General features: G+C 41.6%; 5 protein-coding genes across 14 annotated transcripts in view; 4 read left to right on the top strand and 1 right to left on the bottom strand.

The window, feature by feature from the left end:
- The window catches only part of scn1laa (sodium channel, voltage-gated, type I-like, alpha), a gene marked incomplete at both ends in the record, with an annotated part of 25,572 nt that extends 8,173 nt beyond the window's left edge, over positions 1 to 17,399 (bottom strand). Inside the window, 19 exons of the mRNA XM_079517697.1 lie at positions 1 to 32; positions 755 to 909; positions 1,843 to 1,993; positions 6,015 to 6,491; positions 6,626 to 6,982; positions 7,094 to 7,267; positions 7,366 to 7,604; positions 7,704 to 7,836; positions 8,212 to 8,589; positions 9,787 to 10,044; positions 10,212 to 10,418; positions 11,237 to 11,378; positions 12,328 to 12,391; positions 12,631 to 12,891; positions 14,085 to 14,176; positions 14,851 to 14,979; positions 15,067 to 15,154; positions 15,678 to 15,798; positions 17,136 to 17,399. The exon at positions 1 to 32 is cut by the window's left edge and continues 142 nt beyond it. Coding sequence (XP_079373823.1) covers positions 1 to 32; positions 755 to 909; positions 1,843 to 1,993; positions 6,015 to 6,491; positions 6,626 to 6,982; positions 7,094 to 7,267; positions 7,366 to 7,604; positions 7,704 to 7,836; positions 8,212 to 8,589; positions 9,787 to 10,044; positions 10,212 to 10,418; positions 11,237 to 11,378; positions 12,328 to 12,391; positions 12,631 to 12,891; positions 14,085 to 14,176; positions 14,851 to 14,979; positions 15,067 to 15,154; positions 15,678 to 15,798; positions 17,136 to 17,399 — 3,722 coding nt within the window. The remainder of the gene's footprint in view (positions 33 to 754; positions 910 to 1,842; positions 1,994 to 6,014; positions 6,492 to 6,625; positions 6,983 to 7,093; positions 7,268 to 7,365; positions 7,605 to 7,703; positions 7,837 to 8,211; positions 8,590 to 9,786; positions 10,045 to 10,211; positions 10,419 to 11,236; positions 11,379 to 12,327; positions 12,392 to 12,630; positions 12,892 to 14,084; positions 14,177 to 14,850; positions 14,980 to 15,066; positions 15,155 to 15,677; positions 15,799 to 17,135) is intronic.
- A 10,272-nt stretch (positions 17,400 to 27,671) lies between these two features.
- Positions 27,672 to 37,184, top strand: slc38a11 (solute carrier family 38 member 11; the record flags this gene model as incomplete). The annotated part of the gene is made up of 12 exons (XM_079517696.1): positions 27,672 to 27,770; positions 28,472 to 28,595; positions 29,264 to 29,338; positions 29,426 to 29,560; positions 30,335 to 30,400; positions 32,319 to 32,425; positions 32,766 to 32,845; positions 32,938 to 33,008; positions 35,328 to 35,489; positions 35,594 to 35,706; positions 36,524 to 36,655; positions 36,945 to 37,184. The coding sequence occupies 12 exons, from the start codon at positions 27,672 to 27,674 to the stop codon at positions 37,182 to 37,184; spliced, it is 1,404 nt and encodes a 467-aa protein (XP_079373822.1).
- Positions 37,185 to 37,750: 566 nt separating this feature from the next.
- On the top strand, positions 37,751 to 65,421 carry cobll1b (cordon-bleu WH2 repeat protein-like 1b). Of its 7 annotated transcripts, none has more exons than XM_079519070.1 (16): positions 37,751 to 38,335; positions 38,425 to 38,511; positions 47,602 to 47,658; positions 52,134 to 52,313; positions 55,929 to 56,136; positions 56,257 to 56,482; positions 56,599 to 56,643; positions 56,728 to 56,822; positions 57,011 to 57,247; positions 57,398 to 57,512; positions 61,279 to 61,416; positions 61,774 to 61,861; positions 61,938 to 62,026; positions 62,198 to 63,636; positions 64,982 to 65,130; positions 65,212 to 65,421. In XM_079519070.1, the coding sequence occupies exons 2-15, from the start codon at positions 38,447 to 38,449 to the stop codon at positions 65,087 to 65,089; spliced, it is 3,090 nt and encodes a 1,029-aa protein (XP_079375196.1). In that variant the 5' UTR covers positions 37,751 to 38,335; positions 38,425 to 38,446; the 3' UTR covers positions 65,090 to 65,130; positions 65,212 to 65,421. The 7 variants fall into 7 exon arrangements, with proteins under 7 accessions (XP_079375196.1, XP_079375195.1, XP_079375198.1 ...); XM_079519069.1 differs by having other exon boundaries at positions 37,753 to 38,335; positions 65,233 to 65,421; XM_079519071.1 differs by having other exon boundaries at positions 37,754 to 38,335; positions 61,774 to 61,849; positions 65,233 to 65,421.
- A 1,726-nt stretch (positions 65,422 to 67,147) lies between these two features.
- On the top strand, positions 67,148 to 120,719 carry grb14 (growth factor receptor-bound protein 14). 3 transcript variants are annotated; one of them, XM_079518169.1, is made up of 15 exons: positions 67,148 to 67,289; positions 73,254 to 73,465; positions 75,218 to 75,347; positions 105,923 to 106,079; positions 108,392 to 108,513; positions 108,888 to 108,962; positions 109,297 to 109,434; positions 111,279 to 111,389; positions 111,592 to 111,687; positions 112,371 to 112,433; positions 116,030 to 116,146; positions 116,493 to 116,562; positions 116,659 to 116,746; positions 117,735 to 117,828; positions 118,601 to 120,719. In XM_079518169.1, the coding sequence occupies exons 2-15, from the start codon at positions 73,281 to 73,283 to the stop codon at positions 118,745 to 118,747; spliced, it is 1,593 nt and encodes a 530-aa protein (XP_079374295.1). In that variant the 5' UTR covers positions 67,148 to 67,289; positions 73,254 to 73,280; the 3' UTR covers positions 118,748 to 120,719. The 3 variants fall into 3 exon arrangements, with proteins under 3 accessions (XP_079374295.1, XP_079374297.1, XP_079374296.1); XM_079518171.1 differs by lacking the exons at positions 67,148 to 67,289; positions 73,254 to 73,465; positions 75,218 to 75,347 and adding an exon at positions 95,506 to 95,668; XM_079518170.1 differs by lacking the exons at positions 67,148 to 67,289; positions 73,254 to 73,465; positions 75,218 to 75,347 and adding an exon at positions 105,237 to 105,541.
- Positions 120,720 to 131,835: 11,116 nt separating this feature from the next.
- fign (fidgetin) overlaps positions 131,836 to 144,179 on the top strand; it is a 96,600-nt gene continuing 84,256 nt past the window's right edge. Inside the window, exon 1 of one of the 2 annotated variants that reach the window (XM_079519083.1) lies at positions 131,836 to 132,173. In XM_079519083.1, coding sequence (XP_079375209.1) covers positions 132,062 to 132,173 — 112 coding nt within the window. In that variant the 5' untranslated portion in view covers positions 131,836 to 132,061. Of the gene's footprint in view, positions 132,385 to 144,179 lie in introns of both variants that reach the window. The other variant, XM_079519085.1, reaches the window with a different exon arrangement.

The raw sequence follows: 144,179 nt of genomic DNA, 5'->3' as shown, positions 1-144,179 counted from the left end.
TTTCTTCTCTCTATGTAAACGTCTTCAAATGCCTGAATGGGAATATGAGCGAAGTAAGAAGTTTCACTGACTCACCGGGACACTGAATAATACAACTTGCTTGGCTCTATTATTAATATTAAAATATTTTTATACAATGTTTGACCATATTGTACACATATTGTACACAGTACTACACACGCACGCACGCACGCACGCACGCACGCAGGCACGCACGCACGCACGCACGCACGCACGCACGCATGCGTCTGACTGGGATTACATCCCAGTCAGCTGAGCTCCCAGCCTACACTCCACACTACCGTAGCTCCCCTCCCCCGCCTTGCCTCCCCCTCACACAGTCACAGTTAATTTGTTTGTTCAAATTTCAGCGTGCGCTTGTTCAACTTTCTCGAACAAACTAGTCGGGTGACAATAACGATAAAGGATTACACTTTTGTTATCGAATGCTTCGCTGATGTGCCTAATCTTCCGATGGCAGCATGGCTCCATGGGAGCTTTTTTTTTAATTGATTTTCCACATTGACACTTTCAAAGACTATGTACAGTTGTACAGTAGGCTAGTTTGTGTGTGTGTGTGTGTGTGTGTGTGTGTGTGTGTGTGTGCGTGCGTGCGTGCGTGCGTGCGTGCGTGCGTGCGTGCGTGCGTGCGTGCGTGCGTGCGTGCGTGCGTGCGTGCGTGCGTGCGTGCGTGCGTGCTTGAGATGAGAGTAATCACAAATACCACAAACTACCATGAATCACTCAGACTTACCAATGCCCCACTGCTCAGGAGAATCATGAAGATGATGAAGCTCTCAAACCACGCGTGTTCCACTATCTTGTAGCAGGTCTGTCTCAGTGTCCACCACATCCTCCACCGTCCCACCTCAACATTTACCTGGCAACACTGGAACTTGTGCACACAGCCTGAGAAGAGACAAAGAGTACAGGGTGAGATGGGGTTCTGGGCTGGCCAGGCCATGTTCACTACATGAAACCTGGTGTCCCTATTCTGGGCATGTCACTGATAGGAACTACATTTAAGATTCCATGTCCTGTTAGACAGAAGCCCGTAATCATTTCAGATTCAGTCACCTTGTTATTACCAGCCTAGTTCATAAACAAATATCCCATGGCACCATCATTAATCATATTTTTGTCGCCAGGTTCATCATAATGTCTTTATACTGTTATGGTTTCACTCTCCTAGTGGAATGTACAACAAACTGATATGAACAGGGTTTTCCAGACGACAGAGAAAAGTGTTTTTTGCATGAGGACAGGTCAGCTGTTACTACAGTAGGTTAAGTCAGGGCTCTATCTACAGGTTGCTATAACAACAGCGTCTTTCATGCTTCGACTACTTCCTCGTCGCCAGAGCACATCATCCCTCGTCTGGCCAATAGGATTATAGGCCAGCTATGGATCGGTCATCACTACATCCGGATCATCTGTCATCACGGGACATGAACTCTGTCCTCATCCAATCACAACAGAAAAACAACTGTGACGCCATCTTGATCATAAAAGCAATGTAATGTAATGTTTTCTTAAGTCACATTGACTGCATGGGTCTTAAAGTGACAGTTTCCTGTAATATCGAGATTTGACTTTTAACAATTATACATTTTTCCACTGGTTGACTGGATAAGGTTTTTAAAGGTTTTTATCCAGATTTACCTAACAGTCACAATAAGCAAAGATTTGGTACAGCCGACCTACAAGCTCACAAATTGTCACATTGCGGCAGAGTGTCAGCCAGACAATTGGCTATTTTCAGTGTAGAGCTAGAGGGGGAAAAGGAGGAGAAGTATAAACTGGACAGGAAGAATACAAATATGGTCAATTTGTGCTATTCACCATCTGTAAAACAGGCGTCAGGATCCATGGACTCTTCCGGCTCAAGGTCTGGGGATTCCCCTCCTTCCCCTGGCATCTTGATGTCCACTGTGCTGCCTTCAGAGGAACTGCAGTTCTGATCTTCATCGTCTTCCTCATCATCCATCATCAGCTGTTGGAGCCACACAAAACCAGTGTTAGCCCAACTAAACCATCGTGTGGGAAGCTATATATCGAGTTATTATTATATCGTGTTTATTTAACTCTGACAATTAAACAATTGGTGCATTTAATATGCCACCTTGAATACCAGCTGATAACTGCACTGAACTCATGTAAATGAGTCTGGACATCTGTTACCATGGGTCACTGTAATGTAAGACTACTTGCTAATATCTACTGTAAGCAGAATCCACATCTTTTCAACAAGAGTCACCTCATTCCGTGCAACAATACATGCTGATGGACATTTAGCATTCAACGTCGAGTGAAAACTGGTTTAAATTTTTCAGTTGCAGTAGATGTGTCATGGATATGAAGTTACTAAATGGTTCAATCAAGCGTGATGGGATATGCTCCAGTATTTTCATGTCTGGTACCTACCTTTTTTTTAACCAAAGAATTAGCACCTTCTGCAATGATACATTACAAAACGGATTCACATAGTCATATGGGGTGGCTGGACCACATATGACTCTCCTTCGAGTCACTTATCTAACTGAGGTTACTAAAGTAACCCGAAGGTGTCTGAACATTAGATGAGAATATCTATTTGATGCTATGGCTAAGGGGCGATTCATACTCCTATTTTAGAGCCGAATAAAAGTCGGTTCGGCTCTGTAGAGCCTACAATGTGACGTAATTTGAGGTTCGGGGGGGGCGGGTACCGTCCTAAAGTCGGCTCTTCGGTGCTACTGAAAATTTCTGACGAGCCGAAATCATTTCGGCACTACAGCGCCGAAACAGCGGTAAAATAGGAGTATGAATCGGCCCTTAGGCACCTTAGCTTGACATCTGAAAAACAATGCTCTGCACCTGGTCATGGAGAGCAAAGAGCATTAAGGAGTCTGCATCACAGAACTGTGAAATTCAACACTCTCAGACAAGATAACTTAGGACTTTAATTGAATTAAAGTGAAGGTGAGTCAATCAAGTTATACAGTACTTCCTATAGGGCTTTAAATAAACGGTTGTGGTTTTTCGAGCAATTTACTGCAAGTCACACAATAATTATATATATTCAACTATAGGATCATCAGCATACTACAGCCTGTACTGTAAATAATATCAGGCTAGGACTACACTAGGACTGTAAGTGATAAAATAAATAAAAATACGGATCGCATTTGAATCTTGATTGACGAAAGGTTTGGTATACTCCACAATGCGGTGTAACATAAACACTGTTGGTATTATACAGCAGCTATAATACATGGTCTTTCCCTCAACCTCCTGTTGTGTACTTTGCTTAGGGTGTGTCAGCTAATAGGTCTGGGATGAAAGCAGCCTGAATGCCTTCCTGGAGAATGCACCAATACTGAGCTGCCCAGGGACCAGCTAATGTAGAACAGGGAATGATGTAAGCATGCTACTATGATATAGTGTAAGCACTAAAACTCAACGTGCCATCCTGAAGACTTCAGCTACACTTAAGCTTCCTTCTATCCATTCTGTTCTTTACAGTACACATTGATTTGATTTGAGCGAAATTAAACATTATTTAAGTTACTCTTCTTATTTAGTTATTCGTTTAGTATTAGTTTAGTAAAACGTCATATACTATACCTGAATTCAGCACATTAAACACATTTTAAGAATCCTAATTCTTAAATAATTAGGACTAACTTGATTTGGAAATGAGTGATCAAATGAAAATGCCAAGAGTTGGTACATGAATTATGATGTCACTAAGCAAAACTCATTGTTCCTTGTGATCAATGACTGCCCACTATCTCCTCCCTCCTCAACAAAACAAACTAAACAAATAGAATAAAGCAATTATAAATCCTAGTCATAAAGTTAGTGGAGCTGCTTGTTCATTTGAACGGGGGTTTTGTAAAATGAATATAAATGAAATGGAAAATCAATGAAACTAGCTCACAGCATCACAACAGCTGCAAAACCAAATAAGTTAAGGAGGAGGAGGAGATAAGTATGCTAAAGTACGGTCACACAAAGAAAGCTGAGCAATCCAATGAAAAGGTGAAAATTGGATAGACAATCACCATTGACCACATTTATACAGCTGCCATTTTGCTCGTAACGTAATACTCAAGTGGGAAACCTATTTACCGCGTATATCTAATGTGCGGCTGAGTATAGACATGGAAACGCCCCGTCTGCCTCTGATTGGCCTACCGACACTGCCCGTCTTGACTGTCCTCCGAGATGCGAGGTTACTCCGTGGTGGGAAAATAATACAAGAGAATGACAGCTTGGCACGTGCGACAGAATACAGCCTTGTAACTAACTTGTATTGCATGCCGTTTGCTTTGATTGAATAATTGATTGAACACACTTTGAACACACAATGTACTATGATTTGATTTGGGTGTGTACTTCTAAATAAAGTGTTAGTGTTGATTATCGTGTATTAATCTAATTATAGTAAACTAATATTATACTAAAAAGGATAAAGGTGAAGGGAAAAGAGACCATTTTACAGTACAATAATGTTTCACGTTTACAGATACAAATAAATTACACAATAATCAACACAAACACTTTGTTTAGAACACACCCAAATTAAATCATATTACGGCGTACATGTTCAATCAATCATTCAATCAAAGCAAACGGCATAAACAATATTAGTTTGCCTCTTCTACAAAAATAAAACGTACAAGTTACAGGCAGTTGTCTTGTATCATACTTGCATAATTTTCCACCACCTCGCAGCAGAGATCAGACTATCCAGGGACAGTCAAGACGGGCAGTGTCGTTAGGCTAATCAGAGGCAGGCGGGGCATTACCTAGTCTATGCTCAGCAGCACATTAGATATACGCCTATTAACCACCCCCACCCCAGAGTATGGCGTAAATGCAAAATGGCTTCCATGTGACTGTGGTCAGTAGTTAGTGTTATGGACATTAAAGTGTTCTTACACAAGTTTCCTCTCACTGAAAATCTGGAAAGCATCTGTGAAGCAGCAGCAGTAACAAAAGGAGTTAAACGTATTACAATTCATACAAGGCGTTGCCAAATAACGCTTTGGTTATAATCAAAAGTCTTTAAAGAGACTCAATGAAACTGTTCTGAAAACATGGGGCAGTCAGCAACTACCGACAGATAGAGCCATGATGAGTGACATGCTTTATTCATACTCCACTGTACGACAGTGTCGTGTATCAAACGCACAGCGATGCCACATGTAAGCTTGCAGATCGGCTATTTTCGGCTTGCAACACCACCATACGACAAATTATAAATCAGGCTTCACTGTCCGCTTAGCACGCTTAGGGAGAGCTGAAATGGGTCTATCTCAGAAACAAAGCAAACAGCCCCCTTAAGAGGAGGATGCAGCTCTCAAGCACTCAGACTTAAATGGCAAATAATGTAATCTGAACACTGGTATTTTCCTGTGTCTGTGGCCTCTCCTCGTTAAAGGGTCTTGGTATATGGAGTCTCCAGGGGAGACGGCATGTCACATGCTCATCCTCTTGTTGCCATGGACAGTGGGCTAAGTGCTTCAACATGACCACTGCGATTTAACATTCGATTTATCTAAAACAACAGACGCATCCGCCTAGAACCACAGCCAGTACTGAAATCACTCTGTGTACAACACACACTTAACACACACATGCGCACAAGTACTGACCCATGCCACGCTCTCATCCACATACGCACACAGACACCACTGACTCCCCTTTATCTGGCTCTGATAGGCTTCGTAAGCGGGATTTGAATAGCCATGATCAATACTTTTAGTTTTCATATTGGTCATGGAATTCTATATTAACCACATGAACCCTTGTGTCCCTATTCTGGGCATGTACATAATAGGAAAAAAATTGGCCAAAATAGGCTAACTTTGTATGAAAATTGGCGAACATACAGTGAAAATAGTAGATCTACAAGCTCACAACGCATGTGAGCTTGTAGATTTTGTAGATTGGCTATTCTTCTATATTTGTTGTACAAGGAACAATATAGGGGGATTAAGATTAAGAAGTTAAAGCATGCTCACCACTTTGCTTCCGTCTATATCAGAGGAGAGGCTGCTGATGTCGTCCGTGTTAAGATTCTCAAAGTCCGACTCAACGTCAGCGATGGGGACAGTTACCGTAACACTGGGATTATGGATAAAGGACATGATCGAATCGTCACTCATGGTTTTGACTATGTACTTGTCTCCATTCTTGTCCACTCCTGTAACGTCCCCATTGCCGTTTTTGGAAAAGTCCTTGATGACATCCACAGTGGTGTGGTTGTGCCCTAAAGGTCGCTGGAGGTCATCCAGGGTCTTGTCCTCACACTTGTTCCGCCGTCGCTTCCTGCAACACATGCTGCTGCAGGCGCGGCGAAGCAGGGACTTGACAAAGGCGACGCCGTTATGGATGCGTCCAAGGGCAATCTGCAGGTTGTTCATTTCACTGTCGTCGTCGTTCGCTGTGAGGTTGTCGGCACTGAATGAGCTCAGCAGCAAGGCCAGGAACAAGTTCAGCACCTGTCACAAAATGACATCAAGTTAATCGTTTATTTAAAAAAAAAAGATAATTTAATAAAATAAGAAAAATAAGTAAGAAAAAAGTCACAAAGATACAACCATGAATGCAAAAGCAATGCTTAGAAACAACGTACCACCAGGTTGCCGATGACCATGACCATCATGAATACGATGAGGCACATGGTCTGTCCAGCCACCTCCATACAGTCCCACATGGTCTCGATCCATTCGCCACACAGCACCCGGAACACGATGAGGAACGAGTGGAAGAAGTCGTGCATGTGCCATCGGGGCAGATTGCAGTCTGCGGCGATCTTGCACACACAGTCCCGGTAGTTCTTGCCAAACAACTGCATGCCCACCACAGCGAAGATGAACACGATGATGGCCAGCACTAGAGTCAGGTTCCCCAAAGCCCCAACTGAGTTCCCAATGATTTTTATCAGCATGTTGAGGGTCGGCCATGATTTAGCCAGCTTGAATACTCTCAGCTGTGCAGGGGGAGGAAGGGGGGGGGGGGGATTCACAGATCAGTTTTGATGTATGAGCTCAAAACGAATCTACCTGAACATATTTGGCATTGGCATGAAGGTTGCTCTTACCAATCGGAATGACCTCAAGACGGACATTCCAGACACGTTGGACAAACAAAGCTCCACCAAGCTCAAGGTGACGATTATACCATCGAAAACATTCCATCCCTGTTGAAAATAGTAGTATGGGTCCAAAGCAATGAGCTTGAAGACCATTTCAGCAGTGAAGATGGCAGTAAACACCTAAATAAAAAAAGGAAATTCCAAGATTTTAATGGGACTAATTCATGTGTGTTTGCAATGAACATTTTAAAAGAACAGACAAAAGTCGCTGCACTCACATAATTCCCCACAGAGAGCATTCTGGAGAAATTGGGATCCATTGGTTGATGTTCCATGGCCATGAACATCGTGTTTAGGACGATACATATGGTGATGGCGAGGTCAACAAATGGGTCCATCACAACCACTCGAACTTTCTTCTTTATCCTCATCCATCTTGGACAACATTCCCATATTAGAAATGTGTGGGCAAACTTGTACCAACAAGGAGGAAATCTCTGCCTTGCCTCTTCAAGTTCTGGTGCACAAAGAAGAAAGTATTCATGTATTATCAGCTGTGTTTTTAATATGATGAAAGTCATCATGTGGGCTGGTGTCATGATGGTACGTTACCCACCCTCGATAGTATCCGTTATAACACTAGCTACACTATACGCTCTTTGTCTGGCCTGTGGGCTGTCCAGGAAGTCCATCGATTCGGAGCAAGTTCTGCATTTGCCTTCCCCATCCTCTGTGTCGGCGGTGTCATCCTAGAGATTAGATACATTGCATGTGTTACAACCAGCACATTACAAGTTTTGCAATTGCATTCACCTTCATGGACGAATGAATAAAAATAAAGGAATGCTTCATTGCTCTGTGTCATTAGCAGAGAGCAAAGCACCACACAAAAACAGAGACAAAAATAAACAACAGCACAGAAATGAAGGCCTTAGAGTGTGCGTACGCTCAAAAGGAAACCAGATCCATTCAACAGTAACATTTAAAAAAATGATGCCACTCACTAAATGGGTACATTTGCAAAACGTATAAAATATATCAAAATAGTGAAGGGGGAGGAGGTGATAAAAAAAATCACACTGTATGCACATTGATGACAAAGGCCGAAAATGCCACTTCCTTACACTGTCATCACTAGATGCTGTGTCTACGGTCACCTCAGGCAGGAGAAGTCCCACGGGGGACGTAGGGAGTGATGCCCCGCCCACCAGGGACACGACCCCATTGTAGTCCACGGAGCTGTGCCTCATCCCGTTGGGTGGATGCAGGACATGGGACAAGTAGCTCTTTTGGCTGACGCTGCTGCTGCGGCGGCGGTCGCGTCTCCGCGGCAGCAGCAGCAGGGAGCCCCTCCGACTGTTGGTGTCCCCGACGGTGCTGTTCTCGTCGTCGGCAAAGTTGTTCTCGGAGCCCATGTCGAGTGCACGGCCGCGGAAACTGAAAAGGTTGGCGTGACTGCTCCGCCGGGGCGAGAATAGTGGTCCATGGATGCTCAAGAAGGACTGAGAGAGAGAGACATTCTTCACTGACTTTCACTGATATACTGTATGTTGTGAGCGAAGCAAATAAAAAAAAATGGGGGGGTGATGGCGATGAGGACAGATACAGCCCTTTATAGATGATGATGACCTTTATAGATGATGATGACCTTTATAGATGATGATGACCTTTGTATGCAAACATTTGCATTCCATGAAGAGACGTGTCAAAGAAATAACTCAAGGAAAATGCACTACAGTACATGGCGGAGACGATTGTTGATGATTCTACAAAAAAGGACATTGATAATGGTGATAATGATGATGGATTTCATAATTAAGATGAGAGTATATGAAGATGAAGGTGACACTGATGATGGTGATGATACAAAGCAATGAAAAGAGATGAAAAATCTGGGCGAAATGAAAACAGCCATCTTGGTGATGTTGATGCAGATGCAGATGATGATGATGATGATGATGGAGATGACAAACATTGTTCCTTTGGCAGCATAAGTCATCTCATCATGTTAGTGGCCGATACATCATGATGATAGATTTGCGTTAACCAATCTGACATCGCAATGTTCTTTAAATCAGTCTGTCGTTAAGCTGGTGGTAGAGCAAATGATAGGGCGAAACAATGTACGCTGCTGAAATATTAAACTAAATATTTAGTGCGCAGCAACATGCAATCATCAGAAATGTTTTTGGCCAGCCTATGTAGTTAATTTCCTTAATTTAATTACAACCGTGTTTATTGAGTTTGACAGTGTACTCAAGGTAGCATGGCAAACAATGAAATATTCTAACTGTAGTCATGGTTTCCATAAGGTGGCGTACTGTTCAGGTTAATTTTCCCATAGCTTCATTTGATTGGCTTGGCTGCAGATTTGAAACACACAAAAAGGTGTCAGTTGTGTGTCCTGTTCAAATCTGGAGACGAGCCAATCAAACGAAGCTATGGGACAATGGACCGGAACAGGAAATGGGTATGCCAGGACTACAGTTAGGCCTCATTTCTGCTCCCCTGCGCGATGCTGTCGTGCAGAGAAAGACAGGGAATAGCCAACCTACAAGCTCACAATGCGTCGACAAAGTATGACTCTGGCCAGCCAGCACATTACACAAAGTTGGATGAATAGTTAACTGAAATGTATGGATTGACATAAAACACTGGACAATTCTGAATACTGAATAAAAACGGGTCTTTTATCAAACCTGATGTGCAGAGGAGAATTTCATGTCATATGAGAGCAGGTTCGCATCCATGGAGAATCGAAAGCGAGTCTTCTTTATACTGTCAGTCGATTCGGATTTAGGAAACTTTTCATCGCCCAGTTTTCCCTCCTCTTCCTTCCTTTTCTTGCGTCGGTTGCGTCTCTCTTTGGCGCTCTTGGAGCTGAGCTTGGAGGCATCGGAGGAACTTCCTGTCACACCGTCTCCATCAATGACCTCCCCATTTTCAGCAGCCACTGCCTGGCAGAGAAAGAGAAACACACACACACACACACACACACACACACACACACACACACACACACACACACACACACACACACACACACACAGGCGTGCGTTTAAACATACTAGAACTTGGTCGGGCCATATGGGTTTGGGTCAGTCGTATCGGCCTAATACTGTACCTGAGCATCCTCTTGCTGCTTCCTCAGTTGCTCCAACATGGCCTGGAACTCCAAGTCTTTCTGCTGACCTTCCTCAATGGTGGCTTGATTCTGCTCATCATAGGCCATGGCCACCACTGCCAATATCAGATTGACCAGATAGAAGGAACCCAGGAATATTACCAGCACAAAGAAGATCATGTAGGGCTTTCCAGCCGCTCGCAGCGTCTGCAGGGAAGACACAGTTGCGAATATGTTATTTGTATAACTTTTTTTATTCATTCGGCAAATGTCTAATTGAGCAGGTTATAGAAATAATTACTGTCAATCACTAAAAAAACTGTTTGGCTGGCTCCAGTACTTTATCCTACACCGTGACCTTTTGGCAGGTGCAACTTTTTAGCTGTGTTTTTGCATGTTTTTTCTTGCACAGAGAGAAATTCACCTCAAGGACAGCTGAGCTTGATTGTCCCTTGTGCAATAGAAAACCTCTCACGAGACCTTTGTTGGATAATGTTTGTTGTTCTTGCTGGGAGTAGAATTTTAAGCCAAGCCTATTCAAGTGAGTCATTCATCTCTTTAACGGCTATTCATCTTGTTTGCCCATGGCACAACAGGACTCATCTTTGTCTCTTTGAGAAACAACACACCTGCACATTGTTAACAAATTAGTTTGAACAGGACACAGACAATATTTTCTTTCATGGCTAATGTAAGAACAACAGGCAGTTGATCATTTTATTGCTGGACCACAACAGCGGTGCCAGCCCTATCTTGACCGAGGAGTGATGAAGTTACATCACCTTCTAGCGAAACAAACCTTTTCTTATATCAACTGATACATATAAGTGGTGGCTGGTGCTACCTGACGAATACATATCTCTGACCCTTGGTTCCAGTCAGCTGGCACAACCTACAAACTGTGCTTTAATGATACCGGTAGATAATTTCACTGAGATTGCATTCTAATCTTAATATGTAGTTTCCTCTGTCACAGAATGCTTTTCATTCTATTTTATTTAACTTCCCTCTGCTCCCTTGCATACCTGCTGGTAAAGATGTTCCCAGTAATCCTGGGTCATTAGCCTGAAGAGAGAGAGGAAGGCCCACCCAAAGGAATCAAAGCTGGTGTAACCGTAGTCTGGGTTCCTTCCCGCTTTGACACAGAAGTATCCCTCCGGGCATTGCCTGCAATGGTTACAAAGCCTGTTAACGGGTGCCATCGGTGTTTTGTCATATTTTGGTTCCATCTATGCATCTGTAGCCCCTGTCACTTGAACTTCACACTATTGTCCATATTCACATGGCCATTTAGCTATTATGTCATACTCTACATAAGAGCAAAATGGCTGCCGTGTGAATAATGTCAATGTAAATTAAAATGTTGAGATAATTTAAGTGATATTATTCTGACAACAAGGATGTACTACAGTATGTCTACTTTAATGCGGTGCAAAAATGAAAGTGTGATAAAGTATTGTTTTGTGCTTTTATGAAACTATGTACCAGTAGATGGGATCATGTGACAAAAGAAAGAAAAAAAGAACACACAGCAACTATCTTTTAATTAAAGGACCACTTCACCACTTTTCAACCTATCTTTATATAATAGGTCCTCACTAATAATCATGATAAAATGGCACGATTTTTTTCTACTCAGTCTGTGTCTCATAGGAGGCCTGTGGGCAGTTTAGAAACCGTCTTCCAGTGACATCATCATTAGGCAGATTATTATTTAAACAAGATTTTTTTACAAATATGTTTAGATTTTCATTATCGTGAGAACGATGGCTTCCATTTTCGCATTGCAACTTTTCAGGACTAGAAAGCCTGCAGTTTTTATTAGCTTGTATTCCCCATCGATGATGTCACTGGAAGTCGGTTTCTGAACTGCCCACAGCCCTCCTATGAGACACAGACTGAGTAGAAAAAAACTGCGCCATTTTTTCAAGATTATTAGTGAGGACCTATTATATGAAGATAGGTTGAAAAGTGGTGAAGTGGTCCTTTAAGTTGAACACTGACAGGTACAAAATCAGAAATTTGTGCATAAAAATAAATAAACATATTTTTTTGTATCCGTTATTATTGTCAAATCTGATTTGGGGATATTCTGACATTTGGGGGTAAATCATACCCAGCTGCGGTGCCATTTCCACAAAGCAACGGGTCCCGTCCCTCCTGGAGGCTGTAGTAATTCCCTGAGGACAGAGGTAGAGAAAAAAACCACACATGGATAGCTGAAGGTAAAATAATGTTGCAAGAGTCTTTTTTACTTAAAGAAGGCTCAAAATCCAAGAAATCCAATATAAACAGAAGACAAGGACAAAGCCTTCATCAGAGCATGTATTGTATATCGTAGCAGCGTTGGTGAGTGCTACCCACACATCCTTGGATGTTGAGGTTTTTTTAACTGAAGGAAAATGATTAGCTAGCTTACTGTTATTATTGATGTGCTCTGTCCATAAATTGTCCAGCATTGGTTGGTCAAAGGTCCCATTTGTGTATGCCCATTCCGGTGTGCCATTGAAGCGGTCATTCATAGTCTCAGTAAAGTTCTTCACACACTTATGTCTTAAATGGCCCATAAACAATTGCAACCCTATGAGGGCAAAGACACTTAGGCAGAAGACGGTGAGGATCATCACATCAGCTAGCCTCTTCACTGACTGGATCAGGGCACCAACAATGGTCTTCAGGCCTGCCAAAGACGGTACCATTTGTTACCATCAGAAGAGTATAAAAAAATAAAAAACAAAAGATAAAAAGATAAACACAAAGGGCTGTATTTTGCGTGTCTTAAGTACCAGGTCTTTTTAAGACCTGGAGGCGTGATCAATGCCATTTGGCTATAGAGAGTATGCGCATGCTTAAAGTGAATGGCACATCGAGTGGCAAATCGAGTGGCAAAGCAACAGGCAAAGTGAGTTTAACATTGTTTAATGCAATCAGATAAGACTTTTCTGTGTGGATGCATGGGCTGTCAAGGCCAGAAAGTAGTTTTTTGCCACTCAGTAGGCGTTCCTGCATAACTTCCTGGTTTGATGATGATGTCACACGCATACCCTCTATTCTGAGTGGCCAAATAGCATTGACCACACCTCCAGGTCTTAAGTTAAGTAATAAGACCTGATACTTAAGACACGCAAAATACAGCCCAAAGTATGCAAAGTACAATATCCACACAACTCCATGAAGTAAAACTTTGTTATCACTATTCTTACTACAAATTTGTGGTGCTTCCTATATAACACATGTTGAACAATCATTAAATTCAAGATACATAAATGCATACATCATATCAACTCAATTTATGTTTTGGTATGGTTTATAATTAGTATGTATGCGCATGCAAGGTATACATGCAACAGTTTAGCATTTGGCATGAACTGTATCGTTGGAAGCAGGGGCCACATGGAAACATCCGTCCAAGCCAGGAATAAAAGCAAGGAAAAGTGAACGCCGGCCATTCAACAAACATGCCATAGATTACACAGTCAAAATAAAATCTAAATCTATACAATACACCGAATGGGTATTCTAATGGGGGAAAAACACACACGCACGCACACACGCACACACACACACACACAAGAAAAGAAAAGTAGTATGTCTAAAAGCATGAAACCACAAAGATTCTTGCTGTTTTATATTCCTGCTTTTAATGGCTACACAGCAAATCTGGATTGTTAATTTCGTATACAAATGGCCTGGCCTGTTTTGTGCACTTTCATAGTTAAATTAACATTCTGGATTTGACTGTTTCACATTGAGACATGACAAGCAAGCAATGACATCAATCAGAGCCTGTTAGAGTTAGAGACGAGTAGAATGGAACATATGGAATGTGATGATGGACAGACTGTAGCCCTGCCCATTTAACCTGGCTCTCACCTGGGACGACTGAGATAGTTTTAAGAGCTCGGAGAACCCTGAATGTTCTGAGGGCTGAGACATTGCCCAGGTCCACAAACTCTGTGATATATCTGTAATAAGGGGGCAAGGTGGGGTTGGGAGGGATCACACATTCAGACGCCATGACAAAACAATATAGAAGTGCAGAGGGTGGCAAGAAGAGTGGGGTGGGGGTGGCCGCAGGAAGGATCATCCCACACGCAGATAGCTGGTAAGTGCTAGGTAAGCTTACCTGGGATAACTGAAATAGTTTTCAAAGCTCTCAGCACTCTGAAAGTGCGAAGAGCTGAAACACTGCCTAGGTTTACAAACTCAGTTACAAACCTGTAGGGGAACAGGATTTGTATTCATAGGAAACACATAAGAGACACATTCACATAGGAGACAATATTATAATAATAAGGATTTGTGTTAATAACCTTGTTGCTATAATGACCTTGTTACTATGGGGATGTATTCTAAACTGATAAAGCTGTATTCATAACGAGGTCACCGCAACTAAGGTGAAAGAATATACAATGCATTTACGGTACAATGAAATTATTATTATTAGATGTAAATGATTATTATTATTATAGTTATTTTTTTCAAACATAGTGAAAATATACGATCTACAAGCTCACAAGGCATTGCATTGCGGAATGTTGTGGACTTGTAGATCAGCTATTCTTGACACCATTGTACAATAAAGTATAACATATAGTTCTTAAGCGGTTTATTGACACAAACCACAGTAAATACTTACGCCATTACAATGACACAGAAATCCAGCCAGTTCCATGGGTCTCTCAGAAAAGTGAATTTTCCAACACAGAATCCTCGAGACAACATTTTGACAAGTGCTTCTAAAGTATAGATGGCAGTAAACGTGTACCTGTCAGAAACAAAATGTGTTAATTTGCATGGCGGAATTTACTGGCTCTGCAAATGATATGCATGCTTTATTTCAAGGACAACTTACTCTACATTCTTTGCCCAGTCTGGCGCTTGACTGTAGGTCATAATCGCACAGTTGGTAAGGATGGTGCACATGATTAATATGCTGAATGCTGTGAAAGCTGTTGTCAAGGATCAGCATTGTCAAACACACCACTCACTCAATCATAAAACACATCCATTGATCACATGTGTTGAGGTGCCTTTGTAAACAAAGTAACAAACTACTCACTCAACATGCAGATAATATGATACCAGATGCACAGATTTTGTAAATCAGGACCCCCAAAATGATATTGTACAGTATGTATTTGGGCGTGGATCCTGTAAGGATTTTTTTTTGTGCCAGAGACCACCATAAGGGTACGGTCACACCAGAGTTTGCAGCTATGCGGAGGATTCTGCCACTGCTTTTCAATGGCTTTCTGCTCCATACCTGTTGAAAAGAATTGGCTATCTGTTGATAGATTAGATTGAGCATAGATTTGTATAATACTGTAGGGAACTATGTTCTGAATAGTCCTATACAGTATATTAATAAAATCGCTTAGTGGGTGGACTGAAATAATGATAGTGAAACTTTGAGAACCACTCTAAATAACAATGCTTATCTGATTTATGCTTTAATGAAAGGATATGAGTGTACCAAAATCTTCATTGCTATTCTTCTAAGAGGGTTGAAGGGACTTAGAACATAGAAGCCTGGAGTGGCATTGAAGCGAAAGATGACCTTTCCTTTGTTCAATACTATAAAAGTCTAGATGAAAGAGAGAGAGAGAGAGAGAGAGAGAGAGAGAGAGAGAGAGAGAGAGAGAGAGAAAGAGGGAGAGATTCATCATTACTATACAAAAATATCGAGGGTGAACAACATTCCTCTTTTAAAAGGGCATATCCAATCCACATGTTAAACCATAAGATGCATAGCACACCTTTCAGCATATACGTAAATCACAGGTCATAGCTTATGGTTTCATGACAAAGCACTTGTAAATCACTGTCACTGGGCTTCTCTCTCTGTCAGTGACGTACAAAGGCTTTAGCTGGATAACAACATCACCAAGACAACACCTGAATTACTGCAGGGCCAGAAAAACACAATCTTCATGGACCATATTGATATGGTGGCTATTTTGCTATTTCGTTCACACTCACACACATTTCGAGGACAATTAAACAATGCAACACAAAACTCCACAGAGCTATATCAAATACTAAACGATAAATTAAACACTTTCTATGAAACCCATATAAAGTGTTGACATCAACATGACTCATATATGTCATAGATATGTCATAGATAAGACATCTGACATAATAAATACATTATCAGAGGCTAGCCACGTGAAGTCTGCGACCCACATTGGAGCCACACTGTTCCCATGGGGATCCTTTTTGGATGTGGATGTTCTGCAAGGATCATAGTATATTATAATTATCATAATACATGATACTAATTGTATAATTCATTATAATTGTAATGTGGTATAGTGTGATTATAAGTCATTATAAGTGGTCATTGCTTTAAGTAAAGTTCCAGGCATTCCTGAATCCTGGAAGTGTGGGAAGAAATATTCTTGCATAGATTTCATGTTAACTTTATCTGAAGTACCCAATTACAAAATAGTGGCTTATAGTCACAATATAATGCATTACATCATTGATTATAATAATGCTTGCATAATAATGTAATACAACTATGCTAATGCACTGCCAAAAGACCTGTGAATGAATATGATACTTGACCTTATAATCTGATTATAATGCATTGATACTTGACCTTATTACAGTCATTTTATAACACGTATATTGTGATTGTATTGTGCATTGTGAGTATTATTAGTGTTTATACCTATAACTATACATTGTTATATGCAGAGTATATGCAGATTATAATGCACTATATGTTTATAATGCATGCTATACATGGACATCATAGAAAGTGTTGCAAGTAGTACAGACTATGAACAAGGGGCAGCCAAAGGACAGCCTTTGCTATCATATAATACCAATTTAATGGCGTGGTACAGAGACTAGATCACAATATATCTTTGAGATTTGTATCTGGTTGCCTCCTTTCATAACAAGCACACCTACTTTCTGATTACTGTAGAAGGGGTCCAGGTCCTCCAAAGGTGTTGACACCATTCCTTCGGGAATCTCCCCGTATATGAAGGGCAGCGTTTTCCCCGCCTCCAAGTCACTTTTGGGCTTTGGCCCATTCTCGTCACTGTGCTTTCTCTTCTCTCCCTTGGGCTTCCTGGCATTCTCCTCGTCGATCCGCTTCTCAATGGCCTTGAGGGATTCACGACTAAAGGGGTGGATGCTCTCGGGTCCTGGCGGTGCAAGCAGCTGGGCCATGTTGTCATCCTGCACCCTCAGAGTGGACAGCTAGCCTCTGAGATGAGAACAAGCTGAGGGGACCAGTAACACAAGGAGCCATGATTAGAGGCTGGAAAGCACCTTTTTAGATCCTAACATGGGACAGAATCAACAGTGTCAATTCTGTGTTAACTCTAATAAAACGGCAAGAGAGGTATAGCTCAGTTGACCATGTATTTTATCCGAGGGGACGGATTAGACACAGGTGCAGGGGATGAGTAATCAAGGCAGAGAGAGCGAGAGACAGAGGAGACAGAGAGAGGAGTTTAGCGCTATGCCACATTTCCAGGGGATCTCTCCCAGGCTTAGTTTTTTCTTCTTTTGAAAACAAAACACCTGCGGTCTCCGAGGCTATAATCATTGTGATGCTATATTAACTAGAAATGCACTCTCTCACTATGCTAACTTGCGCCTTGCACACAAGTAGGCCATGTATGACCTACTGGCCTAGCGTGCCATGAAGTGCGCTCACCACTGCTGGTACAACTGCTGCTCTGAGTCCCTATAGAGCTCTCTGTCTGGGTACGACTGCTGCTCTGAGTCCTAGAGCTCTCTGCTGTCTGTCTGGGTACGACTGCTGCTCTGAGTCCTAGAGCTCTCTGCTGTCTGTCTGGGTACGACTGCTGCTCTGAGTCCTAGAGCTCTCTGCTGTCTGTCTGGGTACGACTGCTGCTCTGAGTCCTAGAGCTCTGTACTGTCTGTCTGGGTACGACTGCTGTTCTGAGTCCTAGAGCTCTCTGCTGTCTGTCTGGGTACGACTGCTGCTCTGGCAGCAGTCGTAGATGCCATGGCAGTTAACACAGCAGTGTCTCGTACCAAGCAGGAAAAGGGCAAATGTAACAACTGTGTTAAACAGGGTAATGAGAAGTGTGTTCATTGTTTCAAGTGTGGTCAAGCTGGGCACCGGGCCGTGGGATGTTTACTGAGGGTACAGCGGCAGGGAAACTGGAAGTGGTCACCGGAAGGGGACAGCCTGTGACTTCACCTTCGAACATGTCCCCATCAGAGGGTTTGGCACACAGTATAAATCTGGACACAAATCAAATTAACATTGAGAAATGCAAACAACAGTGGGAAACTAAACTTGTGGCCCCATTAATTGGAAAGAAATGCATACTGCCTTGCCGGATAAATGGGGTGTCTTGTGAGACATTATTGGATACCGGTGCCGGTGAGACTGGCTTGAACATAATTTAGAAGGCACTGTAATTGAACCCATAGAGAAATTACTGGAAACAAATGAGCGTCTTGATCTAACCGCAGCAAATGGGTTGGGAATGCCTTTTGAGGGTTGGATTGAGGCAGTAGTTGAAATTCAGAGTGTTAAATATGGCCGGCTGGCCATAGAGGTGCCCATGTTAGTGAGTCAGAGCAACCTAAGCCTTCCCCTTGTAGGCTTCAATGTAGTAAGTGAAGTTATAAAGGGGAGGGGTGGGATCAACCTTCAACCCCTTTTAAGGGAAGTCACAGTCAAAAGAAGCATTGTGGGTAATGGAGTTGACTCTGTTGAGGCTATTGTGGGCGAGCAAGACAATTTCAGCTACAAGGTTAATGAGCTCTGATGACATGCCAAAACGCGTAAGCACAGCTGGAGGAATAAAATAAATGGTCAACTGACTCGTCTCGTCTTGCAATTTTCCTTGGTCAATTTCTCATTAGCCACATGCAAAGATGCTGGACATTATTTCTTGGTTGCCAGGCCACAAATGCTTAACATTCAGAGCAGATCGGGGTAGAAGTAATAGATCACTTAACCCTCATGCTATGGATTCCTGAAAAATCTTTGGTCTTCTGACTGGTTGGCCTGCCCAAACATTTCCCCTTCAATTGCTGTGGTATTGTCCATCAACTTTATTATTACTTATTACTACCTGCTTTAGACTTAATAGCATATTTGTCTTAATATGATATTAATATTAATAATATTTTCTAAATTACACTACTCATTATTGGGGAAAGTAGTACTTTTACAGTAATGTATTACTTAGTAACATGTTACTGCCCAACACAGTTGAGGCTGGGGCTTCTAAACAACGCAGTCATGCATGTTGAGGGGCCTCTATGAAGCAAACCTTCCAAAGCATTTTCACTTTTGCCCATAAAGGCTAGCTGGCACACATTTTAATTACGCCCCTTCTAGTTACAAGATGTTCTGATCAGTTCTTGTATATAACATGGTGTGGTATGGTGTGTCTTCTTGGGATATTAGTATGTATTTCACTATGCATTACAGTTTACACAGTATGTTTCAATATGATGTTATAGGTTACTTATTAAGTTCATTTCATTATCAGGTTGTTTGCATTGTGATGTAATCTTTTATATGATGGATATATATTTGCGATATTAATTAATTAACTAGGTTTGGGTGATCTGTCAGGTGTCCCCGGCCAGTAGTGTCTTTGTATAGTTTCCTTTGTCTGAGAAGGAGCCAATATGATTGAAATGTCCCCTTGGTCCTAATTCAATAACTTGACTATGGGAATATGATCCAGTCAGTGTGCAGACTCTACTTTTCTATTTTGGCCTGACCAACAAACCTACACTTGACTTTATAGTACATTTGCTTAAAATGGAAGAGAAGGGAGGTGGTGTGGATTGGCTCATTGGCCAGGGATGATTAAATTAAATAAAGCATGAGGCTAAAAGATCTGTCATACTACCTGCCAGCTATAGGAAATGAAGATCTAATGATCTCTACTCCTCTGGAATGAATGAGGGGTAGAGATGTGAATTATAAGCATGTCCATCCCTGACTGCATCCCTTAACAACTTCCTAACTAAGCATTCTTAAATGTATAAAATGTAAAGGGAGTATTTGCTAAATTGAGGGCAGAGAGGGGAAGGACTGGCAACATACGTAGATCTCCACCTAGAATCGAACCAGGAACATTCTAGCTCGGCACGTACATCTCCGCCACCGACCCAAGGGAGTGCCGTGCCCGGCGCAGTCAGTCGGACAGGCGGTTGTCCAGAACCACCGATCCAACCAATATGCCCATATAGACATATATGGAGATCCGGTTTGTCTAGGACCGCCTACCACTATATGGTCATGCGCATGTATGGGACTGAGACTTCTAACACAACGTTCATTTTGGCAAGGAAACAAGGGTTGTGATGCACCAAGTGGGAAGTCGTCGGATCAATGGATTTCCCCATATTTCTGATAAATCTGCATAAAAGGGACACAGCCACATACAGACAGACGGTATAATTTGTACTCTGACAACAGGTACAACGGGTATTGCATAACCAAGTGTGACATGCATTACCAACTTGCATCGTTCCTGGCCTGCATCGTTCCTGACCTGCATCGTTCCTGCTTAATGCCAATGCACTATCCAGTCAGTTAGATTGATTGATTAAAAATTGTATTCACAGTTTGTAGAATGGGTACATTTCAAACGAAAGTCAATACAAAAACTGCTACTAGAAAAAGCACTAAGACTTGTTTACATCAGGGTCCTCCTCCAATAGGAGCACACACCAGCTGGAGCAATGTTATACTTGAGAGTTGAGACACAGAACAGAGGGAGACAGAGACTGAGAGACTATTCTATTCGGATAGTGATGGGATATTAAATATGAATGCCTCTCTGAATGTGTCACATCACTGAGATCCTCTGCCCGAGGTGAATGCCGCACTGTTAGAACACTTTCACAATTTGCCCTGTGATACAAGAAATCAATCTCAACAAATGCTCAATTAATTGCTAACAGCACTGATAAAAGACAATTCTTGTTTACACCTGAATATTTTAGATAGGGTTGAATACAGTTGTGCTTATATATATTGATACAGTTACAGTATCAGTTTTCTTTTAACCCTGTTTAATTCTTCAAAAACAACAGATCTACAAGCTCACAATTGTGTTGTCGACACACAATGCGTAAAATAGGGCTTAAAAGGACCACTTTCAACTTAAGTTCATATATCCGACTAAATACTATTTTGTATTGACTATAGGCTAGTCATCATTAAACCATTAAAACCGGTCACACGTAGCTTGCCCACTCATAACATTGTGTCTATGGGGCATTGCATTGATTAGAGCTATGGACCAGAGCTAGAGATCTCTTATAATTTCCACCTGTCTGCGACGTCTGATGATGTTTAATGTTTAATAACCCCCCGCCCCTTTTCTGCACCACACCAACTTCTAATAAATAACGATCAGTCCCTAACAAGATTTTTGAGCGGTGTCTCCACTCCATTATGGAGCTAGGTCCGTCCGTCCATATGACCATATGTCCGTATGTCCGTACAGTATGTCTGTCTCTGTGTCTGTATGTCCGAGCACGGAAAGCCAACACCTAAAGTGGCCAGTACAGTACAGCAGTAAAGTGGTACAGAGTACACTATAGTATGAGCCTGGGCCATTCCTGGGGCTCTGGATGTTCCGGGGATCCCCGGGGACCCCCACGCGGACCCCCCGGGGACCCCCACAACATGGTAACTCTGTCATTTCTCGACCGTTTCGGACGTGCGGCAGTTCGCCGGAACCGGACCAGCCCCTTGGGCACGTTCCTGGGGGTCTGGATGTTCCGCTGACCCCCGGGGACGCCCACATGGTAACTCTGTCATGTCTCGACCGTTTCGGACGCGGAGCGGCTCGCCGGAACCGGTCCGGCACCCTGGGCACGTACCCCGCACAGTACACTACAATACAGTGCAGAGCACAGTAGAGTACAGTAACTATAACAATAAATGTATAGTTGCACCGCTCAGTTCACACAGGTGTGATATTTGCATGAGAGCAGATTTGCTTAAATAAGTTATCAAACCCAACCTCCTCAAGCTAGTACTGAAATCAATGGTCCTCCAGGAACCTTAGTACGTTATTAGACAGCGGGTTGAAGTTCCCTGTCTTATTTTGCTTTGAAAAGATATGCTGTTTAGGTTACAATCTAATTAGGTATGCATTGTCTCACAAGAATCAAGTACCTCAACTTAGCTGTTATATCATATTGATGCTGATGGTCATTATTGATCAACCACAAAACAATATAATGGATGAATTACTTTTGTGTGCCTTTTAGTGGGTTTCTGAGTGGTGTGGTGAAGTACCCTTAAACATGCTTGGATTGTCAACTTGTACCCAATACAAGTTACTGATTATTCATTGACATTATGGTGCAACCACTCCATTATGGAGCTATGTGTGTGTGTGGGTGGGTGGCTGGGTGGCTGGGAGGGTGCGTCTGAGCACGAAAACAGCATTGTTGTTTTTCACCACCTGTGCACAACCTAACACACACACGCACATATTAACTATATATATGGTGATTTCGGGTGTGCCAGTACAGTACAGTGACAGTACAGTACAGTACAGTAGAGGGTACAGTAGAGGGACCCCCACACGGTAACTCTGACATTTCTCAACCGTTTCGGACGCAGGGCGGCTCGCCGGAATCGGCCCGGCACCCTGGGTGCATTCCTATGGGTGTGGGGTCCCCCCCAGGGACCCCCACACGGAGTTGCACCACTCACTTCACACGGGTGTGATCTTTTTTATTTGCACAACAGACAACATGCTTGTAATAATTTTCTGAAACTATGAAATAATGCCAAATACAGTATATGTACAACTGTGTCACATGTTGAAAGCAGCAGATCTATAAGTTCACAACATGCAGTATCTGTGAGCTTGTAGATCTGCTATAAATCAGGTTTCAATTCAAACATTGACATATTGTACAATGTAAAAGGTCAACCTTTGGCGACCAACTTCTAACACAGTATATCATTCATCTGCTCGCCACTCAAAAACAACTTGAGATATGAACTGCCACTTTGAAGCTTCAAATAGGCCCACTTCAATTTATCGGGACCTGTCAGCTTTGTGACCTTGCACAGGTGAACCTAAATGGACACAATAGAGCGCCGAAGTCCTGACGTCACTCGTTCATCCCCTCGATTCCCCTGGTTCACGGAAGTAATTTCTCTATGGAGAATAACATGGGGTCATCTTAAAATCGTTTCATATAAGCGTCCTCAGACGAGGCCTACCAGGCGGCACTTCATTTCAGCGCCTTATAAGGAAAGTTGCGTGGCGCATAGAAATGTATGCTCACAGTGAAAGGGACGTGTTGTTGAAGACTAAGAACCACACGCCTAAGAACCACACGCCCACTCGCTACGCATCGTCCCTTTGGGAAACCCAGCCATTATCTCAAGGTAGGTAAACTTTATTGTCCACAAGGGAAATTTGTCTTGGGCTTTCACCCCAGCTACAGCCTGTCTAACTTATACAGTATGCTACTGTAGGCCTATGTGACTGTGTACCGCCCTGGGGTCGGTTGGGATCTCTGGCTGTAGGAGTGTTTATGTATAGTTAGGGTCAGAAGAAGAATTTTCATAAAAATACAAAATTCATTGGCTCTAAGAGGCTTAATTTTTTTCTCTTCTACTTTTTGTTTTAATTAAAAAAAAAAAAAATACAAAATTGGACCTATACATTTTCTATATATATCCAATGTACATGTGTAAAATGTTTCATGCAGATCGCTCAAAATACCGTTTGGAGAGTTTCATGGCTGTAGGTCAAATGGGTCATGACTCATGAGCTATGCTTGTTCAAAAAACCCTTTCGCCAATGTTTGTGAGTTAAGTTTCTTCGCCGTTGTGGCATGACCCGCTGCCACTATGCCAACTTTCGTAAAAGATTATTGCACGGTTCGGCCAGAACTGCAAAAAATGGCAGAAGAATAAAACTAACAAATACAAAAGGCCCCCTGATAATGTAAATTTGGTGTTTCTATAACTTCTGGTCGTCATTGTGTTGTGAACAAATGCCACACTTTTAACATTGCCCTATTATTAAAACATATTATAAAATAGCAAACATACTTGATTTACAAGCACACAACACATCAACCTTGTACTAATTTTCTTTATGATCCTGTCATAATTAATCATCTACCTACAACACACTACAAGTTTCATCTACTGTAAGTCTATTCACTGCTACTTCTATGATCACTCAATACCAAATGCACGCCCACAACAAATGTTCCTGATCTGTTGTTCTTTTTTTCCTATTCTCAACAAGACATAGCCCCAACACCATAATCCACTGTCAACATTGTGACATCTATGGAAAGTCTATCTATAGACTGTCTGCTAGCCACAATCATTAGCCTATACTAGGATGCAGGCAAACATAGATCTTTACAGAGAGAGAGAGAGAGAGAGAGAGAGAAAGAGAGAGAGAGAGAGAGAGAGAGAGAGACAGAGAGAGAGTGTGTGTGTGTGTGTGTGTGTGTGTGTGTGTGTGTGTGTGTGTGTGTGTGTGTGTGTGTGTGTGTGTGTGTGTGTGTGTGTGTGTGTGTGTGTGTGTGTGTGTGTGTGAGAGAGAGAGAGAGAGAGAGAGATTTAGTTAGTTAGTTGTATGGTGTGGTTACTGTCCATGGTACTGAAAGTTTCCTCTATTGGGTTGGAAGTCTGTCAATATTTTCTGAGAGAATGAGCAATGTGGGTTGATCATCTTGGAATATGCATCGCCCATGCATGCATGGGCGATAAGTGGGGCTAGGCCTTTCCCTATTATATAGCAAAGCTTTGATAAACCTATAGCCCACCATTGACATAGCTTGCTACACAGGACGTCACATTACTCTGTGTGGGATCTTGTGGTCTAACACACTCACGCCCACCAGGGCACCACCTCCATCCACTAATGATGAGACACTTATCCACTGATGAGAGCACCTGCCACGGGTCTCCATCCACTGATTAGAGCGCCTTCCGGGACACCTCTCAATCCACTGATGAAAGCTCCCCAACCACCACTTGCATGGAGCTTACAGGACATCTTCCTGAGACTCGTATTAGGGCGTTGGCGAAATAAACAAGTTATAGGATGTGATTATTTTTGAGGGGCGCTAGCCCTCCTATGCCTTTGAGGGTTTGTGTAAACACAAACATTGAAGACAAAAGTGTGTTAACACAAACATTGAAGACAAAAGAGGACGCAAATTGTGATTGGCCAGAATGAGATGATGTATGATGACGTATGATGATAAGAGCGCCCCTCACTTCACACGGGTGTGATTTTTTAATCAGAGTTAATCTTACCAGGGGAGAGCTGTTGGTTTTAATTTGTTTATAGCCGGGGAGCCAGCCATCCAAAATTTGAGAGGACCTGTGATGTCATGACATACTTTTTATTTGTATTAGGTTTAATGTTTGTCTTTAGTTCAATGTTTGTTTTGTAAACGCCATTGACAATGAAGGGAAAATTTACGTCATTGTACCTCATTACGTCATATTGTCTCTTTATTGTCATGTAATCATGAGTTAGACTTTAATATATTAGCGCCCCTCACTTGTTATAGGCGAATAGAGAAAGTGGACATTAAGGTCCACAGAATGAGAGGTCTGCTCTGCCGGGATTATCGCGAAAAAAAAGTTATTTTTGTATACCCCACCATAGACAATATTTCCACCCAAATGTGCTGACCTAGTGACCTCATCACATTTGTGATGACAGCTATCACCGTTTTTAGGCCAAGGAGTGTTTAGGCTCATTCATAGTCTGGATTTTCGGTGGTGAGGTGACTACCGAACTACAACATGACGTCACAAGCCGCGGTGAAGAGCAAACCACCGCCACCGCCCCAGCCCTTCTCTCTGTTTTTACTCACCACCGCTCAGCGTTATTTCAGCTCCGGTGGTCACCTCACCACCGAAAATCCAGAATTAGCCTTTTTTCGTGCATAACTAATGCTTGGAATGGATTCAGAATCATGAAAACCCACTAGTTTGACATGCCACATGCTACTTTAAGTATGATGACATTTTGCCTTATATTGGTTGTCTATGGTGTGATATACAAAAATGGCCATAACTTTTTTTTCGCAATGTTTCCGGCAGAGCAGACCTCTCATTCTGTGGACCTTAATGACCAAGTGAATAGAAAAAACACAAATAAAAAGTATGTCATGACATCACAGGTCAATCCTTAACCGTTGAGCTTTTGGGCCTGTGGCTCCCCGGCTATTACAAGAAATTGGGGCAACTCAGGGGCAAGTTGAAGGGCTATTTGACAGGTCTAGTATAGGGCAATGTCCACTGCATGCAGGGCATGGTTCCGAAGTTCGATGTGGACTGGTACTGCACCATTGCGTCTGCCATATGCCCGTATAGGTTACAGAACTATATAAAGCCTGATTTCAACCCCGCTCTTTTGGCATATATTATGCATATGATGCTATATTTGGCATATAGCCAGGTATAGGGACCAACGGCAGAGCAAAGACGAGAGTAAGAAAGAACATAACACAGAAGACTTAGATTTGCCAAAAAAACAGTGCCGAAGACCTAGGCCTACATGTTTTCTCCACTTTCTCTATTCGCCTATAACAACCCTTGGGGCACAGCCCTCTCCAGCTCAGGCCTAAACCAAGGTCGTTTGGAAGGTGGAAAGACGAAAGTCGTCCAAGAAAAACTAAATATCAGAAAACCTATATTTGATGTAGCCTCAGCCTATCTCGGTCAAATTCTACCACAAAAAGGTTATTGTCGAGTTGAAAACTTACCACCACATAGCCTACCTATTTTAAGGAACAAAATACAATTTGTTCAATCCCACACAACTTTAATCACTTAACATAAACGACCAGGGAGACAGAACTTTTAACATCATTGACAGCAATAATAATGCAACTCACCGACGGGCTTTTATCCTCGGCAGACGGCAGGTGAAGCTAATCGAAAATCATTAGGCGAGGTTTTTGGTATAAAACATAATAATTCCACATTTCAGTCTTCGTTTTTCCCCGTTTAGTTCAGAATGAATATTCTCCAGCTTGAAAAGAAGGGAAAAACTGTCGTCCGTCTGTCGGTGCAGCACGTCGACTGTTGCGCTTCCGGATGTTCCTGGGTACCAAATGACAGCAGGGCTCCAGGGCTCCAGTGAGAGGCTATGAGCGCTCCGCCGCTCACACAATTACTGTGCTGGGCATCAGCAACAGGCGTAAATGTCGGGAATAGGGCAGTAATTTGTCTCGGAAAAGCCTCACTACTACGACTACAGGCTACTACTACTACTACTACTACTAGCTACTACTAGGCCATCTCTAATGATTTCTCCATATATTGTTTAATGTTGTAGCCTACTTAGTTTCTAGTTTCTAGGAATGTTTGGAACAGTGTGTGCCGCGAGTTGTCAATGATGTGTGTGTGTTGTGGGGTGGAATCTGAAATGTCGAGTGTGTTGCTTGAAGTCTGATAAGAATGGAGCCTGGATGACGCCAGGGTACTTTCATTATGGCCCCGCCAGTGTCGAGGAGCTGCCTAAAACAGAAACACTGCCAGGGATCCCACCAACCAAGTGCACGGACCGGGTATGAACATTATCCTTTGAGCCTGCACTAAAAGTGCGATGTAATAGCGTCGGTATGGGGATGGACGTGCGCAATAACCTTTCGGCGCACTTCCAAGAGAATGAGGGCACCTGGTGGTTGTTAACAGCACTACTAAATTAAATCCGTCGGTCTACAGTCTACACTCTACAGTACAGAAACAGAACTTTAGACTGTACTGCATGGATATCTAATTAACCACCACTTGTGTGGAAATGTGTGGAAACTGGTAAGGTTGCCTATTCCCACGTCTTGATTCAAGTTGGTTGTAAAGATTGTGCCGGCTTTTATTTGTGCCCCACGGAGTGGGCGCGGACTCGTGTGCGTAAATGTAGCCTACATGAACAGAGTAGACCAGTCATAAATGTGATGAACTATGCCTCCAATAGGAGGCAGTGTTGCGATGTTTTTAAAAAGCTCAATGCTGTGTTAAAAACCCGATCTCCTATAACATAACTCATTCATTTTCATTGCAGATTGACAAGTAAACACTGGAATTTGCGGTCAATGTTAGAACCTGAAAACGAAGCGACAAGCCGATAATCAACAGCTGCATACAATGGCTGAACAGGTACAGTGTCAGTGATGTCTTTTAGGCATGACATATAAATTCATTTATTTACGTTGTGAAACTTGTGATAGATTAGATTTTAATTTCATCAATATTTTTCTTCTTGGACCAGTTGAACAATGAAAACAAGAGTATTCTTATTCCTGCTGAAAAAGTGGCCGGAGAGACAGGAAGAAGTTCAATGATGATGGCAACATTCAATTTCATGAATTCGATATTAGGATCTGGAATTATAGGTAAATAGCCAACTGCCAACTTAAGTATTGACCCCTTAATGATGTTAACGAAAGACCATAATTTAGACTTGGTGTAAAACTACATGTTTTATCTATGAATCAGTACGTCTATATTTCTATAAATGGGTTCTAATTCCTGAGTTTTCGAGCAGTAGGCCTAACTTAACTAATAACAAAGAAAACTAATGTTAACATTCCAGCATCCATCGGTATAAGCGAGCTGCCCTATGGATCATATGACTAGCGCCTGGCACCCCCCAGTGCTCCCACCCCTCCTTTTAACTCTTTCACCCTCACAGTTTTCATGAGGTGGAAGTAAGTCATTATTAGCCTAGATTCTAACATTTTACAAAAGTAAAAGTAGAAATGACCACAATGTGGAATGTATTCTGTTGCCTCTATTTAAAAATGTGCTTGCATGAGTAAAGCACAAAAGTATTAGAATCAAAATATAGCCTACTCACAGTTACAAATATATAAGTAGCCTATTTTACAATTCGATAAAATAATACTGTATGCGGTATGCGGTATACTCTGTGTGTGTGTGTGTGTGTGTGTGTGTGTGTGTGTGTGTGTGTGTGTGTGTGTGTGTGTGTGTGTGTGTGTGTGTGTGTGTGTGTGTGTGTGTGTGTGTATTCTTCTTTTTTCCCCTTTTTCTTCTACTTCAGGTCTACCATATGCATTAAACCAGGCAGGCCTTCCTTTTGGCCTACTGCTTTTGATAGCTGTAGCTTGCATTACAGGTGGGTGTATCTCAATATGGCAATACGGGATTAAGGGTTGCATGAAATTGACCATTAAATAACATACTGCTTATACTTCAATGACAGATTACTCAATCATCCTATTGATAAGAGGAGGTAATCTATCGGGAACAAACAGTTACCAGTCATTGGTTTACATCACTTTTGGATTCCCGGGATACTTGCTTCTGTCTGCACTACAGTTCCTATACCCCTTTATTGGTAAGATGTGTCTAATCTTTATTTCAGACAGAAGTCATTAGCACATAAGTGTAACATACGATAACATAAGAGACATGCAATATGAGAAAAATATTTAAAAAAAGAAAGAAATAAAAGAAATAAAGTACAATAGTGCAATATAAGTATTATAGTGCAATACCTAATCTATACCTAATCAGCAGAAAGCTGCTGAGCCAGTGCTTGCACAACCTGGAAGTGATCCGGTATTGGTAACAGCTCTTTATAGGGTTTGTTAGCGCCACTATAATGCTGTTGTTTGACAGTTCCAAGTGCTGAATATAATTGTAGGCCTACATGAGTTGCCTTAACAGTGCCTCACAAGTGGGCACACCAACAGAAGTGAACAGCTGACTGGCAGTCTGGCACTATGCCACCTATATGAAGAAGTAATCTCATGGTATCGTTGTATGCCACTCTGAGCCTTTGCATGCTTTTCATGCTGTAATAGGACCATAAATGAGCCGTATACCCGGAGACCACCTTACATTCATGCTGTAATAGGACCATAAATGAGCCGTATACCCGGAGACCACCTTACATTCATGCTGTAATAGGACCATAAATGAGCCGTATACCCGGAGACCACCTTACATTCATGCTGTAATAGGACCATAAATGAGCCTATACCCGGAGACCACCTTACACATTAGATAATGTGTAGGAAATGCATTAAAGTAGTTCAGCCTTGATACAATAAATAATGATAGAAAGATCATTTACTGTTTTTTTTCTCCTTTCTTTCCCCCCCCATAGCCATGATCAGCTACAACATTACAACTGGTGACACATTGACCAAAGTATTTCAGAGAATACCAGGAGGTACTGTATGCCACATATATTCTTTCCACAAAAAATGGGAGCCAAACCCCTTTCACACTGAAGAAATATAGAAAAGACCCTAGTTTTGGTATGGTATTATAGAAGCACGTCGCACACTAGTATTACATATGCACAAAGACAAAGACAAGAACACAATGGTAAAAACAATGGTTAACTTTGAAACATTCACTCTAATGACATCAAAACTAACAAGTACGGTCAGGGTGCCTACAGATAATTCCTTTTCTACTTCTAGTTGAAAAAACAAAAAAGACATATCCGTTTTTTATTCTAAAGCAAACAAACAAAAACATCACCTACAGTAGGCACCCTGACCAAGTACAATTGAGGACTCAGGTCTTGTGTGGGGGGATCTGTTTATCACAGTGCAAATCATTGAACCTTACATACACATTAATATCCTGATTAATAATCAGGTTATGTAAATACTTCAATTGACGTGTTTACATGCATAGCATTAGTGCGATTATGGCAATGACTTGATTAGGCTACAAGGAATGAAACTGTTCCCATGGCAAATCCATATGGTACTGGGGTCCATGTGTACACTGAATTATCAGGGAAGTTTGCGGAGTCACTAACCCACACAATTAGTGTTTTTTTTTTTACTGTGGACTTTAATGGAGTTGTTAGAGTTTGTCTTTTATTCGCATTTGCCACAGCCATATGCAAAGCTCCCTGCTTTTGTCCCACTCAGTCAGAAATCTCACGGTATATGGAGTGTCTCCAACCGCGGTAAAGACTCCATTTGATATTACAGTATGTAAAGTATATATCCATCGCCTTATTAGTAATGAGAATATAGCGTCAATGCAGCATCCATGACAGGCATAATTGACATGCTGAGTTCCTTTTGCATTGGCCACTTCCGACAGTTCATTGCGTACAGTGGTGGTATTATAGTTTGCGCTGATTGGTCAGCCAACAGTTATCACTCCTATAGGCATGATATGGCTTATGACCCTCTTCTTCCTTAAATCACTTACCTCACCCAGTGCAAATTCATTCTGGGTATGTGAAAAGTCACGTTTTATCACACAGGCCAGCCTTCAGTTGACCACCTGGGTAAGAGAAGTGATAAAATTACAGCAGGTAGTAAGCTTCTGATGATTGGTCAGCTGCAATATAACGGCTAGGGCTGACACAGCAACTTCTCTGCAGCTGTGGCCCATGGAGCTCAGCAAGATTAGATTAAGGAACCCACCATGTCAAACATGGATGAGACTTGGCCGCCATACATGACTGCTTCTTCTCGGCTGAGGAGACACTGGAGTTTATCTGGAACCAAAACACAAGCAGAAAACCGCAACCTTCGTTGGTTCACAGGATGGCTGTGTATTGGTGAGGCTGGCAGGCAGCAGCACCACGTGCTGTGTTTTAACAATTATAAATTATCCATACTGTCTAGAAATCCCAGCGGGACTCTCTTTGCTTTTGTGTCAGTTTTCTGTGGTGATGCGTGGAATCTTCAATGTTGTTCTAAGAAGTTCATATAAGCCATACAACAGAGTGGGAGGGAGAGAGGAAAGCTAGGACAGTAGTCAGTAGAGAGTAGGACAGAGAGCCTATTTTACCCTCAAACCCATGCTGGGTACCACATGGGCTTTGCGATGTATTGTCAGCGGCAGCGCAATAGCCTAACCTGCCGGGCAAGCTGAGGCACCTTTTTTCTGCTTGTGGTAAATAGCCGTAGCAGGGTCAAATCAGGGAATTAATGTCCTGTGTCAATGCCAGGTTTTTGGTGTGAAAAGGGTATAACAGTATGCACATCTAATTCTAAACCATGCCATAATTTATTTAAAATTATTAAAACTATATCTGATGCATCTTCCTCTATAGCTCATTCTGTGAAACTTATGTTCATGGTTGATATTAATACATTTGATCATGTTTTCAGTTGTTCCAGGCCACATACTTGCAGAACGTCACTTTGTGATCTTGGCATCCACCATTCTATTCACAATACCTCTCTCACTTTTTCGCAACATAGGAAAGCTTGGGAAGGTAAGTCTACTCTGCCCTACAAACAAAGCCAAATAGCAAATGGGTTTCAACTGGTCAGCCAAATGAGATATTGGCAAATAAGTGATATCATATATATATATCACATATATATCAGTGATATATTACACTAATTGTATATCCCCCAAAACCACAAAGGCTAATTTGACTTTTGGGATGAAAAAATAAGTCAGTGTGTCCAAAAACGTTGTTACTGCAATTTGGCTTTCAGTGTTAATTTTGTTGACTAAGATTTTGATATTTAGTCAACTAAGACTAAACTAATGTGATGTTTTAAGGACACACTGTTCATACTATGCTATTAAACGTATGTTCTTCTTAGGTATCGTTCCTGTCAATGATGTTAACCCTCATCATCCTCATCATTGTCATTATCAGAGCTGATACATTAGGACCACAAATGTATGTCATATTCATCCACATTATGCTAGACTCTAATCATTTCAAGTGATCGTATATGCTTTTTTAAAAATGCACTTTCCTTCACTCTTTAGCCCCCCTACAGTAAATGCTTGGGCATTTGCCAAGTGGAATTCTATTCAGGCTGTTGGTGTTATGTCTTTTGGTGAGTTAAGTGTGATAATGATGTCAGTGTTAAAAACAGCATTGATGTGGTGAAATACAAGTGCAGTAGGATCAAATTAGTTTGAACAACATTTGTATGTTGTTTTTGTCATTATGAATTATATCATCAAAAAGTCAGTTTTGTCTGATAGAGGATGGTTATGGATGATTTACAGTATGAGCACTTAGCATAATTATGTTCCTGGCTGATACGCTTTTAGTCATTTAACACTATAGAACAGGGGTTCTCAACGTTTTTGGTTGGGGACTCAGTACAAATTGGCCGCTACAATAACCTTAATAATAGCGAAAATACATCATAAATAAATACTGAAACCAGATATAACCATTAAGGAAAGTGTATGCATGCACTATGTATACTATGTAAACTCTTAATTTGCATAGTTCCGTAGTTCTGATTGGCTGCCTCGTCTCTACGCAACCAGACACTTTTAATGCCATCATCTAAACAGTCGCACGAACCCGCCACCATGCAGAGTAATCTCGTAAGACCGTGGCGACATTAGCGTTGACTCCATAGAGTATAAAGAAGGATAGAGACTGACCGCTATTCATGTCAGTGGAAGTTGCTCAGTGGCGTTTTGAAGCACCCGGAAGAACCGTCTACTTTCGCATTTGACCACCAAATTTTGGTGGTCAAATGCGGAAGTGCAACCGAGCACTCAATGTTAAAGCCCAGCTGCACAGGGTTTCCCTGTCATGAATCCACGGGTTCCGCCTGCAGTCCCTCCTCTTACCACTAGGGCCGAGCGCCTCAACGTTGGAGAGCCTCACTGGGGCCTTGGTTGACTCCCATTGTAACAATGGAATGCGGAAGTGCTCATTCTATCTCAATGGGATAGTTTGGAACTATAGCCCATAAGCACCCACTTTGCGGCGAGATCAAAGCGTGTCGCCACTCTCGGCCGCCATGATGATGTAGGCCTATGTGCGCACCGCAAATATGTCCGGGCGGAAACGAACGACTCAGTTCTCTAAGGCGGAACACAATAGTTCTGCCTTAGAGAACTTTGGTTCCTACCTAAACTACTGTGCTGAAACTGACATCTGGCAGTTATAGCGGACCCCCGCAGATAATTTGGGCTTGTTTTGTGAAAAGTCATGATGAAATATTAAAGAAGAGTACCTCAAGTTGCCATGTATTGCTGTAGGCCTAGAAGTATTTTTTATGGAATATTTTACATTGGGTAAAATATACCCGTGTTTAGTGATGGTATGACTCCCATTCCAATGCTCTGACATGTGGAAGCAAATTTCCCCCTGTGCTTGAATCAACAGGTTTCTGAGCACTGGCAGTGCCCAGGGCTCTACGTGCAGCAGAGTCATTATTTCAGGGAGCCAAGCTTTTTGAGCCAGCGGGGAGCTGGTGGAATCATTCAGTATCCCTTGATGGAGTCTCTCCAGTGAGTTCCACTGGAGAAAACGTGTAAAGCAGGGCCATGGGCCATGAATGCACTATAGGGCATCTGCTTTTATGTTGACGAATAGACCTATTCTTTGGAGGTGAATAGATCTGTCTGTATCCCCCTCTATTGTTCCATTTGAGAGACCACCACTTTAAGACCAGACCTGGTGCTGTGGTCTGCAGCCGTGAAGTCAGTACTGCTGATTGAGCTGATAGTGCCATGGGAGGAAGGACTGGAGGCTGCCTACTGGGGTGGCTCAGGGTTAGAGTGGCCGGATGGCAACCGCAAGGTTCCCAGTTCGAACCCGGGCTCCCCCAGAGTAAATGTCAAAGTGTCCTTGCGCAAGACTCTGGTCCACTAATTGCTCCCGATGTGCAGGTTGGTGCGTGCATGGTTTCCTCCGCCATCGGTGTAATTAATTGGTGAATGTAATGCTATGTAAAGTGCTTTGGATAAAGGCGAAAGAAAGAAAGAAAGAAAGAAAGAAAGAAAGAAAATTATGCAGACCTGATTGCGGAGTGCAGGGAAAGTGGATGGAGTGCGAGGATGTACCCGGTGGAGGTGGGAGCTAGAGGCTTTGTTGGCAGCTCCACGTCACGCCTGCTCATGGACATGGGGCTACGGGGCAGGAGAAAGACTAAAATCACATAGATATATGTGCAATATTGCTGTCCTATTACTTTCCTCTTGATCTCTAAAGAGGAATAAGGTAATCTGCTGTGATTCAGTTTGCACACTAGTTACTACTGCAATACTAATCAAGCGAAATAATAATAATAATCTAAACTGTAGTCGCATGGTTGTCATGTGACAGCAATGATGCTTTTAATTTATTTTGTAGGACTATGAAACACTGATGCTGAGAAGATCTTCTTTCTATGTCTATCTTATAGCCTTTATATGCCACCACAATAGCTTTCTGATCTATGGCACTCTGAAGCAACCCAGTCTGACTAACTGGTCTCTAGTCACGCATGTGTCAGTCGGCTCTGCTCTGATCGTCAGTGCTGTGTTTGCTGTCGCAGGATACACTACATTCACTGGCTACACACAAGGTGATACTCTGTCTCAAATGTGACATACTGTATGTGCATTGTTACAACTGTCAAAAATGTATAAATGTTACTAGGCCACATCTATCACATCTCTCTCCGTATAGGTGATATCTTTGAGAACTACTGCAGAAATGATAACCTGGTGACAATTGGCCGCTTCTGTTTTGGACTCAGTATAATAACCACATTCCCGCTGGAGTGTTTTGTGACACGGGAGGTAAGCTAAGCCATAATGAATTGTGCAGAGAGATCATGTTAGTTGAGGTATTTAAACTCATAAACATTTGAAATACTGTGTCATAAAGATTTGATACATGCATGTGACTGAAGAGCAAATTGGAAATAAACAACACTTCCCTCAAACTAATACTTACTACTGTAGCAACCAGTCAACTTTTACGGTAAGTGCTCGGAGTAGGAGTGACTAGGACAGTCAAGACATTATGCACAGCTGAATCCACAAGGTTTTTTTTAATTAAATGTTCAGTTGTGTTTCTTTCTCCACAATTTAATTGTTGCTAATAATACCCCCTGCCCCCACAATGTGTACATACTACATACTGTAGATGCTGTCTCTGCCAACTCCTACTAGTTGGTTTGGGGAGGGTGTAGACAACCATGTGTCTCCATTCACACATTACACGTTGTCACTTGTCCTTCACTTTTCACCTGACACTGGAGTTGTGCTGGGAGTGCGTAACACGTGAGGACGAACAAATGTATCTTTCCTTAGCTTCGCTCCCTGTTGAACAGGCACTTCAACTAACTTGTAGTGCCTGTTAGCCCCCCTCAGTCCCCACGGTGGTGGGCAGGAACTGCACCCCTATGGCACCATGAAACCCCACACAGCATTATTTAATGCAAATTTAAGTAGACAGCAAATTAAATTCAAACATTATAATGGGAGCTTCAACCTGGTTCACCTCTGTCTTTATGTACGTTTAGACACGTTTTCATTTGGTGTGTGTGTGTGTGTGTGTGTGTGTGTGTGTGTGTGTGTGTGTGTGTGTGTGTGTGTGTGTGTGTGTTTCCAGGTTGTTTCCAAACTTATTTGCAGTAGAGATCTTACAAAGGTGGAACATTTGGTCATCACTTTGATCATAGTTGCTATATGCACTGCGATATCTATGACCTATGATTGTTTGGGAATTGTTTTGGCACTGAATGTAAGTCATACTTTTTTCCCCTTGCTCTTATACAGCACTGATATGTTTCTTCTGTTAAAACAAGGTGTTATTCTGCATTTAAAGGGATATTTCCCTTTCAAAAAATGTTTGGGTCATTTAATCGTCTACTCAGGCTTTTGTGAACACCCCAGACAGTTTTTAAGTTGCTTGATTCAGTATTTAGATCATTTGATATTCATTTTAGCTGCCCCGCCCATTTCCTATACATAATTTCCTATAAATTATGTATTTTCTTGAATGTATTAATTGGTACTTGTATACCTTCCAGGGTGTTGTGAGTGCTACGCCCCTCATCTTCATCATTCCCTCAGCATGCTTCCTCAAGCTCTCATCTGGTCGCTGGTTCCAGGGTGAAAACCTGATAGCATCAATTCTTATTCTACTAGGTGTGTTTATCATGGTAACTGGCTTGACCATGATTGGTGTCTACCCCCAAGACTGTTCACATGGTGCGGAGATGTTATATTGTGCAGACGCCAATATATCTGTCACCCAACCACCAAACTAACTATTTTTAACTTCTTCTGAAAAGCTTACTCATGTTGTTTTATTAATACACATTTTAAATGGATTAGTGCCAATTCATGTCTCTGATCTTCTTGAAATAGGCCTATATGTTCCATATCCAGCGAGCCTTCCGTTGTATATCTCCCAAATTGTGGAACCAGCTACCTCATCATGTCAGGCTGGCTCCCACACTGTTTTTAAAACCCATCTTAAAACTATTTTTGTATTCCTTGGCTTTGAACCCTGATTGATATTTGTACTCATATTTAATTGTATTGTGTCTTCATCTCTATGCCTACAACTCTGTTGTTTTGAAATGTGTCTATAAATTGGATAAGGATTGGAATGTATCTTTTCACATTATTTATTATCAATTATTTTTCAAATAATAATCGTCCAGGATTTCTATAAAATCGGCCACACGATGGCACTGTAACCAAATAAAGCATTCCTATTAATCACATTAGTACACAAAACAATTCCTTATTTGTTTCGAAGTAGGCAAGTAGCTATTGTGCGTCGGTCGTTTGTGTATTTCGCATTTCGTGTGCAACTGCATGTGTTATTTTGAAGTTTATATCTGCGGTCTGCTAGCTAGGTAGACTTTCTGTGCCTTCCAGTGTGTAGCTATAAGTGTATGCTTGTCAAACCCCCTATGGAAGAGAGAGCAAAACTGGACGAGAACGAGATAGACGCCCTACCTACACTACTGTTACTTACAGCGTCCAGCCGCAATGCAATGCCCTCGGTGTGCAGAGAAAAGTTGGCAGACTTGTGTGTATGGTGTCATGACTAAAAATTGTGTCGCTGTGCTGCGTCTGTTTGGATAGTTGAGGAAGGGAAGAAAAGTGTAGGTGCACTGGAATGCTGTGCGTAAAGAGGTGGAAAAAGGCACGGAACTTCTGGACAGAAAGAATGGATGACTGAACAAAACAAAATCGAAACGTAACAGTAGTGTTACCTTACGACTGGTGATATTGACAGCTGCGCCGAAAACAACATTAATGGTAAGACGTGGCCAAATGAATAGCCAACTATTTTAGATCAAATCTGTCGCTCGAAGAAGGGGGGAAAAGATTCATGACAGAGAAACCGATGACCTCATGTGGGATTCGCGGCTTCGCCCTTCTGCATCACTTCAAAGCAGCTAAAGTAAATGAACACTTTTCATTCTTTAATCATCTATTCTCTAGGTCAGAAGTCATTTGTGAAATTAATTGTTTTGTTTGTTGTTTGACTAGTCCGGGGGATTTTGTGTAACCTATGCAATTAGTCATGGATGATCGTGGATCCCAGGGTACTTCGCATCGACGACGCTCTGGTATGAGGTATGTAGGCTACCATATGATCTGTCATTTGGTTTGTCAGTAACTGTCATCTTTATCATTCTTTATCATTTAGATTAGAGGCATAATTAGAAGAACCTACGCAACCCATATAGCGCCGGGGAACATTTCCAGCTGTGCTGAGATATCTTGGAAAATGATATAAGGAAAAAGTGTCAAAGCTTGGAGTGGAATTTTCTGAAAAGGAAAATGTCTGAAAAAAAAAGTCTGCAAATTTGCAATGCACACTGAAATCGTGCTATAGTGAATGAATGAAACTTGCATTTTTGCAACTAATTGGGGGTATAAAAAAAAAAAAAAAGCAGTGCATAGCTTAAAGCTTTCTGGTCAGATTCTAACAAAATATCATCTTGGCTCTAGTCTTGAATCCCTAAGTGAAGTCACAGTTGTTGCAGACATTTCAACCTTTGAACTTTACTCATTTCCTGCTCTCAAAGTTGCACTGAGAAATTGCCATGACCATATGTAGAGGTCATGGGAAGCATTTAGAGGCAAACCAGTCTGCATCCCTTGCCTACAGTGATGAGCTGTAGTGTGAGCAGTGAGCTAGTGATGACTGATGACTGAGCTGTAGTAGCCTATGAGATTAACTTTTATTTTGTGGGAAGTATGCGGTCAGTGTGCTTAAAACCATTTCATTTCATATGCGCAATCGATCTCAAGTATTGATTTGCCCTGTCCAATAACAGTCAAAGAGGATCTACCTCAAAGTGTATGACACGTTGGAATTTCCCATCCAGTTTGGTCCAGGGACGTGGAGATGAGATGATCTCAGCTGCCTGTGTTCCAGTGGTTGGAATCATTAAAAAGAGGGAGTGAGTTTCCAAAGCTTTTTCCCCTTCTTCTTCTTTGTTTTTACACAGTTGCTGCTCATTCTTTTGGCATTCAACGGAGGGCTGCAGACTTATTGTGATTTTAATTAGAGGTACGATGGATAATTTGAAAGCTTGATAGCAATCCATTGGGATGTGTCCAAGTTGCTGCTTTGCATTGCAGTTTTCCACGGGTAAAACAACTAAAAATAGTATTTCTGCACATCATATGCAATTTGATGAAGAGAAAAGATGGCCTCGGTGTGACTACTATGAGACCATATTTCATAAGCATTGTGTAATTTGGTAGCAGAGCCACACTTTGGCAGGGGCGAGTTGCAGACTACCCCAATCTCTCTGTGGTTTGACTGTTATTTGGAAAAGAAAACCACTCTCTCCATAAGTGTGGCGTGGGGGAAAGCACATGTTCCCTGTCTTATTTGTGGCTCCTATATTTGGAGCCAATAAACCACTGCTTCTGAAATCCCACTCACTTTTGAAGTGCATTTGTATGTGAACACTTCATGTGACCCTCAATGCTATGCTGTATTTGTTAGCCAGCTACTGACATTGCCAAAAAAACACTAGGCCAGCTGTTCTCTAAGAAGTGCTGTTGGCACATAAATATATTGCTCATATAAAAAACGTATGGTTTGCAAAAATGCTGAAAAATGCTTACATTTATTTCGTCAGTTTCTATGTTTGTGGAAACTGGTACAATGATCTCTGAAGTTTTGTTTTCATAATTTCATTCTTTAAAAAAGCGCACCTGGTGTCATTTTGGAGGCTTGACAATTTGGCAGTACAGCATGGCTTTTCGTATTTTTTATTTTTTTCTCCATAGTGACATAACAAGTAGCATATCGATGGATTCTTGCTTAATATAAAATGCTCTCAGTCTGCTTGGAACTATTCCTAATAATTGGACACACCTTTAAAGCATGATCTCACATGGCTGGCTTTCCTCAGGGCAGAATGTGGAATTGGTTAAGGTATTGTGAATCCCCACAGCTGTTTCCAGACATGCAGGCAGTCCAAGGGCACAGCTGCTCACATGAATCCAGTGATGAAAACGATGGCTAGAGGGATCAGCCAACCTACAACAGACTCCCAGAGAAATCTAATTTAATTCTAAGATGGTACTAATGGACCGAAAGGGTCCATTTGTACACTCTCAGAGTTAAATGAACACTCAGGATTTTACAGTGAGAAGACCATCGATAGAGCATTAAGCAATTGTCAAGCTGAAACATTGCCCAAGCAAGATGTTACAAGAATTGTGTGTCATTATTGTGGAACAAAACACGTGAGACTATCCTTTAAGATTTTTAACTATCAGACCAAATAATTGAACCTCATTAAAAAAACACCCATTAAAACACACTATTGATTGTGTTATTTATTTGTGGGTAAAATTACTTAATAACAATTTCCCTTTGAAATGATCCAAATCTATACAAATGTAAGCTATCAGTGATAATAAATAAGACATGGTTCAAACAATACAACCATTTAAAAGTCACCCATATCCCAATAATGACCAATACATATCAAGGATATTGGAATATGACATTTTTGCAGTGTCTCAGGCTGATGGTCAAGAGTGTAGTGAAATGATGGAGACAATAATATTGACTTAAAATAGTTTGTAGCAAATTGTTGCCCAAGGAATATTCAGCATTGTGACGTCCTGACAGTGGCTTAATTTGAATACAGGGACATTTCATCTGAGGGATGTTGTGTTGTGCCTTCTGCTTCACAGAGCTAAATGAGACAAGTTGGCCAGCATCCAGAGGATGGGGAATAACGGGTTGTCTTTGTTGCCCTGTCGTAGTCAACCCACTGACCGTAAATACCAATGAATGCATATTACTGGCTTGTTAGGAAATCATAAACTCCAATTCATGAGTTGTTATAGATTGTTTTGAAAGAGAGTAGTGTATACAATGGGCAATGTTTTGGTCAGTGCCACTATTAAATTTACTTCAGATGACTTATTGGATACAACCCACCTAAACAAGCAGCGAGAATGCAAGATATGCAAATAGCCTAGAGGTCTTGGCACTTGGTCTGTCTGTGTCTGTTGTGCACTCGTCCAGTCCATAACAGATGGGTGCCTCCCACACTCAGTCTGCATGGCATTATGAATTGCTTACAATGAATTTGTTCTTTGTATGCTTTCAATAGGAACTGTTCATGTTCTATGTGAATGAGTTAAGTCATCACAAAACCGACTGCTTGCATTTGTTTGACCTCTTTAATCAGTGTTTGTCTTGGTTAGATGAAATCTCTCCGAAAAAGTGTCCTAACAACAAAGAGGTGGCATGTCATCAGTTGATTTGAACAGAACTGCATCTGTTTACTACGCAGTTCATTTGACTCTTCAGAGTTCAATTAACACTACAGATTGTTCTGTGTATGGTTTTGACAAGTTTGGAAAACTTAGCTAAGTGATGACAAACCTGAACTACTTTGTAAAAAACACATGCTTAAACCTGTGCAGTAATATATTAACCACTTAAATCATATACTTCATTGACTGCGGGCCCCAGGGCTCTATACCCGCTCCTTTTGCCCCCCCCCTCTACACCAAATCTGTTCATCGAAAATAGCAGATCTACATTGCAACACATTTTGAACTTGTTGATCTGCTATTTTAAACGAATGGTCGCCTATTAAGACATTCCCAGAATTGGGATGCTTAGGTTCATGCTTACCTACCTGCAAACCTGTAATATAGTAATATATTAACCTGAACCTAATTCAGACTAATAATAAGTACAGTATATACAGCTTCACATTTATCTACACTCAAAGTTCTATTGTTCTTTCAAAACATTCCAGTTCTTTGGGATTGTAGTTTGCTGTATGAAAACATTTATTATTATTATTATTATTATTATTATTATTATTATTATTATTATTATTATTATTATTATTATTATTATTATTAATAATAATCAGTGTCTGCATGCTTTTTGTGGAAACCTCTGTGCTTCATGTGACCAGCAACAGGGGAAAAGCACACTGGTGTGCCTTTGGTAGATGCCTCAGTTTACACAATGCAGCATTGTTTTAGAAGAAAGGACACAGTGTGATAGTTATACAGTAATTATGACTCAAGGGATAACTTTCTCTCTTCCCAAGACATTTTATGTAAAATGTTTGTCTCCCAGACAACTTTGAATTGAACTACTTTGAATTGCCTACTGTTTTCTGTATGTTATTCCATAGGCAGCTGCAAGTTTCTGTGTGTATCTGATGGATTTTAAATACCTGAAAGCGGTAACAACTTACAGTACTCAAATTCTACCCTCTTATCAAGTTAAAAGATATGGAGTTTGTGCATATACTTGGACTGAAACACAACTGCTTGTTGTTCACTTAATGTTTGGCAGATGTTTACCATTTTGTTGACCTTGCCAAGTCACTGGTTTGTCCTTGGGGAATGCTCTGGGCAAGAATATTTTAGCTGCACTGAGATAAGGTGTGGGGAGTGTAAGAGAGTCTAGCTCACAAGCTAAGATGACCTCCCCTGTTCTTGGGTCATTAATAAAGAACTGAAAGATTCAGCAAGGATTATTTGAAGTCTCATTATCAGTCGACATACATTACTGACTCTTTGACCTGCTGGCAGGCAGTCTTGCAGGGTTTTTCCTGGCTCAGAATGGGCCTTTGAGGGTGAGTATGACAGTAAGCATGATACGCCTGTGTTGCTAACTATGTGCTACACATATTTATGGTGTACAGGCAATAATGAACTTTACTTGTCAGAAGTCTATGTATTTCCTTGTTCGTTCTGATCATTAGATAAACAAAAATGTTAAGATGGAGGAAATAAAACCCCAACTAACTTAAATGCATTTAAAATTGATTGTATTACAACTTTGGAAGAGAGGCGGGCGTAAGTTTGAGGGAGTTGTGAGTGGAATTCCATCCGAAAAGGGCAAATGATTGGCTACAATCGTACTAGTGATTGATTTGTTGATAGGAAAAGAAAAGCGTGTTTTACTTGTGCACAGAGCGAGGATACATATTTTATTCTACATTCTTATCATTTTGATGCTAGTAGTTTTATCTCTATTGACTTGGCTATGTTGTGGTATTAAGTGATGTACAGTTTATATAGGCTATGGCTAATTGGCTATTATTGATTAATTGCTATGATTGCTGTATTGAGAAGCTTATAACACCTTGTGGTTGGTACAGTCCCTATATATATACCAGAAGTCTACTGTAAATAAGCGATCAGAGTATGCCTTGGGAGTTTGTGTTTGGTTGGGCCGGGGCGGGCGTGTGTTGGAACCCGTTGTGGGAAAATGGTTTTGTTTTGCCTAAAATAATAAAGGATACACATAGGAAGTGGGGAGTTCTCATAGGGTCCCTGTGCTTTTTTCTTCTCCCTAATCTCTTTCCATCCCACACGGCTCCTGGAGTAATGGCCTTTCCAGACCCTCTTTAAACAGCTTGTGTTTACTGTGAGTGACCTCTCATCAAATTACCAGCTGTGGCCCTGGCCCTGTGTTTTGTCTTTCCACAGGGATTTCACCCCCCCTCTTCTGTGCAACTCTTGAACCCCACCTCTCTGTCCAGTTCCCACTCACTAGTAGTACCACCACTTGCCTCTTTGTTGTCATTGAATGCGAGATCAACTCCGAAGTGAAAGTGTGTACGAGTCCGGCTACTGATGGCGAGTACCAAGACTGTTTAGCATTTTCAACCTGGCATTTCTATTTTAGACATGTGATTATACTGACAAAAAATTTAAATCTAAAAAAGAGAGATTTTTTGAAATGTGTGTGTGTGTGTGTGTGTGTGTGTGTGTGTGTGTGTGTGTGTGTGTGTGTGTGTGTGTGTGTGTGTGTGTGTGTGTGTGTATGTGTGTGTGTGTGTGTGTGTGTGTGTGTGTGTGTGTGTGCGCGCACACTCCCTGGATGCCAGAGCAAAACCTCTGCCCCGAATATTTCAAATTGGCGCTGCCAGGAGGCAGAGTTTTGCATATTACTACAGATGTTGTTCAAACATCACGCAAATTGGTACACAGTATCTCTATAGTCATGTGATCAAGATGGATCTGTCCAATTTTTCATATTCCATCCTGATTGGCTAACATTGGCTCCCAAAGTTTGCAGGATTGGTGTGTTTTGAGCAAAATGGCTCAAATCCTAAACACATGTGATTTCCGTGAAATGTTACACACACATTCGCACTAGGCAGAGGAAGAAATACCACCCTTTTCACATTGGCCTGTTATAGCGCCACCTGGAGGCCACAATAACCTACCTGACCTGGCGGAGACCTGCGCTCTGAGGAGCACTTTTTCTAGTTCCTGAATGAAAGACACCTCCATTGTTTCTCTTATCCATATACTGGAAAAGTACACCTCGCTAAAAATAGGGATTACAATTTAGACAAAATAGGCTATTATATTACATTGAGTACATGCTTTTAAATCTTTAGAGAATACTAGTCAAATAATGCACGGCTTATGGGAAATGCCATTGTAACATTGTTGATTTAAAGTTTTCATTGTGCTGTAGGAAATTTGCATGAGTAATAGAGTGTGACTGGTAGAAGCCAAGGTCATAGCTTCCTTCTTTTTGTTGCAAAGATTCAATAGATGGACCCCTTGCATAGGTTTTTCCACTGCAGATGAACTACTGCATGTCATGATCATAACGGTGTAGATTGTCCTGGTTTATACTGTATGTGACATTTATGATATTATCAGGAAATGTATTTCATTTTAAATGGTTTCCCAATTTGAGGTCATATAAATATTGTTTTGCAGCTATTGTAATGTGTTGACTAAATGAATTATGAAAGCCTTAGAACACTTGTCAGAGTGAATTGTGTCCCTGGTTTTGCAAAGTGATAAGTGCTGACAAGCCCTTTTCTCAGCCCTCACTGTTTACAGTATCGCCCATCTGTCTCTTTTATAGAACGTTGTTGAGTATTGAATATTAGCCATGCCTTTTCCTCGGTTTTGTTACTGAAACCACATTCTAAGTTGCACCATTTGCAACAGATTTATAGAGGGTCTGTTCAATTTCAATCAAGTGAAACTGATTTAAAAAAGAAAAGTAGCATAGTCATCCAAAAGCAAAACTTTTGACTTGATTACAGGTCATTTAAAATGGCAATGATGTAATGCCTTTATTTGTCTGATGTAATCATCTTCACATTCACAAAATCAGCAAGCTCTCTAATGTTATTTTGTAGTGAGCTAGCTCTCAGATGATGGGTGTGGCTTTCATAATGAAAATCAAACATGGGAACACAAAGCATCACCTGATTGAATTAAGTAGGCATTAATGTTCTATGGCAGTTTGAAGCAGCTATATAAATGCACCATTTTGAAACTCAACTTTGGTTCTCACTGTTCTCTAGTATGTCAACACTTTCTCCATCTATCCATCCATCCATCCATCCATCCATCCATCCATCCATCCATCCATTGTGGTGGATTATTAATAACTCATAACAGAGACTTTAAGAAATAATCGAGGAGGAAGAGTGGACTGAAACAATGTCACGTTTATTACAAGGAGTGGTCTGTACCAGCCCAGGGAGGTGAACGTATGCCAGCCTCCCTAGCTGTAGAAATGAGTCTCTCTTATACACAATGAAGAAACACAAATACATTTGAGGTGTGGTCAGTGGTCAGTCGACATGGTCAAACATGGGTCTTGGGTAAGAATAGGTCATCTTGACAGGTGGAAGCCTTGCTTCTTATGCTCTTTAAGGGAGAGTAGTATTCTCATCTTGAAACTCCCACTACACCATCCATCCATCTTCAACCGCTTATCCGTAGTCGGGTCGCGGGGGCAACAGCTCCACCAGAGAGCTCCAGATTTCCCTTTCCAGAGCAACATTAGTAACTTCCTCCTGGGCGATCCCGAGGCGTTCCAAGGCCAACGAGTCGATGTAATCCCTCCATCTCATCCTTGGTCTGCCCGGGGGTCTCCTCCCAGTGGGACATGCATCGAGGACCTCCCTAGGGAGACACTCGAGAGGCATCCTAACCAGATGCCCGAACCACCTAAGCTGGCTCCTCTCCAGGCAAAGAAGCAGCAACTCTAGTCTGAGTCTCTCTTGCTTGACTAAACGTCTCACCCTATCTCTAAGGGAGATGCCAGCCACCGCCGCTTGTATTCACGACCTTATTCTTTCGGTCATGACCCACACCTACACCCACACCCAGGTGAGAGTAGGAATGAAGATTGCTCTGTAGACAGAGAGCTTTGCCTTCTGGCTCAGCTCTCTTTTCGTCACAACAGTGCGGTACAGCAATTGCAATACCACCCCTGCTGCTCCAATTCTCCGGCTGATCTCCTTCTCCGTCCTCCTCTCACTCGTGAACAAGACCCCGAGATACTTAAACTCCTTCACCTGGGGTAATGTATCATTCCCTACTTGGATTGCACAATCCATTGGTTTCCTGCTGAGAACCATGGCCTCAGATTTGGAGATGCTGATCCTCATCCTAGCCGCCGTACATTTGACTGCGAACCGGTCCAGTGAGAGCTGAAGGTCTTGGACCGATGGTGCCATCAGGACTACATCATCTGCAAAAAGCAGTGAAGCAACCCTTAGCTCACCGAGCCGTATACCCTCTCCGCCACGACTTCGCCTCAAGATCCTGTCCACTATTTTCATATGCTGCCGAGATAGTCTCTCCACAGAGAACCTGGGTTGCAATATAACCTTGTGGTTTTCTTGGTTATTTCTCACTGGCGATGACCCCCCCCCATTCTCAAATTTGTGATAACACAACTTAGTTATTTTTTTAGTTACTCTACCTTAATTTATTAGCCAATTAAGCACTTAAGGTCTTAAGCCATCATGCACTTCACTACAACTAGAGCCGAATGAAAATCTGCTCATTTTATTTAGCTATTTTAGAAAATGTTTGTTTCTTTTTATTTGTTTTAACTTATAACGGCATAGTGCACAGTACACCCATGTTGTGATGTATTTCAGTGCAGCTGCTCTTCCAACTGGCCCTGCCCACAGGTTCATGTCTGTGCAGGGAGGTAAAGCTGATTACGGCTTTGCTTCTTACTGACAGTGGGGGAGTGCCTCTGTATTGCAGCCACGCTGTGTGCTACCGCTCTCCCGGAGACTCTGTGAGAGGGCCTCAGTGACAGGGATTTAGGTACAGGAGACAGATTTCTCTGATGTCACCGATGGGGCGCGGCATTAAGGTAGACCTGTGGCAGCTATACAGAGCCAAGTCTTTCTCTCTCTCTCTGCCCAGGGGAGATACTCAACAGCATGGGAAGTATTTAGGAAGAGGGAACCTCAGGCAAAATAGGTAAGGCAGAATAATGATTATTTGGCATTCTGCTTGGGTGAGTGGGTCTGTCTCATAGTCACATGGCCTTCCAACTTTCCACTTCTTTCTCCTTGCTATGGCTAGGCCTTTACTATTCTATACTATACTATACTATGCTATGCTATGCTATGCTGTACTGTACTGTACTGTACTGTACTGTACTGTACTGTACTGTACTGTACTGTACTGTACTGTACTGTACTGTACTGTACTGTACTGTACTGTACTACTATACTGTACTGTACTATACTATACTATACTATACTATACTATACTATACTATACTATACTATACTATACTATACTATACTATGTAAATGCACTGGCTTACTACAATTGGTATTGTAGAGGTCCCTTGTAATTATTGGTTATAAGTCCCATCCTGCCTTAACAAGCTTGTACCAAGCCTTAGATAATTACACTATTGAACACAAAACAAGAGATGGCCAGCGTGTGTATTTAGTGTGTCCTGGTTATGATTAAGCTAAGTTATGACATTTGGCTGAGATGGTGCATGCAATTGAGTAATTGTGTAGTGGCTTGTTGAAGCCTGTACAGTTGACTAGTTCCACAACTGCTCTTAAGTAGAGGACTGCGAGCCTCAGTGTGTTGTTTGAGTTCATGCATTGTTGCCGTTGTTTCTTAAAATATGCTGGGTGTTGTCTGAAGCGGGACAGGAGCAGGAAGCCTCCTTTGAGAACTTGTTTGCACCTCTGCCCATGAACCCACCTTTCCTCAAGGGGCCCACTACCACTACTAGCAGCTGGCAGCTGAGCTGAGCTGACATACCACAGCAGGCAGGCCTGATAAACTCCAGCCTTTCTCAGAAACTCACTGAGTAACAAGGTCAAATTTGAATCCTAAACACTGGCCTGGTTACCTCTTGGCACTACTCCTACACTGTAAAAACCAGAGTGCCAATTTAACCCTGAGAATGTACAAAATGTACTAAGGTTACATTTGTACACTTGGATTAACAAATGGCTAAATTAACACAGGATTGAACTGAATATATTCTTGTCCAGTTTTATATTTACTTACAAGCCAATGCCTTAAGGACAGTTCTGAAGAATTTCTCAGAAATGCAAGTTCTGGTTGAAGTCCCACCAGCTGCAACATTGTGCAAAGGAATGTAAGGAATTTGGACATGTCTCTCTAACAGTTATTTGTCAATAAGATTACGTATTAATAAGATCCATATTCTACTACTAGACAGATGTACTAATGTATTAATACTAAATACTATGATGTTACTAAATGTTTGTGTTCACAATTACACCCCCCACCCCCATATCTGTAACACCTCTCTTTGCCTCTCTCGTCACACTCACGCACGCACGCACGCACGCACGCACGCACGCACGCACGCACGCACGCACGCACGCACGCACGCACGCACGCACGCACGCACGCGCGCACGCACGCACGCACACACACACACACACACACACACACACACACACACACACACACACACACACACACACACATGTGCACAGTCCACACACACACATACATACATACACATTGCTCTCTGGCTGTCTTTCTGCCTCTCGTGCTTGCTCTCTCTATCTCTCTTTTTCTCTCTCACACTTACACACATAACCATGAAGGTATTCCAAGTATTTTTACATCAGAAACGGTATCTGGGGCTGTTGTTTGATAGCCAATAGAGTACACGACTACATCGTCACATAAAAAGAAACATGCCAAGTTGGACATTTGGCTTATGATAATATCCATTATAGGAATAACATTATTTATTAATTATTTATGCTTGTTTTGTCTGCGGTTGCATTGCATATCCCTCTCTGGTGTGAGCCAGCGAGGGCACCGTACACATAAGAATTTGTAGAATACACTGGTGCAGTTTCCCAAACATACGGTTGTGACCTATTTTGCGTCGCAGACCCGTGTTTTGAGTAGGGAGCGAGTAAATACCATGTTCCTGTCGCAATGTGACGCATTTGTGAGCGTGTAGGTCGGCTATTTTCACTAAATTGAAATACGGCTTAATGTTTCTTTATTGAATAAAATTGTTGTTTGCAGTGGTAACTGCAGGGGTTGTATTTGGTCTCCCTTCTCTTCTATCTATAGAGACATTTTGATCCTGTGGTTGGTAGGGTCTGAGGCTTTGATCCTGTGGTTGGTAGGGTCTGAGGCTCTCTATACTGGTTGACGTATTGCCGGAAGGCCGACATTCAGCCACTTGTGTGGGGGACCTGGGTTTGAATCTGGTGTGGGACACCCGGAGAGACACCAAATGTATCATTTGCGTCTCGAACTGAAAGGGTTTGCACTAGATATTTCATTGAAAAGTTATAACAGTTTAGCACCAGACGCTAACTTTATCTTTATCACAGTTGCTGCATTGTGAGTAAAGAGGACCCTAGTTGTAATGCTGCGGTTCTCAGGATTAATCTATGATGAAACACAACACATGGTACAATGACACAAAGGCCTGTTATTTCCTAGAGGTCTGTGATCATCTCTTACAAGTGTGTCCTGTCTGTGGCATTGTAAGGGCTTGTTTGTGTGCATCAGACCTCCCTGGGAAAACCTGTGAATGAGATCTCGGGTCAAGCTGCAACACGTTTTCCCCTTATTCAACACACCCAGAGCTTCTGAAAGACATGGGTTTGGACTGGAAAAACGAAACGGCATCCGTCTTCTTGTCTGTCACCTGCCTCGAAGTTCAAGGTTCAAGGATTGTTACATCTTGACTTGTGTACGGGTACATAAGAGTACGAATATTTGTGTTATGGTTCCTCAGACATTGTAGCACCAATAGTAATAATAATAGTGTTCTGTTGACATGGCTGGGCTAGCTCTATCCACAAACATAAGGCATACATTCTGCTTGGGCATTCTCTGATATATTAAGATTTCTTTCTTTGGAATTGGATCATTAATAGGGATTAATAGGGACAAAGCAAGTGGTGAGTGTGCTTGCTGCCGTCTACTTAACACTGATTTGTTCATGTTCATATCTAGTGGCTCCATGCAGACCCAACTGTGAATGTGAGCTTTATATTAATGTTTATGTAACACTCTTACTTCCTAGTCTGCAGTGCATCCTGTTCAGTGAGGGCTTCCTGGGCTCCTGGCACTGATCCTATTCTTTCACCGAAACCTTTCAACAACCTTTTGCTGTTACCAATGTTACTGAAGTGACTGAGATAAGCAGCGATATGATTGTTCCGCTAATGTGTGTATACACATTTCACTGTAGGGTGCTAGGAAATGGCCTTCTAGTGCAAAGTGTACTGGCATGGAGAATGACAAGCAACATTATAGCTGTGCAGCGACTTTGAATACGAAGGCGTAATTTGTTTGTGTGCTTGTCTGTGTCTGTGTGTATGTCTGCATGTATGTGCTTTCATTTCTATCATTGTGTTTTAGGACAGGAACCCCCTGGAGAAACTAATAATCCTTTCCAAGATGTGGCTTAGTGGGGCCTATAAACTTTAGACATTGTTCAAATTCCTCTTTGGGAGTAAGTTGGGCCCCCAGAAGAGACTGTGTGGGTTGTAGCTTGCTTGTAGCTAGTTTATGAAATAAACATAAATTCTGAGTATTAATGTAACTCTGAAAGTGTAGAAATTGACCCATGCAGTTAGCCTACATAAAAAAACACATATTTTTTAAATGCTGTTTATAAAAATACCGCTCTGCTCTCCTCTCTTCCCAGGGAGCCCAATCTATTTAATATGATAATGGTGTAATTAGCTTAGAGGGCAGACTGCTTCACAGTAAGGATTTCCTATATAGTAACAGATGGCTGGCTTTTCAGGCCACAAAATCTTAGACTAAATTAAGTCAGACAGTTTGCTTGTCCAAGACATTTTCTGTGGTTTATTTGTTTGTACATGCTGCTGGTTGTCTCACAATTGGCAGGATTCTCAGACAAACATTCAATAGTAACCACATAATTATAATATAAACACAATCACACTAAATTCAATTCACAATCACTCTACCAGAGTGAGGTTTACTGATACGGCACATAAGGTGTTATACTAAACTTACCTTGTACAACCAAAATGAGCTGTCCACCATTATTTATACTGGGATCACTTCTCTATGCTGTATTTGTCAGTCTCACATGCCTTGTCTCTTTCACTGCAGGCAATGAGTAAATCTCTCCACTTGAGTGTCTTGTGACTTGTTTGCAAAGTGGACTTGAGCTCTTTCATGTAATAGCCTCTCTTACTTTAACATGGGGGAGAAAGGATTCCTTTCATACTGTCTGATGCAGTTTGATTTTCAATCAGATTGTTGTCTAAAAAAATAGAAGGCAAGTGGTATTGGCATTTATTAATATATGTAACTACCATCTGTCACTTGTTTTTCTAACTGGTTAAGTTTGAAAGTCAATGGTTTGCCTTATGTACGGAACGGATGCTACAGTATTGTGAGAATAATGCATACTTTTCTTGTCATCCCAATAACAGGGTGTCAACCAAAAGCAAAGCCCCATCTCCACCAGTACTTATGAGCCTGGACTCTCCTGGCTTCTCACAGAAGTACCCAGGATACCCTCATCTGACCATGGATCAGAAAGAGAACCAAGATGTCTCTCTGGTGGTAGTACTACCTGGCGGAGCAGAAAAGACAACCACAGTCCCTTGCAGGTGAGACTGCTTAATGAAATAAATGCATATGGAACTCACACTGTATCAGCTATGCGTATTCGAGTGTAAGAAGTATACAGTATTTAATATTATACAATAAGATTTGAGGAATTGTTGTGTTCTCATTACGTGCCATGAATGCACACAACAGAGTTGCGTTCTGTGCCCGCACGGACAGTAAAATGAACGGACCAGGAAACTAGTGATGGCCCCCGTAAAATCACTGTATATGTTTCTTTTCCCTTTTTACCTCCTTTATGATGAATTCCTGTTCCCGTTTTGATGATTTGAACAAGGTGGACCCTCTTGTAAACAAGTGTAATGCTTTATTGGGTCGTCCACTCACAGTTAACAGTCTTTGTATTGAGTTGTGCTTGAAATGTACTGTAATTCTGCAAACTGTTAATAAATATTTCAATCAATCAAAACCAAAAGTCGTAATCCGCCATGTTCGTGTCACCCGAGGGCTCCTTCGGTGCTGCTAAAAGGACTAATATGTTAACTGCGAGGCAGAGGAGAGTTTTCATTGAGCTACAAAAATCGCCTAATTGCTAATCCAGACGCGGATGGAGAAAAGATTCAGAGAGAAATGCCGTTAACAGCTTATAACAGGAGTGAATGGAGGGGGACAAATTTAATCGGCCACCATAGCGGAATGAAATTGTCTTCTAGGGAAACAACACACGCCTACGGTACGTGGATGCGAGGCTAGTCTGTGTGCATAAAATTATAAAAAAAGACGTAAAAGACGCTATGGGCACAGAAAGAGTTCACTCATCTGGTAATCTGGTGGCGGAATTTATACTCGAAGACCACCACCATTCACTTCAATGTTAACCATCTTATTTTGAAAGCTGTTTAATTTTCAAATGGAGAAAGAGGAAGTAAAAAATCGCTATGTAACAATCGCTATGTAAATGTTATTTAATTCACCCAAAACATACATTTTGTAACCGGCGATCATATCGTTTATAGAAATGAGCCGCAAATCAAGCTTGTTTTGATAAAAAATGCAGCCTGGAAGAAGAATATGAGATAGGCTATTAGGATTCTAAAAACTCAGTTCCCATAGACAGCATAAGCTAGCGAACTTTTCACTTTCACTTTTATTTTTTAATCGCACCGGAACCGGAGTGTTACAGGTGCTAGCAGAACAGAGGGCCAAAGGACCAGGCGGTGAATGAGTTAATGTGCTTGAGGAAAACTGCCTTATGCATTTTGAAAGACATAACTCTTAGACTGAAAGGCTTTAAAGAGAAACAGTTCAGAGCTTTAGCTGAGACACAGTAGCATGACGTTGGTTTTGTATTATGTCATCCTTGCAAAAAATCTGTTCCAAAGAAGTTGAGTCAGAGAGGTGGAGCAGCTGAAGTTGTGGTTTTGGTGAACAGTACGTGTGCCATTTAAAAGAAAATATATTTATTGGCTAGACTTCTTTCTAGTACTATATGATTACCAAAGTGAAAATATAACAGTATGGTTTCATGCACCATTGCGTCGTGTAAACTCATGGCTTAATAAACCGATGCATATTCAGTACAAGCACATATATGTACAGTGGAAGTCTCACACTGTTGGATTTGAGCTGTGACCACACCATTTAATCAGATCAACATGTGTCAACACATCCACGTCAATGAGGCTCTTTAGAACAAGGTCTTTGTGTCCTTGTGTGTGTGTGCATGCGTGCGTGCATGTGTGTGCATGTGTGTGCATGTGTGTGCGTATGTGCGTGCGTGCGTGCGTGTGTGCGTACGTGTGTGTGTGCGTGCGTCTGTCTATTCACACACGCATACACACACATACACACACACACACACACACACACACACGCACACACTTTTTCATGTTTATTCACGATATCATTGTTCTCTCTCCTCACAGTGCACATTCCCTCATACTTTAGGTATCTTGTGCCCCTTGGCGTCTTGTGAAACACCCAAGGCCATTTTAATATAAAAGGATTAGGCATCAAATTCTTCACCTTCTTTTCTCTTTCTAAATTTGTTCAACCTGCCTGTGCAGACTTCAGTGAACTCATTATGATGAAGATTAAATGTTTGGCGTTGTATTTCAAAATCTTTTTTTCCCCTCCCCAATTTAGTAATTGCTAATTCACCCCCATGTGTACAGTCCCTGTCACTGCTAACCCTCTACTTGATTTTTGATACACATGGAGTTTCCAGCCAACTCTATTCAGGACCAGGAACACACTACGCCTCCCTCCCAGCTGAGCCATTGACAAACCTGTAGGAGTCGCTCGTGCAGCGACAGACCTTGCCCTCCCCTGCCGGCTTCTAAACCATGAACACAGCTAAAGTGCCTTGCAGAGTCGAACGTAATCGACACAAGAGTACATATATACTAATACTAATTGTGTTCTTTGGAGCACCCAAGCAATCTGGGGCCACCGGGCCCAGTAATGGGCAGTCACTTTACCCCTGTAAAAGGGAGAGCTGCATGTTGTTGCTAATGTAAAATATTACTGTATAATGTGTTGCAATGTTAGTATTCATTCAGATGACTTTTTAATCATTATTGACTTTTCAGTCATTCAGTCGGCCGGTTTTCCGTCCGTCCGTCCATCCGTCCTACTGGCTGCATGTACACCTTCTCTCCATGTCCCCTTCTGATTTTGGTGACCCCAAGGCCTTTCCCAAGACCAAAATGCCCAATTGCACCCAAGATTCAGTTGCATAATTAAATGATGCTTAGTGCCTCCATGCTCCCTCTAGCTCCACCCTTGCCAAATGTACAGCTTGCATGCAAGTCATAATCGAATGGGTTGGATTACCAAAATGTCAACTTTGCACACGAGATATCTCATACTCCAACAGGCAGATTGCAGGATGAACCCTATTGATTTTAGTGAGCCTTTCCTCTAGTTAGCTAAATTTAGCCTACTGGTTGCCTCACTTGCCTGTAAGGAGCAGCACAGCCTCTAGGGGCGACATGCAGTGCTTGTATCACTTGTGTTCAATTTATACTTGTAAAGGTTTGTCTTTATATTATAACATACAGTATATCTTTCACAAAACCCATAACAAGTACAATTACCTTGTTAGATTTAACCACACAACAGACAGCTAACTCTACTTCCAGGATGCTTTTCCACTGTGACAAGCAAGCATGTCAAATCATTTTATTAGATCCCTAGCTGAATTAATGAGGATTTCCTATTTTGCAGTGCACCACTGGCACTAAATCAGATTTGCCCTCCATTACTAGCCTGGCTAATAAACCAGACTCAAATCACACTGTCGTGTGGTATTTGAGTCTGGAGATGCTGTGTATGGATCTTGTTTCCCGGGGGGGCGGGTTCAAACATTTTCTCTTTGACGCAATTGGTCAGTGCTACTGTCAGTCAAAGGTCTCAAGCATTGAACGTCACTGTACCAAAGCCCGCCCATATTGCATACCGTGTCCCGATTGGCCACACCAGTTCTCTGGTGTAGGAAATGGGCGTACAATTGAGCCTCTCCAGACCGTAATCCGCCGGCAAGCAATTCTTTTTTGCCAACGGTTGATTCGGTCTGGCTTATTAGCCAGGCTACATTACACCCACTGATGACTAACTGTTTGTCTTTGTTTGGGTGTGTCTGTCTTGTCTTTCAGCAAACCCCTGATGGATCTCCTTGTGATGCTGTGTGCCAAGTATCACCTGAACCCTTCTAGCCACACCTTAGAGTTGGTCACCACCAACAGAAATCACATCAAGTTCAAGCCCAATGCTTTGATAGGAACATTGGAGGCAGAGAAAATCCTGCTAAAACCAAAAGGAATGGAGGATAAGAACAAGAAAACCAGCCCACAGATGCCTGAGGTACTGATGTCTCAAGTTTACGCCTCACGTTTTTGCTGGCATTATTTTTTTGGCATATTGTCATCTTTCATTTCCACTAAATAAACTGTATGTCAAAGAGGCTTTCTTTGTTTTCTCAAGGCGACTGTTCGGATGGTGATAAACTATAGGAAGACTCAGAAAACGATACTACGAGTCAATCCCAGAGTCCCCCTGTCCGAGCACTTACCAGCCATCTGTGAGAAATGTGAATTTGATGAGCAGACAACAGTTTTGACAAGAGATGTACAATCACAGGGCCCTTTGGATTTGTCAAATTCTCTCAATGATTATGCCATAAGGGAGGTATATGCAAGGGACACAAAAGGTGAGAGCTAATCGCATATAATAACAATTTCCATTGTATAGCCATGTTAGCCAACACTCGAAAGTGAATAATGGATTATTTTACTGCTGTACTACCTGCTGTCCTCTCACATGCAGACCAGCCTCCCTCGCCTGTCTGTCCAGCCTCACCAACACTTTCAGGTAGCTCAGCTTGATTCCATCATGAATAGTTTGTGCACTTTATGAAAATGTCACCAACCATATTAACAAGACTGTTCTTTACAGATACTGTGACACCAGGCAAAGATAAAATCCAGAAAGAGAAAGAAAATAAAGGCCTTTTCAGCATGTTTAGAAGAAGCAAGAAAACATCAGAGCAGGTAGAAGATTGGCAACAACACATTAGTTCTTCATTTCCACATGCTATGAGAATACGAAACGACACGATTTATTTGTACATAGGGAGGGTTGATTTCTTTGGGCTGCCATTGGTTGAAGCACAACATTTTTTTCTTTCTGGAAATGGGCCTCTTATCATGACCTGTGACTGGATGTTTGTTCTTTAAAGGGAATGACAGCCAGCGCTCCAGCTTCCCCAGTACTAGTGAGCAAGCCTCGACCTCTCAGCATGGCCTTGCCCAGCACAAACTCCTCTCCATTCATCTCCACCACTGTACCGATCGACGCGCCAAAGAAGAGACGTGCACCCCAGCCCCCTATTCTTGTGTCCCAGAGCTGCCCGTCAGACCTCAACACTCGCCAGAGACTCAACTCTGAACCTGAGGCCCAATCTGATAGTGACCAGGTGAGTGACTATTGGCAAGGGAGCCACTCTGACTGCTTGAGAGCTTCATCTCTTTACTTGCATGGACAGCACACTTTGAGAAAGATTTTCGTGTTCAGGTGTATTGATTGCTTTAGTAAACTCACCCATGGTTTGTGTCCTCTAATGTAGAAGTCTGGTATAAGTCGAGGATCCTCGGCCGAGTCTTCCCTGAAGAGAACCAAGCGCAAGGCTCCTCCACCCCCTGTTGTTGTCCAAGATAAACCTCTAAATGGGAGTTCACAAGGTTTGTTGTTCTTAACAATGTCTCTCTATGTTTATCAGTGGACTGACTTTTATTTTGTTTATTTCAAAGGTAGTTTATGAATTTATAAAGACGGGAAAGAAGTTGTGATATTTGAGATATTTGGGCCTTTGTACTTTGCCCTGAAAGTCAACAAATCAGATCCATAGAAAGTCCATGTTTTGTATTCAGACTTCAACAGTGCAGTTGTGCTGTACCTTTCTTTCCATTTGACTCTTTCGCCTCCTAGTGGTCATTCTGAGACAATGAATCAAAAAAACAAACATTTGTAAAAATGCAGCAGTCAAAGACTCGGGGGATGATTTTATTAAGTTGGCATTCTGTTTAAAATTGCAGATTTTGAGTCGTCATTGGAAGGCGAGTGAGAATCAGTAGGGGTGCTGTTGCTGCTTCCTTCTTCCGTCTATGCCTGCTTCTGTGCTGTCAGTCTGTTTCACCTCTTCAGTCCTCAAACATTTGAACTGTTTTTCCTCCTTCACCTTCACCTGCACTCTGACTTCTGTATCTGCATGATACCGACCTTGTTGCCACGGACTTGATCATTTTCCATTTTCACTCTTTACTCATCCAATTCACAGACTCTCGTAATTAGCAGTTTGCAATGACATCTTGGGTGACCAGATACAAATTGTTCATTTGAGGGGAAGAAGTATGTGTAGGACAACTGGGACACAGGCAACGTATTACTTAAGTTGCTATTAAAAATGCCTTATGTCATATTCTACCTATCATTTTGTTATTAAACCCCTCTGGCGTCTCACATTTTGTTGGTATGGCCGACATGGTACTGTAGCCCAGGGTATATTTCTCATGTTATATTAACATGCTTAAAACACATCTTGAAGGAAAAGAGACAACAAGAGTGCTTTACAACAGAAAGCCAACTATTAGGGGACTAACTGTACTATTAGGGCATATTTGAACACTGATGCCTGCAGGTCACAATGTGGGACAGGGTTTCAATTTGTGGGAACACTGAAAAGTCTTGGAAATGAGGGACTGTCTCACGCAAAGGGGGACAGCTGATTTATCAGATTTATGTTTTACAACTGATAATGTTTCAATATAACCGGAAGGTGTCAAAGTAATCATTGATACATTCCAAATGTATTTATACTGAGGATTATTTAACTATTTATTTGTTTGTCTTTTGGCCTCTTTGTTCACTCATTCTCTAAATATTTGCATGTGTTTTTCTTCTACTTTTCTACTTTTTTTCACAAGAAATTATGTAAAGCGGTGCTCTACATAATTTGTATGACATTGTATGTGCCTTACTGGTCAATGATTCACGAATAATTTCTGTATGTTTCATAAATACCAGACGGGTATCTGAAACTAATTAGATGTTGGTGTAGTTGACAGTTTACAGGTCAGTTCAGATGTTTCATAACAATTTATGAAACATCATTATTTTAGTTTATTTAGTTTAATAGTCATTATTACACCTATGTATCAAAGCATTGTCTACACTCCTACAAACAAACATTTTGATTGGAACTATGCATCAGTACTCTAAGCAGGTACAAATAAATCCTGCCAAGATCTGTGTACAATAGCCTGATAAATACACTTTCATCTTGGAAATGTGTGTTCAGAATGGAAATTATAGATGAGGAACTGGGTTATCAGTGCACTTGCTTGATTACATAATGGTTGACTTGCTTCTCAAAGTCCATTATAGCCCAAACATTGCAATCTACATTGTGGACAGACAGTCCATCAGAGACCCAAGAGAGGTTTCTGTTTTCATTTTCATGGACTGACCTGTTTTGTTTTGAATCACTCTCTACATGTTTTGACGTTGCATCATACAGACTAGAGCCTTACATTTATTAGCTATTCTTTCTGTATGAAAGATACTTCAACAGCTGTGTGTCTCCCAGATTTCATAAATAAAAAGTGTCATGATAGATACTCTACTATAATGTAGCATACTGTATACATGATCATGTATTGCCTTATTAAGGGGCCAAGCCCGTAGCCGGGAGCCGGGAGATAAATCCCCTCCAAATTACTTAAACATGATCACAGGGGTGACATGACATTGTAATTCACTAGCAAAATATGTGGGAGGTGCCTATATTAGCGATTGAGGCAACCACACCGTGCCATTTTTTCCAGAATTTCATCTTTCGAGTTATTATTATTCCCCCGTTTTATGCATACATGGCAGAAATATCTTTACCGTGCAGTCATTGTTTACGTAATTTGGCAATATGGTAGAGGACTATGTCACCGAAACCCACAACAATTGCCCAAAGGGTGGCACTATAGCGATCAATTGAATGCAAAACTTTGAATAGGTATTACTCGTGCCCTGTTTGAGCAATTGCCATGGAACTTTGATACACATATGCGTCTCCTCATGCTGAATAACCTTTGCAGGCTCACTTTTGACCTCAGACCTTTAGATCTCCCACTATTTTGAATTATATTCTTAGTGTTCTTCTGACAGCGCTCCAGGCCAAACCGTGCAGTAATTTCATGAAAACCTGCAAATGTTGGGGTGGCGCTATAGCACAAAGTTTTTATTGATAGTATCAAGTGAGGATGGACAGAAAAGAGAGAAGGGGAGAGACATGGAGCAAAGGTCGTCATGAACGGGACTCGAACACATGTGGCATGCGCCTGGACCACTTGGCCACTTAACGTGTACCCATGAAACTTCATTACATATAATGCAAGCGGCATGCGTCTCCGCGTGATGAACAACTTTCATAGGCTTACTCTTTTACTCAGCTAAAATGGTCATTTGTTAATTACATTGTCTTCTTTCTCTCAAGTTCAGTCTTCTGTTTCTATGGCTTATTGTGCGTATTGTATTGCATTTTGTAGATTGCATATTCCGGCCCCTGTATCGCTGCTTGCAGCTAATATACTCTTGAGTTTTTCCGGAGAGATCAACTTAAGAGGGACACATCACTAGCCTAGCCTGACATTTTCATTTCGTTTCACTCCAGGCTAGCGATTCAGGGGCTGGAGCTAGGCTACACTAGCTCAGCTGTAATACAAGTCACAAGCTGAGCACAGTGAAAAGCTCCTGCTTTTGCTTAAGCAGTTTTAAATATTCTGTCTACTCGGCTCTTTGATTGCCCTTGAAGTGCTGAATTAGGAAGTAGATGAGGGGGTAATCTCTCTGCTGTCGGGAAGAAACCACCTAACTCCAAAATGTAAATTTTTCAGAAAATGAAAAATATATATTTTTCTGGAAATGAAGAAAACCTTACGTATATTTTGAAAACAGCAATATTGCCTCATCAAAGTTGATATTGTGACTTTATATATAGTTAATTACTTGCATGATTTGGTGGATTTAGCTGCTTTAGCAGACAGTTTGAGGGTCCTTGGAATTAAGACGTTTTGTCTGAAGCGCTTATTACTACTTTCCATTGGTTCAATGGTATTTTAACCAACAAAGGGTGTTCAATAGCACTGATTTATGCTAATAAATCAAAGACCTAATGGAGTTAGGTGCTTTCCTCCTGACAGCAATGAATTATGTTGTTATGAATGGGTAATGACATTAATATTTAATCAGAAATAACTTTAAACGTTATGTTGTCCTAGTTATTTGGGTAGGTATAACACAATTACAATTATTCTTTTGAATATTGTACAAATTGCCCTTAAAACTCTTTTTGGATGGTTCTGCCAACAGAGTTAGACTGTTTCTCTTTCAATTTATATTAGCTATTTTACTTTCATAGGATCTCACCATTGTATATTTTTTGTGCTGTTGTTACAGAGAACACTGCTAATAACACACTGGAGGAGATTGTGGAGCAGGAAGAGAGCACTGCCTCCATCGTCTCTGGAACTGTGAGCGATGTCCCGGGAGATGACACCAGTCTCAACCTGTCAGTGGACGTCTCCTTGGACCAAGGTTATTCCTTTTGCATTTCAGGTTTACTTTTGATTCATTTTAAAATAAAAGTGGGGTTTCTAAACTTTGTAGGTTACTCTGTTGCGGTACTTTGGGGCAGGATTTGAGAAAAATAGCAAATATAACTGATCTACAAGCTCACAACATGTCATTATGCATATGCGAGACATTGTGAGCTTGTAGTCTTGTAGTCTTTTTGACAAAGACTTAAACAGACTTTTTATCTATGATTTTTGTTAATTTGTATTATTATTATATTTATTATTATTATATTTATTTATCTAATACATCCGTTTTTGTTTAGTTAGTTAGTTATTTATTTATTTTGACATGTATAATACCTCTCACGATCCCCAGATGCTGAGAAGCTGAGCTTGCCACCCACCGAGGTTTCCCGGGAAGATCATTCGAGTGATTTGTCCTCAGATGGCAAGTACGAACTCAAGTATGGCTTCCTAAGAATAAGGCACACTTCTCGCTCTGGTATCTGGAATGCTTTAAATGCTCTCTGTATTTGACAGGTCAATGGAGAGCACAGCAAATGATTTTGATGCGCACAATAATCCGAGGCTAAGTGCTGATATGGATTTATCTGAACCAGCAGATAGTGGTGGGTTGACACTAGGATTACATTTTTTGCCAGACATTTCCTGTTAAACTCTGTTTCTGTACGTCTATTTTTCTATGTCTGTTTGGCACACTATTTCTGTGTAGGTGTTTTGTTTACATTTCTGCTGTAAAATGGGCATTCTATCATATATGGTTTTGTTCTCTACAATAGAGAGTGGTCCATGCCAAGTTGAAGAAGTAAGTCAGCAGCCAGCATGTGAAGAGTCCCCAGCTGAAATGGCTAAAGGTGAATGCAGTACTGTATGCTGTGGCTCCCCCAGCCTACCGGCCGAACCTGCAACTCAGGCTGCAGAGGCACAAGCCTCTGTTCAGGCAAACACTGAAACCCCCCGGGAAGAGACTGGCGGGTTTGAAAGCCCAGTGGCCAACGGCACACCACGCCCCCATGGAGAAGATGCTCAGGATCTCACTCCACTCCCCGAGCCGTCGCAACAAGATGCGGACAAAGTTCTCTCCTCGGCTCAGCCAGCCAGCACTGGATCAGTGGGCCAGAAGAAAGATATGGCCACGTTCACAGAGGACCTGAACCCTCCTGACCCGAACCCTGCCTTATCTCACACCCCAGACACCTCGGAATGCCAAGAATCAACACCAAGTCCCCTCGCTGCAACAAAGGCACCTTCTATTTATGCCCAGGACTCTGAGCCAAAACCTAAGCCTTCCAATGAGCTGACAAGGGAATACATTCCCAAGGTGGGGATGACAACATATACCATTGTGCCTCAGAAATCTCTGGAGAAACTCAGATATTACGAAGTTGAGCTGACTCTGGAGTCACCACCACCACCACCTGTGGCTCCAGAAAAGGACCTGGATATTGTTTCTCTTCACCTGGAGGAGGGCACGGCACAACGGGAACAGCCAGAAGTCCCAACGCAACAAACACCCAGGGAAGACTCACTGCTGTCTGATACTACTACTATTTCTACTACTACTAGCCAGAGCACTGTTAACGGAAGTATGACTGAACCCATTCATTCCCCATTGACACCAACAGGTTTACCTGCAACAGATGACAAGGTCTCATCCCCAACTAATGGGGGATTCCAAGCAGGTTTGACGACAGAGGGCAAGGAAATGAAAATTCCACCCGCAACTAAACCTAAGCCTGGTTCTTTCCGCTTGGCACAGCACAAAAGAACACCTGGGTATTATGTAACCTCGGCAGCAGAGAAGCGCCTCACTCCTGGGGCTGACCAGAGGGAGGCTCCAGGCAGCCTAGGGAGAGAAAGCCTGCCTCCTCCTCCACCACCTCCTGTCCAATGCCCAGAGGAGCCAGTAGGGGGTGCTCATGTTGAACTGAACCCCAAAGAGGATGACAAGATGAATGTGCCCATGATGCGACTGGCCAGGCAAAGTAGTTTGCCCATCAAAGGGCCAACGTTAGGGTTAAGCCTGGAAAAATTAAGGAGTTTTGCAGCCCCTAGACCCTATACTCCCACAACACCCTCCCGCTTTGCACAGGCTGTGTCCTCAGCTGTCAACAGGACAAATTCCTTATCCCATGGGCCACGGTCTCCTCAGTCGCCAGTGTCACCAACCTCTCCAGTTACAGGTCGCTTTTCAATGAAAGAGTCAAAAGGATCTAAGGTGAGTTGTTGTGTCACATCTCATTTTTATATAGAAAAGATGGCTGCAAACAATGTAACTCCTCCCACAACTGTTTTTATTTCGTTTTTTTAATTGCTAATAGATGATTTTTATTTTAGCCAGCCTATGCCTAGCCTATGCCCAGCTTTATATGTCTTTGTGTACCCCATAGCGATGATTTCATTGGCTGAGGGTTTAAACAGTGAGGACGCCAAAGTGATTGGCCGGAATCAGAATGTGATGATGTATGATAATAAGAGCGCCCCTCACATCACACTAGGGAAGGAGACAGTAAAATAATCTTCCATTGGAGAGTAACCTTTCTATTTATTTTCCTTTTTTAAGTTAGAAAGCATTCTGCAGGCTGCAGGCCACCAAGTCGACGAGCACATAAACCAAATATAATTTGTGCTGTGCTTTACGATTTCCATAATTGCACAATTCAATTCAATTTGTTAAAGTAATGGAGTATAGGAGACTAGGAGAGAAGATGATCTGATCTTTCTGAGATTTCTTTGTAATCGTGAAAATCTGTGCACATTTTTGAATATACCATATATTTTTAGCAACATTTTTTACTCAAATGTTTGCTTCTGGGGGTTTGGAGATGGGGATCCCTACCGACTCACCTCAGATCAGAAGAGGACAGAGGAAAAGAAATTAACAAGGATATAAGAATCCATTTTGATGGAATTTAGCAACATAAGTTTCTCAGAATACTGTTAGGACATTTGTAGAATCGGCCTACGGTCTTAATGTGATTCATGAAATGCTATTTTTTCCCGATTCCATTCTGTATGAAAGTATGAGAATAGTAGGACATAAAAGTTACAGATTGCTTTAAGCATAAATACTGTATACACAGTTCTGTCTCTGTCTGTATGTCTATCTATGAAACTCCACAATGAGCTTTTGTTCAGAATAGAGTATGAGGTTGACCAAAAGCCCTGCCAAACAATTGCGCCAGCAGATTATCCCACCTCTTAAACACCTTGACCCGTGGCACTATGCTCCCTGCGAGCCACATGCAGGCCTGTTTGTGTGGTGCTACGACACATCTCCTCTGAGCTCTAGAGATCCTGTGAGTCTCTCAGCAAATCAAATCTACACGTCATATGCTGTGCATACGAGACTGTGCTGTGCTGTGCTCACTCGTGAAATGATTCCAGCACATAATGTTGTTGTACAGGTGTGATACAGCAGTGTATCTTCTTTCCTCAGTGTTAAACTGAAATTACAAATTTGACCAACTTAAATTAACACTGAGGATTTGACAGTGCACACTTTGTTCAGAGGAGTCTTTGGTGATTGCATTGCATTTTGTCTACGTCTCTGCCAAACACAGGAGAGCGACAATGGGGAGATGGGCGAGAAGGACAAAGCCTCCACACTACAGGGAGGGGCGGAAGAACCGTCAGCTCCTGGAGGACTTGTTCAGCCAGCAGTGCCTTAACCATTAACTTAGCTGACCACAGATCAGCTGAACCATCTACTGTAAGGAAAATACAGTGTTTTCTTTTTCATCTTTATGTTGTGTCAGTGACACAACACACATTTTATTCAATCTAATTGCAGCATTCCTTTTTCCCTCTCTAGGAGCAGACTGTTGTACCTTCCATGGGTTTGCCCAAGACCGTGACACATGACTAGAAACCATTTTTTTCTGTTTTACCTCCTTGGGTATAGTCTCAGTAAGAATGTACATACAAAACAAGAGGCTGTGCTTTGATAATAATTAATTGCTGTATTTCTCATACGTCATGTTATAAAATTATATTATTCTTGTCTGTTTTTATTTTGCATTAAATGCACAGTTCTTATGAATGGACAAGTCTTATTAAGTCAACAGTATAATAAATTATTAGATTCAATTATTGCATTTTCTTTATTATTCAGAAAATCCACTATCAGCAATTCCGTAACTTTTCTGGATCAGGGCACACTTGAAAATCTCGAAAGTGTTTGCAGCCCACACGTCTGACCACTTAACACGGCTAAGTGGTCAGTCACATGGGTAGGCTATGTGTGCATTGTCGGAGCACGTGTATTTTATTATTTTTCAATCAATCAATTGTGTTCCGGCTTGGATCAACGCAACTAACGTTGTATATAAGTTCCTATTTATTGGTACTGTATCACAATGAAAACTCAGTGATACCATGACTTTTCTCTTACGTTAATTTGTTATATTAATGTTATGTTACCAATAAAGACTTGTGTTTTAGTAATTATTTGGGGGTCCAGTTGCAATATACTCAAGGCCCACCAGTGGGCCCTCGCCCACAGATTGGGAATCTAATTGATTATATACAGTACATCAAGCTCAATAGTGGTACTTAATTGGTGCTCCTTACATCACTTCAAATCTGCTTATCACACCAAGCCATGTGCAGGCTAGGCCTGTTTTGCTGTCAAACAGTGCTGTTAAGAATAAAGTTTGTTGTCATTAAAGTTGCCTTTATGAAAGTTATACCCTGCATTCTTGCTACATTTAATATCCCAGAAATGTAGACCTAAGTGTCGGATTACTCGGATAGGACACGTTGACAATGACAACCACAAACGTCTCACGAAGTATAGATAAATAAGAGACGATCCGGGCACTCAAAGTTAAAAAGAGGAGGGAAGCCTTTATTAAATTAAATGTTTCGACCATTACAGTAACTGGTCTTAAGAATGGCCCTTCTTGCCCTGATGAAGACCAGTTAATGGTCGAAACATGTTGGCAGTCTCTTTTTTCCATCTATGCCTTGATCCCGTTTTGATCTGAGCACCTTTTATCATCATTACTTTTTGACATCTCCGTTGAGCACCTGGTTAGTTCCTCTTTTTCTTGAGTAAACACACTTTAGGGTAATTAAAACACTACAACTTTGGTTTCTTGTCTTACCCCCTCGTGGGGTAAGAAGCCCCCACAGGGGCTTGTTATTACAGTACAGTATGCCATTCTTACTTTAACAACATGAATGTTATATTACACATTCATAGTGTTGTTTTTAGAAGAATTGATTGTTGTCAATTAATTTAGAAGAATTGATGCAAGTTTGAACAAATTATTAAAAGTAGCCTATGTGAATAAATACAAATGTTGTAGGCCTACAGTCTCAAATCCATTTATTTTGATTTCCTCACACCAGTAAAACTTAACAAGGTCACGTCACTGACATCTTATCTAATATGAGCAAAGAGCTGAAATATTAATGTAGTCCTACGTGTGCGTGTGCACGCGCGTGCGTGTGTGTCACTGTGTGAATCACCAGCATGGCACTGATGGCAGTAGAGGCTTCATTCATGTGCCACGCTGGGACGGGTTCGAATCCCAGCCAGGTGTGACATGAAACATGCCGATTGATCTTTTTGAAGAACATCTCCAGCCAGGTGAAACATGACGGCCATACGTGACGCAAAGCTGCTGCCTGCAGGCTGTTAGACACCTTTCCTGCTGCACGTGCAGACAAGGAGTGTCATCATTCTGTTTAAGCCTAATTTATGCTCCGTCGCGACGACGGGTGTTGTGTGAGCTTGTTCGGCTATTCTCGGCACGCGACACGGTCGCACGACGAAGAATCGGGCTTATATGCTTTACAGAGCCGCTGCTGCAGCGATATGAAGAGCAGTGAAGGCGCTCTGTCTGTGCAGGCAATGATAACAAGGTAGGAAACCGACCGTCACATTAATTAAAGTTGAGTTGTGTTTGCTTCTCATTTCGCAAATGTAAATTTGATTAAGTTCGAGTCGACTGTGCAAGTGCGACACGTGAAGAAGAACACCTGTGGAGCTGCTGGAGCAGAAAAGCAGACACCAATTGCTGGACACTATAGCATAGGCTACATCTTGACACATTCTGATTCTGAACCCTTTTTGTGTGTTTAATCGAGTTTAAATAGGCTACTGTCTGTCGGGGAAATTAAAGCATGTTTTTTTTTAAAGATAAAGGCATGGCAATGTAAAGCCATTTGGATAAGTTATACATGCCTATGATTGTTTTTTGACCTACACAGGCTGTCCTGTACCTGGCTGTATGTATGCATGCCATTGCCATCATAGCCTAGTATCATAACTTTCTAGGCCTACAGTGTTTTAGGAGAGAACTTCAGTCAACATGTCACTATTTGTTGAAACTAACCAGAAAACATGAATATTGGCACAATTTGACAGATCTCACATTAAAGTCTATCAGTCTATGTCACATAGACTTTGATGCCAGATCTGTTCAGCACACCAAACAATGCGCATCAGATGCAATCTAGATTTGTCATTTTTGACAAGCGACACCTATACGCCTATAAGTAAAGGCTGATGTGTAGTCGTGGGTTTGAAATTCCCCAGTCGTCCAATCAAGGATCATTCAGGTTCATGTTGACATTTGACATGCATTTGCATTCGTGCAGCCTCCCTTCTGTAGGCTATAGTTTGCTGTGTTCTTTTTTAAATCACAGAAAGTAGAGGATAGAAGTAGGCTAGTTTGAGGACTGAACTCTTGACAAAATACCCAGACCAGCAGCCATATGTATGTACCCATATATGGGTATATATGTACCCATACAGTATGCCTACTAATTATAGGCTACATTATAACCTACAGCATTGCATATCCAGGTTGTGGCCTTGTGGGTCTGTATTTGCATAGTGCAAAGAAAACTAGATAAAGTGCCCCTCTGGGGACAGGTCTCCACCAGGGCAGGTCAGGTTGTGGCCTCCTTTTGGCGCTATAATAGGCCAATGTAAAAAGGGGGCCATTTCTTCTCTTGGTTGGCAATTGGATGATTTGAGGCATTTTGTTCCAAAAATGGGTTTAGCAAAAATCCACCTGTTGGTGGCACTATAACAGGCCATTGTGAAAAGGGTGGGAGATATCCCTCAGCCTAGTAGGAAAGTATGTGAAAGATTTCACGTAAATTGCACGCTGCATTCATGATTTGAGACTTTTTGTTCAAAACTGGCCAATCCTGCAAACTTTGAAAGCCAATGTTAGCCAATTAGGATGGAATATGAAATATCGGACAGATCCGTCTTGAACACATGACTATAGAGATAGTGTGTAACAATTTGCGTGATTCTTGGACAGAATCTGGAGGAGTAATATAAAAAAATGTGTTTTTCAAAAGTCGGCCTCCTGGTGGCGCTATAACAGGCTGTTCTGGAAAATGTGGGGCAGAGGTTCATCGTTGGCATCCAGGGAGTGTGTGTGCAAAATTTGGCATCGACCAGGTTAACGGTGCCGGAGATTAGCTGGTAACAGACGGACGGACGGACGGACGGACGGACGGACAGACGGACGGACTCACACACACACACACGGACGGACACACGGACGGAGTGCAAAACATACTCTCCCCATGCCTTTGGCCTGGTGGAGACAAAAATAAGCCTAATTGAACATGTAAACTTGTAAAGTTAAACAAGTGTAATGCTTTATGGTGTCGTCCACAGTTAACAGTTTTGTATTGAGTTGTGCTTGAGATGTACTGTAATTCTCCAATCTGTTAATAAATACTTCAATCAATCAATCAATAAATCTATCAATCAATGATGTCACTCAAACTTCTACACTCTCGGAGTGTAGGGTAGGCTATTGTTTTAGAGACTAGTATGTTCTTGTAGCCTCACCCAGGTCACCCTACAGTTTGAAGTAGTCAGTGTTCTCATGACAGCATGTAGGCTTAAAGGACAACTTTAGTTTTTTTCAACCAGGGTTCATGTTTTAGTTTGTTATTAGAGAACGTAAAAGATGAGTGTTGATTTTCTTTTTCATTTGCTGCTTTTTTTTTCTTTTTTCGTTTCAATGATTTTGGCTATTTGTGACCGGGGGGCGAGGGCATTCAAACAAGTGACTAAATATGTCTTTTTTTATGGCGATTTCTTTATTATTATTTATCATAGCCCTACTAGACCCCAGGAAATTACATCTGGCAATGAAACATCACGGGATCTATTGAATGTGAAGGGGGAGGTGACAAATTGACATATTGAGCCTATGACACACATATGGCATCCCCGTACTATCCCCCTTCACATTCAGTAGACCCTGTCATCTTTTGTGGCCAAATGTAATTTCCTGGTGTCTAGTAGGACTATAGTAAATAACAATAAAGAAATCGCCGTAAAGGTTTGTAGAAAAAAAAACGTATTTAGCCACTTGTTCGAATGCTCCCGCCCCCCCTGTCAAAAATAGCTAAAATCGCTAAAACGAAAGAAAGCAGCAAATGAAAAAAATATACACTCATCTTTTACTTTCTCCTAACCTAAAACATGAACCTTTGTTGAAAAAAAAATGTCCTTAAGTACTAAGTAGGCCACCATATAACACCTTTTTATTTTCAGGAATATGACATCAGAATTTTACTTTCATAGGTTTGTGAACCTACGTGAATAGTCAATACATTTGAATATAGTTTCATAAACATTTATCAAGCATTACAATATCCTGGTGTCTCTGCTGGCCATGCAGGCTGGGGGGTAGACATGTGGTAAGTTGTGCTGTAAAGGTCAAATGAGTGAGATAGTGTGTAATGTATAGAGCCTGACTGATGCCAGACTTCTTGGTCTGATGACAATCTTGACTTTGAAGTATAGTATATTTTGGCCAAAAGTGTAACATTTTCTAAACAATTTGAAGTTTCTATTTCGAGAACATGTATCTTATAAGCAAACAAACAAATCAAAATGAACACCAATAACTTTTAGATTTTCTAATGTATCAACATACATTTCAGCCATGTTCGTGTGAGCTTGTAAATCTGCTACACCAATGTCATCAATCAGTCAGACCGATATATTGGTCAATGCGATCCTTGTTTCTTATATGCAATTATGTTTCTACGTGACAGTCTAAGAATAACTGTTTCTAGCTGGTCCATAAGTGAGGCCCACTTGAATGTTGCTTAAAATAGGACTAAGAGTGCTGTATAGGACAACATAGTTAATGAGAGGATGCTTGCCCAATAAATAAAAAACAAACAAAAAACGAATGAAACCTTTGCTGCTTTCATGTTTTCTGGTTGTTAGTTTCAACATACAGTAGTGATGTTGACTGATCACCTAAGTGCAAAAGCAGAAAGTTTATGGCAGCAAAATGTCTACAAATTAACCTTATTGTCTCCACCAGCCGAAGGCATGGGAAGAGTATATCCGTCAGTTACCAGCTAATCTCCGGCACCGTTGGCCCGGTCTATGCCAAACTGTGCACACACACTCCCTGGATGCCACGGACCTCTGCCCCACTTTTTCCACAACGGCCGATTTTTGCAAAACACATTTCTTTAGTTTACATTAGTCGTACACATCTTATCCATACATCACGCAAATCGGTATACACTATCTCTATAGTCGTGATCAACACAGACCTGTCACGGATTTCGCACATTTATAGTAGGATGACTTGAAAAACAAAACGTAAAACAGTGTTCTCCTCTAAATGTGTTGATCGTCCACCCCTGCTAAGTAGAGCTCAAATGCAATGTCTGCAATGTTGTTGTTTTTTTGATTAGCAATATTGTTTTATAGTTGATTAAACCGATTAGTTTGATCTTTGAGGAAGCCATCATATTCCATTAATTTATTAAGTATGGTAAAAAAATTACTTGCAGAAGAACTTAAGGCCTATTCATAATCCAGTTTTAGGTGATAAGGTATGTGACCACCGAAAACTACAACATGATGTCACGCCGCAGTGGTAAGCGACTCACCGCTCACCTGAACACATCTCTCTGTTTTTACTAACCAGTACCCACCATTTCGGTGGTCACCATATCACCTAAACTTGGAGTATGAATAGGCCTTTAGCCCCCTCACTATCTTCCTGTACTCCAACTTCACCGATAATACCCGATCTGCAAGCTCACAACATGTCATGTTGCGACGCGTTGTGAGCTTGTAGGATTGTATTTTTGCAGAATGTTTGCCTTTATGACCTGCCCAGAATAGGGACACTAGGGTTCATTCATGTGGTTAAAGCGCAGATTGATTATTGAAAATGCCTCAATGAAAACTCCCTAGAGAAAAGAGAAATTCAAACATCCAAGACTTCTTAAACACGCATTGATGTTTTGCCAACATTAGTTGACTCAATTAGTCAGGCACGTTTGGTAACATTATAATGACTATGGAAAAAAAGTTAAAAAAAATGTTTATATTTGATATGGCAGTCGAGTCGTGAATAGACTCTGACATGTATGGTCCTTTTAGTCTTCAGCTGGATTATTTGACTACCCCCACCTGTCCTTCCGTCCTTCCTCCCAACCCCACCTCCACTATATAATTACCCAGTATTCACAATGCTGGTTTTACCTCAGACGGCAGCAGCAATGAGCATAGCTAGGGAGACACAATTTTGTCTGCTGTTAAATTGTTTCGTGTTTTGTTTGTGTCATGCTTTTGTAAGTGCATTTTGTGTCCCTTGAGTAAGGCCTTTCTTATAAGATAGTGCTTAGGTGAAAAGGTAACCCAAGCCAGGTGGAGCTGTGTTATTGTGACAGGGCCCGGTAGAAGCCAGGTCCATGTCATGGAGAGTGCATTAATGGAGACAGACAGGCCCAGCTCATACAGATCACTGTGATTTCCATCTCTCTGCCAGCAGCAGAGAAACGGAGGATTTCTTTACTCCATGAATCAGTTGCCTCTCTTTCTTCATCTATTCTGTTTTCTTTTCATTGCAGTACAATGGAAAATGTAACTTAAACATGACATTTTTTCCCCTCCTTTATTTAAAGCTTTTTCCCCCTTTCTTTTTATTTTTTTCATATGTATCTCAATAAGTGGGTCAGTTGTGGTGCTAGGAAAGAACTGTCATACGTTAATGAATCCAGATGTTGCCTTAACCCTTTGCTGCCCACCAGTCCATATCTCCAATAGTCTGTCAGCCCCCATGGTCTCTGTTACTCTGTTACACATTACCTCTGAGATGTTATCAACCCAGCTATCCCCCACATGGAGTGTATCACTGAATGACACAGCCCACACCACAGCCTGGCTTGGCTCTGCTCTGAAACCACATGCCTTATACACAGCACTGAGTTTAAAGTGCAATCAGCATCCCAGCACGAAGTCCATGACAAAGGAACAGTTGGTTTTATAATGCTGGCGAACCTCCAGGACTCATTACTGTGCTGTCTGGCAAACAAAGACAACTCTTTTGTGTAAATGTACTTTTTGTGTGCAATACCTACCTTCCAGGTTGTGAGGGGAGCGATACCTAATAATTAAGAGAGGAAAAATAAAAAATAATAATAGTCTTAAGAGATTAACAAGACTAGAGGGGACAAAAGATTATTGGATTGAAATATGCTACACTACAGTGTCAGAGAGCCAGGAGGAATCTGTTGGGATTGATTGCGTTACCAGCTAACCAATAAATACCTTTATTGTGCTGGATCATGTTTGGGTAGGAGGGATCGTTTTGCCCCACTGGGCCAGCCTTGTGGGCAGCAGATGAGCTGGAGAGGCGTGTGTGTGCGCGCGTCTGTGTGTGTGTGTGTGTGTGTGTGTGTGTGTGTGCGTGTGCGTGTGTGTGTGCTTTCTTTGCTGAGCTGCGAATAGAGGAGCCAGCCAGCCAGCTTGCTCTAACTGTGCTCTGCACACACTCCAGTCCAACAGCTCGTCTCTTCTCTCTGCTCCAGATGATGCCTTGGATATAGCCGGCCCACATGGGTGATATGAATAACACACTGGACGATATACACACCGGACGCCTCGGAAAGAAAGCAGAGATTTTTCAGAGTACTAAGGGTAATGTGAGTGGCTTTCCCAACCCAGCCCTCATCCCTTTGCGTGCTCCTTTACTACCACCAAATGCCCAGAAGACCAGGACTGCTCTCTGCAAGGGGAATAGGTAAGACTGCTTTCTCATTTGTTTCTGGTTCTTGTGATTACACTCACTTCAATCTGAGCTCAAAGCATTGCTTACTTCTAGAGCCTTAAACAGGTATAGCCTTATACGGTATACAGTATATCTTAGTTTATACTTAGCTACTCACTACTTAAAGTTCATCTTTAAGGAACATATACAACATGCAGATCCCCTGCAGAAAAATAGTGCAGCCTTTGTTTCTGAAAGAGTAGTGCACAGAGGTAGAGTTAGACTTTGTACTTGTAAACACTATTGGTCTGAATCCATACACAACTGTCATACAGTCTATCAACAGTAGACTTCAAGATTAGTAGATTCCAGTAGATTCCAGTTCTTTCAGTGGAAGAACCGGAATCAAATCAAGCACCTGTTACTCTACGGGTGATAATTAGTAACTCAGTAACTGCTGTGTTTACCAAGCAGTAAAGGAGATGTCAGTCTGAGAACGACTAACTTTTGGAATTGGAGGCCATCAGCCTGTGTGCTAAGCGAACTCTTGAACCTCTTCTCATGAAACTGGTGTAAATCTGTGTCATTGTCGCTGTTTCTATCAGATCAGACACACTAGTGAGAAGTGTTTTCTTTTTGCTGGAGTTTGAAGAAATCAGCCACTCCCATCCATATGAAGCTTTTTAGAGGATGCATATGCATCTATAAGTTACAGAAGGAAGGGACATTCTGTGATTATGCCTTTACAACATTTCTCTGAGATATTTATACACATCTCGGTTGTTCATCTGTGATTTTAAAATACAATTATATACTCACACTCTTATAAAAATAAAACTTTCCCTTTAATAATTTATTTATGTTCTAACAAAGATTATTTGCAGCCTGCTGGCTCTGCTCTCTGTGCTGAGCACTGCCTATAACCTAAGTGCTGTCAGCGTCTCAGCCTCCATATAGTGTTGAAGTGAGGGGCAGCTCTCATATGCATTGTTATCTACCATCTTATCAAATGTCTGTTTGTCTGTGAGTGGGGTGTGTCGTCTGATAGCTGAGAGCAGATGGGGGCCATGCTGAGAACAAGGCCTTGTGTTTCTGTCAAGCCTTGTCTGTTTGTTTTGGGGCTATCTTCTGCTCCATTATGCTGCTCCCTTCTCATATACACATGACACATATTTTCTCCCCAACAAAAGCACCAAAGATATCTTGGGACCATAAGGCACAGCTCTCAAACCACAGCAAGGATATATAGGCTGTGAGATCTGATGTCTCAGGTAGACGCTTAAAGATCTCATGACTTGCTGCAGGCCTTCTCAGCAGCAGACTGTCCAGCCTCCAGTAATACATCATCACAAAGACATGGTCCTGGGACTGCCTTCAGACGAAAATACAAGGAAGATATACAGACAGTCATTATATTATGTGCATAACCACATGAACCCTAGTGTCCCTATACTGGGCATGTCAAAATAGGTGAACTTAGTTTGTGCAACAATAGGCAAACATTCAGTGGAAGTAGGTGAACATTCCTAAAAGAAACTAAAACTAAAACTAAAAAACTGCTGTATGAGCTCACATGCCTGATACTTAGTTTACATTGTGTCCCATGCCAAAAATAGATGATCTACAAGTTCAGGACACGTTGTATGGCGATGCATTGTTAACTTCTAGATCAGCTATTTTCACTATTTACTGTACAACAAAGTATATGGTTACGCGTCGGAGACCCTAGTGAGGTCAAATATATGTTTAATGCAGTCTCCTGTCCTTCTGTCTCTCTCTTCCAAGGGGAATTACGGAAGGCGAGGAGTCACTGGCTTCCCCTGTTCCAAATCCTTTTCCTGAGCTAATTCACTCAACTGTCTCCTCCCTCGTGTCTGAATGTTTATTGCCATGGACCAAAAGCAGTGCAACTCAGGTGAGCATTTATTCCACTTACCACAGGGTCTTGTGTGACACAAAGAGGCATATTATTTGGGGCAACAAGGCTTCTGTTGTATCATTTTTTTTATACACAACCTCAGGCACATTGTCATGTAACTCTAATAATAGGGACAGTTGCCAGAGAGGCAGCCACAGGACATGTGTAAATTCAAAATGCATGCATAGCCGAGTCGTGTTTGGCGTGCAGTTTGTCTGAAACTTCAGGGCATGCATGAGAAGGTGGAACCAGTTGCACGAGTATGGAAATGAGTTGCAGTCAGGGATGAAAGTGCCATGTCAGCACACTGTGACAATGCAGCCAAGACTTGACTGTGAAATCCCAATTTTGTAACTGGATCTATACTAATGAGTAATTTATACTCTACGCCAATCTACAAGCTCACAACGGGTCGCAATGTGACTTGTAGATCATCTTTTTCCAGAGCGGGACACTGCTGTGTGTCAGTATAGTCAGGACTGAAGCAGGCAATAGTTGTAATACACATGCATCACTTTCTGTATTTCATAATGACTGTATGATTTCTGCAAGATATTGTATATATAGCACAGTAGTCCCACAGTCCCATGTAATGTATGCAGCCTTCTGTTATCATAGGCAGTGTGTAATCTGAAAGGAGATGAATGTGGAGGAGTGGCCGTTAGCACTAGGATAAGCTTTCACTCCAATCCAGACCCTTAGCCAATACTGTTAGATCTCTTTACATGGCATTCCATTCTCTATGTGGCTTCAGGGTGCAAACATCTAGTTGAGTTTTGTGTGCCTTTGTTCGTGGACCATTTACTCTCAGTTGGTACTGGCAAAGCCTCTTACTTTGATCATATATATTTTTTAGAAAAAATAAAGAGATTCTTTTCCCTTTACAGTACAAATTCCAGCGTGTTCATTGAACTCTGGGGTGTGTAGAAATGGATCCCTAAAATTCCATGGGTACATTTTTACACTGTGAGTTGAATTGACATAAAATTGCAGTCTATTTATAAAGGCAGTCGTAACCTGTCTCTCCTTTTCCAGTCATAACCACTGTCACTCATTTGTACTAGTATCATGCACTTATTTATTCATCATGCATTATTATTATTTGTCAGCAATGAATTAGTCTCTCGGGACAGACTGTTTTTCCTTTATTTTGCCAATGGGTTCCCAGATTGGCAATTTATAAGTTTCATGACATTCATTTTCATTTATTTTTATTTTTTCATTTTTCTTTGAACTTTGAACATTCAGCGGATTTTCTGTGGGCTGGGGGTTTCTCTGTGTGTTCGAAGCCTTTTGAGCTGCAATGAAAACAGGCAAAATCCCTCAACAGTGACATCTGCTGGCAAATTGTTATGTCATATATGGGATTTGTGGACTGTTACATCACAGTCCACAGGCAAATCAGAGCAAATCAGACCCGTCTAGAGTTTAAATGGACAGGTATTAGTCAAAAGGGAGACATCGAAGAGGAATGATGGGTGGGAAAAGATCAAAATATGGAATGTCAGCTCCATATATGGAGATCTAAGGGTTTGAGGTTTGAATATAATAAAACTTCGATACGCATAGCCTCATGCCAAACAACTTTCGTATTCTGACTTTTGACCTCTGACCTTTAGATCTTCCACCAACTTGCTACATGTGAACTTTGGACCTATACGGACAAAAAATCAGGAGTACATTTTTTGTAAGTGAAAAAATGAAGCTTTTATGAGCCAATGAAAATTTCAGTTTTATGAAAATGTTTCTTCTGTCCCTAATACATACATGCAGCGTCACATGTTTATGAAACTTTATATTACGGTAGAGGCCAGGGTCATGCCAAATAGCACTAAAACCAATCTTACTCCAATTGACCAAAGGCGTTTGAAAATGAAAACTTGAACAGGCATATAAATCATGTGCCTTGACTCATGCGTAACAAATCTGTCATTTTGACCGTAAGCGCGGCCCTCCGAATTTTTGCCATTTTGAGCAGTTTAAAAAATGCTTTAAACCTGTTTTTTTTTTAGCAATTTGCGTGAAATGTTCTACACACAATCTATGGACCATTATCTGAAATCTTATTTGAAGAGAAGTTTGTACATGAAAATGTATAAAAAATATAGCGATAACAGGCACTTTGAACAGGCCCTGTCTGTCTGTCTGTCTGTCTGTCTGTCTGTCTGTCTGTCTGTCTGTCTGTCTGTCTGTCTGTTTGGGGTACGAACAGCTGCAATACCGCTGGGTGACCTAAAGTGGCACTGTTGAGCAGCCCAAAAGGGCTTATTGCTTGGTCCCATCTCATCACTGCTTGCAGCTATATATATGTGTTTTTTTTAGCCAAAAGAGTGAGGAAAATATATTGCCTGAGTGTCAGCTGTAAATGTGTACTTCTGCACATCTGATTTGATTAGATTTGTGCTCATGTGGGATCTGTAGTTTATGATTTATGAGATAATACAGAACACACATTCTAAAAAGGGAGCACATTCATTATGTTGAAAACCTAACAATTATGGTTATGCTTCAAAAGTGGATAGATTTCAAAATGGAATCTTTTCTATAAGTTTTCCCAGGGCTGTTAAGTCTGGTTTGTCAACCACTGAACATTCTCTCAAGACTGATCCCTATAGGCTAAAGCTGTGTCAGTAGTATCTCTCTCTGTGTGTGTGTGTGTGTGTGTGTGTGTGTGTGTGTGTGTGTGTGTGTGTGTGTGTGTGTGTGTGTGTGTGTGTGTGTGTGTGTGTGTGTGTGTGTGTGTGTGTGTGTGTGTGTGTGTGTGTGTGTGTGTGTGTGTGTGAGTGTGTGAGTGAGTGAGTGAGTGAGCAAGCATGCATCCGTGCGTGTGTGGTGAGAGGGCGCAAATGTATGACTCATTGGGTAAGGCTGAAATTACAGAGTTCAGCACTGACCAAGGACTATCAGCAGCATTAGACTTCCCTTGGTTTTTAACAAGTCACTCTCAAATTTAGAATACATTAATTAATACAGGTTTCAACATGTATTTACAATACCACTCTAAACAGCTCTTCTTCTCTGTGTACATCCTGATTTGCAATGGGGGATATTATCGTCGAAATCGTTACGCGGCGGGTAAAAGCATGACATTTGATACAGATGTCCCTTGGGTCATTCTAAAACATCCCAGAAGGGGTGCCGAAAAAAAATCTTAAACAGGAAGTGAGTTATGGACAAAATTCAAAATGGCCACCTAAACTGTTGACAGTTAGACTCAAAAGACACCAAAATAATCTCCAAAAAGCATAACATTTGTCATGCATATCCATTGGGTCACCCTAAAACATCCTAGAAGGGGTGCCAAAAACATCTTTAACAGGAAGTGAATTATTGACTAAATTGAAAATGGCCAAGTCCTCGTGCATAGAAGGAAACATGAGGTCAGTCTGTTGCTCTCTCCAGGTTGGCAGACGGAGTGTAGTCAGGGCTGGACTGAGACAAAATTTTGGCCTGGACATTTTCATGGAATTTGGCCCAGACTGGCCCACCACAACCAGTGCGCATATCAGGGCCGGATTAACACCTCTGAGGGCCCCTGGGCACTGAAGCTTGAAGGGCCCCCCTTCACATGCACGCGTAAATCTTTGTGCGTGCGCGTATTTCCCCAGAATGACAGCCAGGCAGTAACAAACACATTATTTTTATTTGACCCACATAGTAAGCAAATGGGTAAGAGAATTTGCCAGTTCCAGTGTGTATTTCAGTGTTTTTACCTTTTTTTTGTCTTAACCACCTGACGCGCTATGCATGCAGAATGAAAACAAAGCCATGCTGGATGGCGGACGTACGTCTTTTATTGCACCAGAATCACCTCTCCACCTGACCTCACACAGCCCAGTGGGCCCACCCACCTTGAACAACAGCCAATAACCTGACCTCACACAGCCCAGTGGGCCCACCCACCTTGAACAACAGCCAATAACCTGACCTCACACAGCCCAGTGGGCCCACCCACCTTGAACAACAGCCAATCTAGTGCATTGTTGCTGCTTTACACACAATTGCAATTTTCAGCTGCCTTCTCACTAACAATAAAACACTAATCATTTTAGACACCATTTATTTCATTTGGATTAGCAGGGAAAATTCCAGTGGAGCTAAAAATAAATAAATAAAATAAAATACATTTTGAGGGGCCCCTGGTGCCCATGGGCCCCTGGGCACGTGCCCAAAGTGCCCACATGGTAGATACGGCCCTTATATGTAGACGAGCAAATCGGCTAACCAACCTATGTGTTGAACATGGGCCTTTCCCTCTGGGCTCAACTTTCTTCCAGATGGTCTCTGGACTGAATTTCCAGATCAGTGAAGTTCTGGTACCCTTTGCGACCACCAAATATGTACAGCTCTCCATTGTAGGTAAAGGCTGAATGCTCCCAGGGTTCTTCTGGAAGAAGCTATGCAGAAGGTGTTCTCAGCCAGAGGTTGGTCTCTGTGTCAAACACTCTGAGGATGTTGTTGCAGGCGGCGGCTCCTATCCCAAATATAAACATATTTGGCCCGATGATGGTGGCAGAGTGGTGTGATGAAGCAGGAGGTGGAGTGCCTCTGGTGTTAATTAAAGTCCTGAGGCAAGAATTAGCTTGGATATCCATTGTCTGCTGTTCTTATAGCTCCTCGAGCCCACCCTGTTTCTTCAGGAACAGTATTTCCTACTTCCTGTTGCTGCTGTTAGTCATGGCTGCCAGTTCCCACCTGATGTTGTGTGGGAGTCCAGACTGCTTCAGATTGTGCTGAAAAACCGCTAGTTTGCACAACGTCTTAAGACTAGGATTTAAGTCCAAGACATGCAGTTCATCAGGTCTGGCCAATGATCCAAAGAGGATGATGCGATCTCCCACCATGTAACAGCACATCCTATATGTTGAACATGGGCCATTCCCTCTGGGCTCAACTTTCTTCCAGAGGGTCTCTGGACTGAATTTCCACAGATCAGTGAAGTTCTGGTTCCATTTGTGACCACCAAATATGTACAGATCTCCATTGTAGGTAAAGGCTGAATGACACCTGCGTTCTTCAGGAAGAAGCTGTGCAGAAGGTGTTCTCAGCCAGAGGTTGGTCTCTGTGTCAAACACTCTGAGGATGTTGTTACCGTTGGTGGCTCCTCCCCCAAATACAAACATCCTTGTCCCAATGATGGTGGCAGAGTGGAGTGATGAAGCAGGAGGTGTAGTGCCTCTGCTGTTAATTAAAGACCAGACCATTGTGGTAGTGTCCATCTTGTACATGTCATTATACTCTCCAGTCCAAAGTCCATCCCAAGTCCATCCTCCATGGATAAACATGACCGTCCCCAAGACACAGGCTGAGTGGTTGCTCCTCACCTCTGGAACAGTTCCAGAAACCTTGGTCTTGAACCATCTGTGGGTGTCCACATCAAATGCATAAAGAACATTACAGTGCCTTGCTGTGTCGCAATTATAACCCCCCCAGATGTAGACGATATAATCTATCATCACAGCTGTGTGTCCCCACCGATTGGATGGAACTTCAAGTTGACATTCTCCTCTTCCAGTAGTCGCTGGGGTCAACTCCGTCCAGCATAAAGCCACTGTGTTGAAGACGTGAACACCAATCTGATCCTTGTTGACGTCACAGCACCCTCGAAATGAGTAGACTTTGTCTCCCACGGCAACAGCAGCCTGTCTGTGTTCATTAGGTCCTCTGTTCAGATGCAGCGTCCAGCAGAACATTTCTCACAAACAGCTCCTCCGGGGATCAAAGACAATTCCTCAAATGCTTCTCTGTGAATTAATGGCATCCTATTGTGTGCACTGGCACTTATATTGGTTCAGTGGTGGAAACATCATAAACATTGTGGCCAATCAAAGGGCCGGTGGCTGTTGCAGTCCCTAATATGGCAAACTGATCAGAGTGACGTCATCAGAAGGCCAACAACCTCCTAACTCCACCCTCACACAGCCCAGTGGGCCCACCCACCTTGAACAACAGCCAATAACCTGACCTCACACAGCCCAGTGGGCCCACCCACCTTGAACAACAGCCAATCTAGCGCATTGTTGCTGTTTTACACAAAATTGCACTTTTCAGCTGCCTTCTCACTAACAATAAAACACTAATCTTTTTAGACACCATTTATTTCATTTGGATTAGCAGGGAAAATTCCAGTGGAGCTAAAAAAAATAAAATAATTGTTTTTTTAAGGGGCCCCTGGTGCCCATGGGCCCCTGGGCACGTGCCCAAAGTGCCCATATGGTAGATCCGGCCCTGGCGCATATACTCTACTGGCTTTCGGGTCGAGGCCCATACGAATACTTGAAATACAAGCCCATAACACCGCCACATTTACAGCACAACATCAATGATACACAACCAACAGACAACTAATTTAACATTTGGCCCAGACCGGCCCGATGTGGTAAAACGAGTGGTACGTCATGTAGATGACCCTACCCTTCAACATTGTAGCTTCCTTGTTAGCGAATCTCAGTGTGATGCTTATGTAACTCCGTGATGAGGCCTGCCACTTCATGGGCCTGACAGCCTTTCACTTAGCCTTTCAGCACAAGTATTTCTCAGACAAAGGGTATATGTCAGACCAAACAGCTGTTTATGTGTCACAATCCTCATGTCATGGGGTTATGACCTCTCCTCGGTAGCACTCAAGAAACCAATGACATCATTGTTCCAGCCCTCAACGCCCAACCCCCGCACCGCCCAACCCTCCAATCTTACAAATGAAACATTTCTATTGAGTTGAGTTTCCTTGTGTGTCCTTGAGGGCAGTAATTTTCCCATCAGTTGAGGCTCTATAGTTTGCATTGCAAGCGTTGTGCCTGATTTATACAGTATGTGCGGGTGTCGCACACCAAAAACATAATTAATACATATGACTATTACATATTAGGTCCTTTGACATAAAGGGGAAAAAAAGAAGAAAAAAGAGAGGGAGATTATCATAGATTGTTTGGTTGCCACTCAAGTGGTGGTGTTTGTGCCTGTTGCTATGGTAATTCAGATGCTATATAGCGTGGCCTGGCCTACGATCCTTCTCTGAATTGTTGCAAGGCCCTTTGGTTGACAAAGCTTTGTTTTACACAGGCTTAAAAGCTATTCCAGTCGTGAGAAAGCCATTTTGCATTAGCTCCCTGTCAACCGTGCGTTTGCAGTGTCATGGTGCATTTCCATAACAAAGCCGCAAAGTCATGACTGCCACGTACATCTGTGTGCAAGCAGACCCCAGATCTGCTGCCTGACACCATATTAACTTCACGAGTGTCTTCATTCAAGTACTGTAGTAGTATTTAAAAATAGATATCACCAGTATATGGTGTAAATATTGTGTCATTATCTTACAATAAATCTCTGTAAATGTCTGTCTGTCTATAGTTCACGTATCTCGAGAAGCGTCTGTCTGACCGACTTCAAACTTGGCATGCAGGTCACCAACAACCCGGGAGTGATGTCACTGTGTCCAACTGTGTGCTTTGTCCTGCGTTGAGTTGGTCGCATAGGCTATTGTCCAGAACAGCCGATCTGACCAATACACAAACACCCATATATAGGGCAGGCAGGCGTAAATGGAAATCCGGTTGTACAGAAACTAAGGTCCCACCGATATGTCCATATATGCAGGGCATAAACATAATTTTTGCAACAAAAAAATCCCCTGGTTCCCGGAAGTATTTTCTCTATGGAGAATAACATTGGGTTTCTTAAATTCATCTCACATAAGCATTGTGGTCAAAAAATAAGCAAACTGCCCAGGCGGTGGCGTAACCGTCTGGGCACCCGACTGGTAATCCAGTCGCAGTGTGCCGCGGGTTCGACTCCCGAGCCCGACACGGCCTTTACTGCATGTCTTCCCCCATCTCTCTCCCGTTTCCTGTCAGCCTACTGTCTGGCCCATTCAAAAAAACAATAAAAGGCGTAAGCCGCAAAAAAAAATATCTTTAAAAAATAAGCAAACTGTTTTGGTGATATTGCCTCTGTATCGTTTACAATAGTCAGTCACTCATATTTGATACAGTTTCTTTCTAGTGATTTTTTTTGGCGGCAGTCACATTTGCGATTTCTCACAGTCAGTTGATTTTTCATATCCATATGAGTGAAACCGCCCGGATCATTTGTTTATTTGTGGATCACAGTTCTAATTTGACGCAATATAAGAAAACCCAAATTCAGAATGGGTTTGACGTGACCCACGTGACCCACGTAGAATGTGTAAATGAAGTCAGATTGGTGCTCTATTGTTTGGACAAAATCTTTGTGCTAAAATTCCAGACTCCCCATGCATTGGCTAAAAAGGACAGCCAATGAGGAGAAAGTCACGAAAAAGTCACACAAATATCACTACTAGCGCAGCAACTGAATAAAGACCAAGACAATGAGAAGAAGGTCACGGAAAAATCACTACTAGCGCAGTGACTGAATGTAGGCCACAAGCTGAAACAAATGCACAGTTTTTTCATGAATAGCCGATGTAACGCATCGATGTAATGCACTCGTACATCGTGCGAAAGCAAGCCTAAGTGTTTCAGTCATCAAATTACTACTTTGTATTGCAAATTTATTTTCAGGTAAAATAGGCCAACCTTAATTGTGAGGACAGATCTGTCGACATAGTGAGTAAATCAGTAAGTGTCCTATACCGCTCCAGCCTTCTCAGCCTAACAGCCACTTATGTGTTTACCTTGTGAAATAGAATCCTTCTGCACTTTGGAGCGTGACCTCAGGAAAGATCCCATTGGCAGTATCAGGGGCTTAGCTTCTTCAGCTATTGGCCTAGCCACAGCATCACATCTCTGCACTCCTTATACAGACAGACAACAACCCAACAACGCATACAAATGTTATGATGAGTGTTTATTAGATAGAGAAACCTGTCATACATGTCAGTGTGGTGGAATGGAAATTAGTACATTTACTCAAATTCTTGAATACAAATTATAGGTACTTTTACTTTACTAGTAGTATTTCCTTTTTATGATAATAAATATGTCTACTGCACATCTTGAGGCAAATCTTTTTCTTTTTATTCCAATACAATTATTTGTTAGGTACTACACTATTAATACAAAACATTTTATTTTTTTACACGTTTTATTACACTGTAGTTTAAGCTACCCAATAGAGCATGAAGTAATTAAAATTAGCCCCACCTTTCTAGCTGCAACATAAAAGTGATGAACACATTTTTAATAGGTCTATTACAATATAATAAGTAATAATATTATTGTGAAATGGGCCATTCTACTAGTACTTTTTAATGCCAATAGTTTTATACTTTTTCCCAAGTAACATTTTGAATGCAGATCTTTTACTGATAACACGGTATTTCTACATTGTGGTAGTCTATTACTGATTTTCATTCATTATACAATATGTGTAGCTCTTCCAACAAGAGAGTTTCTGTAATTACAGAATTTTTTCTTTTCTTTTTTTCTCTTTCTTTTCTTGATGGCACGGAACCAAAAACAGTCAGAGTTTAGGCAGGTGGTGCCCGAGTGACTGGCACAGGGTCCAGACTCCTGGAGCGGCAGCCGTGTTAGACTCTCTTACCCAGACACACATCCACACACACACACACTGTACACAGGCAGTGGTGGAAAGTAACTAAGTACATTTACTTAAGTACTGTACAATTTTGAGGTACTGTATTATTACTTTACTTGAGTATTTCTGATTTTCAATACTTTTACTTCTACTCCACTACATCTCAGAGGAAAATGTTGCACTTTTATTCCACTACAATTATTTGAAAACTTTAGTTACTAGTTACTTTGTAGATTCTGATTAGTATTACAAAACACACTTGACTAACCACTTCAGCACTAGATAGCACTAGCACTAGATATACAAGCTCACAATGCGCCGCGCTGCAACGCATTGTGAGCTTGTAGATTTCAAAATATTTTTTATACATTTTGAAATTGTGGAATGGGACATTCTGCACAATGACTACATTTACTTTTGGTACTTTAAAGCGTTATTCATTAATATTTTCGGTGGTGAGGTGACCACCGAACTACAACATGACGTCACTGAGCCGCGATGAAGAGGAAACCACCGCTCTCCCCAGCCCTTCTCTTTGTTTTTACTCACCACCGCTCCACGTTATTACAGCTCCGGTGGTCACCTCACCACCGAAAATCCAGACTATGAATAGGCCTTAAGTATATTTTGATGCAGAATCGCAGATACTTCTATACTTTTACTCAAGTACGTACATTTTGAATTCTGGACTTTTACTTGTAACGGAGTATTTCTATATTGCAGTTGCAGTATTGTTACTTTTACTTAAGTAAAACATTGGAGTACTTTTTCCACCACTGCTCTAACCCAGACACGCACGCCAGACACGCCAGACACGCACGCACGCACGCACGCACGCACGCACGCAGGAAATCCTGCTCCAGACAGAGCACTGTTTCCAGACGGTGTTGGTGTTCAGTTCAGCCATTTGACTCAAAGGGAATGTCTGTACCCGCCGGTTACTGCCAGCGCGGTCATTTCAGCAGGAACTTATAGGCTTCCTTGTATAAGTGCAGAGGAGGTGGATGACCGATGGGTTCAATGTTGCACATTTTAGAGTGGTTTACTAATTCTTACTGAATGTGTTTCTACGTTCAAACAAGCATTAATTCCTTTAATTAATCTGAAAGTGAATAGCCTTGTACCATCTGAATTATATAGAGATATTCAACGTACGTAGTTGATTTGTAGGCCTAGTTTTTTCCATTATTAATTTTATACCATGAAATATGGCTGTTTAAACATTCCACTGACAACGCGCATAATACTATGATATAAGTGATACCTCATTGCAGCTTCATTCGTTCATTTGTTTGCATTTTGCGTGATTTGAAATCAGTTAATTGAGGTTAGATGCGTTACATACACAGTAAAAACCTCAATACATTTCTCCTTAATCTCAGAGTTAAACTAACACTGAGGATTTTACAGTGTTCTCTTGTTCTGTGTGTCTTGTAGAGACACAAGCAGACAGACATTCCTCTCTTGTCTCTCAGCCTGTCTGCTTGCCTCCTTAACCACTTGAGCTCGTCCCACGATGGATAGCGCAAATAGACAATCTACAACTCACAACGTGCGTTGTGTGGTTGTGAGCATGAAAATAGTGCACTGGGTTGAAAGAGTTTAATGCTGAAAGACCATGTGAAGTTTCTCTGCACAAAACTGTGGCTTAATTGTGATACTTATTCGCTTGTCGGGGAGGCTACATTTGGATCAACGTTCAAGTACAATTGTCCATTTGCAGTGTGTAAGTTACTGTGCATGACGCCTGCATGCTGGTGGGTCTTAGAATTGCGTCTTGGACAGGGTCTGTGGAGGGGTCTTGTTTGAAACAGCTCCTCAAGGACACTGTCTGGAAGCCAGCTTTGTTATGAGAGTTGTGGAGACTCCGTTATCAATTTGTCTCCATTAATTCCAATTCATTTTAGTGTGTGTGATAACTAGCAGCGTCTGCTTGTCTGTGCTCTCACAAGGCAGTGTGTTTTGTTTCCAGATAAACATGAAGTCTTGTAACGGGAGGGACTTCTTTTCTGTTCTCATGAGTGGAAAATCTGGAAATAGAGGGACAATAATTAGTGCCCTACCTCTTGCTCTGTGAAAGAGGATAATGGTTGCAGAATAATGTGTGTGATTCTTGTCACGCCCAGCTATAGAATGTCACATGTACACTGTTTACACATTGTATAGATAAAAAAGGATACACTTGTATCTAGAATAGATCATCATTATTGTGTCATAGGCTATATCAGGGGTTCTCAACCTGGGTGTCGCGACCCCTCGGGGGGTCCCGAAATTATTTTGGGTGACCCCAGATCATAAAAAAAAAAAAAAACATTTATTTTGCAACTGAATGGCTGGAAAATGGAAATTAAGAGTACACATAGTGCATGCATAATCTTTCCTTAATGATTATATCTGGTTTCAGTATTTATTTATGATGTATTTTTTCTATTATTAAGGTTAATGTAGCGGCCAATTTGTATTGGGGGTGGGGAGGGGGGCGGGGCAGGAGTCGCGAGACATGGCCAAAGCATTTTGATTGATTGATTGAAAATTGTATTAACAGTTTGCAGAATTACAGTACATTTCAAGCACAAACTCAATACAAAGGCTGTTAACTGTGAGTGGACGACCCAATTAAGCATTACACTTGTTTACAACAGGGTCCACCATGTTCAATTCATCAAAACATTTAGAGACGTACAAATAGACACTTCTATATAGACAAAGAACAGAACAGGAATTCATCATAATGGAGGTAAAAAGGGAAAAGAAACATATACAGTGAGGGGAAAAGGGGGGGGGGGGGGGGGGCATAGGAGCGAAAAGAATTTAGTCCCTTGTTTGTGCCGAATCTGGGTTGTACATGGTTCGTGGTTTCCGTGGGTCCCCAGCCAAAAACGTTGAGAACCCCTGGGCTATATGACTTCCTACCTTGCAGAGAGACAGTCTTGACTAAAAGGAGTAACTAAAGGATAACATTCTCAGAACCCTTGTATACATGCAATGCAAATTCTGTACAGTGAGTGCATCTCCATCTTCTGGGTTTAAAGTGAAACATCAATGCAATCACACAATGACTGATAAAGAAGTCTTGTTAAACGGGATATGATTGCATTCTGGACAGGATACTTGTCAAAACCTCTGCAAGTGAATTTGTAACGTGTTTTGTAATTGGGTTTAAGGGTGCCTGATGGGACAAGAAGCAGCACCTGAACCTATCTGACCTCTTCCACACGCACCACTTAACCGCCAAAGACGTCCCAGGAAGTCATTTCAAATCCAACACTTAACTGCCGATGATGTCTCCCGATGTCATTTCAGGGTTTTCATTGATTATGTTATGCGCATGGCAGTGGCGGAATAATTAATGAATACCTGGCAGTCAATGTGTAAGGAAGCAACTGCAGTTCTGAAAAGAGGCAAGATATCGTGTTTGACTTTTTTATTTGTACTGCTTGTCCTTGATATGTCATTAGTGCAGCCGCAGCGTCCAAAAAGGGAAATGAAGGCCAGAGCCAGATCTTTGGGTCCAATGCCAATCCTGATTTTGTCCTAGACCACCAATTAGCCCTTCGCTAAGTCCCTCCCCAACCCGTCCTTGTCCAATAGGCACATTAGCAGCGAGGAGACAGGGCAAGCTGTCCTTCTCCTCAATAGAGATGCATGTTAAATGATGGGATTTCTCCATAAATAATAAAATAATAAAAATAATAAATAATCAATCATTTCAGTAGCAAGAGCATCAAAATGTATTCTAAATCTAGTCAACCAGGCCTGCAGTAGGCTATGCACTGGACAAATTTGCATGGCATTATTTAAATAAACTAGAAATACGAGGAAATGATAGAGGGAGAAATCATGTCAATATGTTCAACAACACAGCCATGCAAAATAACATTGACAGCTTTGAGGTGGCGAAAGCTTTTTGTGGTGGGATTTAGTTTTAGCGAAGGGCTAATTATGAATGATTTGATTGATATTTTCTTGAAATTCAACAAATGACATTTGCGAGCCTGTAGATCACCTACTTTTTTAAATGTCAGAATCAGAATCAGCTTTATTGTGACATCACAGTTTTACAAGTAAAAAAGTGTGAAATTAGTTTTTGTGCATAGTTCCCATCGTGTTATTTTTCCAAGTTTGACATGACCAAAACAATGGCAGATTGATTTTTTTTTAAAAACCGGGACACATTGGTTGCATATAGCGATGTCATCCAAAACGTAAAGGCAGAAATATGGACCAAACCGATATAGTGTTCGAGCTCTGATGTAAACTATTTGTGTAAAGGGACATTACACCGCTCGCTCCTCAAGCCGAAATCAGGCTGATATGATGCATCTCATGAGCGGAGCGGACACATACTGTATATCTGAATAAAGAAGGCGCTGGATCAACTTGGATGATTGGAGCCTTTTACAACACCTTTTTAGAACAGGGTGCAAGGTAAAAGAACAACATTTCAATGTCAGATTACATTTCCGTCTATTTGCTTGTTACATCACCACTGCTGTTCATGACCATGTTTCTAAGACCAGGAAAAGTGGAAAAGAACAAGGTCAAATGAGGATGTCACGTGTGCTGGTCCACATTGGACATTGCATTTCAGTTGTTGCTTGTACACAGTAAACCACTGTACACAGTAAACCACTGTACACAGTAAACACTGTACACAGTAAAACACTACACAGTAAACCACTGTACACAGTAAAACACTGTACACAGTAAAACACTGTACACAGTAAAACACTGTACACAGTCAACCACTGTACACAGTAAAACACTGTACACAGTAAAACACTGTACACAGTAGTAAACCACTGAACACAGTAAAACACTGTACACAGTAAAACACTGTACACAGTAAACCACTACATAGTAAAACACTGTACACAGTAAAACACTGTACACAGTAAAACACTGTACACAGTAAAACACTGTACACAGTAAACAGTAAAACACTGTACACAGTAAAACACTGTACACAGTAAAACACTACACAGTAAAACACTGTACACAGTAAACAGTAAAACACTGTACACAGTAAAACACTGTACACAGTAAAACACTGTACACAGTAAAACACTGTACACAGTAAACAGTAAAACACTGTACACAGTAAAACACTGTACACAGTAAAACACTGTACACAGTAAACAGTAAAACACTGTACACAGTAAAACACTGAACACTGTACACAGTAAAACACTGTACACAGTAAAACACTGAACACTGTACACAGTAAAACACTGAACACTGTACACAGTAAAACACTGTACACAGTAAAACACTGTACACAGTAAAACACTGTACACTGTACACAGTAAAACACTGTACACAGTAAACACTGTACACTGTACACAGTAAAACACTGTACACAGTAAAACACTGAACACTGTACACAGTAAAACACTGAACACAGTAAAACACTGTACACAGTAAAACACTGAACACTGTACACAGTAAAACAATGTACACAGTAAACACTGTACACTGTACACAGTAAAACACTGAACACTACACAGTAAAACACTGTACACAGTAAAACACTGAACACTGTACACAGTAAAACACTGTACACAGTAAACACTGTACACTGTACACAGTAAAACACTGTACACAGTAAAACACTGAACACTGTACACAGTAAAACACTGTACACAGTAAAACACTGTACACAGTAAAACACTGAACACAGTAAAACACTGTACACAGTAAAACACTGTACACAGTAAAACACTGTACACAGTAAAACACTGAACACAGTAAAACACTGTACACAGTAAAACACTGAACACAGTAAAACACTGTACACAGTAAAACACTGAACACAGTAAAACACTGTACACAGTAAAACACTGAACACTGTACACAGTAAAACACTGTACACAGTAAAACACTGAACACAGTAAAACACTGTACACAGTAAAACACTGTACACAGTAAAACACTGAACACTGTACACAGTAAAACACTGTACACAGTAAAACACTGTACACAGTAAAACACTGAACACTGTACACAGTAAAACACTGTACACAGTAAAACACTGAACACTGTACACAGTAAACCACTGTACACAGTAAAACACTGTACACAGTAAAACACTGTACACAGTAAACCACTACATAGTAAAACACTGTACACAGTAAAACACTGTACACAGTAAACCACTACATAGTAAAACACTGTACACAGTAAACACTGTACACAGTCAACCACTGTACACAGTAAAACACTACACAGTAAACCACTGTACACAGTAAAACACTGTACACAGTAAAACACTGTACACAGTAAACCACTACATAGTAAAACACTGTACACAGTAAAACACTGTACACAGTAAAACACTGTACACAGTAAACCACTACATAGTAAAACACTGTACACAGTAAAACACTGTACACAGTAAAACACTGTACACAGTAAACAGTAAAACACTGTACACAGTAAAACACTGTACACAGTAAAACACTGTACACAGTAAACAGTAAAACACTGTACACAGTAAAACACTGTACACAGTAAAACACTGAACACAGTAAAACACTGTACACAGTAAAACACTGTACACAGTAAAACACTACACAGTAAAACACTGTACACAGTAAAACACTGAACACTGTACACAGTAAAACACTGTACACAGTAAAACACTACACAGTAAAACACTGTACACAGTAAAACACTGAACACTGTACACAGTAAAACACTGTACACAGTAAAACACTGTACACAGTAAAACACTGAACACTGTACACAGTAAAACACTGTACACAGTAAAACACTGAACACTGTACACAGTAAACCACTGTACACAGTAAAACACTGTACACAGTAAAACACTGTACACAGTAAACCACTACATAGTAAAACACTGTACACAGTAAAACACTGTACACAGTAAAACACTGTACACAGTAAACCACTACATAGTAAAACACTGTACACAGTAAACACTGTACACAGTCAACCACTGTACACAGTAAAACACTGTACACAGTAAACCACTGTACACAGTAAAACACTGTACACAGTAAAACACTGTACACAGTAAACCACTACATAGTAAAACACTGTACACAGTAAAACACTGTACACAGTAAAACACTGTACACAGTAAACCACTACATAGTAAAACACTGTACACAGTAAAACACTGTACACAGTAAAACACTGTACACAGTAAACAGTAAAACACTGTACACAGTAAAACACTGTACACAGTAAAACACTGTACACAGTAAACAGTAAAACACTGTACACAGTAAAACACTGTACACAGTAAACAGTAAAACACTGTACACAGTAAAACACTGTACACAGTAAACAGTAAAACACTGTACACAGTAAAACACTGTACACAGTAAAACACTGTACACAGTAAACAGTAAAACACTGTACACAGTAAAACACTGTACACAGTAAACAGTAAAACACTGTACACAGTAAAACACTGAACACTGTACTCAGTAAACACTGTACACAGTAAAACACTGAACACTGTACACAGTAAAACACTGAACACTGTACACAGTAAAACACTGTACACAGTAAACACTGAACACAGTAAAACACTGAACACAGTAAAACACTGAACACTGTACACAGTAAAACACTGAACACTGTACACAGTAAAACACTGTACACAGTAAACACTGAACACAGTAAAACACTGTACACAGTAAAACACTACACAGTAAAACACTGAACACTGTACACAGTAAGACACTGTACACAGTAAACACTGTACACAGTAAAACACTGTACACAGTAAAACACTGAACACTGTACACAGTAAAACACTGTACACAGTAAAACACTGAACACTGTACACAGTAAACCACTGTACACAGTAAAACACTGTACACAGTAAACCAGTGTACACAGTAAAACACTGTACACAGTAAAACACTGAACACTGTACACAGTAAACCACTGTACACAGTAAAACACTGTACACAGTAAAACACTGTACACAGTAAACCACTACATAGTAAAACACTGTACACAGTAAACACTGTACACAGTCAACCACTGTACACAGTAAAACACTGTACACAGTAAACCACTGTACACAGTAAAACACTGTACACAGTAAAACACTGTACACAGTAAACCACTACATAGTAAAACACTGTACACAGTAAAACACTGTACACAGTAAAACACTGTACACAGTAAACCACTACATAGTAAAACACTGTACACAGTAAAACACTGTACACAGTAAAACACTGTACACAGTAAACAGTAAAACACTGTACACAGTAAAACACTGTACACAGTAAAACACTGTACACAGTAAACAGTAAAACACTGTACACAGTAAAACACTGTACACAGTAAACAGTAAAACACTGTACACAGTAAACAGTAAAACACTGTACACAGTAAAACACTGTACACAGTAAACAGTAAAACACTGTACACAGTAAAACACTGTACACAGTAAAACACTGTACACAGTAAACAGTAAAACACTGTACACAGTAAAACACTGAACACTGTACTCAGTAAACACTGTACACAGTAAAACGCTGAACACTGTACACAGTAAAACACTGAACACTGTACACAGTAAACACTGAACACAGTAAAACACTGAACACAGTAAAACACTGAACACTGTACACAGTAAACACTGAACACAGTAAAACACTGAACACAGTAAAACACTGAACACTGTACACAGTAAAACACTACACAGTAAAACACTGAACACTGTACACAGTAAGACACTGTACACAGTAAACACTGTACACAGTAAAACACTGTACACAGTAAAACACTGAACACTGTACACAGTAAAACACTGTACACAGTAAAACACTGAACACTGTACACAGTAAACCACTCTACACAGTAAAACACTGTACACAGTAAACCAGTGTACACAGTAAAACACTGTACACAGTAAAACACTGAACACTGTACACAGTAAACCACTGTACACAGTAAAACACTGTACACAGTAAACCACTGTACACAGTAAAACACTGTACACAGTAAACCACTGTACACAGTAAAACACTGTACACAGTAAAACACTGTACACAGTAAACACTGTACACAGTAATCCACTACACAGTAAACCACTGAACACTGTAAAACACTGTACACAGTAAAACACTGTACACACAACACAGTAAAACACTGTACACAGTAAAACACTGTACACAGTAAAACACTGTACACACTACACAGTAAAACACTGTACACAGTAAAACACCGTACAAAATATTTGTACACTCTGAGGAGTAAAATTAACACTTTACTGTGTTAGAGCAGTAATGGGTTTTATGAATGGGTTTCTATTACAAAGCTTCTGGTCTCTTGCCACTCCCTGTCCATGTAGAGCATTTTCTAAGATAGATGGCTATTCTTGTCATCGTTGAAGGTTATGTATCCCTTGCAGACGTTCTGAGCACCTCTTGTTGTTAATTTGACATTCATCTCGTATCCTCGATGATCACTTATGACATTCATTATTGACTCAAGTTAAGTTAAAATGGCCATGCCATAAAAAGACAGTGCCCTCATTCTCACAAGGCCTTTTTGTCTAGTCTTTACAGTAAAACAGATGTGGATAATGAATTGTGGCAATTGTGGTTGTGGGAAAAACTTGCTCCGGGGCAATTTTGGACTCACAATCCTCTCTCTCTCTCTCTCTCTCTCTCTCTCTCTCTCCCTCTCCCTCTCCCTCTCCCTCTCTTCTCTCCCTCTCCCTCTCCCTTGTCAGGCCAGTCACCCCTCCCCGGCTCCCCCATCCCTCTCCCTCTCCCTCTCCCTTGTCAGGCCAGTCACCCCTCCCCGGCTCCCCCATCCCTCTCCCTCTCCATTGTCAGGCCAGTCACCCCTCCCCGGCTCCCCCATCCCTCTCCCTCTCCCTCTCCCTTGTCAGGCCAGTCACCCCTCCCCGGCTCCCCCATCCCTCTCCCTCTCCCTTGTCAGGCCAGTCACCCCTCCCCGGCTCCCCCATCCCATATATGTGTCCCTCTCTCCCTCTCTCTCTCTCCCTTGTCAGGCCAGTCACCCCTCCCCGGCTATGTGTTCTCTGTTTTGAATGCATCTTCATCCATTTTTAAAACAATTTTTAAAACAATCCTTAACCCTGATCACCCTTACATTTGACATATTAATTATTTCACTTCACTTTAATTATGCAAATTTGATATCCTTTCCATTCATACAGTACACAGTTTTGGTAACTATTATTGTCTACAGTACAGTCTACAGTAGAAATAAATTATAGTCAGTAGCTCATTATATCTGCCCATAATTCAAGAATAAGCTCTTCTTGATGGTATACACAGAATTAATGTATTTCACACACTTTTACCTGTAAATGGGATGTGACAATAATGTGTGAGTTACGTTTTTTTGTTGCAATATAAAGTTTTAAAAAATGGTAATTTTTAGCTTTCTCTGACCTTGTCTGTTGACTCTTTTTGCCATGGGAACTATTTTTATCTAGGCTTGTTTATTAGAAGAGTCTTTCTGAGAGGCAGAACTAGAGAGAAAAAAAAGAACAACGTTTTTACATTTCCAAGGACAAAGGAGGAGTTTGTATTATAGAGAAGTGCTGTCTTTGTTTCTCACACTTTCTTTCACTGTAGAGAAAGATAGTGTAAATGATGATTAAAACGGGATTCCATAGCTGACAGTAGAATCATCAAGTGAAAACAGCTTTAGTTGCCATAAAAACAAAACTTGCAGTTAAATATATGGCTATTACATATTTGTGCACTCAAGGAAGAAACATGAATTTCTATGCAAGAAGAGCCACATTGCCTGCCATCACTCCTCTGTGTCGGGTAGGAAACATGGATTCTTTCTCTTTACAGATGATAATGACTTTACATTCTGCTCTTATAGTATCGCCTGTTGTTGTTGAGTGTTGGCTGATGATTCCACATTAAAGTGATCTTCTCAAATATTACAGCATACAATACAAATGGCTGGGTAAGTGCTTCCTAAGAGATCGTTTAAACACAGTTTAAGAGCTCTGTACTGTGTGTGTGTGTGTGTGTGTGTGCGCGTGTGTGTGTGTGTGCGTGCGTGCGTGCATGCGTATGTGCGTGCGTGCATGTGCGTGTGCGCATGCAGGCACACATGCACATGTGTATATCGGAAAGAAACTATGTGCGTGCGTGCGTGCACGTGTGTGCACGTGTGTGCACGTGTGTGCACGTGTGTGCATGTGCTCGTGTGCGCAGGCACACACATGCACATGTGTATATGGGAAAGAAACTGTATGTGCGTGCGTGTGTGCGTGCATGCGTGCGTGAGTGCGTGCGTGCATGCGTGCGTGAGTGCGTGCGTGCATGCGTGCGTGCGTGCGTGCGTGCGTGCGTGAGTGCGTGCGTGCGTGCGTGCGTGCGTGCGTGCGTGCGTGCGTGCGTGCGTGCGTGCGTGTGTATGTATATATAGCCTATGTGTTGCAGACATTTTACAATCTTGTACAGGATGTCATTTTACTTTCACTGATTAAATGTGACACTTGTCACATTGTGTACTCATTCTCAAAGAAAAAAAGGGCTAATTTGTTGAAACAAGTAGATTGTGTCAAAAAAGGAATTTGCTCTCATTAAACGTCTGCACCACTGCATTATACAAATATGTTTGTATAAACCCATTTTTCCCCAGTGGAGACAGGACTGCATTGGTGTGACAAAAGATATTAGAGTGTTCGTTCTTTGATTTATATCTGGGCACATGTTGCTCATGTTTACAAAATGAATGTGGTCTGTCTCAGAACAACAGAATGAAAAACCATAAACCAAACAGGATTCCTTCCCCTTTAAAGCTGCCTAGATATTTCCAATACCAATATATACTAGAACTAGAAAAAGTGCCCTTCTGGGCACAGGTCTCCACCAGGAGGATAGGACTGTGTGAGATGTTTGGCAAAATGTTTAGGAGTAATATAAACATGTTTGCCTTTGATGGCAATTGGATGATTTGAGGCATTTTGTTCCAAAAATGTGTTTTGCAAAAATCAACCTGTTGGTGGCGCTATAACAGGCCAATGTGAAAAGGGTGGGATATATTCCTCAGCCTAGTAAGAAAATGTGTGAAAGATTTCACGTAAATTGCATGCTGCGTTCATGATTTGAGGCTTTTGTTCAAAACGGGGCAATCTTGCAAACTGTGAAAGCCAATTATAGCCAATTAGGATGGAATATGAAATATCGGACAGATCCGACTTGAGCACATGACCATAGAGATACTGTGTAACGATTTGTGAGATTTTTGGACAGAATCTGGAGGAGTAATATCAAAAAATGTGTTTTACAAAAGTCGGCCTCCTGGTGGCGCTATAAAAGGCAGATGCGGAAAATGCAGGTCAAAGGTTTGTCCTTGGCCTCTAGGGAGTGTGCATGCAACGTTTCACGCAGATCGGTGCAGTTTTAGGTAAGAAATGTGAAAAGCTGCCTCATGGTGGCGCTATAACAGGCCTTCTGGAAAATGCGGGGCAGAGGTTCATCGTTGGCATCCAAGGAGTGTGTGTGCAAAGTTTGGCATCGACCGGGTTAACGGTGCCGGAGATTAGCTGTACACAGACGGACGGAAGGAAGGACGGACGGACACACACACACACACACACACACACACACACACACACACACACGACGGAGTGCAAAACATACTCTCTCCCCATGCCTTCGGCCTGGTGGAGACAAAAAGTGCCATTCTGGGCACAGGTCTCCACCAGGAGGATAGGATTGTGTGTGATGTTTGGCAAAATGTTTAGGAGTAATATAAACATGTTTGTGTGTGTGTGTGTGTGTGTGTGTGTGTGTGTGTGTGTGTGTGTGTGTGTGTGTGTGTGTGTGTGTGTGTGTGTGTGTGTGTGTGTGTGTGTGTGTGTGTGTGACGCGACTTGGCCTGTTGTAGCGCCACCATGAGGCTGATTTGAAAACTGTCAAGTGGCATTTCTTCCTCAGCCTAGTAGTGGGAATAGGCATGCACAGTTTCACCGCAATCGGACGCTGCGTTGCGGAGTTGTGGCAATTTGTACAAAACGGGTACAAAACGGGCTACTCCTGAAAACTTTAGAAGCCAATCGTAGGCAATCAGGATGGATAATTATGAGAAATCAAACAAATCACATGATCACATGACTATGGAGAGTATGTGTACCGATTTGCGTGAAATTTGGATAAAATCTGAAGGAGTAATATTAGAAAATGTGTTTTACATATGTCGGCCTCCTGGTGGCGCTATAAAGAGCAGATGTGAAAAATTCCAGGCAAAGGTTTTTCCTTGGCCTCTAGGGAGTGTGCATACATGGTTTTACACAGATCGGTGCAGTTATAGGTAAAACACAAATCGGCCAGTTATAGTGCCACCATGAGGCTGAGTTGAAAATATTCAAGTGGCATTTCTTCCTCGACCTAGTGGGAATGTGCGTGCAAAATTTCACGGAAATCACACCATGTGTTCATGATTTGCAGCATTTTGTTTGAAACGGAGCACTCCTGCGAACTTTGGAAGCCAATCTTAGCCAATCAGGATGGAGTCTGAAAAATCTGAAAGACCCGTTTCGTTGAATGGCTCTAGAGAGACTGTGTACCAATTTGCGTAATGTTTGGACAAAATCTGTAGGTGTACTGTCAAAACATTTGTTTTGCACAAAGCGGCCTCCTGGTGGCGCTATAACAGGCCAATGTGAAAACTTTGGGGCAGAGGTTCAGCTCTGGCATTCAGGGAGTGTGTGTGCAGAGTTCAAGCTGCGATCAAGCCAACGGTGCCAGAGATTAGCTGTTCACAGACGGACACACGGACGGACACACGGACGGACGGACACACGGACGGACGGACGGAGTGCAAAACATACTCTCTCCCTATGCCTGCGGCCTGGTGGAGACAATAATAATTAGTTTTATCCTCAATCTGTTCTGTTCTGACTTACTGTTACTGTTTACATTGACAAGTAGAAGGTTAATAGTAATATCACACAAACAATGAAGTCACTGTTACTGAGGTGACTTGGAATGTAAACCATCTGGCAAGTTGAAATATGTGTCTATAATGGTCTGTAAACCTACAGTATGTGACAAATATGACACCTTCCTGTGAACCATGTTTAGGTTACATGTGAGGAACATGATCTAGTAGTCGCTCTGGATTAAGCGCGTCTGCTAAATACCTAAATTGTAAATTGTAGTAGAGCTTTAATTTTGGCATGCTTTTTTGGTGTAGCAGTCTTATCTAATTTGTCAGTCTTGTTCCGGAGTCAGTCCTTGTTGACTCATTGTCTTGTGTCACATGTTTTAGTTTGTCTGAGATGTTATTTTCTTTGTTCACATTGATGCTCCGGATGGCCTATTGTTGGAGGTTTTCATTTGATCTTAGCTGGTCAACTGTTGGAGGGGATAATATTGAAGCTCAGGCTGGTCGATTGTGATGTGTTCTGGTCGTGCAGGTGTCTCCTAGAAGTTCTGGTCGTGAGAGCTCCGGTAACTCGCCTCAAAGTCCTGGTCATGCAAGCAAACACTGTCTGTCCAATGTGCGTCATTCCAAAGCCTATACCAATTTTGCAAAGACGCTCTGTGATTGGCCAGTGCACATGTGCAAGGATGTGCTGTGATTGGCCAGTAGCCACTTTGAGTGGCAGTTGGGGCAAACGCCCAAAACATGATTTACTATTCTGTAAATCGGGACACAACTCGAACGGCGCTGGTTCGGCTCAATCGAACTTTGCAAAGTTTGGCACGGCAAGTCGCTTGCTTTAGCTCTCTTGGTAGTGCCTCACGTGGCTCAAGTCTCCGTCATGGCCAAAAACGAGTCTGCAGTTGTTGTAGGCGAGAGGCACTTCCGGATTGTACTGTCACTCACATACTTTTGTAGTGTCTGAAAATAGATTTTTGAGGGGCGCTAGCCCCTCCTATTCCCAGCTTTGTGTGTCTGTGTGTACCATGATGGAAATTATTTGATTGGCTGAGCACGGAATGTGATGTATAATGATGTATGCTGATAAGAGCGCCCCTCACTTCACACAAGTGTGATTTTTTATTTTGCTGATGAGTTCACTATAATATAGTCCACATCTGTCTCCCTAATCTTTGTCTCATTGATTTGTGTTGTGATGCGATGCGTGTGAGCTCGGCTATTTTTTCAAAGTCTTTGAAATAATGCTTAGTGGTTAATTCATTCATATGTACCTTTTTCCCCTTCCTAGAAATGTAGTGGGATCAAACGTATAATATTTGTCTTTGAATTGTAGTGGAGTGAAGTGGAGTAAGGTGCAGTCACTCAAGTACAGGACCCAAGTACATGTACTTTGTTACTGTCCAACACACATTGCTTTAACATACAGAGGATGCCTGAGGCCACCTCACCGGCAGAGCTGCAGCCGTGGGAGTGGGAGTGCAGTTCAAGGTAAAACCACAGCAATCTAAATGCCAAAATGGACAGCACAGTCCTGTCCTTCAGATAAGGACTTGTAGAGGAGTTTATGCTTGGCGAAAGCTACAGTATATAGGGCTGCATGAATTAGATGTCTGGATTTCCTCTTGCTTATCCCGACTTAATTTTGTATTATTTTCCCCCCTCCAATCCTCCAGCAGCCCTGCCTCTGTCAGCGTGGTGTGGGTAATGCAGTAAAGTAATGTGTATTCAACCATTTGGTTGGCACAAGGGTGGCTGGAATGTGGCTTGCAGTACGCACTGTTTTATAATTACAACGTAGATTCAGAATTTATAAGCCGTCACACAATGATGTTCTGCGCCAGTAATAGCAAATCTACCAGCTCACAACATTCTGATCTTGTAGATCAGCTATTTTTGGCTTAACTGCTGCTTGATTCTGTCATCACCATTACTGTTGCTACACTCCTATCTTATTTCCCTCAACCCGTGTGATGTCAATCACAAGCATTTGCTCGCAATGACACAAAGTCCTGTATTAACAGTACTGTATGTTAGTAACATTCTGTACAGTACATTTGCAAGATTAAAAAAGTGCATTTGATTGACATACTGTTGTTACACATGGAAGCTGTTCAAATACAAGCAAGTCTACACTTGGCTGAGGACAGTCAACTGATGAATGCAGGTCTTTGTGCTCAGTGATAAAGACAGCAGCAGTTCTCCACAGCTCATAACCTGGCCTGGACAATCATTGCAAACTATTTGCTAATGATTAACAGCACCGCTGCACTGCTATAAATCATGTAATGACAGTATGACACATAGCATGCAGTTGTCACAGTTATTTTTTTAATAATCTACCTTTGTCATGTATATATATATATATATATATATATATATATATATATATATATATACACTGGGACCTTCTTTTCCTTTCCATAGCAGTAGTGTACACTTTTTAGCAGACATGAGGCAAAAATTTAGAAAACATCTGTGAGCCATGGGGAGGCCAAAATCACACATGACAACAAATTAATTTAAAGCTGCATTGTGCAATATGTTTGATAGCAAGCAAGCAATAAGGCCTGAAAACACAATAGTCGCTGTGTGAAACTTTAAAAAGATATAACCCTACCAACTATTATCAGCAAATCCCCTCCAGCCCAACTACCCTATTTTCCTCTGAAGACATTGGGCTCCCCTCCTCCTATTCATCTGTTGAAACACCTTAGCTCTCACACAATTTACAATTACAATTTACAATTTAGGCATTTAGCAGACGCTCTTAATCCAGAGCGATTTACATTAAGCAAGAACAAAAAAGCATGGGAATACAAAGCATTTATCATGAAACATGCGTAAGCTAAGAACGTAATATATGGAATATCTATATAATGAAACTATACATATACACACTTTTATACACTTTTCTTGTGCAAAATGACCAAAAAGACCAACATTAATTTGCTACTGTAGGTTTGTCTTACTTTGACTGTCATTGTCTATGTTTGAAGGGGAGCAGGAGAACAGCCTTGTTTATCAGTTATGGCAGGGGTTCCAAACTGTGGTGCGTGCACCCCTTGTGGTGCGCGAACGTGAACGCCCTCTAGGGGGTATAGTGGTTTTATGGCGTAATTTAACACAAACGGCAAAATCTGGTAAAACACTGTTGTGAGATGTATAGAGCAGCTGCGGGAGTAAATAGCAGCTGCATGTCTCTCAGTGCAATGACATTCTGTGATTATTTTCCATAATCATATTAAACTAGATAAAGTGCCCCTCTGGGCCTCCTGGTGGTGCTATAAATAAAAATGTGTTTTGCAAATATCCACCTGTTGGTGGTGCTATAACAGGCCAATGTGAAAAGGCCTAGTAGGAATTAAATTCCGTGAAAGATTTCACGTAAATTGCACGATGCGTTCATGATTTGAGGCTTTTTGTTCAAAACGGGCCAATCCTGCAAACTTTGAAAGCCAATCTTAGCCAATATCGGACAGATCCGTCTTGAACACATGACTATAGAGATAGTGGGTAACAATTTGCGGGATTTTTGGACAGAATCTGGAGGAGTAATATAACAGGCCTAACAGAGCTATAACAGGCCGTTCTGGGAAATTTGGGGCAGAGGTTCATCGTTGGCATCCAGGGAGTGTGTGTGCAAAGTTTGGCACCGACCGGGTTAACGGTGCCAGAGATTAGCTGGTAACAGACAGACGGACGGACGGACGGACGGACGGACGGACGCACGCACGCACACACACACACACACACACACACACACACACACACACACACACACACACACGGACGGAGTGCAAAACACACTCTCTCCCCATGCATTCGGCCTGGTGGAGACAAAAATGTATCATTTTCAGCCAAATACAACTGACTGAGCGTTGGGGGGGTGCATCAGCTAGGTCAGAAGGTAACAGGGGGTGCACTGCCAAAAACATTTGGGGACCACTGAGTCATGGGATGCATATCACACAATGGAGCTTTTAGAATACCAAGCATGAATACCTTGAAGCCAGTGGTGGAAAGTAAATAAGTACATAAGTCAAATTTTGAGGTATAGATGCGAAGGTGTGAGTCGCCCCTTAGGCCTGACTCACACCTTTCGATCTAGCATACAACATTGATGCATGCTAGATGCATGCCCCAATGCATTTCCAATGGAAGTCACATGGTTTGACACAACATTTGTGTTGTACGGCTTTCGGCTGTGTTTCGACTGCCCCCCACCCCCTCATACAACACAAATGTTGTGTCAAACCATGTGACTCCCATTGAAAATGCATTGCGAGCTTGCATCAGTCAATAAGTCTCATGCATCAGCCATACATCAATCTGTTGCGAAGGTGTGAGTCAGGCCTTACTTGTAACGGAGGATTATTAATTGCAGTATTGATACTTTTACTTAAAGTAAAACATTTGAGTACTTTTTCCACCACCACCATGGTGCAGTGGTGTCTGGTGTGCCACTCAGCGTTATGGCGTGTGCCAAACTTTGCCAATTTGTGTGCCTTACTGTAATTTGCACAGGCGCCGTTCCAGTTTGTCCATGACAATTTGGCATTGTACTGTATGACCGTGGTTTGCTGGCCAGCCCCATGAGAAAAACAAATATGACCTATTTTATTTGGACATGGTCTCTGAGTTATTCTTGTACATAATGCATGTACAAAAAAAAATATTTTTTTTCCTAATCCAGATTTTGCATATTTTTACTAAAATGTTTTTAACTAAGATTACATCGCACTTTTCTTTTTTCATTTTTAATTACTGTCATCTGAACGCAAATTTGGATAAATGCAAAATCCACATTGAAATGTGGTATGAATGAGGTGAATATATCAGCTAATTTTATTTAGGCTTCATTAAGACTACATTTGATAAATGTACGGCATTATTAGACTACATATAAATGTTTTCAACAACAATATTGTGGTAGATAAAAATACTTACTGCATTGCACATTTTGAAGTTGTTTTAATGTATTTGAGTATGTGCAAACAAATCAAATGATTCAGTCAGTCATGCCAAATAGAATATAAAGTGGGGTATTTTATCATATCTTTGCTTCGTCCTTATATTAATTTGCATTTGTGTTTTGCATCATCAAAGCGCATCATCAAATATTTCATCAGCATTTAGCTAAGTATGTAAGCAGGTTATGCTCAGGTTTGGCCAGAGGTTAATTAGAAAAATGCTTTTTATTACAAAAAAGCAATGGTGTATTATTATGTGCTGTATAGCTCCTCCATCACTCCCTCTCATGAGGTAGTCATTGTAAAAGGTCACTGTGACCGGTATACAGGCTATGGCCTGTGTGTTTGATTGGATTAGTTTCATGGTTCAAATTAAATTTCACCTTCAAAGGACTCAGAATGTCTCTGTGTGCATCTGGTTGACATTCAAATTAAAACGTGCAAGAAATAGACATATCTTGGGTTGAGATTTGTGCTGAGTAATGCAAATCTAAGTCTGCAAGACTAATGCACAACGAGACTCCCTCACCTTATGACAAACCATGCCCTGTTCCTGGTGAAATGTGACGCCAAAGTGATTTGATTCAGGCCAATTCTCAGGAAGTGAGTACTGTGAGTTCCTTACAGGGACATGCAACTGGAATCCACTCTAGATGCATTTTCCACAGACATTACTGTACAGTGAAGGAACACAATTTTCTTGTGGTGGATACATTTCCAAGAAGAAAAAAAAGGGAATGCATTGTTGTAGAAAGTGATTTAGGTCGGTAGTTTTGCTCTGGTCCTGTGACCACACATGATTTAATTGGCGCAAACTGTTTCAAGATAATACTGTGTGCTTCATTATTAACATGATACACTATTAACTTCACAGAGGGACATTGGCTCCTCAAGTAATCTCTGAAATGCAGTCCTTTGGTTTTTGTTAGGTGCCTTGCAAAAGGAGGTCCTTGGCTGTTTTGTCTTGTAAATCTCCACATGGACTGATTAAACACTAGATGGTTCTCTTCATTGAGGGGTGATGTCATAGCTGCGGGCTCTCATTCGCTGCATGCTCCTTAAGGGTTCTAACCCCGGCCCCAGTTGGAGTGCTCTGACCTCCTTTCTCTCCACAAAAGCGGGCAGGCTTGTCCTGCCCAGCCGACCCGCCTTAAACCACCAATCGAGCTCACTGAGTGAAAAGAGGCAGTCAGTTGGTCTTTACTGCGCTTCTCTCCCAACCCCCCTCTCCCCGCCTACCTCTGTCAACTTTATACAGAGTTGACCCAACTAGCATTATATTTAACCAGCACCTTTGTATTTGCTCTGAGGGATCTTGCAGGGCTTTATCCTGGTAGCTCTACTTGCCATTGGTGTCTGATTGTGAATAGAGAGGGGTGGGATCCTTGTGACTCTCTCGCTCTCCCTCTCTCTTTCTCTCTCTCTTGCTCCCTTGTTCTCTCTCATATTCTACCCTCCTCCTCCTAAAGGGAGCAAACTGATTCTTGGCTTTCTGACTTGGTGGCAGTAGGGGAAAGGTAGCAGGTGATTGGGTACGGAGCCCCATTGACAGAGATCTGTGGAGTCAGGGAAACGCTGCTGCTAAGAGGCAGCTTCGTCTAATTACCTCATTTCAGCTTCACTGCAGTACAGAAAGGGCGAGAGAGAAATAGAGATAAGAGAGAGAGAGAGAGAGACTTCCCAGCTGACACTCGCTTTGCTGTCTGATGCATGTTTCTATGTTCCTCACAAAAGCCCTCTTTTGCAATGCTGTGCACTCAGCCTTATATAGGCTGCAGAGCCTGCCCAAATTCACAAGTCTGCTTGGCACCAAATAGGGCGGTAAGTTGCACTGTTAGATGGTTTAATTAATTCAGTATTTGACGTCTTGGTATGGTCTTGCAAGATTACTGCATTGTTTTCTCTAGGGGCTCAAGTATTGCTGTGTCCTTTAGCATGGTTTTCACATTGTAATGTACTTCGTGCAGGCTTTGATCAACTTTGACTATGTTGTAGGAAATTCTCTGATGCCATTTGGGAATAGTCTATATTTATGTAGGTTAAAGTGATTTGTATGATGTCTTGTCAAGAATTTTTCAACATGCATGCTGTATTAAAAGATCTTCCAAATCCTTCTGATGACTTAAAACAAATTGTTGACAAATGAGTGTTTTATATGTATTGTATGTATGTGATACATTTGATATGTATGTTTTGTTACAGGTAATCAAAGTGTACAATGAGGACAACACCAGCAGAGCAGTAGAGGTTCCTAACGACATCACTGCTCGGGACATTTGCCAATTGTTTGTATTGAAGTGCCATTACATTGATGACCACTGCTGGACTCTCTTTGAACACCTGTCCCATCTAGGCATTGGTAAGATGTATTTAATGCATGTTTGCTACTGTACGTTTTGATAGTGTCTGTGTTGAGTTGCAAATAAATAGGAACCTAAACAACTCATCAATATACTACAGTACAAACCTAATAACCTCCTAGAAAAGTATAGATTTTGCCAAATAAATCATAGAGGTGCTTTAAACCAGAGGTTCCCAACCACTGGTACTTGTACCACTAGTGGTACTTGAGCCCCCCTGATGGTGGTACGCAGAGGAGTCACCCAAAAAAAGAAGAAAAAAGACAAAAGTTAAATGAAATATTTATATTAATTCAGGTAATTCTTCTGACCAAGCAATTGAAATAGGCTCTCCAGCCATGCTGAAATGAGCATGACGGCACACCTAGCCGTTAATAGAAGATTTGAGGACAGATTAATCACATTCGAAATATTATCAGTTGTGCTGATTAGACAGAGTTTCGTCAGAGCAGCAGAAAAATTGGCTTAGGAATGGAACAAAAACAAAACAATTCAAAGAATAAATGACATTTTCCTCCTGTGTTAATAGCTGAATAGGATGGGGCAGATCTACGCTCCTGTATTTTAACAGTTATATGGTGGTACTTGGAGAGCCAGATATTTTCTGTGGTGGTACTTGGTATAAAACGCCTTACTTTAAACGCCTGAGAGGGACCTTTATAAACTGAAACATGACCTGTTATATTTCACATCTTCCACTGCGATGATGCACGTTAGAATATTCCATTTGTTAAACACATGTTAAACAGTTCAGTAGCTTTAACATTGGCTAACTCTCTTGATGTTCATGAAGACACCACTGCTGTGCGGTCGAGCCTTAAATATATCATGTATTGAATCTCCAGAGCGTGACTCGCCAATGAAGCTTAGTGTAACTGTTATTGGGTTCTTCCCTCATCACTCTAATTTCAGATCCAGCTAGCACACATATCAAAAGAGATTTGGTCAATAATTCAGTGCAATTACCGGCTGCTATACATAGGATGTCATTAAGTTTAAAACCCAATCAGGGCGCCCGCTGGCCAAGTGGTCCAGGTGCATGCCACACATATTATAGGCTCTAGCCTGACAGAGTGTTGCGTGTTGGAGTCCCGTTCATGACGACCTTTGCTGCGTGTCTCTCCCCTTCTCTCTCTCCCTCTTTCCTGTCTGTCTTCACTAATAACTATCAATAAAAAGGCAAAAAGCCAAAAACAAATCTTTAAAAAAATAAAATAATAACCCAATCAAATATCCCCTTGAGAAATGTGCTTGTCATAGGTATTAATCCAGCCCTATGAACCGAGGTTCATAGGGCTGTATGGCATTTCTTATATTTTTATAAAAAGCAACAGGCCCCTAGATAAATAATTGAATCAATGTGTGCAAAACTAAATTCAGTTTGAAATTGGAATGGAAAAACACATTGTGTATATGATCAATATTTGCTGATTGCAGGCTCATTGGCCCAAATTATAATGTCAAAAAGCATGCTGTGGAATGGGCTTGTGGATCTTGTTCGATTTGTGATGAAGGAAATGAGCCAAAGCGTGCAGAACACAGACATGAGAGCTGTACAATATGTGGAATAATGACTGGAATAACAAATTGATGAATTGTGCAATAAATGCAACTGTCTAAAGAATCTTCTAAGAGGCCTTCCTCGATGTCAGCATGGCATTCTACAGGACGTACACCACATGAATGCTTTTAAATGTTTTTTACCTGAAATAATATTTTGTAGGCTGAATGATTTATAATGCAGAATACATTTTATGTTTAGAGGTGACCAATCAATGTGGTCATTATATATGGGTATATGACAATTTGGCTTTTTGGGCTGTACTTGGTTTGAAATATGAATCAAATGAAATCACTTTAAACATTTGTTTTTTAGCAACAGTACAACATGTCTTACTGTACATTAGTGAGACATTGGAATCCCAATTATAGCATTATTATAGCATTGCGACAGCTGTCTGTCTGGGAATTATTTCCACAAATGATGTGTGTTTTGTTTTCAAGTGGTCATGTAATCTCCAGTTAGTCCTGGCTTACTTGGATTGGATGATTGGTGAGCGGACGTATTTAGTCGTGCAACAACAAGAGGTGGCATAGTATAGAGCTCTCAACTAAGTCAACTAAGTACACAGGTTTAAGTGGTTAAACAAAAAGCATGTTGGCATACTTCCTCACGTTACTCGTCTGCCAGCACATGGAATTAAATTGGTATCACTTCACGGTTCAACTCCAATTCAAGTACCTCACACACCCTGCAGTGAAAGGTAAAGGTTATGGACTCATTGATTTTCTCCCCTCCTGCTGTTACCAGAGAGAACCATTGAAGACCATGAGTCTGTTATGGAGGTGCTATCCAGCTGGGGCATGGACACAACCAGTCGACTATATTTTAGGAAGAATTATGCTAAATATGAATTCTTCAAGAAGCCCTTGGTGAGTCCACGATGATTTTTGTGTCTTCTAATATGGCAAAATCCAGAGTGTTGAGTTAACTTTTGAGACCTGTGAGAGATTTTGCAGTGTACACATGATCCTGCATGCAACTCACCTGGTTTATGCAGTGTGCAATGTGCTACTTTAAAGCTGTGGTTCTCAACCCGCCAGGTGTTCTTTAGGGGGTCCTCAGCTAAATTAATGATGGACCCGGAAAAGAATGAAATAAAAAAGGTTGAGAATGAGAACACACTGTAACTACTGTAATAAACCAGTTCTATTGCCGGTGTACTGTTGCTTGGGTGGTGTTATAACTTGTGTTGCTGTCATACTGCTTTGGTGATGTTAAACTGGTCTTTCTGTCATCCTGGTAGGATTTCTTCCCAGAGCACATGGTATCTATATCTAGTGAAGCCAACGGGATGATGAAACATTCTGAGCTTATACAGGTATGTCAGTTTCCATGTGCAGTCCATTTTAGTGTGTGTGTGTGTGTGTGTGTGTGTGTGTGTGTGTGTGTGTGTGTGTGTGTGTGTGTGTGTGTGTGTGTGTGTGTGTGTGTGTGTGTGTGTGTGTGTGTGTGTGTGTGTGTGTGTGTGTGTGTGTGTGTGTGTGTGTGTGTGTGTGTGTGTGTGTGTGTGTGTGCGCTTAGAATAAAATAAGTATAAAAAAAAGCTATTGTGTGTTTTGTTTTGTTTTTTGTTTTGCTCCAGAATGAGCTGCTGTGATTCACACAGTACACTGAGTACAGTATGTGAACTGTTCTTCCTCTGTGCAACACAGACCTTCCTGAACTGCAGTGCATGTCCAGAAATCCATGGACATCTCCACGCCAAAGAGCATGGCAGGAAGTCCTGGAAGAAGTTCTACTTTGTCTTGAGGAGGTCAGGACTCTACTTCTCCAACAAGGGCACATCCAAGGTCAGCAGTAGACAACATTCACATCATTTTCATACATTTTTCATTTTGGGCTTTATCTATATCATATAATATTAATGTTTGGACTCATACACACACACACCTTGTGGTGTTGTTCAGTAAGCATCATGTAACGTGGATCAGGGTGTCTGACAAAACACAATTCTTAAATTGTGTTTTATAATTTCCACTTTACATGGGATGAACTGATCAGTTCATCCCATGGGATGAACTGATGACCCCACTGACACAGTACTGCACTTACAGGTCCATTTTTGAGTGGTGCTAGCCACTCCTATACGCAGCTATGTGTGTCCCTATGTATGTATGTGTACGCGTCCAAGCATGGATACGTGTACAAACATGGACACATGAAACACCTCGCTAATCCTACACTATGTTCATCTACAGTTCATCCCATGTAAAGGTTTATGAGAGGGGGAGTGGACCATGAAGGAACTGGTTGGGTTAGATTTTCCTTAGGTCAGCTGGCATGGCAGACAGGCAGAAACAGTCCTCTCCGTGCTGCTGACAGGTGAAGCTTATACCCAGCATTGGCTGTGCCAAGCCAACCACTTCTCAACTGCTTTCATCCTCCACAACAGAGGAGCTTTTGTTCCCTGAGCACAGGAAAGGCTTTGGTGTGGAGTCTACCTTTACTCTTGTTGGGTTACCACCACTGTTGCTTTTCAGTCAGCATAGAGACCAACTACTATATTAACTTATATACGCTATATAAACTTACAGTATATAGCGCCTTTATCCAAGGCGCTTTATATAGATTGTGCATTACATTCACCCATTCACACACACATTCATACACTGATGGCAGCGGAAACCATGCAAGGCACCAACCAGCACATTAGGAGCAATTAGGGGTTCAGTGTCTTGCTCAAGGACACTTCGACACTAACTCTGGGGGAGCCCGGGTTTGAACTAGCAACCTTGCGGTTACCATCCAGCCACTCTACCCCTGAGCCACAGAGAAATAACTAACTAACGAAAGAAAGAAAGAAAGAAAGAAAGAAAGAAAGAAAGAAAGAAAGAAAGAAAGAAAGAAAGAAGGAAGGAAAGATTTTGAAATATTTTGCTTATAATGACATAGAGATGACAAGGTTAAAGTTTTTAAATAAGGAAGCGGGAACACTGTGTCACATAAAGGCTGAACAATGGGAGTCTTTGTGCTGCCCCGCTTAGGAAATATCTCCTTGGCTCGGTGACAGTGTTCATGATGTCTCAATAAAGTTCCTGTCAATGTGTCATATAATTTTACAGCTATCGTCTTGCAGTACATTTACATACTAACCACACCTGCAATGTAACTGATAAGGGAGTTCAGTATAAATAAATGTGCTTTGTTTGAATTTAAGTGTGCCAACCTTTATACCTCTTTATCGTGGATGAATTATAAGCCATTTTGTTCTATGAACACAGAAGATTAGATTGAAGGCTTGGTTTGATTTCAATGGGGCTGGGGAGCTTTCAGTTGCTTTTTCTGTTCTGTTCAGTTTTTTTTTCTTCTTTTGTTTTTGGAATAATTTCAACCACCCTGCACCAAAAATATGGTGTGTTTTATCTGTGGCTACTGTGACTAAACTGTAAAATAGCATTCACATACCTTTACTCCCAGACAGACTAACTCCTGGTGCTACTGGAGCATAGCCACACACTATTATGTTGCGTTGGTCAGCCTCCGTCTTTACGTCTATTTCACCCAACACCCCAATAAAGAAGGTGTCCAAATGTTCGGAGGCGGGTAATTGGATGTGGAATGACCGGTAAATCATCATACTGTACGCAAAGAGAGTTATCTGTGTTTTATTAAGATCCATCTCTTTGTTTTACAGGAACCAAGGCATCTTCAGTTTATTGCTGAATTCAGCGACAGTGACGTCTACACCTTACTGTCAGCAAAGAAAACTCACGGAGCACCTACAGAGTATGGTTTCTGCGTCAAGGTACCATTACGTGTTTTGCAGTAACACAGTCCATGTCATTTTCAAATACGTATTTATTGACTGTTAGTTATAACTTGGGTACCGGGAGGCCGGTAATGGAGAAATGGGAGAGACAAAAGTACAGTGTTATGTAATATGCAATACTGTATGTCGATGTACTGTATCACAAACCCAACGTAATCTTTTGTTTCTTCTCGTCCAGTCAACTAAGTGTAGTTCAGCGAGGGACCTCAAGCTGCTGTGTGCAGATGATGAACAGACCAGGACATGTTGGGTCACTGCCATGCGGCTGTTTAAGGTATGAACAGACCAGGACATGTTGGGTCACTGCCATGGGGCTGTTTAAGGTATGAACAGACCAGGACATGTTGGGTCACTGCCATGCGGCTGTTTAAGGTATGAACAGACCAGGACATGTTGGGTCACTGCCATGCGGCTGTTTAAGGTATGAACAGACCAGGACATGTTGGGTCACTGCCATGCGGCTGTTTAAGGTGACTGACATGTTGGGTCACTGCCATGCGGCTGTTTAAGGTGACTGACATGTTGGGTCACTGCCATGCGGCTGTTTAAGGTGACTGACATGTTGGGTCACTGCCATGCGGCTGTTTAAGGTGACTGACTCACAGGCTGATGATGTTTACCACCAGACCTAATGCAGGAATGCTGAGTCAGTTGAAGTATCAGCTAGTTTTAACTTTGAGGTTATGAACAATAAGGTGGCCAAGGGGGTAGAGTCAATCATTCTGGATCGGTTTCATTATCCCTCCATATATCATGTGACGGTGTAAGACATTAGTCATACTCTCCCACCGCTCACTGTTATTTCACCTGCTAGAAAGTGTAGAAATATATGTTTTGAGCTGTGATATAAAATAAACGACTCAGATTAGTATACAGTATTCTATATATAGTCTACACAGTCAGGCAACCATATGCCAACCAATTCCTTTTTTAATCCTCTTGTGTTTGTGTTTTCAGTATGGGATGCAGCTCTACCAAAACTTCATTCAACCGCATCAGAAACAGAAAGCTTCACCAATGGTAGGCTAAAGGTCTTCGTTTGTTTTCTGTCTTATAACACAATTAACTAAGCAGTTGCATCAGCTCACTCAAAATAGGCTGCAGCCATTTGACAATGTTTTGGAGCCACTGCAGATGCTGAAACACAATTGCTGTTGTATCATAATGGTGTAACAGTGCGTGACAAATGAGGGCAGTGTGTGTATTGAGTCTGGACTCATGTCCTAGAATAGTCCCACTCGCAAATGAGAGTATTCGGCAGGGGTGACCACAGTCTATTTTAAGGCTTTTGGACATGTCCGTGGAACCTCTGCTTTCTAAAAATATACACTGATCAGCTGCTCTCAGACTTAACAAGTCATCACCTCCACTCCACTGTCAGAGGAGCAAATGCAAAAAAAGCAGCCTTGCCAACACCCTGATCTGTGGGTAGGCTGGAGCTTAAAGAGACAGCTAAGGACAAGGAGGATGGAGTGAAGGGTCAGACTGTGATGTTAAACCTAAGCATTTACTGTCTATGGACACATATACTAGACCCGGGCTACGAGGCCCTCACACTTATGTCGCACAGGCAATCCAACTGATATGTCCAAATATGAAGATCTCTGTATCTGTCAGTCCATGTCCCTTTTATGCCAATACTGTATGGATATCTCTGTATGTGTCAGTCCTTGTCCCTTTTATGCCCAAATATGGAGTTGTCATCAGTATATGCCCATACTGTATATGGGCATGCTCCCTTTCATGCCCAATCCTATCATCAATATCAACATATTAAACAAATGCAAAGTTAAATGGCGTTGCATAGCTGATACGGAGCCAAACATATTTGTTTACTTTTTAATATTTAAATGTTATGATGAAAGGCTCCACCATGCATCAATTTGTGCTCGCCTCGCCACTGTGAAATCAGCTGAGCTCTGCTCACCGGAGGTTCATTTGCGCAGTTGTGCTGCGGGAGGGGAAAGGAAAGGGATGGGATGGGGGGGGGTGGCATTTCATTCATTAATGTGGGTCTAAAAATACGGTAATGACTAGTCGATACTCCACGAGTCATTGAGAGTCATTGAGCTTGAGTCCGGGTCGAGTCTGGAGTCTTTGAGGGGCAATTCCGAGTCGAGTCTAGAGTCCCATTTGTGGCGACTCGAGTAGGAGTCTTTTAACTTAAGTCACCATCTCTGCAAATTACATCCTGCACATAATTTTACATTCATTCAAACTCCTAACTCTGACTGGGGGGGTTATTGAGTCTAATGATCATTACATCCTCATATAAAATATTTCTAAAGAAGAAGAAAAAATGAACACTATGAACACTATGAACAGTGTTTAGATGTGGTGTCATAATTAAAGTAAACTTAATATTTATATGGCACACTGACTATCAAGAAAATACAAACGTGGCACTTCGTGTCAAAAAGGTTGCCTTCCCTGTATTATATGGTTATGTCATGGTGATGAGGCAGAGGCGCGATTAGCCTGTCAGCTTCCCATTTGTTGTTTCCACTGGTGCCACATCGCTTCTCGTTCCGCTTTTCCCACGTAACATTATATGGGTGTGTGTGTTTTATGTTCAGTGGGATGTATGAACAAATTACTGATTATTGTCTGCCAGGCCAAATGGCCAAAGATTATTGTTGTTTTCACGCCAGATGGACCTCCGTCCGTCTGGCTGTGAACAGCTAATCTCAGCCACTGCTGGACCGATCAGTGTGAAACTTTACACTCCCATTAGGCCAAGGAACAACCCCCATCCCAAATTGTTCACATTTTGGCCATTAACTATAAGATTTATTTGGGGCTTTTTAATGCCTTTATTATGGATAGGACAGCAGGCTGACAGAAAATGGGGAGAGAGAGATGGGGAGTGAAACGCAGGAAAGGCCGTCGGGATCTGGACTCAAAACCGCGACATGGTAGCCTAGCTACAGTAGGTGCCAGGAGTCAGGGCCGGCCTATAACTCTTGAACGGCATGTTGTATAGCCAATTTCTTTCCATGGACTCCTTGGCTCAGGGCGCAACTCCCAACAAATCATCTCATGCGTCATGTGACCGTCAAGGCGTCAACCAGGGTTTTCATACCCCATATCGTTTGTCTGTAATTAGATGAATAAAATTATGGGCACAACATCCAATCATTCCCAAATTGGAAACGCATGTTGAGGGGTCGCTATAGAGCGCACCTCCAAAATCCCTTTCACTTCTGCACATAGGGGGTCCCGGGTGCCACACGCTGTGCGTGTGTGTGTGTGTGTGCGCGCGCGCGCGCGTGTGTGTATGACTGTGTGTGTGTGTGTGTGTGTGTGTGTGTGTGTGTGTGTGTGTGTGTGTGTGTGTGTGTGTGTGTGTGTGTGTGTGTGTGTGTGTGCTCGCGGGTGCGTGCGTGTGCATATGTGCATATATATGGTATATACTGTGTATATGACCAACTTGTATGTTTTTTTTAAAGGACCTATAACATAAAATTCAACTTTTCAATATCTATATTTTCTATCCCCACAAATATTCAATTTTGAACGATTTCTCATCATATAGGGGCTTTTATGGAAATTGCTCTCAGGAACAGCTCAATTGATTTGGTCGTATTTGTGATGTCATCAATTCCTCCCTCTCTTCAGTCTTCTGTTCCAAATTAGCATTTCCACTTTGTTTACAATGTCCACCATTGTTGATTTTTCCAAGCTGGCATGGAATGGAAACAAGCCTGGGTTTATCTAGCATCAGTATTATAATGACTAAAATATTAAATAAGTTGCTTATTAGCACCCCCACCACCTCAGGACATTGTGGTACTGCAGCTAAAACAGCTTCAGAAGCAAAAAAGAAATGCCATGGACTGGTTATATCAGAGTGGTGATTGAGGCTTAAACCATTAGAAATAAGTTTGAGGGACATAGACAATATGATATTAAATATTGAAAACTGTTTTAGAATTCATGTTATAGCTAGTTTAACATGCTACAGGTGTCCACACTATAAGATTACACCAACAAAAAACTACCTCAAAAAGAAAAGAAAGGGAAATTGAAGTTATACCTCTCTGTGAACAATGATTCCTACCGTAATAGTCCATAGGTATCTTTACATCATCCACATTGGAATACATATAGGATAAGGCGGATTGGAATGTCTATCCTCAAAGTATACACTGGTGACTTTGTTATAACCACTTGTATGGATACTGAGCTTAGGAGGTGGTAGAGGGACAAATGTGGCAATTTAAAGGCTTCCTGGTAATCCCGGTCAGAAGCATTTTTCTTGAGTATGTGCAATTATTTAGAGCCACTCGCTATGACAGCTTAAACGACTACAATCAAAGCTATGTACCCGTGTGTCATTCTTTAGAAAACCCTCCTCTAATCCCTTTTCAATGGAACACATTCTGCCTGGAATCATCTGGAAATTATATGGAGTCACGTTACTTAGACACTAGGTGGCAATACAATACCACCCCACACCACGAGTCAGCGTGCATTATGTTTCCACAGTATACTGAAGAAAAGAAGTTACACCTTGTGGCTCTTGGATACATACAGATCAAAACGGGGCTTTAGAAATGCAAACTATAATGTGTGATGGATGGGTAAATACAACAATATGAATTGTGTCATTCCAGAGAAGCATCTCAGAGAACTCACTGGTGGCCATGGACTTTTCTGGCCAGAAGACCAGAGTGATTGAGAATCCATCTGAGGCCTTGTCTGTGGCAGTGGAAGAAGGCCTGTCATGGAGGGTAGGTCAGAGATCAATATTATATTACATCTCTTTCCACACTGAAAAGAGTTATGGCAAAATGTTTCTTTGTTGTATGACTGACAAAATAACAGATTTTTGTTTCTTTGGTTGAAAGATCATATAAATTGGGCTTCAGAAAATATTTGCTGTGCTGTACAATAGAGAATAAATCAAGTATAGAAGCACATAACCGTCTTTAGATTTAAACAGCTGGTAAATGTATACCTAAATAGCCACCTATAAACATTTAATTATCCAATTTGCAGCTGATTGCGAGATTTGTCACAACATTGCGTGCATCACTTCGACAACGATTGTGACCGTAACTCATGTTTCTACTATAGAGGAAAAGCTGCCATCGTTTGAGCTCCCATGGGAGCCCCTCCACATCACAGAGCTCAATGTCAAACATGGGTTTGTAACATCCTTATTATTATTCTGATTTGTACGTGAGAAAGATGTCTTCTCCCCAAAACTTGTAAAATTGTGACATTGTCTCTGTCTGTTCAGCTCTTCATTTGGCCCAGCCCTGGTTTCACAGCAAACTATCACGAGATGAATCTATGCGTCTAATCACTCAACAGGGTCTTATTGATGGGTGAGCAGCTATTATCTATCTATCTATCTATCTATCTATCTATCTATCTATCTATCTATCTATCTATCTATCTATCTATCTATCTATCTATCTATAAATGCACCAAGTCTCTGTCTGTATGTCTGTCTGTGTGTAATCCACGTAACTCGAGAACCGTTAACCCCACCGACTTCAAATTCGAGACACGCGTTCCACACCACAGCAGGGGGTGCAGTGCCCGGTGACGAGTCGGTCGGACCCACGGTTGTCTAGAACCGCCCTAAAAAGGCCTCTGCCCGGGCTCTAGACCGGGCCTCAGCCCAGCGTCCATATATGGAGCTGGCCTGTTCTGACCTCACAACACTCCATATTTGGGCATGCCTGACACAGAACTCCACAAGCTGGCTGCATATACTCCACATTTGGGCATGCCTTACAAAGAACTCAATATATGGGCATAAAGGGAGACAGACATAATATCTGGGTGAGGCATGCATTTCCAACTTGCATCGTTCCAAGTAGGCCAGTGCCGCTGTAGAGGCTCCAACGCATAATATCTGGGTGGGGCATGCATTTCCAACTTGCATCGTTCCAAGTAGGCCAGTGCCCAACGGGCACCGGTGTAGAGGCCCCACAGGCACCGTTCTAGTATATATATAATAAGGATCACAAGATTCACAATAACCTTCTAAAGACAGACAAGAAACTGCAGATTCCCACATGATTTTTCTTTACACATGTAATGTCCCACATTTCTTTTGAGATAAGATAAGATATCCTCAAGAGAAAATATGCACCAGAACAGAATTTATGCTTTTCCTAAGATCTGTGCATGCATATCAACTAAAGACAAAACGCAAGGGAACCAATTTTATAATCTCTGATGTGATCAAAGGATACATGGAATGTAACTGAAACTGTTTTAACATAAATGGGAATGTCATTGGTACATCTCAGGATGTCTATAACTGTCTATAACAAGATTATAACTTGCTTTTTCTTTTCCCAGAGTATTTCTACTGAGGGACAGCCAGAGTAACCCTAAGACATTTGTGCTGTCACTGTGCCACACACTGAAAGTCAAACACTTTCAGATCCTACCTGTAAGTACAAGTGCCGTGCGTGCGTGCGTGCGTGCGTGCGTGCGCATGTTTACATACTGTGTGCAATGTGCATATCATACACACAAAAATAGTGGTTCTTCAGTCTATATGGTTCCACTAAGAACCATCAACTACTAACCAACCATTTCAAATTCTTGAAAACCCTTTTTATTCTTTAGCAAAGTCCTTTGAGGAAGCAGAAATGGTTCCTCTAATTTTGGATGGTTCTTTGAGGCACCTTTAACCCTAGTGTAAAGGTTCTGGGTATGTCTAAATAGGTAAACATTTGGCGAAAATTGCCGATCTGCATGCCTACAACGCGCCGTGACATGAGTAGTTGTGAGCTTGTAGATTTTTTCGAAGAAGACATCTGGTGTAGAAGGAAGAAAGAGGGGGCCAAGCACAGACCTCTGGGGGACTCCAGTCAATGAAGTGAAGTGGTTTGTGAAGGGTATAGAATCATTAAAATAAATAACCTTGTTCTGAAAGATTCTTTCTGTTACCAAAAATGGTTATTCTATGGCAGTGGTTCCCAAACTTTTTAGCCTGTGACCCATCAAGAATTTAGATGTTTGCCTGGGACCCAAACTAGTGAAAATAGCAGATCTACAAGCTCAAGTCAATAATGATTAAAAAGAAAATGTAGCAAACAAAAATAAAGGGACCCGGAACAATTGTCTGTGACCCACAAATGGCATTATTCTGGAGGGGGGAAAAAGGAGAAAACGTTCCGTTCAAGTTGACACCATTCATGTTTCCATGTGTGCTCTAGGTGGATGATGAAGGGGAGTTGTTCTACAGCCTGGATGACGGCCACACACGCTTCACTGACCTGATCCAGCTGGTGGAGTTTTACCAGCTCAACCGGGGGGTGCTGCCCTGCAAGCTCAAACACCACTGTGCCCGGGTCACCCTATGAACGAGAGCCCTCAAGTGGCCCATGGGCTCACATGCACCTTAGAACACAGCAGGGCTTCTGTGGAGAAACACTCCCAGTTTTCATGTGCCTTGTAGAGAAAAAGGACAAAAACAACAGCCATGATGCTAACTCAAACCACTGGTATCACCCACTAGTGTCCATTTCCATGCTGTGGTGACTAGTCTTGTATTTTCATTTTGTTCTTTTCTTTCTTTTCTTTTTCTTTTTATAAGATTTATATATTGTGTGAAATGCGGTTTTAATACTGCCAGGGTTTGTGCTGAACAAAACATGTAGACTTGTTTTATTGACCCTGTTGCTGGGCCCAGTTGTTGATGGGCTCAGATGTGGCGACAAAACACAAGTCCTCAGACCCACGTGGTGGAAAGTCCAAACCCGACTGTACTGTATATATGTAGAGCTGAATACTCTTTTTGTCCACAGCTCACTTGATCGTTACAGGCTCTACACAGTAAAATCCCATGTTAATTTAACTCTGAAAGTGTAGAAATGGAACCAAATGGGTCGAATTTAGTTACGGGTCCATTTGGTTCCATTTGTACACTTTCAGAGTTACACGTTTTTGTTTTTGTTAAAATATCACAGGATTTCACAGTGAGCCTGATTGAATGAGCAATGTCTTCTGTTGTTTTTCATACTTGGCATTTCAGTAGAATGCCCAATATGGCAAGGACTATAGCTGTAAATGTTGGCTGTGTTTTTAGCCATCAAACCTGATATTTACTGTCTCTGGACAAGGGCGCCATTGTCTTTTTTTGTTTTTTTAAAGCCATGTCATGCTGCGAAACTTGGTGCACCTCTGTACTTTTACCCGTTGGGTAAAACTAAGCTATCTTTGCTTTTTTTATTGTCATTGTATATCTAAGTATTCAGGTATCTTTTTTTTAAAGAAAGTTATCGTTGTTTTCTACTGGAGACATATGACGTCTGTGCATGTACATAAGCTGGACTGAGACTGCTGACAATGAAGGAACTGTGTGAGAGTGGACGAGAGAACTTGAACACAACCTCACTAGCCTGCACTGTACTGTTCATTCATGTATGCTTTACATTTAACACCCTTTCAGACCCTATTTCCCAAAATGTTCAAAAGAGCAGATCTGAAAGCTCATAGCGTGACACTGTCATGGGACAAAGTATAAATCAGTCTGAAGCGGTTAACTGGTGGTGAGCCTGCTCCACAGCAAGGTAACTTAGGTAAGCGACATGATATTTTGACAAACCATGAGCTGTAAAGTGAAAATTTATTGGGACTGACTTCGATCATCATAATTGAAATCATTGTATATTGAAATTAGTGTTCATAGTATATTTTTTCTGAGATTCTGTGTTTATAACGTGCATCACCTTGGTTGTATTTTTTATTTTAGTAGCACTATCGCAGACGATACAGTACAACAGTAGGTCTCGAACTTGTTCATGAACCTGAAATGAATATGTATTTGGCCGTGCCATCTGAACATATTTTGTGCCAGGGATCCCCATACAAGGTTTTGTGTTGTTAAAATGTTTCAACAATATTCAACCTTTTAAAATTGTTCAAGATTCTTTTGAAAATGGCAGATCTACAAGGTCACAATACTTTGCGATGTGATGCGTTGTGAGCTTGTAAATTTTTTTCCTTCCAAATTGCCAATGTATAATTTAAAGTGGTTAAATCTATATTAACTAATGTTTCTGGGGACCCCTGGAGTCACTGCACAGTGTGACATGTTGATGTGTCCTTTTACAAACAGGATATTCTGAAACGAACTGCAACATGCATTGACATAAATTAAATGTCTGAGGTGTGTGTTGTTGACAAGGGAGAACAGTGCATTGAACAATGAATGTCATGTGGACTGCAATGTTTTTTAAAGAAAGAAATCAAGTCTGTTTGCACTGTATGATTTTTGTAATTGTTACAGTTTAGAATATGCTGAAAAGTGAAATAAAAGAAGGAAAAAAAGCATTATATAGATCCATCTTCGTAAATTCATAAAAGAAAATCTCAAGTTATCTCTCTGTAAGGCTTACAGTACACAGGGAATAGTTTTGCTCCAGCTTTTTGCACATACAGTAAGTAAATAAATTGGGTCATGGCTGCACTATATTGGATTAAAAAGTGTATTTGCCAAAACATGTTATTTGGATGTATTGTACTCTATCATCAACCAGAAATTAGTTGGTAATGCTATAACCACTAGATGGCAGTATAAGCCTTATTTCTTTTTTCTTCGGTTGTACTTTTGAAACAAATGAAAGTGTGTAGTGAAATCTAAATTACATAATATATTAATTTGCTACATTTTCAACACACAATTGCAGTGTCAATGTAACTACTAGTACTAACTAAAACAGATTTTGCAATCCAGTGATAGGTGGCACTGATTATGAGTGACATTTGTTTTGTAAAGAATGGTCTCAGGGATTTTCTCACAGTGGAATACTGTAAGTAAATGTGTTTTACAATGACACAAAATGAAATCCATACAAGCCTATTCAATTCCTACTCTATTGATGTGCAGATCAATACTACAGGATGCAAGTAATGCATTTGACCGAGTCAGACTTGTTTAGCAGGAATTTGTGTTATAAAATAACTTTGTGAACATATTGAAACTATATATTAGAGTGTGTGTGTGTGTGTGTGTGTGTGTGTGTGTGTGTGTGTGTGTGTGTGTGTGTGTGTGTGTGTGTGTGTGTGTGTGTGTGTGTGTGTGTGTGTGTGTGTGTGTGTGTAGCCTACTGTCTTTTAAACAATTCTCCACTCAACTCCACTGTTACACAATTACACAATTTGCCTTCCTACTTCCCTTGATTTCAATATCCCAGGGGAGATATTATGCACACACACACACACACACACACACACACACACACACACACACACACACACACACACACACACAGCTCCACAGTCTTAAATGCACCCCTGTTTCTAAGGTCTTGTGCTAAACGTTGTTTTGGATGTACTCCTGCCATTGATCCACATCTGGCTGCAGGGAGAGACATGGCAGATGGGAGAGACTGCACCTCCTTTAATGAATTCACCCAGCTCCATCCAGAGTCCAGACCCCAAACAGCCTGTGGATCCTTTAATGAATTCATCCAGCTCCATCCAGAGTCCAGACCCCAAACAGCATGTGGATCCTTTAATGAATTCATCCAGCTCCATCCAGAGTCCAGACCCCAAACAGCCTATGGATCCTTTAATTAATTCATCCAGCTCCATCCAGAGTCCAGACCCCAAACAGCCTGTGGATCCTTTAATGAATTCATCCAGCTCCATCCAGAGTCCAGACCCCAAACGGCCTGTGGATCCTTTAATGAATTCATCCAGCTCCATCCAGAGTCCAGACCCAAACGGCCTGTGGATCCTTTAATTAATTCATCCAGCTCCATCCAGAGTCCAGACCCCAAACAGCCTGTGGATCCTTTAATTAATTCATCCAGCTCCATCCAGAGTCCAGACCCCAAACGGCCTGTGTGTGGATCCTTTAATGAATTCATCCAGCTCCATCCAGAGTCCAGACCCCAAACGGCCTGTGGATCCTTTAATTAATTCATCCAGCTCCATCCAGAGTCCAGACCCCAAACGGCCTGTGGATCCTTTAATGAATTCATCCAGCTCCATCCAGAGTCCAGACCCCAAACGGCCTGTGGATCCTTTAATGAATTCATCCAGCTCCATCCAGAGTCCAGACCCCGGGCCCAAACAGCATGTGGATCCTTTAATGAATTCATCCAGCTACATCCAGAGTCCAGACCCCAAACAGCCTGTGGATCCTTTAATGAATTCATCCAGCTACATCCAGAGTCCAGACCCCAAACAGCATGTGGATCCTTTAATGAATTCATCCAGCTCCATCCAGAGTCCAGACCCCAAACAGCCTGTGGATCCTTTAATGAATTCATCCAGCTCCATCCAGAGTCCAGACCCCAAACGGCATTTGGATCCTTTAATGAATTCATGCAGCTCCATCCAGAGTCCAGACCCCAAACGGCCTGTGGATCCTTTAATGAATTCATCCAGCTCCATCCAGAGTCCAGACCCCAAACGGCCTGTGGATCCTTTAATGAATTCATCCAGCTCCATCCAGAGTCCAGACCCCAAACGGCCTGTGGATCCTTTAATGAATTCATCCAGCTCCATCCAGAGTCCAGACCCCAAACGGCCTGTGGATCCTTTAATGAATTCATCCAGCTCCATCCAGAGTCCAGACCCCAAACGGCCTGTGGATCCTTTAATGAATTCATCCAGCTCCATCCAGAGTCCAGACCCCAAACGGCCTGTGGATCCTTTAATGAATTCATCCAGCTCCATCCAGAGTCCAGACCCCAAACGGCCTGTGGATCCTTTAATGAATTCATCCAGCTCCATCCAGAGTCCAGACCCCAAACGGCCTGTGGATCCTTTAATGAATTCATCCAGCTCCATCCAGAGTCCAGACCCCAAACGGCATGTGGATCCTTTAATGAATTCATCCAGCTCCATCCAGAGTCCAGACCCCAAACAGCCTGTGGATCCTTTAATGAATTCATCCAGCTCCATCCAGAGTCCAGACCCCAAACGGCATGTGGATCCTTTAATGAATTCATCCAGCTCCATCCAGAGTCCAGACGACAAACGGCATGTGGGTCCTTTAATGAATTCATCCAGCTCCATCCAGAGTCCAGACCCCAAACAGCCTGTGGATCCTTTAATTAATTCATCCAGCTCCATCCAGAGTCCAGACCCCAAACAGCCTGTGGATCCTTTAATTAATTCATCCAGCTCCATCCAGAGTCCAGACCCCAAACAGCCTGTGGATCCTTTAATGAATTCATCCAGCTCCATCCAGAGTCCAGACCCCAAACAGCCTGTGGATCCTTTAATGAATTCATCCAGCTCCATCCAGAGTCCAGACCCCAAACAGCATGTGGATCCTTTAATGAATTCATCCAGCTCCATCCAGAGTCCAGACCCCAAACAGCCTGTGGATCCTTTAATGAATTCATCCAGCTCCATCCAGAGTCCAGACGCCAAACAGCATGTGGATCCTTTAATGAATTCATCCAGCTCCATCCAGAGTCCAGACCCCAAACAGCATGTGGATCCTTTAATGAATTCATCCAGCTCCATCCAGAGTCCAGACCCCAAACGGCCTGTGGATCCTTTAATGAATTCATCCAGCTCCATCCAGAGTCCAGACGACAAACGGCCTGTGGATCCTTTAATGAATTCATCCAGCTCCATCCAGAGTCCAGACCCCAAACGGCCTGTGGATCCTTTAATGAATTCATCCAGCTCCATCCAGAGTCCAGACCCCAAACGGCCTGTGGATACAAAACATATCCCAGCAAAGAACGTTCTATATCTCGTCACTGCAACGTCCACCATCCCTCACTCTTCTATAAACTGACCCACTGTTGCTCACACCGTAAACCACTCCATACTGATTAACAAGCTAAAAGCAATTGGTTTTGATAGCACATCTGAGCTGGATGCAATCCTACCTGGAGGGGAGAGAACAGATGGTGGAGGTGAACGGAACACTGCCACCCCCCCCCCCCCCCCCCCCCCCCACCTCCCCCCCCCTCCCAGTGAGCTGTGGCGTTCCACAAGGTAGCATACTAGGGACTTTACTGTTCCTAATATATGTAAAGACATACATCAGCTTGTGACTGCAACTTGTTCCTGTTCTCGGATGACTCGGCACTGCTGGTCTCATGCAGACAGGAACAAACTGCAGGTTGAAAAGGCCCTCAGCTCTGAACTTGGTAGAATCTGCACCTGGCTCGCTGATACATTTTCTTTACACCTGGGAAAAACTGAATCCATTCTCTTTGGATCAAATAGTAAACTCAGCAATAAGGCAAGACGGCTTCTCAGTTAAGGTGGGCGACAATATTATCATTATATTAAAAGATGAAATTAGTCTGAGCTCCTCCACCCCTTTCTCCCCATACTGTACATGTTTTTCCCTTTTTAACCTTTCTTTATAGGTACCTAGCCTCTCCAATGCGCAGCTGTGTGTGTGTGTGTGTGTGTGTGTGTGTGTGTGTGTGTGTGTGTATATGTTTGTCCATTTCAGCACGGACAGCTGCAGTAGCACTCTGTGACCTGGAGTGGCACTGTTCGGCACTTATCGCTGTGTGACCCGGGGTTTGTACTAGAGTTCAGTACAGTAACTATAACAATAACAGCATAGCACCGCTCAGTTCACACAGGTGTGATCTTTTTTTAATAGACGTGTATATTTGAAGTATTATCTGAGGTAATGGGAACCCGTATTCCCCTCTTGCCTAATGTTTTAATGTTGAATGATGATTCAGCGATCGGGTTGACAATGCCACATAGAAGACTACTGCTCTTAGGGCTGACAGCTGCAAAGAAACTGCTTGTCCTAAGATGGAAACCTCCCCACAAACTCGAGGTCTCACAATGGATCCTTTCACTAATGGACATGATCTCTCTGGAACTCTCTATAGCTCGATCCAATGGGGCACAAGAGAACACACTTGACATCTTATCCACAGCATTTGAAAAACTTAAATCATGCCATTAACACTATCCACTTATGGTCTTGATTGTTCTTTTCTTTTCTTTTTGACTTTCTTATCCAACGGTAAAGTACCTGTCTTGTTTTGGAATTTTGCTGTATTGTAATTTTCTTTTATTTGTTGCTTACTTACCCTGTCTATGCTGTTTAACCTCGGCCTGTGGGGTGGGGTGGGGTGTGGGAAGCCTTTTTTAACAAAAAACTAAATAAAAACTTGATCACAAAAAAGAAGTGTATATTTGTACGTCTCTTAATGTTCTGATGAATTGAAAATGGTGGACCCTGTTGTAAATAAGTGTAATGTGTGATTAAATAACCCTGGGCGTTCGGGGTGTTTTTGTATTGACTTGACTTTCGTTTGAAATGTACCTATTCTGCATACTGTGAAATAAATAAAAAACAATTTCAATCAATCAATCAATCAATCAATTCACATTGTGTGTGACAAAATGAGATCTTGTTTTGTACACGTACAACTTGTACAAAACTTCTGCTAAATGCCTAAATTGTACAAAACAAGGTGTTTTGTATATTTTCCTCTTCAGATTGTCTCTTATAATCCACTGCTCTGTGCTCAATATAGCTGCTGTATAGTCTGCTGGCTTATACTGAATTCCCCTGAAAGAATCCTGCTCTGCCCTTGATCTGCATTCAGGCTACAGTCTAGACTGGAAGTTGGGCCTAGGATGACCGTGTTGTGGCTAACCGTGTTGAGCCTTAATTGCAGTATAGTTTGTCATATGACAGTGTCACCCACCATAAATAACCATTGTTTTCCAACAAAACACAGCGAGACACTGTCTTACAACAAAGTATAAAATTAGGCTTTGGTAAGTGAAGCTACATTTGTTGAGGGGATGTACTGTACTGTTGGCAATAGCCCCCCACTGATCCTTAGTAAGGAGCTCTCCCAGCGGGGGAGACCACTTCTGCAGGCAGATCCCAGCAGCTCTGTGGCCTGGAGCAATGATAATCAGGGCTGATTGGAAGAAATGTCCATAAATGAGTGGATGATAATCCACTTTTTCAGATTTGTTTCTTCCCCAATTCCCACCGTTTGCACGGGTGTGTGCACTGTAAAAACCTTCATTTAACTCTGAGAGTGTACAATTGGACCCATACAGATACATTTGTTTACATTTGTATGCTCTCTGAGAGGGTAGATTTGGTTATATTATTTGTACACTCTGGATACATGAACACCAGATTTGTACTGTGACATCATAGAACAATCAGCACAACAAACCAAATAAAGAAAAGATATAGGTAATGTCTACCAAACGTGGACTCAAACGGGAGGTTAATTGTGTAACCATCCCCTCTATAAAAGCCATCACTCACAGAGCATCTTAAAAGGAAATGCCACTCAATTTCAGCACTGACTTTTCCCCCTCTCCTTTCTCCAAGGACTGTTCAAGTCTGTGGAATAACAATTAGTGAACATTCACTGTTACCATAGATACAAATGGGTCGCAGTGAACCACCACCAAATAAATCTATATCTGGATTTGTTACACAGTAAACATCAAATAAATCCATATCATTCTGAATTTGTTACACAGATTATCTCGTTTATTGTATTTATTATTTTAAATAACCTTTATTTAACCAAGAAAGCATCACTGAGATAAAAAAAGGAAGAAGAAAAAAGACAATCTATTTTCACAAGAGTGGACCAAGACAAGGCAGCATCATCAAAACATGAATTCAGACAAACATAAAATAAGTTTCAGATATTAAAAGTTAAATATGGAATGCTGGGATCATCAGGATTATACTAGGAGAAAGCCACCCACAGCTGTTGTATGATAAAGGGGGAGGGGTTGACATTGTGATGTCACTAACGTGGTGTAGTTCGATTCTGTAAGGGCTTTGGGGACAGTTAATAGGCCTGTGTGTTGTGTGGTTTGGTTGAGGATACAAAACTGGTACAATATATGCAGTCCACTCACTTATTTTACCCAATTAGTCCTGCCTCCATATTACCTAAATAACAGAGGATTTTCCTTCTCTCTTTGGAAACGGTGATGTCACAGCAACAAATAGTTTTACTGCTTGAATGCATTGGAATTAGAGAGTAAAACACAACTAAGAGAGGAGTTGTGAATAGAATACATCTTATGGAAGGGACTAGTTCACCACTTAACATTTTAAGTGGTGATAACGTGTCCCTGCCAAAACTCATTGGGTCCACAAATTCATTAATTGTCAGCAGTGGGTGAAAAATTACCCTTTAAAGTGGTTCATCTCTACACCCCCCGAGTTAAATTAAGACTCTGGATTATGTGGAAGTCTTGATGTAACGTCTCCCTTGAAAGGTGCTGAATTAATGTTCACAAACTGTCCAAATCAGTGGAATAGCTCACAGTAAAATCCTGACAATATGGACTGATCAGTGTTCAAATGACAGACGATTTTACCGTGCATTCTTAAATGAAATGACAGTGCCCTATATCACAGCTGAGACCACATCATGAATATCAAGACGTCTTTATCCATTAATGCATTATGGACTAAGTTGTTTATGTAGATGAACAGAGGCAAATGAAACCTTAGTACTAAGAAAGAATAGTATACAAAACAGTGGTACAATACACTTACTGTAACTCAGCATTTCTTCTCCCAACATTCTCCCAAATAGTGTTTATTTTTTACAAAAATAAGTTGTGTGCTGTTTCTAAAATACATAAACAATCTGAATATCCACCTAATGCTTTGAATGTTTTTTTTTTCTTTTTTTCCCTCAAAATATACCATTACAATATGAACCATACTCCTGTTGTTGCCTCTTAGTAGTTGCAAACTGTGTGATATTTTCTGTTTATTGTTAGGTAAATGGAAACACTTCTTCACTCTGTTGTTCAGCTCTGCTTATCTTCAAGAGTACTGTACACTGTTGAAATAGCTACCCTGTTTAGAATGTTTAAAGGTGCCAATAGTGAATGTAAATTGACTAAAGAGTTGTTGTAATATTAATATTAATAAGGGTAATAATAATAATAATATAAATAAATGTTAGTTTATTAAAAATATAGTGCTAACCAAGACAATGGACAGCAAGTGCATAATGTGTATACGTCATTTATTTCCGGAGTTATCACACTGTACACGACTTTTTACAGCAGTAATGTTCTTGCTATACGGTGCATCTTTTGTGATGTATTGTGTCTCAGCTAATTGCCCAGACAGTGCTGGCTCTTTCGTCTCCTCTCTAACCCCTGAAATATTTTTACAGGGGTCTTGAAACTGGCAAACGGCAAGTACCAAGCTTTGTTAATTACAAGGATAACACATGCACTCGTCAAATAATGGATGTGGTTTGCAATTTCAAATTTTAATAATCAATTACGGGCGGTAATTCTCTGTGGAGTCACAGGAGAGTCATTAAATCTCAAAAGGCGAGACACATAACGTAGCTTTTTCCAAAGCCCTATTTTTAAATACATAAGGGAACAAGGTCTGCTTTAATCCTATGCATTTTGTTGCCTTATTACGATGCAAAGTAGCTAAATTAGACTTGGACAGTTCAGGTTGTAAAATAACTGTTGAAGACAGTGGGTGTCGGGTGATGAATACAATGGCCACATTACTGCCCATTCCTACAGGGATAGAAGAGCATAAAGATGCTAAGTAGAATGTTGTAGAGCAGCAGTTATTCCGTAACCACTGAGGCCCTATATAGTTTGTCTTTCAACAAATAACAAAAATAGCAGCTCTACAAGCTCATAACAATTTGCATTGTGAGCTCAAAGATTGGCTATTCAGTATTCATAAGTTAAAGTTAAGTTAAATATTTTGAAATATTTTCTTTTCTTTGAATAAATAAAATAAAATAAAATAAAATATATTTTTTATAGTTTTCCCACGATGACATGCCAAAATTTGGAGGGTAAAAGTGGTTAAGCAGGAGCAAAAATACTGGCATTCATGATCTGACAGAAGAAAGTAGCACTATCTCATGTCAAATCACCTTTCCCCAACAGCAGGGCCCCTGTTATTGTCTTTTCAGTTCTCCTTCAAAGTAGAGACATTACAGAGGGTTTTCTTGACCTTGAGAAATTAACATGGAGAGAGCGGCTTGGCACTGAGGGAGTCTTTATAAGAGGCCACATCCCCTCCTAATCCTCAGTTGAAAGGCATACCTTTACCGCTCAAAGGAAACAGAAACATCTCAGCAGGCCAAGTGTTTGTGTGATATCATCTGACATGTGTAAATAATGGTGGCAAAAGTATGAGAGGCAATGAGGTGAATGTAAGATTGCTTCGGTGGGGAAGTGGGGGTAGACAGTAACTCTACAAGTTATTTTTTCCAGACTCTCTAGAGGGTTTTTCTTCAGTCATCTTCAGTCTTTCTGCCATGTCCTGTTGGAAAGGTTGTCTCAGTGAGGCAGAAGGATTGAGAGAGAGAGAGAGAGACAGAGGGAGACCTTGAGAGTGAAGGAGAGAGGAAGAGGGAGCTCTCAGTTTCGGTCCAATACAGATGAACAAACAGTGATTCTGAAGTGCAGCACCCTGTGTGGCTGCTCACCACCAACTGAGGAACATTAAGGCAGTCCTCCATGTAAAACCCGCTCACTTTCCCAGCAAACACTTGAGTTTGGCAAGCCAGGCAGCCACTCAGCAGGGAGGAGCTCTCACTGGAAGGCAGACAGTGAGCTGTGGACAGCGGGGAGACACAAACCACAGCTTACAGGTGCTGATGGAGTGATGTTTTAGGTGATCAAAAGGATGGATAAGAAAGAGAAAACGGCAGGGGTAATGTCGGGAGGGGGTCCGAAAGAGGAAAACATTTCTTTATTTTTTGGACTTAAAAAGGTAGGAGAGGCATGAAAAGCAAAGCAAAAGCTGAGATGTTTGACAGTGCAATACTTGCAGAATAGTATATTACTCTACGAGTTTACAAAAAAGCGGGCCTCGACTCTGATGCATCTTTCTGCCATTCCCCTTCCCCATCATATCCAGGCAACAAAGACTGAAATAAATAGTGTATGTATGTATGTATGTACTGTATGTATGTATGTACAGTATGTATGTATGTATGTATGTATGTATGTGTGTGTGTGTGTGTGTGTGTGTGTGTGTGTGTGTGTGTGTGTGTGTGTGTGTGTGTATGTATGTATGTATGTATGTATGTATGTATGTATGTATGTATGTATGTATGTAAAGGGGCAATTTATAGCATCTGAAGACTACAATGTAGAACTTAGGATGATGTATTTCCTGTGCATCTTTTCTGCAAAATAGGTCAAAATGTTCACGGGGCACACATACTGTAGCCTACACACATACACAAGTACATGTATTGGATAAATTAACATTTCTGCCGTACTTTTTTTCCATTCTTTTTCTCATTTACATGGTGTGCGAGTGACTCTTGAACGGGGTAGGAAGCCTCGTGGAAGAACTAGGAAATGGTCCATTTCTTAGAACACAGTGGAATAGAAGCAGAGCAGCATATGTTGGGATTTGAATAGTCAATCGATGAATAACCCAGAGCGGTGTTTTTCTGGACTGGATTGGCAGGCATTGTGTGGTGTGTGTGTGTGTGTGTGTGTGTGTGTGTGTGTGTGTGTGTGTGTGTGTGTGTGTGTGTGTGTGTGTGTGTGTGTGTGTGTTGTGTTTGTGTGTGAGAGAGAGAGAGATATATATATAGAGAGAGATAGATATGGGGGAGTGCGAGGGGGGTTCATCCTTCCCTAAAGTATAAGACAGTAGTCAAAAATATTTGCAATGCCAGGAGGTATTTTGAAAAATATTCTAAGAAATCCAATACCACACTGACCTTTCACTGGGCATTTTGTGATCTGCTTCTCTCCCCATCTAATCTCTTTTCAGAGTCGCGGAGAAACAATATCTCTGTATCGTTTTTCTGATACTGCTAAACCAGATCCACATGGAATCTGTCGATTCACCTTGATGTCTCCATGACATATTATTTGATTTATGAATTTTACGATGCCATTATAAATTAACAATGGAAATATTATAATTTGTAAACACAAGAATAAAAGGTGGCTTGCTGTGACTCAGTGGTATTAAATTATTTAAACGAATATAAGCTCCCTAATGACTAATGTATTTAATTTAATGTTTTGTAAGTGTTAAATAAATGTGTGCAGAAAATGCATGTACTAACCCTTTGTGAAAATACATCAAACAATGTGACAAAGTGACCTAAAGTTTTCTGATTTATTATAAGATGTAGTGGCTGTATATATCTAACACAGAAGCATTCATTGTGGCCAACTGAACTGGTCCTGATGCTCACTGATGAAGACATGAGCTACACCTGTCATAAACAACATCACCGCTAGAGGGCAGAAAGGATCCAATCAGTCAATCTCTCCCTGTTCTGTCCTGTTCTGTTCCTGTTCGGAAGAACCTGGGCTTGAAATCTGGGGGAAATGTGATGTGCAGTTAATGCTATTAGTTTAATGCTGCAAGCTGTGCGTTGCGTTTGATAACGGGGTACAACTGGCGGGGCCTCCTCCAATAGTGCTCGTCCCCTTCGTCTTAAAAAAACCCCCCATATAATAACAAAAAACAACAACAAATCAATTACCTCGTTTCTGAACCATGTATGCGGATGTATGATAGGCCTATTCGGGCTCCTCTTCCTGCTGTGCCGACCACCAAACTTTGCAATATGGAACACCATCCTGGCTGGCTGGTGGGAAGAGAAGGCCATTACTTTTTCACTCATCATTATTTATTCCATGATAATGATGACATAGCCAAAGAATGACAGCAGCTCGCCTCAGACAAGGAAATGCTAAACAAACAGCACGGAAAAGAGGCAATTAGCAGAGCAGAACATGGATACGTTTTCAAACCTGCAAAAGTTGATGGAGAAGCATCCATCCATGCTGGTGGAGAGTCTGGTGAGTGACACTTTAGAGTATATCACCCACCCACCCTTTGGTGAAAGAAAGTCAACAACAGAGTGAGACTGTGGCTGGATGTGTGTATCTGCAGGGCAGAATCATAGAAGCATTAGGGCTATGGACCAGAGCTAGGCTGGATGGTGTGTGGAAACGAGCATGGCTGCAACACCAAGGTAGAAAGTGAAATTGTCAAGGAGAAGATGGCCAGGTAGGCACATTGTTTTTTCCCTTCTTCTTCTGCCTGTCATTTTCTACTACGCTCATAGGCCACTCATTTCATTGTGGTTCTGTTGCTACTGTATTGAGGCCAAAAAAATGGTAAATGGTGCCTTTTATATAGCACCTTTATCCAAGGCGCTTTACAGAGATTCTGAGATTGTGCATTACATTCACCCATTCACACACACATTCACACACCGATGCCAGAAGGAAACCATGCAAGGCACCAACCTGCACTTCGGGAGCATTGGGTACAAGGACACTTCGACAGTAGCTCTGATCCATAGCCATAATGCCCTTTCCCGTGCATTAAGGCTATGGGACTGTTGTCTTCATGCCCTCGCATGAAATGCAGACCAGCCTCTCCTCTGTTGCAAAAATATAAAGAACGTTTTACGTACTCACCAATACAAAGGCGGCTTGTGTTATTAGAAAGCCTACTTTCGTTTTTTTTGTATATTTGTATTGTCATTTGTGTGTAAAAAAGGAAAATAAATACATTGTTGAAAAAAAATAAAAATAACTTGTGACAGTGAAGTTACAAGTATGCGTACTGTACAAAAAGGTTCTCACAATCTGGAATGCAAAAAAAAAGAAAGCCTACTTTCCTTAGTGGACGCCACGCTGGGAAAGACCTATGCTGTAGTGTAGACGGTTGTGACCAGGCTTTTCTCTTCGCAGATGAGTAAGGCTGGGACCGAGGCTAAGTGGACGCACTCGGAGCCCCCCACCACACATATAAAATGCACTTTTTGGGCCACTACCGATATTGCCAAGAGAAAACCTCATAGACAAGATTTCTCCTTCTGGTGAAAAGAAATCCCTTTCTGGCCAAAAAGTGTATTTTATATGTGTGGTGGGGGCTCAGAGTGTGTCCACTAAGGAAATTAGGCTTTCTAATAACACAAGTCGCCTTTGTATTGGTGAGTAGGTAAAACATTCTTTATATTTTCACAACAGAGGAGAGGCTGGTCTGCATTTCATGCGAGCACAGGAAAAGAAGAGTAACATAGCTCTAATGAAGACATTAGAGATATGGACCAGAGCTAACTTCAACAATAACTCTGGGGGAGCCCTAGCCCCTTTCGGTTACCTTTTCTGAAGTTTGGACGCGGTACCCTAGTATAGGGTCCCTGACAGCTTATTCAACCCTCCATAGGATGCAGATGTATACTCTCTGTTCACGGAGAGCGGCGGCACCGCTTGAGTGTTGGTGAGATGTTTCAAAGATGCATAACACAGCTATAGGAGACCGCCGCAACGTGTACGAAATGGCATTAACCGCCGATGCCGTTAAGTATTTTTTTTAAATTTTGCTTCGCTGAACTTCTCTCTCCTCTCTCTTCCTTGACTTCCTTATTGACTTCGCATTGTACCGCCCCCCGAGCGGCAACTGGCTAGCTGCACGTCCTAGTTACTGCCTCTGATTGGCCGACCGCGTGCATGCAGGACGTTTATAATGCTGTTGTGTCGTGGGAGGCGGGACATGGGAAGTGAGGAAGAGAGAATTTCAGCGAAGCAAAACTTCAAAAAAAGATTAAAAATACTTAACGGCATCGGCGGTTAATGCCATTTCGTACATGTTGCGGCGGTCTCCTATAGCTGTGTGTTGCGTGTGGCCATGACATCACTCGCACACACACACTCAAGTCATTCAATCATTGTCTGTGCCTAATCTTTGTCTCTCCTCCCCACTCAGACTGACACACCCAGGCTGGCACACCTGCAGCAGATTCCCCAATTATCCTCTGCTGCAGCCCTCTGCTATAAAAGCCATGCCAGCTCAGTGTCAAGGCAGACACAGACCCAGCAACAGCTCAGTCCCAATCCATGTCAATACTTTTCAGTTAAACTTAATTTAGATTAGTTTGGCCTGGGGATGGCCGGCAGTTAGAGTTTTCGTTGTTATTAGTTAATTGGTTTAAGTTAGGGGAGGGGGGAAACGGCTTCGACGTCCCTATAGGGGGTGGCCTGGGCCCCCCCTCATTCTCCTGTTTTGGCCGCCATCTCCAGGTCTCCTTTGTTCTCCTGATTTGGTAAAGTACCTGACAGTAATATGTATTTTGTTTGATATTTTGTTTGTTGGTTTAATGCTTCTGTGGGGAAGTGGTTAATAAAAACAGTTAAAGCTTGTCCACTTTGTGATGTCTGTCCTTATGTTGGTCTCCAGTTTGAGCCACTTGTTATCATATATACTTTGTTTGGAGAACGAAACACTGTTATGCATCTTTGAAACATCTCACCAACACTCAAGCGGCGCCGCCGCTCTCCTAGGGTACCACGTCCAAACTTCAGAAAGGGTAACCGAGGGTGCCGAAAGAGGCTAGGGGAGCCCAGGTTTGAACTGGGAACCTTGTGGTTTCACTCTATCTGGTAACTCTACCCCTGAGCCACTGCAGGCTAAAGTGGCAATGAATCATGTGTTCAGTCAGTGTGTGCTTGTGCTTTAAGCTGTACAATGTGAATGTAGGCCTATTGTCGTGCTGTGGCGCTGGTGTTGAAGGTTTTGAGCTGTGACAGGATGGCTATTGTATTGCATGGTTCCCAACAATATTCTCTCTCTCTCTGTCTCTGCCATTTTATCATTCATGACCATAGGCATGGAAAGGAAAAGTAGACTCCATGGCATACAAAACTCTGCTATACAGTCACCCCAAGACAGTTAGGCAGCTATTTAATTAATGTCCTTCTGTGAAATGTGAAGCATGACATGATATACACAGCTAGACCCCAACTGATGGTGATTATAAGCTTTATTTGCCCTGCATGACACAAATTTCATCACATATTGTGCGTCCAGAAAAATAACAATTCCATATCATACGAAAGATTAAATAACTGACCACTAATTAGATGCAATTGCAGTCTGAAGGCTGATGTTGTCGAGCGCTGTTATTATGAGGAAATTCACTGGAGCAGACTGACAGCTGACAGGAGCAGCATATGTCAACAACAGCAGCTCACAATGTTTAATGGTTCTTGAGGGGACATAGAGGGTGCAATTAAAAGCAGTTAGTAGCCTACTATAGAAATGTGAACAAACAGCTGTGTGTGTAACCCCAATAATTAGGTGTTGTGTGGTGATATCAAACGTGATCACCACACAATGGGGTTGTAAAATATGACGGTTTAGCCTTTAAATTACTTCAAAACAAGATTTCTTGGCAGTGTTTTATTTAGAGCCTGTATATGCCATCTCCATTGGTTTTCACTCAACATCACTGATGACCAGTGGTGGCAAGTAACTAAGTACATTTACTTAAGTACAGTACTACTAGTATTTTCTTGAGTATTTACAATACTTTTACTTCCACTCCACTACATCTCAGAGGCAAAAATGTTGCTTTTACTCCACTACAATTATTGGAAAACATTAGTTACTATACTTTTGAGATTTTGATTAGAAAACATCAGTACATTTGGGCCATTTGGAAATGGCAGATCTACAAGTGAGCTTGTAGATCTGCAAAAATGTTGAACTTGTGAAATGGGACATTCTGTAATATGATTACTACTTTTAGTACTTTAAGTACATTTTGATGCCGATACGTTCTACTTCGTTCTACATTGCAGTATTGATACTTTTACTGTGTACAACATTTGAGTAATTTTCCACCACTGCTGCTGACAACCCCCCTGGGTGTTTATTAAGTGCCATCACACAAGCATACCGTCTGTGTCTATAACTAGACAGTGCTCTGTCTTCACTGTGACAGAGCAGAGTGACTGGTATGCTGACTTATCAACCGATAGTGATCGATGCCTGCTAGGGTAGATGTGGACTGTGTCTGCAGTAGGGTAGTCTCACGTTGCCAGACTGTTGCCTCTCGCAATTTTCAAATGCTTCCGTCATGTATATATCATTCGGAGATCGTGGAATAGTTGTCTGGCTACACGAGACTAGCAGTAGGGGCACAAACTACAGGAATCTCAGAGCCATGGCTATATATCTGTGTGTTACACCATTCTGTATGTCACACTAATAGAATGTTGGACAACGGTGGCTGATCGGCTGTCATTTGGTCAAATCTATGCACTTTAGCATAGTTTGAATGATTACACAGTCAAACTGAGATATGCAGGTACCCTGTAACTTTGCGGTGATAATAATTAACATTAAAACTTAAAAAGCCATATAGCCTATGCCTACTGTAATTTGACATGGTCTAGATGTCTGCTGCTCTCTGAGAAAGGAATGAATACAGTGCTTAGAGTGAGTTGTGGTGTGCTGAGAAAAACATGTCTTCGGGTTGATTCTTAGGCTATCATTTTGCATTTTACAGTAGTTGTATGTCTTCCACACAAGACAAGTGCTCAAGACTAATATATTCTGTCTGCATAGGGAAGGAAAGGCTTGTGAAATGTGCAGTGAAGTGAAACCTAGAACGTTCGAGACAAGATCTGACACTGTCATTCAGCAAAACCCTGTTCATCGCTACTAACACCCCTTCAGCGCATTACTGGGAAGTAAGAACACATGAAACTGCACAGATCAATGCACTGGTAGTAATGCAAGCAAAAATATGAAAAAATAAAATGCTGACTAAACCTTTTAAGAAATTACCTAATGTCCCTTCCTGAGCCCCCTTGTTCTTATCCATCGCTAAAGATGTCCCAAAAAGAGTGTTGTTCTCCCTTCAGATGGAAGGCAATGCTGCCGTGTTTGTCCTTCACCCTGGAGATTTACAGCGCAGCTCACTGACTTATTCAATTCATCAGCCAGGCACAATACATGCCCATCTCAGCACTGATCCTGTGGACAGTGGACACTGTGCTACTTCATCATTCTCCCTCCCCAAACATCATTTTGTGAGTTGAGAAAAAATATGGGTTTTGATTCTGTGAAAGTGTTTTGGGCAGGTGCTGTTGGTTAAGCGCAATAAGTGGAGAATGTTTTTGAGTGCATGCTAGTTGTTTACTAGCAGCTCCTTCCTTTCAAGCTGAGGTTGAATGGAGGCTTACGTCAATCATACCTTTGGACCTTAGTTGTGTGCTGCTGACTCCCAGTCTTTGCCCCTTATTATAAGACAAGTTAATTGAATGATCGGAGTCGAATGCAGCCTTCCAGATGCTTCTGTGTATGGAGGTACAAAAGTGATTGAGCGTGTGTGGCAATGTTTGCACTTACAGTTTTTCCATTGAATATCAGCTTGCTCTGGTCAGACATTTAAGAGAATAGTCCCAGCTTTGTAAATACCTTTCATTTACCGCTGGGCAGTATTCCTATAATCCTGTATTTCAAAAGATTCATCTTTGACCCACATAGACCAACAACAGAGAAAGGCCCCAGTCTTAGCCGTCGTACGTGGTTTGCTTGGTTTCCTTCCACGGTACACTAAGAAATGGGATGTGGGCAAAATGACCATGACCCCAGACACCACTGCACTTAAAAAGGAAGGGAATACATCTTGGTCCATAACAGACTGTTGAACACAGAGATCACAACAGATTTATGTGTGATGGTTTGCAGAGGTGGTCAACTCACATGCTGGTACAGTAATTGCTGTCATATTTCTCCAACGATGGAAACTGTGTGTGTGTGTGTGTGTGTGTGTGTGTGTGTGTGTGTGTGTGTGTGTGTGTGTGTGTGTGTGTGTGTGTGTGTGTGTGTGTGTGTGTGTGTGTGTGTGTGTGTGTGTGTGTGTGTGTGTGTGTGTGTGTGTGTGTGTGTGTGTGTGTGTGTGTGTGTGTGTGTGTGTGTGTGTGTGTGTGTGTGTGTGTGTGTGTGTGAAGCGTGCGTGTCCATGGATCTGTTTGCATCATATTGTATATTGATCCATTTACAATACAATTTGTGAATTACATTCCAGAAGAAAGCATGAATGATTCTTTTTTTCCCCTTTGGACATCAATAATTTGACGTCTGGCTGAGTCGACCTCTATAGCTCCTTGAATTGTAATCTGATAAAATCTGTCACTAAAAAGTGACATACAATGAAGCCATACACAGAATGTATTATTTATAAAACTGTTTGACTTCATTCGTAATTTGAAGAATCCTGTATTGCACATTAGTTATTATTTGAGCCAAACATTTTTAAGGGGCGAAGTCCGAAGGGCCTATGTTTTTTTTCTTCTCCTTCTACCACTTATTACAGTTCTGGCTTAACCGTGCAGTCGGCTTTTGTGAAATGCGGCAATATGGTAGAGGGCTATGCCAAAGGGAGAAGAAGTGAACCATTGGCCAAAGGGTGGCGCTATAGCACTCAATTGAAAATGCAAACTTTGAACAGGCATAGCTCATGAACAGTTTGACCGTCAGCAATAAAACTTCAATACTCATGTGTCTCCTCATACCGAACAACTTTAGTGTTCTGACTTTTGACCTCTGACCTTTAGATCACCCACTATTTTGAATTATGACTAATTTCTTCTGTCTGCACTCCAGGCCAAACCGTCGCCAAAGGGTGGCGCTACAGCGATCAATTGCAAACTTTTTGACCGTTTGACCGCCAGCAATAAAACTTCAATACACATACAGTATACATCTCCTCACAAAGAACAAATGTATGATGACCTATGACCTGTGACCCTTAGGCTGAGCTCACACCTTTAATGCACTGCATTGCTGTTGTGAGTGTCATGGCTGCCCCCAATGCATTTCCAATGGAGGTCACATGGTCTGTTGTATGGCTTTCAGCTGTGTTTCGACTGCGCCCCTCCCCCTCACACAACACAATGTTGTGTCAAACCATGTGACCTCCATTAGAAATGCATTGGGGTGCCATGACACTACACAACATTCATCCAACAAGCATAGAGCACTGCATTAACCGTGTGAGCTCAGCCTTAGATATCCCACTATTTTGAATTATATGAAAAACTGTTCACAGCGATTGACACTAAGGTCTCAGAGGCACTTGCCCGTTGAGCAAGTACAGGTCATGTTCTACTTGCCCTCAGGTCATGGCCACTTGCCCCCAAAAATATCGTAACATTTGAATTACCGTTCATTTTAACGTATGTTAAATGAACGGTGGCTCAGGGGTAGAGTGGCTGGATGGTAACCGCAAGGTTGCCAGTTCGAACCCGGGCTCCCCCAGAGTTAGTGTCGAAGTGTCCTGCTCCTGGTATGCTGGTTGGTGCCTTGCATGGTTTCTGCCACCATCAGTGTATGAATGTGCGTGTGAAATTTGTGAATGGGTGAATGTAATGCACAAACAAACACAGACATCTATGTAAAGTCCCTTGGATTACTAGGTGGATTACTAGATTACTAGATTACTGGATTACTAGATTACTTGGTGCACTATATAAATGCACCATTTACCATTTTATGTTTTAAATTTATACTTGCATGCTTGAGGCGTTTCCTTTCCCAGTTGAAAACTAGGTTTTTGTTTATGTCACAGGAATACAATCAAGTCATGTCAAAACTAGAATGTTATTTTAACAATTAGAACATGAGGACACCCCTCATTACTGGAGGAGAGGCATCGGTGCTAGAGCTTAAGATTTCAGCTGGGCCAGGCCCATTTCACAGGCTTTGGGTCGGGCCAGGCTGAACATTTACACCCAGGAGCAAATGAAGCAGTGTTGCCAAATTGTGTGAGAAATAAGCAGCCAGGTCTATGAAAACAAGTCCAAAGGGAGAGAGATAGGGCTCTGATCATGTTCAAGACAGATATATCTCATGTTGTGTTTATAGAGAAAAAAAGTCCCGGTAGCAAACTTTACCTGACAGACCATTTTATTGACCTGCCCCAGGCAGTCGGGCAGGCATTAGTGTCAACCCCTGAGTTCAAATGGATCTACTCCAAGGATCTTTGCACAATTTGCTCGAAACTTTCTACATACGTTGGACCAATATCTAAAAACCCAGTATAAGAAAAGTTTGAAAGTGAAGAAATTAAGCTTTTATGAGCGAATGAATATTGCAGTTTTATGAAAATTCTTCTTCTAACACATACATGCAGAGTCACATGTTCATGAAACTTTACAGCATCAGTGATGTAAATAGGTTTTCAATGTAATGAGTCCCGGGATGCAGGGATGGTCTTTTAGATGAGTCCCAGTTATGAGTCCCACTTCAACGACGTTAGGAGTCATATTTTGCCATTTTTACAAATTGCAGCATTTCAATGCTGCAATAAAATTTCATTTGATATGGTTATATTCATGTAGAAAACAAGAAGAAATGATTATTATAACTAATCAAAATAAACTAGAATAAAAAACAGTACAGTAGTGCATCCCGTGGATGCAGAGGTTGTTGTTTTATTGCGTCCCTTAACTATCAACTGCGTTTTGGGATGCAAAATGCACCCTATTTTAATCTCTGCAGTATGGTAGAGGATCATGCCAAATAGAGTCTTACTCCAATTGGTCAACGGGTCGCAATAGCATCGTTTGAAAATGAAAACTTTGAACAGGCATACTGTAACTCATGCCTCATTTGGCCAAAAGCTAGTAATAGTATACAGTTTTGTTTCCTATGCACACACACACACACATCATTATAAACATAATTATGACCATATCAAACACAAGTTAATTACTACAAAATCAGCGCAGCTAAATTGCGATGAACTGACTTTGCAAGGGTCCCTACTCAAGGCTCTAAAGTAAGTTCAAAGTCGGCCACCAACCATGGTTACGGCAGATGATCTGGAATTCTTGACTGCTGAGACATTGGAGTTTATCTGGCCGCAAATCAATCAACAATATATTCTGAAAACGGCAACATTCCGCTGTTCACAGAATGGCTGCTTACCAACAAAGGTGATGCATGCTAGCAAAATTCCTTCCATGTTGTGAGCAAACTCTCACCACCCTGTCAGGGAATCCCAGCAGGATGTCCAATAGAGTTACTCTGACAGTTTAGCTATTATATTATGATGAAATCCTCATTTCAGGCGGTGACGAATGCCAGAGTGAGCGTAGTAAAATATCTATAATCCTAATCTACCATACGGATATCTATATATTCCTATCCGTCTGTCTGTCTGTCCTTCGCATATCTCAAGAACCGTTCATCCAATTGACTTCACTTGCGGCCTGGCAGGTGTATCGCTGAGGACCCAAGGGAAGTAGTGTTGAGCGTAAAATCGATTGCATGAGCAATTCTCGAGAACACTGCAAACAGTCATATCGCGGTTCTCGACATTGCTGCAAGCAGCACTTCTGGGTGCCAAGTAGTTGGTCCTCCCTGAATAGCCATGCCCCTCCAACAACACTGTATAAGAAATACCGGGAGCCAAGCAATGGGCCCATCACATGTTGTGGACGACCAGGCCATGAACAGGCTACAATAGAGCTCGAATAGCGAGAGGGAGAAGGAGAAGGGGGGAGATAGAGAGTGAGAGCCTATTTCAGTATCAACCACACAATTACCTGGCCAATTAGGCCACATTAACTAGTGTAGCTCTGGGCATGGCATAGGATTTCATTTTATTATAAATGTCATGTAACAGTACATTTTCAAATTGGAATGTTGGAAGCCATATACAAAAGCTGTAGTGTTGCTGTCAGTGTACTGCAGTTCTAGGATATACTATGTTCTCCGTGCTGCAGTGCAGGGAATGATCTATAGCTTCTCAGACATGAGGTTACTATATGCTGCACAAATCCTCATGGTCCTGGACAATCCTTATATAGTACGGTATATACAGCTCAAACCACATTGACTTAATCAGAATGTGCTTTATAGATGTCCTAATAGTACAATGATTCTCTCTATTTTAAAAAACGAGACCAGCCTTTATGCATGAGGATGCATAATTCATACCTGAGATCTTTTATCATCTAATCTGGTGCTTAAGGTAGCCTAGTAACCATTATTTACTGTGTACAATTCAGTTATAAAACTATGGATTTCTCCCTCATGCCAATTCTTTTGCATTCTTACAGTAGGTGTTTGCCCAACGAGCACACTCTATTATAAGTTTATATTGGCATTATCTATTATCACCTTGTTGGATGTACCGTAGCTATACAATGCTGCATGGATGGATACTTCAAAAATAGTCCTCAGTTTCCCAAGGATTGAAGAGCCCTGTCATTGGAAATGAAATTACAAAGCAAGCATCGACATCATTGTCACAAAGCGGGCAACTCTTCATATCTCTGAAGCAGTACTTGAGATAAGGATAGCACAATTTCAGCACAATTGGCAGAACACCATTTCCCCCAAAGTGCAAGCATGCACTTCATCCTTTACCAGTGTACCTAAACGGCATGGAACATTGATTTCTAGCACTCTAGAATCTTTTTGAGTCTGTTTATTTGTGGAGATTCTTCAAGCCCTTAGAATCTACAGTACATGCATTTGTATAGTTGAATGTGGCCAATTATGTCCAATTAGTATTATTTTGGCATAGAGGTCCCTGCACACTGCTGTGTTGTTTGGATTTCTACCTGCGTTTTCTGAAAAAAAAAACATGCACAGTCTGCAAGGACCTTAAGACTGTTGCTCACCAAAAATAATAGATTTTCTCTTAGACTTTCCTTTTTTTTACATGGGTGTCATATAAATGTACCGCTCGTACGACAACAACAAGGCTTTGCGGTATGTGAGCATGTAGACATTTCTATCTTCCTAGAATTTACTTAATGACCAGTGATTCTGGCCCCTCATAAAAAATGATTTAAATACTTTTAGTTTTCTTAGTCATCTGAGTGTCTGTCTTGTGCACAGCAATGCTGTAACTTTTCATGAGCAGAGGTTATATCTGACTGTTTGGAACAGGTTTATAGTCTCTGGCCATTATTTTCTTGCATTCAAGGGCAATGTGGAATGCTCAATTGTAGGACATACGACAGCCAAGGTTTGACGTCACGTAACAGGATCTTTATTTCTGCGAGCTTTACAGAATCCAACAGTGCTGCTTGCCACACTGTGGTAATAGCTGAAACCAAAACTGTATTGTTTGTTACACAGAAGGGGAGAACAGAGCCATTAGTAATTAGTTTGGTTTGGACCAGGTAAAACCATAGTTATAATTGAGTACGGACGACCACAACCCCACCTATTAGAGGGAGGGTGAGGTGAAAATACCGACTGACTACTGTATGTCGGTCGGTAAGTCCCGTAGGTCGGTCTGACGTATTAATTTCAAAGAAGTTGCTCAACTAGTGCATTTTTGGCACACGTTTTTGGTGCTCAATTTGGTGCCGGGCAGGCACACTAGGGGTTCAGGTGATAGAAGCATACACAGTAGCATTTTTAATGCAGAGGTCTTGCAATGCCAGATTTGACCACCAGGACATGGCAGCTTCAATAATCCTATTTCCGGCCTTGGCCGTGGCTCAGCGGTCCAGGCACCTTGGCTGGTAATCCAGTCTGGCAGTGTGCCGCGGGTTCGACTCCCAATCCCGACAGCCTTTACTGCATGTCACCCCCCCATCTCTCTCCCCAATTCCTGTCAGCCTACTGTCTGTCCATCAATAAAAAATATAAAATAAAGGTGAAAGCCACAAAAAAATAAAAATAATATTAATCCTACTTCCTTGGGTCTTGGGTATGGCTTGGGTTTCTTGCTTTAGACCCCATTCTGGCAAACAAGGTACAAGGACAACAGTATTTCTTTGCATTTAATGTACTTTACAGAGGCACATTGCCAGACATTCAATGAAGAGCAAGTTACACACACACACACACACACACACACACACACACACACACACACACACACACACACACACACCTTAGTCTACTTTAGAATTCAATGTGTGGCTGTGCTAAAGCAGTGTGGCTCAGAATATGCTTGAAGTGGGGAGCATTGCTCCATGATTCCAATGTGGTACTGAATAGAAAGAGATGCACACTAGGCCTGGCTATACCAT

Source organism: Electrona antarctica (genome assembly GCF_951216825.1).
Source record: "Electrona antarctica genome assembly, chromosome: 13".
Classification (NCBI taxonomy): Eukaryota; Metazoa; Chordata; class Actinopteri; order Myctophiformes; family Myctophidae; genus Electrona; species Electrona antarctica.
The sequence above is the reverse complement of the archived record's forward strand: the minus strand, read 5'-3'. Positions and strand labels throughout refer to the sequence as shown.

What these genes read in the sequence shown, in the direction of transcription:
- grb14 (XM_079518169.1), top strand. Translation starts at nt 73,281, where the DNA reads ATGGGTGATATGAATAACACACTGGACGATATACACACCGGACGCCTC. An exon ending in GCTCTCTGCAAGGGGAATAG is followed by an intron (nt 73,466 to 75,217) that starts GTAAGACTGCTT and finishes CTCTCTTCCAAG; the next exon opens with GGGAATTACGGAAGGCGAGG. An exon ending in AAGAAGGCCTGTCATGGAGG is followed by an intron (nt 116,147 to 116,492) that starts GTAGGTCAGAGA and finishes TTTCTACTATAG; the next exon opens with AGGAAAAGCTGCCATCGTTT.
- cobll1b (XM_079519070.1), top strand. Translation starts at nt 38,447, where the DNA reads ATGCAATTAGTCATGGATGATCGTGGATCCCAGGGTACTTCGCATCGA. An exon ending in GGACGTCTCCTTGGACCAAG is followed by an intron (nt 61,417 to 61,773) that starts GTTATTCCTTTT and finishes CACGATCCCCAG; the next exon opens with ATGCTGAGAAGCTGAGCTTG. An exon ending in ATCTGAACCAGCAGATAGTG is followed by an intron (nt 62,027 to 62,197) that starts GTGGGTTGACAC and finishes TCTCTACAATAG; the next exon opens with AGAGTGGTCCATGCCAAGTT.